Below are 103,474 nucleotides of genomic sequence, written 5' to 3' on the forward strand. Positions count from 1 at the left end.
AGTGCTGCCTAACGGCGTGTGCGACTTCACGATGATATTGGTCCCGGTCTAGCACGGCGTGTAGAGTTTGTGCTGTTGTTAATTGTAGCCATGTTTTGATGTTACTGAGCCATGTCGTTTTTGGCCGTCCTGGTCGTTTTTTCCCTTCGAGTTTTCCTTCCAGGATTTGCTTTAATAGCTGGTATTTGTGGTCGTTTCGGGCAATGTGGCCTAGGTAGTAACACTTCCTTCTAATGATGGTCTTCAGCAGTTGCCTGTCAGTGCCCATATCTTGCAGAACTTGTGTATTGGTGGTTTTGGCTGTCCATGGGATTTTCAGCATTCTTCGATACAGCCACATTTCGAAAGCTTCGGGCCTTTTTGTTGCTGTTGTTGTCAGTGTCCACGTCTCTACTCCGTACAGCAAAATTGACCAGATGTAGCATTTCAGTGTGCGCAGTTTCAGTGATGTACTCAAGTTGCGGTCTGCAAGGAGTGTTTTCCATTTAATAAATGCTTGCCTTGCTTGTTCAATTCTGCTCTTGATTTCGACTTCATGGTTCAACTGATCGTCAATGATTACACCAAGGTATTTAAATCGGTGTACTTGTTCCAATTTTTCGCTGCCCAGCTTGATTGTTATTTCGCTTGTAGTTCGGCTGACCTTCATAACCTTTGTTTTCTTTTTATCAATTCGTAAGCCCCATATTTGACTCTCTGCGGCAACCTCGTCCAAGATTTGTTGTAGGTCTTGTTCCGAATCGGCCAGCAGTGCAGTGTCGTCGGCATACCTGATGTTGTTGATGTATTGTCCATTTACTTTAATACCAATGTTTTTATCTGCTAGTGTTCGATCAAAAATCTACTCCGAGTAGATGTTTAAAAGACTCGGTGACAGTGGGCAGCCTTGTCGTACACCTTTTTGTATTGGTGTTGGGTCTGTCAATTCGTTGTCATATCGTAGTTGGGCTGTTTGCTTCCAATAAAGAGCAATGATGAAGTTGATGTCGTTTTTATCTAGTCCCAGTTGTTTTAATAGAGCTGCTAGTCGGTCGTGGTCTACTGAGTCAAAGGCTTTCTCGTAATCTATGAAGCAGATGTACACTTCTTTCTGATGTTCGTAGCATCGCTGTAGTAGTATCTGTAGACAGATTGCTTCTCTTGTGCCTAGTCCTTTGCAGAAGCCAAACTGTGTTCTTCAATGCATTTTCGCATGTGGAGCGTATGCGCTGTTGAATCACCTTCAGGAAGACTTTCAACACGTGGCTCATCAAGCTTATCAGTCTGTAGTCTTCGCATTTCCGGCTTGTTAAAAAAGTAAAAACAGAGCAATGTAATACAATACACTATTAGACATTGTAAAAAATAAAGAAAAAGTCCATCCCATGTGTTAATGAATTTTTTAAATATTTTAGGCAGGAAATTACTTTTAAAATTTAGATATTTTTCTGTGTTGGGACACCCAAACACCTTGGAAGATTTGGTCCCCCCCAATGTTGACTCCATGGCTACGGCCTTGGTTTCAAATGTGTGGCGGCCTTCACTCTCACTGGCGATGTCTTATCGGTGAAAGCGTCTCCCTCCCCCCCCCACTGAAAATGAGTGAAGGCCAGGGCCGCCCCTAGCGGGGGTGCGGGCCCAGGCAGAGGTCGCAATCGGGTACCCGATACCCGTACCCTACCCGATACCCGGCTACCCGTACCCGGCCGGGTACGGGTACCGCTTTGCGACCCTGGTGCGACCGGGTATGGGTACGGGTAGGCCGTGAGTCACTGGTGAGTAACCGTTTGTCACTCATTTCCCAACGTCTTGCCTCTTCTCACAATTCAAGTTCCTAGAATCAACCCATCCGCGCCTGCAACATGGCTTCATCCCAGAGGTCGCAATCGGGTACCCGTACCCATACCCTACCCGATACCCGGCCGGGTACGGGTAGCCGGGTATCGGGTAGGGTACGGGTACCCGATTGCGACCCTGGTGCGGCCGGGTACGGGTACGGGTAAGGAATCAAAACCCGTTTGCTATCTCTGGGCCCAGGGCAACTCACACCGCGTGTGGGCCACCCCACCCCCAAAGCGCGGGGCCCGGGGCAGTCGCCCGATTCACCATGTAGCCCAGGGGACGGCTCTGCGTAAGTAAGTAGCGCTTCTGTCTCCCTTTATGGAGACAGAAACGTGTCTCTTGATGCCCCGAGCAGCATAAACCTTTATACATCGAGGACACGGCACGGGGAGGGGTCACGTGGAACGGACAGTGCCTTCCGATCCCCAACACCCCCTAAGGGGTTAAGGTTGGAGGGGGGGCGAAGAGAAGGGGGGGGACCCCTGTCCAGCCCGAAGCGGCTCATCTGACAAACAATTTCATTGCTTTTTAAGTTTCTGAAATGCCTGGTACAGGATGGAGATCCATAGTGATCTGGCTGCCACCTGATGCCAAATGTCGTACTCAGATTGTAAATGTGGTGGACTTACTCTCCAACACACCGGTGTGATGTATAAGTAACGAATTGGCATGTTCTGTTTACGAGACAACTTTACTAATTATCCGTGTCGGGTGGTGGCGGGTTTAACGACACATTAATATTTACGTGATCTAACCCCAAAAAAACTTCTGTATTATCCATGGTGATCAGTCGAAAGGGTGTCCTGTTGACCACCAAATGTATGACAGCCAGTGGCTTGGGGCTCGAATGGAGATGCGTGCCGGCCGGCCGGCCCATTACTTGAGAGAGGGAGGTCAGAGCCGACATTGAATGACATTGAAACTTCTTTGCAGTGCATAATATTGTTCGCAAAATCCCTGGACCACACGGATGTTCAACACCATACCCTTAATCCATGAGACATTGCAAAGGCTTGCATTTCATTAGATGATTTTTTTTATTTGATGATATGCACTAAAGATACAACAAAATGTGTTAGGCTGATAAATATGCCCTATACAGGTACATAAACCTGATTCAATGTTGCACAAAAAATGGAATGTTAAACACCCACGGCTGTACTGTGCAGTTCTTTTCCCTTTCGTTATGTTGGAAACTATGTTAAGCTGATTTTCTTTTTTTAAATAACGTTGAGTTTCTGCAAATGCAAGGAACAAATTCGTAACACAGTACTAAACAATAGCTGTGCAGATCTCTCTCACGATATATATACTCTGTCATGTACACAACAAAATCAATATCCCAGATCATAAATCATACCGATAGGAAATAATGGATGTTAAACACAATTACGAAAATAAAGATGTATTTACACATGGCGAGTGATCAGTTGTATACATCAGTGAAACATGGCATCCCATGCTCAACCCCAAACTCCAAACATTCCCCCTGCGCAGCCGCGCATAGTGCCTCATGTGTCACTCACGCCTGTCAAGTCGCCTCCAAGTCAGCGGGGACACAAACACGTCCCATTGCAGCCTCTGTAATGACCACCGGCAGCATCTGCAATGCAGTCCTGATGCTATACCCTTTCACATACGTATGTACATCGAGTACGAACTCTGCCAATGAAAAATTTCGTGGTTTGCGTATGTACACACCTGCATGCATTAGCAGACCACAAAGGAAGCAAAGGGTCAAAGTCGTGGTTGTGTCCTGCTCAGTTGGGTTTGAGTTAACAGCTCTTCATTGCCATGACCAGACAGTCACCACGAGTCCAGACAGTCACCACGAGTCCAGACAGTCACCACGAGTCCAGACAGTCACCACAAGTCCAGACAGCCACCACAAGTCCAGACAGCCACCACAAGTCCAGACAGCCACTACTGGTCACACTCGACACACAACACACGACACATGCGCCCATAACACAATCGCTTCTCTCAGAGAATAACATTATTTGTCAACTCCTAAGAGTTATAAAATAATTGTCAGGGTTTTTTTGTTCCCCCCCCCCCACCCATCATTAGAACCGATGTCTATAGCAGAAATATATCACTCTGGGGAATATCCAGGAGCAGAACAGAACATTGGGGAAGAAAACTATATTTTCCATGGAACCAAAATGTAAGCAAAGCTCATGCTCTTCTCTACAATTGTGGCTTGCAGGACAACGACCAATCCAGAACACAACGCATCGATCACGTTCCTTCAGCCTCAACATTCGCGATTAATAAAGGCCATTATGTATTGCAGTGCTGGCTTCAGAGTTCAAAGTCGATTAGTGGCACAAAATGACTGCAACCGTCTATAGCCTGGCAGGGGCGATGACCAGTGCGAGACCGTCGCAACCCATGTACTCCCCGTGGCGTGGAACTGTTAAGAGAAACGTGCACGACTCGACGACATAATAAGCACTCTATGGTTGACAATGAATGTTATCGGACACCAGAAAAAAGTTATTTCAAGTGTGACTCAAGTAGGAGACAGCACGAGTGACAATTCGGGGGGGGGGGGTCACATTTTTAGTCAATTTCAATTGCACGAGGTAAGGTCATTTAGAAGCGATGGGAACCTTTGGGCTCTCCGAGCCACGGGTGTTCAGTGTTAATCCGTAGAATCGTAAAGATATCACCGGGAATGTAAAGGTAGTCCGAAAGCAGCAAGAGGCGGAAGCTCCGATACACCGCGGACGTGTTCAAACGACCACCAAGGAGCGCATTCATTAACGCAGAGCAGGAGCACCCGTACATCACTCCCGGCGAGGTGCCGCGAGGTGCCGTGCACGGCCCCACGCTCCCAATTTACGGCGCCCTCACAATCAGGAAAAAAACCCCAACTGCACAACCATGTGCTGTATGTATCAAAAGCAGTCACTCTTGACAGCCAATCGATAGAAGCCCGCGCCCTGCTGGTGCCGGTCCCCCGGGGACTACTCACGAGCTGGGTGATGAGGCACAGCCGCTACCCGGCTCTGTTGAAGGCAATCAAAAAGCGCCGCGGCATTGCCTAATAAAAGCGCGAGTCGTGCTTCTCGGCACGAACACCCCTGTTAACTAATGTCTCGCTGTTGAGGGCACGACGCTTCAGCCTCTCCCCATCTGTGTGCATCTAGGGGACACCTTGCATGCAGGATGTCCGAGGGTGAACAACCAGCGACTTCCACCAGTTTCAATTCAGTGATATAGCTGCATTCCCTTTTAATGCAGAATCATAAAAGTAGTGTCTCAAAAAACTAGATCTGGGTTTCGTCTTAAAGTCTACAATGCAGTATACACACACAAATATATAGCAATCATTCAAATGTGTGCAGCTCATTACAGTATTCATGATGTTGATGATTAACACCGAGGAACACCAGTTGACACTCGTCAACTTTTGTGGGAGAAGGCCAATAATTCTGTTGCTGCGTTTTGCATTCTGGAAGTGTTTTTTCATAATCCCTTTGTGTTTGATTTGCAGGCTTTGTTTGCCAGACGGGTAACACCGAGCACTTTCACGTTCAATTCCATACAACATCAAAGCAGTTTTTATTTCGTAAGTTCTCAACTTCGTTAGACCATGCCCTGCAGTATTGGCAGCCCACCACACGAATGTGGGAAACGGTATTCGCCTCGTTATTCACGAACTTGCTGTCCGTCATTTTGGCCATCCGCGAATCACATCTGGAACTCTGCACGACTCCATCGAGAAAGAGAGAGATAATGTGATGAGAGAATGTGATGCAAGAAAGTGATGAGAAAATGTTCATGTGCTTAATTGCTTATTTATGTATTTAAGGTAATTCATTCAAAATGTAGGTTTTCGAATCCAATATCGTTATCCGCGAAATGTGCTATTCACGAGCATCCCCAGAACGTACCCTTCGCGAATAACGAGAGAAGACTGTATCTGTTATTTTTCAATACGGTATAACTCTTCTATCCTTTACACAGCGGCGCTCAACTCGCGGCCTGCGTGTCAAGTGGCTCGCAAAGGCCCTTGTGGAGTGGCTGCTGATCCATGGCTCAGCAGCCACAGAGAGATACAAGTTCACGTGAAAGATGAGAGAAATAAGAGACGGTGGTGAGAGAGCTTTAGAGAAGAGATAATGATTAGTGAGGATGAAAATTAGATAAATGAGAGATAAATGTGAGACCTGGATACAAAACAGTCGTGATCACACATTCAGATGTTATATGATGGCATGTGACCCACCAGCACAGCTGAGATATGGTTGAAGAACCCGGCTTTATACCAGAAAGGAATTCCTGCAGATAATCAGCGTACAGAGTTGACAAGATGTCACAGCTGAGGGATGCAAGATCATGAGTGTCTGTGATGAATTCAAAAGTACTTGGATTAATCTCTTGTTAAAATATCACATCACCCAAATAGAATGAGAAGACACCTAAGTGTTCTTCTACTCACCGACTTTCCGTAGGCTACAACATTGATTATATGCACAGCTTTTTGCTGAAACTATTTTATACGTCAGTAAGTTAGGTGGAGGTATCCATAACAATGCTCTTTCTGTAAAATGGCCTGCATGCTTTAGTGCTGCACAGAAGGCTGATTTGGCATAAGCAAGACATCAGTTGCAGTCAAATAGACCATAATATAAGAGCAGTCCAAGCCAGCGTCCAAGTTAGTTAAAAAAAAGTTAATTGAACATAAAACGTGTGCAGCCGGATTGATACGATGGCGAATGCTCATAATCATTGTAGTTTTGGCAAAACCATGCCAAAGTATACAGCCAAATATGGGACCAAACACCTTAATCCAGCTCTCAATCTAGCCCTCAAGTGTATTAGCTTGGGCTAAGGTTACATGGCTGGTAATAATTATTTCTACTTCTTCCCCAATGGGATTATGATTATTGTAAATCCTCGTAAGGTCATTATTATTATTTATCCAGGAAATCCTCACCGAGCCTCAATATTCTCATTCAGAAGGGTGCTGTCAAGTTTTCGCAGAAGGGGGCAATGCTGCTGTGTGTAATCCCAAATGAGTCATTTGCAGGCTATTCTTTCAACATTGGGATGTTTTGGTTAACACCGGTTACATCGATTGATTTTAGCTAATGGGAGGAAACTGGAGAACCCGGAGGAAACCCATGCTGAACAGGGGGAGAACATACAATCTCCACACAGAAAGGCGCCAGTCGGGAATCAAACCCAGGACCTTCTTGCCGTGAGGTGCAAGCGTTACCCACTGCGCCCAAACATGACCTGCAAAAAACGACACAACGGTTTGTGTAGGATGATCACAACTATCCGTTTGTGCTAACGTATAAAGGTATGTCACTGGGCATCCGCTGCCGGATGACGGTGTGAGCCCATGAGTGTCAGCAGCAGCTCAGAGGGGGGCCACACACGTCTGCCAGCGCGCGAGTCGAGAATAAAAGCGTTAAAAAAAACACACTTCCAAAGACAAGGGGCAGTATGAAAATACACCGTATTGTTAGTTATCAACTATAATCATGACTTCTCTACAAGGCTTTACTCACAAACTACTTGCCATTTTGTCGAAAATAATCTACGGCATCTTGAAAAAGTATAGTATTAAAAAAATACACATCGATACCATTGGTGCATGTGTCACAGATAATCAACCAAACTCCAAATTGAAACGACAAATATCTGAGCACTCAAGGCAGTGGTGACCTTGAGCATAAGGAGAGACGGGCGAGGGATCTCCTCTGACTGGATGCTCAAGTGATGCTAAATGCATAGTGTTTGGGGTATTTTTCAACCAGCAGCAGCGGCAGCAGCATCTACACCTGCAGCTTCACCGAAGAGCATTGCCACGCTGGCAAAAGAGAATCCAACAGAGTCAAAGCGGCAGTCATACCTCCTCACGCACACACACACTGGGTGTAGCCATATTAAATGCAGGAGAAACAGCGATATTTAAAGCCTTATGAGTGAACAGTCTATCATTGTCCCTTCATTTCAGTCACGTGGTGATGTCATTTGGACTGTGCTGTTTTCCCAACTTATACTGTACAGTAATGACGTGGAAAGGACGCAGAACAAAGGTCTCCCTCCCCTTTCCGTAGCCCTTTGGTTGAGTTGGCCGTGGATGAATTGTAAAGTGCAATGTCTCGGATGCCACAAGCTGCCAATGGAGCGGAGTAAATACATGTTAAAACTCTCGAGCATTCAACATTGCTTAATTCTACTTGAATGGCTGCTGTGAACACTTGCGACTTAAGCACGGGACGGGGGAGAGGAGGCGGGGGGGGTTACAGGCCATTGGAACTGAGCTGCGCATAAAGTCCAACGGTCTCCGGTCACGTGGGTGTCACGTGTTCACATCTCTTATACAGTAATTCGATGCTCATATCACAGACGGGAGCTACGCACGCGAGTCGGCACTAAGGTATGTCGTCGATTATGACTGGAACCTTTCACATGCAAGTCCTGTAAATGTTAAATAAAGTTGGTGAGATTTTACTTTCAGTGCAATTTTTCCACATTCGATGTAGAGATCCGACTTACGTTTGTTATTGCAACTATTGCTCCATATATCTGCTACTGCTTTCACCAGATGTTCCGTACATACCTAACAGGGTTCCATCTTCATGAGCTCCAACTGGACCCAACCATAGGTCATCATAAACATTCAACAAAACAGTACTGATTCCAGCGTTGGTGCATCTATAATGTACAAGCTCCAGGTACTCTTTGACTTTTAAAATAAAACTTAGGGAACAGTTTTGTTAGAGTGCAGTGTCATAAACATCTTGTTGAATTAACGCCTCTCTCCTCTCTTGCTGTAGCTTCAGCGGCTGCTTCATCTGCTGCTGCTCAACTTTCTGTTGCTCGGTAGCTTTCTGCTGATCTTGCAGCTTCTGCTGCTGCTGGTATTGCCGGATCTGTTCCCTTACTTCCTCCTCCAGCTCCGGCGGGACGATGAGTTCATCGTCCGGGTCCGGCCCGGGTGCCGGCTCCGACACGAAGTAGGCGGAGCGCTTGGGGCGTGCAGGGGCTGCGTCGCTCGCCACGATCACCTCCATGAGGCCCTGGCCGCAATCGGGCGTCACCACGGAGCCGTTGCGGCGCCCGCGCCCCAGGGTGCTCGCGCCGCCATTGCAGTGCGGTGCCGAGATGCATCCCGAGCGCGTGGCCGCGGCGCCGGCGGCGCCCGCGGAGGAGGAGGACGCGACCAGGCCACCGCGGCCCAGCCCGGCCACGAGGGGGACATCGCGGCCGCTGAGAAGGTCGGAGTGACTCTGGATCCTCCTCAAGATCTTCTTGCTGCACCGCCCCATTCCCAGGGTGGCGTCGCCGCTCCTGCTGCCGCCGCTGCCGCCGTTTGCCTTGCTGTGGCCTTCGGCGACCGCCAGCCAGCGCGCATTGCTCCCGTTCATGACCTTCCTGCCGCCGCTACCTCTGTCGCACCAGGAGGGCTCCAGCTTGCTCTCTCGCGACCGATCGCACCCCTCCGATTCGCCCGCCTCGCCGTCGCGCTTCTCGGAGGCCGCCGCCGCCGCACTGCTCGACCTGGGCTCGTGGGCGCCGGGCGGCTTCTCGGAGCACGCCACGGAGGTGTCAGCGCGGAGCGAGATGACGATCCCCTCGTCGCTCGTCTCGGAGGACGTCACCGAGAGGGTTTTGAGCGATCGCGACGAGGGCCCGGCTAAGGCGCACAGCGGGTGCACGTCGGCCTCCACCTCCAGCCGCTGTCCCCCGCCGCCCATCTGCAGACAGTACAGAGGGTTGGCGTCGCTACCCCCGCCGCCGTTGGCGCCGTTGGCGCCGTGACCGTTGGTGGCGCCGACTCCACTGCCGCCGCCGCTGCCGCACCCCGTGTCCTCGTCGTCGCTGCTGTCCAGGCCCGGATCGGAGTACGCGCTCGAGAAGGTGGCGGCCGACATCTGCCGCTGGAAGGTGCGCGCAGAGGCGCTCGGGTGGAGGCTGCATCGGCGCTCGGAGAGCTGCAGAGATGGCACCGAGCCTCCCACCTGCAGAATGCACACACAACACATACACACGTTATGCAATACACCCATAATACAGGTTTTCTGGGTGTTAAACTAAGCAACACACGTTACACAAACACAAAGATCCCCCACGCAGCCATTAACTGTTGGGGCAAGTGCTGTTAGTGAGCACCTTTGAAGGCTGGCACAACACAAGAGGGAGTGGGTGGCCAACACCATACCTGGCCATCTTTGTCTCCCCAATGCTGTTTACATACCGCACAAGGTACTTATTTAAAGCTGAGCAGACTTAGGGGAGGCCCAGAACCACTTTAGATATTCGCCACCGATGTTGGCTGTGAGCAGGGAATTGACTAGGGTTGCCGAGCTCGCAGAGCAGTGCGATAGCCATTGCGCCACTGCTCCCCCACAAACAAAAAACGAACACGCACAACTCGTCACACGTGTTACACACACACGCAGGGCCTGTAATGAGATTTCCAATCTCAACCACGCACGCACATGCACACACAAGAGGACACACACTTTGACCTCCATCTAACACACCGCAATTAGCTGTGAGCCCTTCATTTCAGAATCTGAATTTATATATTTTTTGGCCACAAGAAATATTTGTTTAAATGATAGATCAGTGAACTCTCGTGGTGATTCATCTTTTCTACAGCACCAGTGGTAAATCTTGGTTCGCGTAATTCAATGTGCCGGCACAAATCTCAAATTAATCAAATAATTTCATTCCTGCTGTGTTCTGCATTAAATATCCTAGTCCTTAAAACAAAAATAATCCGTGTGTTTCGATCGTCTCAACTTGTTGTAAAACTTCCAAAAGCGTAATTGGATCTTATATAGTTATGCTATAATGATTTCAACTCGTAACATGCCACACAGTATTCGCTCGCAGAGAGAGGACGACTCATGAGGAACCACAGACGAGCAGGAGAGCAGCCATGCCATGAGCCGGCACAAAGAATTTCCCAAGGTCTGTAGTCCTCTATATAGTAAGATGTTATCAGCAATTCAGCGAGTCTTTACACGTGGGAGGAAACTGGAGCACCCTGAGAAAATCCACACGTGCGACGGAGAAACATTCTATTCCATAGGGACGGAACCGGTGGAGTCCACATTTGTGCTTTATTGCCTTCTCCTGCCAGAGCCAGGTTATGGCTCCTCCATGCCCATGGGGAGGGAGCTTCACAACATACGTGCCATCAACCAACCCTCCTCGCCTCCCACACGTAAACACTCACGGATTGGCCGATAACTATTTAACATCGAGGACCACAGAGCTTGGGCGATTGTTGGCACCGGCTCAAGGAGTCGTTCTCTCTCTTTGACAGCGAGTGAATACTGTGTGGCAGTGCGTTACGAGTTAAGATATCATAATGTTGTGGGCTAGTTAAGGCCAGGCCGCCATGGAGAACCACGGCATCATCCACTGCCTTCCCTAGCAGCAGGGCATTACACACTGTATACTGATAATCCCCCCACACGTACGGCAGAGCTCACGCGACCCAAATCTCACCGGCGATCACACTCCATGTGGGAAAGGCCGGCCACTCACTACAAGTCTTGCAAGGGGGTTTATTCAAAATATCTTATCTAAAACATTCGTGGTTACTAAGACTACTCTGTAATAGAATAGAAATGAAATTAGCAGAACGCACAGTTACACTCAAACATGCCGAGAACAATTCACACATTTATTTTTTTGAATGGACGTATGAACAGCTTCCCATTAGTATTTAAGTTAATGAAAATATATTTTAATCGTTGAGCTATCATTTGTGTTCTATCATTTGTGGCCAGGTCGCTCCAGAAAAATAAGCTCACTGGGCTTTACCTGGTAAGATTAAAAAATATAGTTTGGTTTTATTCATATATATATTATAAAGTAACTTGTTTACCTTTCCTATACTTTGCACTCCTTTTGTGCTTATGTATTGTTTGTTGTTGTAATGTTCTGACATGCCCCGACTGGATATATGTGAAAAAGAGCTTTATAGTTAATCAGATTCCTCCAATATGAATACATATTTTTTACATCATAAAATGTCCCCCAAAATCTCCCACCTGTGAGTCCGTCCACCTCGCTACACCCCCCAGCTCCCCACATGGAAGAAATGCCACCCCCCCGCCAAAGCGCTAGCCTGTTATTTTTCTAGGATAAACCAGTGTTAATCATCATTACCTTCTACTGTTCCCATGGGTTCAATCGAATTGAATGAGCATCTAAAGGTATTAATCCCCTTTCCTGCCCGTTCCATTCCTATTTAACTATTTAACTAAACTTGAGAATGCACTCATAATTCGTTTCTTTTGGGATAAATCGTGTCATGATAATGTCAAGTAGAGCCACAACAAGCCTCCACTACCCGACAAAGCCAAGCAAATAAATTTGTCACGTGGATAAATATGCAAAGTGGGTCTGTTGTTTTCAACAAACTGGAATGTTTAAAGGCAAGTAATATTTGAACAATGTTATGAAGCGGTGTTTTATGTAAATGTATGATTGGTTTTAAAGTTGTGATTTTATAACATTTAAACGTGTACGTATTTCAAATAAATGTTAGATAAATCATTTTTAATTTTGTATGTTTGAAAATGTATGAACAATTTTGGATTGTTTTCAGATGTTCGGGTCACGTACATTTTGTACCAATGTCTTCACGCGAACAACAGTTGCAGGGCACGTTGCCATATGACACCACTTTCGGCAGCAAAAGCGATGTCACATTCGTGACTTCACGTGACATTTTTGTATCAATCTGAAACAGAACGTGTCTTCTGATCGTCCAAAATATCATATCTAGGCCTGATTTTCTGACTTTCTAGACGAGTCCAAAAACCGGTGAGTACTAGATTGGAACTCGCAGTGAGTGAGAGTAGAGGAACTCCAGCAGACGTTCTGCATTACCAGCACTCTAAAATAAACTATTTACATTTTAGCAGGTAAGGCACATTGACCTATAGTGCTCTTTTTTCAGAAGCAACCCGGCCACGAATTACAGCTCAACGAAGTGGCTTATCATATAGAATTTAATTTCGAACTGTGGACGGAAAAAATAGAGGACCCGGAGAAAAATCCACATGACCACGGGGAGAACATCGCAAACTCCAAATATACAGCAGGCGTCAGGATCGGAATCGGAATCGAGCCCATGACCTCCTGCATACCAGGCGAGGGAATTAACATCTCGCCACTGTAGCACGGCAAAGCTCGGAGGCAGCACTTACCTCCACAAGGCCCAGAGACGGCGGCTGCTCGTCAGAAGCGGTGGAGCCAACCTCGCTGCTGACCTCTGACCCCGCGACTTCGCTGCTCACCTCGCTGCTCAGCTCCGAGAACGCTCCGCTGCTGCTCCCTCCGCTGCTTCAGGATGTTTTCCCCGAAAGAAAAAGTGAATAATAACTCATCCAAACAAGTCAATGCATCAACTCCACTCCTAAACAATCATCATTTGGCATGTAAGTATAGCCATGCTCCGGAAGTCAGCATTGCACACAGGGAGGCCTTTTACTCACTTTCCTCATCGGGGCTTTCACAGCATCACCATTAAACATTTGCTAGACTCATGTAAAATCATAAATAAAATCGATGTTATGCTGAATGAGACCCATATTCTTAGTTACCACTTGGCTCGCGTTTGGATCTGGCTAAAGTGAGCCAACTCAGAGCCATGCGCTTAACTTGAGCCGGCTCTGAGCATGGTCCCGGCCACGCTCAGGAAATCAGTCTGTGCCAAGCCTTTGGCTGAGCTGCTCATGCTTCTTTGGAAGCAACGGAGCGGCTCACGCCCAAGAGGAAACGTGTCACAAGGCGAGCTGAGTCGAGACTCAGAATACAGCTCTAAATGTAGGTTTACGATGCTAGGCCACTCTCCTCTCCACCACAGACCAGCAGCAGCAGCGGTAGGACATCTTACCCATTGTTCACGGCCGTTTCAGCAGAGACAGCATCACAGGTGCAGCAGCCTGCATCCTCCAAGGCGACGCTGAGCCTCACCACCACCACTCCCAGGTTGTCGTGGCAGCCATAGCCCTGGGCGAGCGTAGTGAGCTTCTTGGCGGCGGCCAGTGGGTCGGCGACGTCCCGGATCGCCTCCACAGCCTCGATGGGCGGGAGAAAGGCGGCGAGGGAGCGGCTGCACAGCAGCAGGAGCTCGTCGTCGGGCGTGAGGCGCAGGGCGCGCGTGTGCGGCCGGGGCAGCACCGACGGGTAGAGGAAGGAGCAGCCCAGCAGCCGCGTCACGCTCGTCACCCCACCCACCTTGTTGTCCTGCCGCGCGAACGGATCCGAGCAGCGAAACAGGGGCGGCGTTCAACGTGCGGCACAAGCGGGCAAGCAGGTGGTCGGATGGCAATGCCCGCGTGGTTCCCCCAAGTTAACAAAATAGCCTATTATGGAGCAGTGGGTTCGTTTCCCATTTTTCTATCCCCTGCTTTTTACAACCGCTTTAGTTTATGTTTACTGTATCTACATGCGTCACAGCGCAATGTAACGTGCCCGTGCATTGCCTCAGTAAAAAAACAACCTATTTTACACATTCCGTCAGATGCACGGCCTTCTGGGAGTGCATCATTTCAGCAACATCGGTTCAACACAAGCAATTCAGTGCTGGTGAACTACCAAATGTTTATAGGCAACGGCTCTCTGTTAGATATGGGTCTTAGTTTGATTATTCCATATCATTCATATATGATTTACAGGAGCTTGTATAATCCCCCACGAGATAAACAATACTTGGAGAGCTGTTTTAAAGAGTGGCTTGTATTAAATCTTGACTTAAAGCTTTCGTGACTGCAGGAATTCACATTCTTTGGGTCTTTCGGTAAAGCCACGTAGATAGAAAAATAATACAATTTATAAAAATGATAACAATATCACGACATTTCGATCGCAACACAAGCAATTGTCATCAGGTGAAAAATATAGCGGGAGAGCTGCTGAGGCAGGAAATAATATATTGTCGGGAGCGCTGCTAAGGCAGGGAGTTATAAAGATTTGAGATGGGTGTAGCCCAAGGGTCAGTGGGCGGGGCTAGAGATGTAAATGTAAATCGGGTAAATCTTGACAAACGAAGCTGTGGGGGTGGCCAATGTATTGTGAGATTAGCAGGTCAATGTAAGAAATTTGAAATTTGCATGTATATGTAAGATCGGGTCAATCTTGACCAATGAAGCTGGGGGGGTGGCCATTGTATTGTGAGAGATTAGCATATTCTTAGGTTTTTTCGGTAAAGTCACGTAGGTAAAAAATTAAAATAAATAAAAGGAAAATAAAACAAAATAAAAATAAAAATCACGACGTTTCGGAGGCAACACAAGCCCCCGTCTTCAGGTGGAACCGCCACAGCCACGACAGCTGTATCAAGTAAATGAGAGATCACAAGAGACACCACCCCGTATATATAATGGTTGAGGGGGGAAGGGCCAGGAACGGCACACCTCTTATTAATATGGTAAGGTGAGGCTCAAGACCAAGAATAGACTGCATAACAAAAGACAGAGCCTTTGTCATGGAGAGACGCGGCCTGCAACCAACGCCCAGCCCACATAACAAAAGTGTGAAATAAGAGAAAGAAAAGCAAAACTAAAACTGGCAAAACAAACTGACTGTCTATCAGTAACCTGCAATAGTTGTCTGTCAAATAAGATGGTCCAAATAAGTGTAGTTAAATCCTTTTTGCATGGTTAATCACATCTTTCCAATGATTACTCAGTTTGTAACCCTCATCACGGTTGAAATTATGTCTGTGTTTGTATATTTGTATGGCTTCGTGTACAAACCTTTGATGGTAGCCAAGAGGTTTGCAGAGCACCTTGGTCTCGGAAAAGACAATTTCATGAGAGCCCAGAGTTGTAGCAATGATCGGCAACGGCCGAAGAATCAGTTCTGCCGTGTTTCAGATCTGACTTGTGCTCGCGGACACAATCAGAAACATGACGTTTCGTTTCTCCAATGTAGCAATCACCACAACTGCAACTCAGTTTGTAGACTCCGGGATACTGTAAGTCAGGAATGACATCCTTCACAGATGGAATCAGATCACGGATTGTATGCACTGTACTGAATCAGACTTGGATCTTATGTTTGTTTAGAATTTTGGAGATCTTTTTGGTCACGCCTGCTATGTATGGTAACGTGATAGTTTTGGTCGGAGTTTCATGTGGCTGTTTCTGTATGGTGGGAGAGACAGCTTGGCGTATGGTGCGGTCAGAGTATCCGTTCATCCTGAGGGCCCGATGTACGTGTCTTAATTCACCGGCCAGGTGGTCTTGGTCAGAAATGCCATGGGCTCTGTGGTATAGCGTTTTGATGAGAGAATTCTTTTGAGATGGGTGGTGGTGGGAATCCGGTTTCAAGTAGGAATCTGTGTGGGTGGCTTTCCTGTACACAGAATGTCCCAAGGATCCATCAGGTCTCCACTCAAACAGAATATCCAAGAATGGTAGTTTACCATCTTTCTCCACTTCCATGGTGAATCTGATGGATGGGTGTCTGGAATTGATGTGGTCCAAGAAGTGGTTCAATGCTGGGAGGCCATGTGGCCAGATGACGAAAGTGTCATCCACATACCTCTTCCACAGGGAAGGACGCAGGGTGGATGTCTGGATGGCGTCTGATTCAAACTTTTCCATGAACATGTTGGCTATCACTGGTGACAAGGGGGAGCCCATAGGGGTACCCTCATTCTGTTTGTAGAAGGTGCCATTCCAGGTAAAATAGGTGTTGGTGAGGCAATGCCTAACCAGCACAGGTACATCAGAATTCAATTGTTGTATGAATCTTTATCCATGATGACTGTGGCATTGCCCTTGTCTGCCGAGAGGATGACTATATCATCTCTCTTTTTTAGGTCCGCGAGTTCAGAACGTTCGTTTTTGCTGATGTTACTAGTGGGTTTCTTAGCATTCTTAAGAATAGTAGCAATTTCAGCTCTTGCTACATCCGCATGGATGTGTCCTATGCCTCTGAGGGCTACATCAATCTGAGAAATCACATCCTCTACTGGTATATATTTAGGGGTGACGGCGAAATTTAGTCCTTTGGCCAGTACCGTTTTTAGATTGTCAGAAATTGGGATGTTACTCTGATTAATCACGGTCTTGTTAACATCCAGCTTTGTGATGTGTGGCTCTGGTTTCTTCTTAGATAGGAGGTTGAATTTAGAAATCAGGTTAGCTTTGCATTTGGCTGACATTAAGTCAGCAAAAGCAGAAGTCATGTTATCAACGTGGTTCCAATCGGAAGGTGACATTTTTTGTGTTAACATTAAATGTGTTTGTAAGATAAAGATTCATGCAACAATAAAATCCTGGACCTACTTAATGATGGGAGTCACTCCAAAATTAAAAACGATCCCACTAAAAGCCTAACGACAAAAACCAACAGCATCATCACGAGTTCGACTTCCCTAATCGAACCAAGTAAACGTCCCTCTCTATAACCATCGGCGGCAAGACCTCTCAGCCTCTATGTCTTCCCAAGATCCATAAAGAAGGCACCCCGCTACGACCCATCGTGTCGACGATAAACTCTCCTACCTACAAACTAGCCCGGTTTCTATCAGATACTCTGCTTCCCTTCACAGGCAAGACCTCTTCGGCAGTACTCAACTCAACCCAATTAGTCTCTATGGTTAAGGACATGGTACTATCTCCTGATGACATCCTCGTCAGTTTTGATGTAGTATCTCTGTTTACCAAAGTCCCAGTACCGGACACCCTAACAATAATTGAGGACTTAGTCCAACATGTATTGAATTCTGATGTACCTGTGCTGGTTAGGCATTGCCTCACCAACACCTATTTTACCTGGAATGGCACCTTCTACAAACAGAATGAGGTTACCCCTATGGGCTCCCCCTTGTCACCAGTGATAGCCAACATGTTCATGGAAAAGTTTGAATCAGACGCCATCCAGACATCCACCCTGCGTCCTTCCCTGTGGAAGAGGTATGTGGATGACACTTTCGTCATCTGGCCACATGGCCTCCCAGCATTGAACCACTTCTTGGACCACATCAATTCCAGACACCCATCCATCAGATTCACCATGGAAGTGGAGAAAGATGGTAAACTACCATTCTTGGATATTCTGTTTGAGAGGAGACCTGACGGATCCTTGGGACATTCTGTGTACAGGAAAGCTACCCAAACAGATTCCTACTTGAAACCGGATTCCCACCACCACCCATCTCAAAAGAATTCTCTCATCAAAACGCTATACCACAGAGCCCATGGCATTTCTGACCAACACCACCTGGCCGGTGAATTAAGACACGTACATCGGGCCCTCAGGATGAACGGATACTCTGACCGCACCATACGCCAAGCTGTCTCTCCCACCATACAGAAACAGCCACATGAAACTCCGACCAAAACTATCACGTTACCATACATAGCAGGCGTGACCAAAAAGATCTCCAAAATTCTAAACAAACATAAGATCCAAGTCCGATTCAGTACAGTGCATAAAATCCGTGATCGGATTCCATCTGTGAAGGATGTCATTCCTGACTTACAGTATCCTGGAGTCTACAAACTGAGTTGCAGTTGTGGTGATTGCTACATTGGAGAAACGAAACGTCATGTTCCTGATCGTGTCCGCGAACACAAGTCAGATCTGAAACACGGCAGAACTGATTCTTCGGCCGTTGCCGATCGATGCTACAACTCTGGGCTCTCATGAAATTGTCTTTTCCGAGACCAAGGTGCTCTGCAAACCTCCTGGCTACCATCAAAGGTTTGTACACGAAGCCATACAAATATACAAACACAGACATAATTTCAACCGTGATGAGGGTTACAAACTGAGTAATCATTGGAAAGATGTGATTAACCATGCAAAAATGATTTAACTACACTTATTTGGACCATCTTATTTGACAGACAACTATTGCAGGTTACTGATAGACAGCCAGTTTGTTTTGCCAGTTTTAGTTTTGCTTTTCTTTCTCTTATTTCACTTTTGTTATGTGGGCTGGGCGTTGGTTGCAGGCCGCGCCTCTCCATGACAAAGGCTCGGTCTTTTGTTATGCAGTCTATTCTTGGTCTTGAGCCTCACCTTACCATATTAATAACAGGTGTGCCGTTCCTGGCCCTTCCCCCCTCAACCATTATATATACGGGGTGGTGTCTCTTGTGATCTCTCATTTACTTGATACAGCTGTCGTGGCTGTGGCGGTTCCACCTGAAGATGGGGGCTTGTGTTGCCTCCGAAACGTCGTGATTTTTATTTTGTTTTGTTTTATTTTACTTTTATTAATTTACATTTTTTACCTACGTGACTTTACCGAAAAAACCTAAGAATATGAATCCTTGCAGTCACGAAAAGCTTCAAATCTAGAATTAAGAGATTAGCATGTCAATGTAAGAATTTTGCTTGTAAATGTAAGCTCGGAGAGAACTCAGAAAGAGGAAAAGGATGGCAAGCCGCCATTTACTAACACAGCTAAGGGTGGCTGTGTTCGTGAATGTAACTCAGAGAGTCGAAAATAACTGCTCACATAGGCAGGTAGGAAGGGAACAACACAGCCAGTTATGACCTAAGCTGGTTAATAACATCCTTTCAATGATTGCTCAGTTTGTACCCATCTTCTCGGTTGAAAATGTGTCTGTGTTTCTATATCTGGATGGCTTCATGAACGAATCTTTGCTGATAGCCAGTGGGTTTGCAGAGTACCTTCGTCTTGGTAAAATTAATTTCGTGTGTGCCCACAGCGTTAAAACAATGATCAGCCACGGCCGAGGTATTGGTCCTACGGTGTTTCAGATCTGCCTTATGTCCACGAACACGGTCCGAGATATGTCGCTTAGTTTCCCCAAATGTAACTGCTGTCGCAGACACAGCTTAGTTTGTAGACACCGGGGTATTGCATGTCAGGGATCACATCCTTCACAGATGGGATCAAATCACGAATTGTTTGTACTGTGTAGAATCGTACCTGGATCTTGTGTTTGCTCATGATCTTGGAAATAGTTTTGGTTACCCCTGCTATGTATGGATTGTAAAGGGAGGTTCATGTGCTTACTAGGCCTATGACTGCAATGCAGTTAACAGTATCCATGGTTATACAAACAGCAAGGCTCCACTAACACAATGGTCATTTCAGTGCAGAGATTGTATCGCTTCGACTACAGCAATCCTGGGACGGTGGCATGACCCAGAAGTAGATGTTGCTGCTCGTTGTATGTATGTATGTATGCTGAACTACTTTTACACCATATGTAGCCAACCATGTTCATCTCTCGTTTACATCCTTGAGCCGGTTAAGGGTAACTCCGCATTGCTATGGTGGGGCCGAGTCTATCCATAGGACAGTCAATGTAAACTTCGCCACAAGGCGATACCTATTTTTATTTTTTAACGCCGGACAAACGATGAGTCAAGTCAGCCTCCGACTAGTTGAACTCGCAAGCCCCCCGATCACAAGCCACTCGCTCCACCGCTGGAGCCACCGCGTTGCGCGGAGGCAAGAAAGCAGGGCGGCGTGCTTGATTTACAGTGGCACTGAAGGGACCAGACTACGACGCTCGCCGAGATCGTGCTCAATTTGCGGCAAAAAAAAAAAACCCTGTCCCGTCAACACGCACGTCGCCGTTTGACGTCGACGGCACAGAAGCTTAGAGCCGACCGGGAGAGGAACGCCATGGCGCGCCGCCCCCCACCCCACCCCGCACGCTTTGCCCCGGTCTGCACCTCCGTAATGATGGCGTTGATGCCACGTAGCCTCTCGCGTTCCTCCCGGCACTCGGTGAGTGTGAAGTCGGGAGTCAGGGACACGGTGCAGCCGGCGCGGCACAACAGCACGCGGCAGCTCCCAACGTTGCCGGCCGTTAGCGTGAGACGCCCGCCGCCTCCGTTGCCGGCTTCAGGGAGATCCCTGCGGAGGTGGCACAGCACCGCCGAGGCGCCCAGCTTCTGCCCCGCCGTGCCGAGCTTCCTGGAGGGACACGGCCGTGGAACGCGTTCGCCCGGCGAATGGCGAAAAGTTAAGGAAGGCGACCACACAACGCGGTTCTGGAAAAAGTGCAGGGAAATGGCAGTCGTGCACAGCTGGTAGACCAGACAGTACAAAGCAGCTCACGCATGGGCTCCTTCTGCTTCTTATGAAGTGATTTAATATACAGCTCCAATACAAGTGAAATTTCAAGGGAAAACAATAAAGACAAGTTCTACGGAAAAAGCGAATTGCTTCTGCCCCAGAAAAGGGAAGTTATGTGACTTATTTATACTCTACCCTCTCCATTATATTTTCATCAGCAGCCTTGGCTTTGTCAATGACCGTCCCCCAAAGAAGTAATAGCAAATTGTACGGCTGCTCAAATGAGAAGCGTGTAGTAAAACAGATTAAATCCATTCAACCAGCAAACAGCCCATAAAGACACTTTCTTTCACGGGAAAAATTTAGAACATTTTGTTTCCCAAAATAAAAACAGATGCGTCGTCTGGGGAAAAGAACCATCCGCAGTATTAAAAGAGAATGGCAAAAAAATGTGCAAAAAGTTGTTCTTGCCAACATTGAATACGGTGCTAAATTGAATCCTCACACTGTTGTGTTTCTCCTGTGCAAAACGAGCAGGTAAGCAACACGCGTGTTGCTACATCATGTTAAGATAGCAAGAGCGATTATTTCAAGACATTGTTCCGATTCAAAGCCATCAATTTTCACTTCAATAGAAAAAAACACACTAAAAGCGAGGCTATGCAGCTCAATGTCCAATGGCCGAGCAATATCAAAGCAATATCTCAAAACCCCACAACTCTCATCTGTGTGAGTGTCCAGCGAGGTGCAGTGTCTCTCCCTCTCACACGTGTGAGTGTCCAGTCAGTGCAGTGTGTGTCTCTCATACTTGTAAGTGTCCAGTCAGGTGCAGTGTGTGTGTCTCATACTTGTGAGTGTCCAGTCAGGTGCAGTGTGCGTCTCTCTCACACTTGTGAGTGTCCAGTCAGTGCAGTGTGTGTCTCTCACACGATGGAGTGTCCAATCAGTGGAGAGTGTGTGTCTCCCTCTCATACTTGTGAGTCCCCAGGAAGGTGTAGAGCATGTGGTCCTCGCTGGACGACGCGGGAGCTCGCTGCATCTCCTCGCTCAGCACGTCCCCCATGGTGCACTGCAGCAGCCGCGGCACCTCCACGTTGCGCTCCCCGTCGAAGACCCCGTAGAGGGCCTCTCGAGCGTCCTCGCCGAACGCGCCCGACGCCAGCGACGACACGCACAGCCTGGGTCCCACATGCAAAGGCGGCGATGAGCGCTCAGCTCGCTCGCGAACATCACCGCTGCTTGAGCAGAGGTCGCATCTCATCGTTATTGCTTAGCGATGTTAAATTGAACGATGTCAAAAAGGAGGCAGTTCTGTCTCACGTTTGCAAAATAAAAACACGCAACAGATGATTGGTACAGTAGCAAACACACGTGGTGCATCTGCCAGTCATCTCAGTCGGTTAACCCGTAACACCTGGGTCTGTCCCATGACCTCCTACAAGTGAGGCTTCCGACACTTCACGTGGCTTCAAAGTGCACCTAGCTTGTCACAAGCTCTGCGGTGACTTCACCGCCACTTAGTGCATGTTGATGTATAAATGTGTGAGTGTTTACGTGTGTGTGAATGACATTTGATTGTAAAACATCGTCTACTCAGCAGATATACGCTTGGCATCGGTTATCTCCGCTGTGGGAAGTGAATGATAGCGTTGTGCACGGCCGGCTTTAGTTTGCTGCAGAAAAATCAGGAAAATATGCCAATCCCACAAAGCCAAAGGCAACGCATAACCAACACACGTGGACACATTGTGCATACACCTGTGTGCAAGCACAGTGAATGTGATGGAGATTGTTCTATAAACAAAAAATGTCAGAAAATGAGGCAATTGAGATAATGCCAAACCCCGCGAGGTTGTGGCTGCTAATGTTACGATGAAGACCATGAGCATCTCACTTTTTCCTTTGCCCTAAAGTCTCGGCGCAGCCGTGGCTCCAAATTGGTGACTCTGCCGCATCTCCGGGCGGCAAGGTCGGACGGGGATCGATCTTCAGGCAGGTGATGTGGCTGAGGGAAAAACAATGCAACATCGGCATGAGCAACGGAAGGATTCATCCACGGCACCGCCTTGCCCGTCCAGTGAGACGCGGCCACGCAAGCGATCCACAAAGCGTCCGGAGCACACGTACAATACCTACAGCGTCCAACGCATTAATGGACTTTTAATTACCAGGCAAAAATCAATGCTCAATTGAATTAGCAGAAGATACACAGAGGCTTTTATTTAGCCTTGTCAAGCAGTTTGAGTGTTAAGTGATCATACAAAACAGGCTAAGGCAACATTAACCAAACGCAGTTCTGAATCATGGGCGACAACCTGGGATTTTTTGTAATTTAAATTAGGTTCATATCAAAATGGCAACATACATTTTCAATGTACTATTCAGGAATAAAACTCACCCTGTGAGTAGCTGATATTTTTTCACATCAAGGTCTAACAGAGCAACCTGACCTTGGATCCACAATGATCTTATTCAATTTCTCCAGACAATGTTAAAAGCTTGGAATTAATTATAAGAGGTGAGCAACCTCAGTGCTATTTAATGGGCATTAGTCACCCAATAGGCTAAGCAGCACAAGTGTTTTCCATGAGATTCAATATATGTTCACGAGATTACAGCACAAAATGAGCTCTTCTTCCTAATCTGCTAACTCGTAAAGCCCGTCTCAAACCTGTACCGCAAGATAGGGATTTTCTGCAGTGTCAGCGGCTAATGTGTCTACCAGCAAGAGGTCACATGTTGTGACGGAGAAATGCGCAAGACAAGAGTCTATTTTAAGTCAACGAGCAATGATGGACTTACAATTGCAGTATGCTGTCCGGATGCATGTTAATCTACCTGGTGTACCCATTAAAGTGTTTTTCAAGCGGATTATTATTGTTAACACTGATGCCTTACAGCAAGAAGGACCTGATTTCGATTCTTAACTCGCGCGCCTTTCTGGTGTGGTGTAGAGTTTGTAAGTTCCCCCCTGTTCTGAGTGGGTTTCCTCCAGATTCTCCGATTTCCTCCCATAACTACAATCACACTACGTAACCGGTATGTGTGTACACATGTTGAACTTATTTCGAACTGTACGTTGCCAACCGTTTTAATCGGAGGTGCGGGGAAAAGACAACCCAACTAAACACAAAAGCAGTTCTAAAAGAAGTTCTTTTTAACCTAGATTTTTTTCAATCTATCGGCCAAACATCCCAATGCTCAAAGATTACATGCAAATTATTCAATCGGGATCACACACACAACAGCAGCAGCGTCGCCACCTCCTGCAAAAAGCCTGGCAGGAACCTCCTAAAAGCAAAAAAAGGAGAGCGATGAGACTCAGCGAGGCTCTCATGGGTAAACGAGCGTGACCATCGTAGGGGCGCCGTGGGGGTCCAAGCAGCGCACCTGAGCATGTCGAGCGCGGCGAGGTCGAGCGCCAGCCGAGGGTTGCCCATGAGGTCGAGCTCCTGCAGCTTGGGGGGCAGGCTCTCGGGCAGCGGCACCTCTGTCAGCTCATTGCAGCTGAGATCCACGAGCTGCGCTCGCACAAACCCCCCCCCCCGTGTAGCCTTAATAACTGACCGTTGGGGGGCAAGTGCTGGTTAGCGAGTACCTATGAAGGCCGGCACGGCACATAAGGGGGAGCACGGTGGCCAGCACCATGCCTGGCCGCCTTTGTCTCCTCGGTGGGCGATGTTTACACACCGCACCAGATACTCATTTGAGGCTGAGTCGACCTAGGGGAGGCCCAGCACCGATTCAGATAATCGTCACTGGCGTTAGCCGTAATCGAGAAATTAACTCGGGTTGCTGGGTTTGTAGCACTTTCCCACGAGCTGCTCTCACGCGGACAACATGCGTGGCGGCACATCACACGCTCCGCCTGAAACTGGACCGACGAGACGCTATGTAAATCGGTCGGGAGCGGTATCCTCGAGTCTGGCGAGTGAGAGCAATGCCTGAGAGCAGGCGGTGGCAGACTGCCAGGGTGGATTGTGGAGGTCGTGTGTCGACTGCGCACATGCTGTTGTCATTAACAGGATTGCGGTTCACTGCTCATCTGAGCATTGAGGCATTTCTCTGAGAATTAATGCATAGCTCAGTGGGCCTTACCTGGTAGAATAAAAATTGTTTAATCGTTTCTATATTTTCCTGTTTACAACCCGAAGCCAGTGCTCGAAATTTCACATTCCTGAGGCCGAGAGGTGAGGGAAGGGGCAAATGTCCGTTGGACAACCACCGGTGACAAGGCGGTACTTATTTTTCTCCGCACTGGCAGAGCGGGTACCTTTATTTCGGGCAACTGAAAGACCTCCGGGAAGACATTGATGGCGTTGGAGTGAGCACAGAGCGTGTGCAGCCTCTTGCAGCCAAGGATGGTGGTGGGCACTGTGCGCAGGCGGTTCCCGCTCAGGTTCAGCTCCTCCAGCTCCGTCAGCTTGGCCAGTTTACTGCAACAATAACGCACCACAGCGCAACGATGATGACGACGACGGAGGCTCAAAGTCACCGCTATCCTCGTCGCGTCCTTAACACAGCTGCAGGGGCCTACCAAGCCTAAAGGCCTAAAAACGTCCAGTGCCCAGCACCACCACAGTCAGTATGCACTGCTGTAGTGAAAGCAGGTACCACCACAATCAGTATGCACTGCTATAGTCATAGCAGGATACCACCACAGTCAGTATGCACTGCTGTAGTTAAAGCAGGTACCACCAAAGTCGGTATGCGCTGCTGTAGTCATAGCAGGTACCACCACAATCAGTATGCACTGCTGGAGTCATAGCAGGATACCACCACAATCAGTATGCACTGCTGTAGTCATTGCAGGATACCACCACAATCAGTATGCACTGCTGTAGTCATTGCAGAATACCACCACAATCAGTATGCACTGCTGTCGTTAAAGCAAGTACCACCACAGTCAGTATGCACTGCTGTAGTGAAAGCAGGTACCACCAAAGTCGGTATGCACTGCTGTAGTTAAAGCAGGTACCACCAGAGTCGGTATGCACTGCTGTAGTGATAGCAGGTACCACCACAGTCGGTATGCACTGCTGTAGTGATAGTAGATACTGCTATTGAGTTGGGAGATACTGCTATATAGAGTTAGTAGATACTAAAACAGTCAGTATCTACCACTACAGTCAGTAAATACTGCTACGGTCAATAGCTACTAGAGTCAGTAGATACTACTATAAAGTCAATAAATACTACTTACTCTGTTGTATGTAGGGTGTATAGGTATATATACCTACGCGGGGGTAAAGATATTTTTTGAGGCGGGGGGGGGGGGGGTCGACAATTTTCGGAAACCTTCAATATCAACTATTTACCCCCCACTTTCTATAACTTTTGGACTTGTGTAAGCCTCTTATAGTTTTGTTGGTGGAAAAATGGAAATACGGCGCAACGGGCTTTCACAATACCTTAGTATCTGTGTATGTATATGTAAGGTTAAGATAAGTTTTGAAATATTTTTTTCGCCCGGGCAACATCGGGTACTTCCCGCTAGTCTTCTTTTTTCTAACCTATAAAAGTCATTCTTTGTCTGTCTGTGTGTGGCCGAAACTTACGAAGGATTTGGCTCGCAAACCGTGGGGTTTATGTTTTTAAAAAGTAGCCTGGTAGCACGCCATAAGCCCCGTGGCTGAGCCAGCGCTATTCCGATTTCACGTACGTCACCTTTAAAGTAGATTAATTAGCGATTTAGTGCTGTTTTTGTTTTTTTTTATTAGCTAGCGCGTGTTCGACCCTACCAACTGACACGCGTTCGGTGGGGTGGAGGGGGGAATTATCTTTCGTGTGGACACTGCACAAGGTAACACACACAGATTTACAGCTCCCTCAAACATTTATGACCATGACTGTTTACTCATTACAAATTGCCTTTCAAAGCTTTCATTTAATGACAGGGATTATGCAATGTTTTACCCTAGGTAACACGCTTTTTCTCCCCGGCTACCACTATCTTTGCTTTAGCGACCACGTCTTTATGTGAGGCCATCACACTTATGCACACGTTTTCTCTTTGAAAATAGGTACATTTCTAAATATCACTGTCCTGCTCACAAAAAACAGGTTTGAGGGGAATAGCCTTTTTCTGTACTTTTGAATCACAACCAGCCACGTAATATCACTTGCTGCGCAGGGACAAACCAATAAATATACTCATTGCTATTACGTCTTCATTCTATCATATTTACACTTGCCCCCTAAGTACGGGGGTTGAGCAGTGACGTTATGTCAATTACGCTTAATTGGTGTGCATCTGCTCATAGTTACAGGTAGGTTAGGGTCATTTTGTATTAGTTGATTTTCATTTATTTGCCGCTCTTGTGGCAAGAGTTTGCACCAAACTGGCGGAACACCCTCGCGGTCGCTCCTAATTACTTATTATACACGCTTGCATTTCCCCTCTCCCTTGCTTCTTTCGCTAAAGTCACGTACATATAAAACTATTATTAACAAACTTATTAATCTATATAAAATTTAGGTGTGCGTGTGTACGTCCATGTGTGCGTGTGAGTTCATTTATGTGTGCGTTGTGTCTGTGCGAGTCTGTGCATGTGTGCGTTAATGTGTGCGAGTCAATGTGTGTGTGTGACAGTCGCTGTGTTTGTTTGTGTACGTCCGTGTGTGTGCGGTATGTGTTTAAGTCCATGTGTGTGTGTCAGTCGATGTGTGTGTGTAAGTCCGTGTGTGTGTGTTAGTGGGGAGCGATAGTGTAGCGGTTAGCGCGCTGCACTATGAACCTGGCAACCCGGATTCGTTTCCTGTTTACGGCCAACACCAGTGACGATTATCTGAACCGGCCCTGGGCCTCCCCCTAGGTCGACTCAGCCTCCAATGAGTACCTGGTGCGGTGTGTATACATGGCCACTAGGAAGACAAAGGCGGTTGGGCGTGGCACTGGCCACCCACCCCCTCGTGTACCGTTCTGGCCTTCATAGGTGCTCGCTAACAAAACTTGCCCCTACAGTCTGTTAAGGCTATATGGGGGATCTTTGTTTGTTTGTGTGTTAGTCCATGTGTGTGTGTAATGTAGTAACTCGGCGGGAGACGACTTCACGGGTAGCACACTCTTTATTTCACCAACTTCGTTTCACAGGTGACTAACACCCACTGTAGTATCTCGGGTGACTAACACCCACTTGGTTACTCGGGTGACTAACACCCACTTGGTTACTCGGGTGACTAACATCCACTTAGTTACTCGGGTGACTAACACCCACTCAGCTACTCGGGTGACTAACACCCACTGAGCTGCCCGGGTGACCAACACCCACTTAGCTACTCGGGTGACTAACACCCACTGAGCTACTCGGGTGACCAACACCCACTTAGCTACTCGGGTGACTAACACCCACTGAGCTACTCGGGTGACCAACACCCACTTAGCTACTCGGGTGACTAACACCCACTGAGCTACTCGGGTGACTAACACCCACTGAGCTACTCGAACACGGGCTCTTACGCCCCGTAGCCTCTCGGAACACACCCAGGCGGGGTGTTCCTCTCGACTCTGGGTCCCACAGTCCCGACCCACATGGGCGTCGGACCACGGGTCCCACAGTCTCGCCTCCGAGCCACACAGGGCCCCGGTCCCAACAAGGACAGCGGGACTAGGGGTCTCAGGGCACTACCTCTTCCCTCCGTCTTCGATCTTCAACTGGTTAACAACCCCGAGTGCTCTCGCGCGTCACCCTTTATACACTCCCTGCGGACGTCGCTGAGAGCACTCATCCCATTTGACCAATCACCGGGCGCTGGCTACGATCCTGTTTTCCCAGTGTCAGCGCGCCTCACCACTCACGCCGCGCCGCCCCGTGATCTCTCCCTCCCGGCGCGCGCGTCCACACCACGCCCCCAACGCGTGCCCAACCCCGCACCCCGTGCCCCGTGCCGCCCCGTGATCCATCACTGTCGGCGCACGTCAACACCACCACTACATCACCCCCTACCACATAGCTCGCAGCCGACCTGGCTGCTATAAAAATATACAACACCCCCTCCCATGTGTGCCCCGTAACACAACAACAACATAACAACATAACACAACACGAACACCGCCATCCGCAAAAACCAGCAATGCCACCACAACAACAGAACAATATTTACAATCCGGCGAGTGACAACAATAAATGTGCATGCAAAAAAAAATATATATTTTTTTTCTTTCTTCTGACTCGTGCAGCGTCCCATTCTTCCCGAGCGTCCCTTGAACGGGACATTACCCCGGCAGAGGGGGAACACGGCGGTGAGCCCGGGTTTAAAAATTGTATTAAAAAAAAAAATTTTCCTTCTCATGAAAAGTGTTGTGTCCTAGCCCGAGTCCGCCTTGCCGGTCCGTCGTACGGCACCAGACGCGGTTGACCGTCCGGTGGTGCCGGCAGTTCAGGAAGGCACGGGCCAGGCATCAGGGATCCGCGCGTGCCGCGGGGTTCCGGTTCCCGACGGTCAACCGCCGTCAGGCCCGAGACACCTGGGGGTGGGTCAGGTGGAGACACGTGAGGATCAGCCTGCGACACATCCCTCCCCGAGTCGACGGTCACATCACACGCTCGGTCGTTACGGCACAAAACGGGGTCACGCGGTGCCGCGTAGGGTTTCAGTCGGGAGGGGTGCACGTACCAACGGCGTTTTTCCCATTTAATCTGTATACTCTGGGGTCGTGCAACCCGCACAATTTCCACCGGTCCCCTCCATGGTCTCAACAATTTGGGGGATGTAGCCAACGGTGCATGTGGACAATGCAGCCAGGCCTTATCGCCTGGTTTCCAATCGTGCGTATGCAACCTCCGTCCATGCAATCTCTCGTTCGCGATCTGCCGAGCCTGCGAATTCAATCTCGCAGCCTCTCGCGCTTCAGCCAATTTGGCGATATTAAACTTGATGTGGTCTGCCAATTTAGATTTTGCACGTGGCTGGGAAATCCCCAGTTGGACGTCCATGGCCGGATCGGCCCCCCGCCCATACATAAGAAAAAATGGGGAAAACCCCGTCGCCGCATGAGGGGCCATTCGATAGGCCGCGAGCACCCCCGGTACCTGTAAGTCCCAATCAACCTGATCGTCGCAGACCTGTTGGCACAGCATAGACGTAATCGTCCTGTTCAGACGTTCAACCATTCCGTCAGTCTGCGGGTGGTACGGGGAGGTACGCACTTTCTTTGTACCCAACAGGTCGCACACCTCGCGCAACAAAACGCTCGAAAAATTCTTCCCTTGGTCCGTCAGCAAGCGTTCAGGGGCGCCCTTGTCCAAAACATAACCTTGGACAAAGGTGTCCGCCACTGCCGCAGCCGACTGGCGAGTGGCCATGCCATGGGCCAGCGGGTGAAATACTCTACGCCAACCAGTAGGAACTTATTTCCCCTAGGTGTAGCGGGAAAGGGCCCCAAGATGTCTAACGCAACCAATTCGTTTGTGCGCGAAACCTGAATGGATTGCAGCGGTGGGTTAGCCGCTACTGGTGGCGGCTTCCTTTGAGCGCACCTCACACATCCCTTAAGAATGTTCGCCACGTCGTTGCCCATCCCCGGCCAATAATAGTCTCGCTGGATTAGGACGAGCGTTTTGTGAAACCCCAAATGCATGAGTCGCTCATGAGCAGCCAGAACGAGCCTACCCCGCATAGCAAATGGCACAACGAGCGCGTGACGCCGGGACATGTTGTCCCACTTCATCAAGAGGCCCTGTCTGCACACCCAGGAACCGACCCGCGCTTCCCCCCCCTCGGGAACGTCAACCTTCCGACGTAGCGTGAGTAGGGAGCTGTCGGCCATTTGGAGACGGCCCCACTCGATGAGAGGCAACGCTAACAGCGAGTCCCTCCCCGTGGGAGCGTCGACCCCCGTAGTATCAGTGGCCGTGAGCACAACTTCCGCGGGGACGGCGACAGGGGGTTTACACCGCGCCGATCCCAGCAGACATTCGCATTCCGTGCGCGGCGGCAACCGCGACAAGGCATCCGCGTTCGAGTGGCGCAATCCCTTGCGGTAAATCGTCGTGAATTGGTAGTCCTGAAGGACCTCCAACCAACGGGACAATTGGCCGGATGGCTGCGCCACCCGCATAGCGTACTGGAGAGCCGCATGGTCCGTACGAACCGTAAAATGACGGCCGTAAAGATACGGCCTGAATTGCTGTATAAAAAACACAATCGCCAGCAATTCACGACGTGTCACACAGTAGCGTTGTTCGGCAGGGGACAGAACCCTGCTACCGTAGGCGACCACCCGTTCAACCCCCCCGACCACCTGTGAGAGCACTCCCCCGATACCCGTGTTACTGGCATCCGTGTCGAGTAAAAACGGTTGCGTGAAATCGGGGTAACACAAGGGGGGAGCCTGCACCAAGGCGTCACGAAGGGAGCAGAACGCAGCCTCCTCTTCCGGCCCCCAGTGAAACCGCACACCTTTAGCCGTCAAAGCGTGCAGGGGCCTGGCTATGGTGGCAAACTGCTTGACAAAACGCCGGTAATAGGAGGCGAATCCTATGAAGCTGCGGACTTGAGTGACCGAGGTTGGCGTTGGCCATGAGCTGACGCATTGCGTCTTAGCAGGGTCTGTCGAGATCCCTGAACGACTAACGATATGGCCCAAGTACCTGACCGATTCCCGAAGCAGAAAACATTTAGCCGGTTTAAATTTAAGCTTAGCGGAACGCATCCTGAGGAACACCGCTCTCAGTCGCTGGAGGTGCTCCTCAAAAGTCCGGCTGAAAACGATGATATCATCGAGGTAAATCAAACAGGTGTCCCATTGGAGGCCTGACAAAACCAATTCCATGAGCCTCTGGAACGTGGCGGGAGCGGAATGTAAGCCCATGGGCAATCGGTTGAATTCAAATAGGCCTCCCGGTGTCCGGAAAGCGGTTTTTGGTTTCGACTCGTCATCGAGGGGCAATTGCCAAAATCCCGAAAGCAGATCGAGCGTCGAAAAAAACTGTGCTCCCGCCAAGGCATCCAGCGACTCATCCATCCTGGGGAGCGGATACGCATCGGCCATAGAGATTTTGTTTAGGCGGCGGAAATCGACACAGAACCGCAAGGACCCGTCCTGTTTTTTAACTAGGACGATAGGAGCACCCCACGGACTGGAAGAGGGCGAAATTATGTCGGCCGCCAACATGTCATTAACCGCCGACTGCACATGCTCCTTCTCGGCTGGGCTGATCCGGAAGGGATTCTGTCGAATAGGAGCCGCGTCCCCCGTAGCTATGTGGTGGCACAACAGGTCTGTGCAGCCAATATCGTACTTGTGACTGCTAAACACGTCAGCAAACTCGAGTAGCAAGCCCCTCAATGCTCCCAACTGCACACTGGACAGGTTACTAGACCCGGCACACAACGAGTCCACCCACTCTGTCCCCTCCTTACTTTGAGGATGCGTCTCGGCACTCAATCCCGCGTGAGCAACGAGCTGTTCCTCGACGGGTAGCGGCGCGGCATGAGCCAGCACCGTTCCCTGTGTAATTACGGCCGGCCGCGACCCCGTATTCAGGACCATAACGAACGGCTCACTGTCCCCCCTCACCATGGTCTGAGCTACCGCCAAGTCGAGGCCCCCTTTTGCTCTGTTAGACGGCCCCAACAAAACTCCCTGTGCCCCCGCATCCACCCCGAGGGGTTTTCTCAACCGAAGGGGTACCAACATTTGCGATCCCGGGGGCACCCGTACAGTCTGAGTTGCCAGCGCCTGCACCGTCGCACAAACCGTGCGTATTTTAGTAGGGCTCGTCAAAAACGCAACCCGCCGTCCCGATGGAAGCTCAATGCAGGCTTGATCTATGAGAATTTTGATGGGCATTTTAGACAGAAAGTCCATACCTAGCAAACAAGGAACGGCCAGCGATGATGATACAAAAATAGGACCCGCCAATTTGATATCGCCAATACAAATAGTCGCCCGAATCTGGCCGATGATTCCCAGGGATCCCCCGTTCGCCGCGTAAAATGGTACGTCCACCGGCAGAAGGGGTCGACATTGGACGGGAAGAATGTTATAAATAAGGTCCGAAATGATAGTGGCCGACGCACCCGTGTCCACAAGCACCCGGACCTCAATCCCGTCAATAAACCCTGTTACCACGGACGACCCGGCCGACGCAGCCACCATCCTGTGGGCCAATTCGGACCATTCGACTGCTTCCGGGCCGTGTACGAACCCCCCTCGCCGAACCGAACCCCCGGTACCCTTATGCGGTCCCCGCACCGCCAAGCGGCGACCCAAACATGCCGTGTATGGGGACCGAGCGCGTGAGGTGCCGCGACTTGCCGGGTTTAGTTGTGATGACTTGTGGCCCCGGTCGTCGTCCGAACGTGGTCCCGTGGCGCGCTGACGCGGAGCCCGGCACCCGGCTGCGACGTGACCCCGAAGGCCGCAGTTGTAGCAGACGACGAGGGACGTCATAGGTTTCGGTTGCTCCAGCTTGCGGGATGAACGTGTAGGCGAACGACCTCCCGTTCTCCACTCCCCCGGTCTCGATACAGTGAAGGCCTCCTCCCGAGCCGCAGCAGGCTGAGGCTCGGCGACCGTGGCAGCCACTGCCCCGTTCCCCGCCGATGCGCAGATGACCGTTGGCTTGCGCTTGAGGACCTCGTATGCGTGAATACTCGTGGCAATCCCCAGGGAGCAGATGTCCATCTCGTCTGCCACATTGATGGGGACTCCCAAGCCGTGAGCCAATGCCAACAGCTGCTCCGTCACCATGGCGTCCTTCCCCTCCTTGTCCATGCGGGGAAAAGCTGCGTCCGCCAGGGCGAGCAGCGCCGTGCGATAGGCGAGCGTTGTTTCTCCAACCACCTTTCGCCGATCGTAGAACTGGTGGCGACAGGTCGAGGGCGGCCCGAACACTTTAGCCATTAGGTGTAGCGCGGCCTGGAGCGGTGAGCGGGACGACCTAGGGGCCGATGTGAAGGCCGCAAGCGCGTCGTCGTCGAGCATCGCCGGCAGCGCGCGCAGGGCAGTGGTGTCGGACCACCCCGACATTTCTTGATGTGCGAGGAACCTTCGTTGGAAGGCTCCCCAGTCGCCCCCGTCTGCCTTGAACGCCGACAGCGCGGGCAATCGTTGCTGGAGGACCCGGTCGTCGTCGTTGTCGAAACGATTTTCCCGCGCGCCGCTGTGGTTGTAGAAAATGTCGGCTCCGTCTGCAGGCGCATAATGGAGGGCTCCGGCGCGCGCCGATGACGCGGGCCGCTCCGAGTGGAGCTCTCCGCCCACGTGGTGTCAGCGCTTCCCGCCAATTAATGGCGGACCCTCAAAAACGGCGCCAACTTCAAAACTTTTGGCGCGAAGCGCCTTCTGGCGGGATCCCTCCAGCCGCGCCGCCTCCTCCAACCCCGCAGCCGTCCCTCCGCCCGCTGGAACGGAGATCTCCGCCAAAACAGCAGCGGCGGCGAGCAGCAACTCCGCCAGGCGGGAGTGTGCGTCCTGCAGGCTGGTGTCGGAGGCGAGCGGAGCGTCGGCCATCGCCGCGAAGTGCTGCATCGGCGGCAACTCCTCGTCCACTCCTCCCGAGGTTGGTGTCTCCGGTACGCCGTCGTCTTCCCGATCTCGCTCGTGGGTACGGGTTGTCTTCCTAGTATCCATTCTTCTTGAAGACAGGTTTACTTCTGACGCCAGTTGTAATGTAGTAACTCGGCGGGAGACGACTTCACGGGTAGCACACTCTTTATTTCACCAACTTCGTTTCACAGGTGACTAACACCCACTGTAGTATCTCGGGTGACTAACACCCACTTGGTTACTCGGGTGACTAACACCCACTTGGTTACTCGGGTGACTAACACCCACTTAGTTACTCGGGTGACTAACACCCACTCAGCTACTCGGGTGACTAACACCCACTGAGCTGCCCGGGTGACCAACACCCACTTAGCTACTCGGGTGACTAACACCCACTGAGCTACTCGGGTGACCAACACCCACTTAGCTACTCGGGTGACTAACACCCACTGAGCTACTCGGGTGACCAACACCCACTTAGCTACTCGGGTGACTAACACCCACTTAGCTACTCGGGTGACTAACACCCACTGAGCTACTCGAACACGGGCTCTTACGCCCCGTAGCCTCTCGGAACACACCCAGCCGGGGTGTTCCTCTCGACTCTGGGTCCCACAGTCCCGACCCACATGGGCGTCGGACCACGGGTCCCACAGTCTCGCCTCCGAGCCACACAGGGCCCCGGTCCCAACAAGGACAGCGGGACTAGGGGTCTCAGGGCACTACCTCTTCCCTCCGTCTTCGATCTTCAACTGGTTAACAACCCCGAGTACTCTCGCGCGTCACCCTTTATACACTCCCTGCGGACGTAGCTGAGAGCACTCATCCCATTTGACCAATCACCGGGCGCTGGCTACGATCCTGTTTTCCCACAGTGTCAGCGCGCCTCACCACTCACGCCGCGCCGCCCCGTGATCTCTCCCTCCCGGCGCGCGCGTCCACACCACGCCCCCAACGCGTGCCCAACCCCGCACCCCGTGCCCCGTGCCGCCCCGTGATCCATCACTGTCGGCGCACGTCAACACCACCACTACATGTGCGTAGTTCCATGTGCGTGTGAGTCTATGTATGAGTGTGTGTAAGTCGATGTGTGTCTTTTTCGCTGGGGCAACGCCGGGTACTTCCTGCTAGTATAATAATAAAATAGGAAGGCTGATTATAATCAACCTTCCTATTCTATTCATTTATTTGTAAATAAATGTGTAAATAAAAGAAAACAATGGCCTACTCATATTAATGACATCAGCTTGTTTAACATGCATTTAAACAAGCACAATTCTGCGTGACTTTATCATGGAACAGACACAGGAATCAAATCAACAACCTCCCTAATACAAAAGATTCCAACCCGTGCAGTGTGTGCAGGAAGAAAAGGGAAAAAAAGCACTGTGAGGCTTTTAAGAGGCGTTCTCTCGTCATGTCACCTCAGTGCCCAGTTCCACACAACACTGCAAGCACTGCCCCTCACAACTGTCGCGAAGCGAATGATTCAATCGTGTAAAGAGAACAGCCACCTTAGGGGCAAGGAATTATCAGGTTACCAAAGAAGCACACAGGCAACGTCATCCCTCCGCAGTGCTTCCCAAATCCTCATGGAGCCGCGCGCCGCTCGCTGTCATCTCTCGACGAACGATCGCTGATCCAGCGTGCGCCAATAACAGATGTTTCCAAATTAAAACTACTCGTTACAAACCAATGCCAGCAATCAGCAGATTGAGCCAATAGCCAGCAGCTGTGTTAATTCGTGATGAATACTATATCAATCAGTTGCAGTGGCCAGAAAAATTAAGTGGTGTTTGCGGGAGAAAAAAAAAAGCAGTTCTGCAGACCACTTTCCCACGGCTTTTGCAGACCAGAGGTTGGGGACCACTGCTCTATTGCGTCTTAATCAAGAGTTCATATCATGCACAGTAATGAATGGCATCTCTGCAGAGTAGTATGGTGGAACTGGTTTCTGTAGCAAAAGAGGACAATTCCCATGAGCGTGGGCAGGAAGATGGGCAATGGACAAGGGCGACGTTGGATAAGAGAGGAGCTGTCATCGGATTGTGATGAACGATATGTAGGCCACTGCAGGCTACCACGTGCGAATGGGGGAAGAACGTGAGGGGCAGGCAGTGACGAGGAGACGGGGAGAGTGAGCGGGAGGGGGGGGGGTGGCTCTCAGTAGGGCAGACGAGGCAAACCGCACTGGACATGCCCACCCCGCGAGTTCGTCCCGCACCGCCAAAGACCTTCCGGCTGCGCAGCGAAGGCGCGCGCGTGAGCTCACCTGGCAGGGAATGTGGTGAGCAGGTTGTAGGTCAGGTGTAGGACACGCAAGTGCTGGTGCCCGGTCAGATGAGGAACACACTTGTCCACCAGCTGGTTGTTGGCAAGGTAGAGCTCCTGCAGCGTGCTCACGCTCTCCCCCTCGCCGAGCACTGACGGCGGCAGCGACTCCAGGCGGTTGGCCGACGCGTTCAGAGAGCGTAGGCTGCGAGCCGCCGAGCGATCGAATGAAAAGGTTTCACGAGATTTTTCAAGATGAAATAAACTATAAACTTTTTATATTACCAGGTAAGGCCCACAGAGCTCTGTAGCTATGTAGCTCTTTTTCAGATGCGACCGGGCCACAAATGATAGCTCAATGAAGTGGCTTATTGCATGGAAATTTATAGCAGCCAAATACGCATGATGCCGGAGAACCCAGAAAAAAATCCACGCGACCATGGGGAGAGAGAGACATGGAAACTCAAAATATACAGGCGTCAGGGTCAGGATCGAACCCACGACCTCCGGTATACGAGGCGAGGTGGTTAACATCTCACCACCGCATGGCTGTAAAGTGTTCTTGTGTGCTTCTAACGCATACTGGTGGCAGTGCATCCTACGAATAGGGTGATGTGAGATCTGACAATAGGCTTACCCTTACCACTCACCAAATCACAATACACTCACCGGCCATCAGCCTCACCAATCATCAGGACCAGTCACCATTCACCAGACACTCGGTCACCTCACCCCCTCCTTGTTAATATTACAAAAGAGCATTTTTTCCTATGGCTGAACAATACTATGGGCCTGCAGGTTGAACATCATTTTAACCATAATTTAAACCTTCTGTGCTCGCGATATGAAAACTGACCATCAGCAATCAGCTGGCCATCATCCGGTGTTGCATAATTTTGTGAAAAGCACATGTGATGCCAAAGCTTTTATTTTAAGCACCACGAATTGTGATTCGCATGTAGTGACGTTTTATGTATGGATCAAAAGGTCCTTCCTATGTCAACTTAAACATCATAAATCTCTAAATTCTCGCATTCAGAATGAGCCCTAACTGGGCCGGCGATGAAACAGTCCCATGGAGACGTTGCCAAGGCTATATGCATCCTCCTCCTCCTGTGCCGCTCCACTGCGCTAGCCCAGCCCTTTAATTCACTGGCCCTGCCCATTCATCAGCATCCTCTGACACCAAGGTCACTTTTTGACCTCACGTAAAGGTCATGGATAGTGCATTGCGTCATCTTCAAGAGCTTAGCCTTTTCATTCACTGGCCCCCATAGGGTGGACAAATATCCCCCGTATAGCCTCAACAGACTTTTGAGGCAAGTGCTGTTAGTAAAGACCTATGAAGGACGGCACGGCACACGAGGGGGTGGGTGGGCAGCACCACGCCCGGGCTGCCTTTGTCTCAATCACTCGCACAAATACACAATCACATACCATCTCACTTCCGTATCCTCACTGGAAACCTGGCAGCGTGGGAAAGGGAACCGTTCTGAGAAGTTCCGGTATGGCATAACATCATAAACTTGATTTGAAAGAGCGAATGGACCTATGAGAGCCTGGTAAATTTTAGAGAGAGAAATAGGCAGTTTGAGAAAATTTAATTTAGCAAAAAAAATTGGAAATGCAATGCAACACAGAGTCGGCTAACACACAGTTAACGCATAGCCTGGTTGATTACGATCTCCAAAGATTGCTAAAAATAGAAGTCAAGTGTGAAATTAGACAAACAGAGACACACAGAGAGATGTGATTTAAGGCCTCGACACAGAGGCATTGGGTCTCTATGCATCTATATTGTGTGTCTCTCTCTGTCTCTATGTCGTCTCTCTCTCTGCTTGTGTCTGTCTGTGTCTCCGTGTCTGTGTTTTGTCTCTCTCTCAAATTTAGTTATACCTGATGATGGTTGCTTGTGTTGCAATCGAAACGTCGTATTCTATTATTTAATTTATTTTCTTTCTACGTGACTTTACCGAAAGAACCAAAGAATAACATCATAAATCGGGCCCATTTCCACCACCGGATCATGATAACAAATATAAACGCTCGCGACATGCACGCCCCTAGGCACATGCGTGTGTGCATGCGTGCGTGCGTGCAGGGCGCACCTGGGCGCCTTGAGGAAGAGCGCCGTGGGCAGCTCCGTGAGCAGGTTGTGCTGCACGTCCAGGGTCTCCATGTGCACTCTCTCCAGCCGCTCAGGCAGCCGGCGCAGTTGGTTGTGGCCAGCAAGGAGCCTCTTCAAGCCCTCAGCACACAGCAGCCTGGCGTGGGCAAAGGGCAGTTAGCAATCTGGGCGGGCAGGCGTGCGTGCGTGCGTAGTAAATTAGTTATTTAATTCCGCACGAAGACGTCTACTTGAGTCGGGCAAACAAATGGCAACACAATTTGTATATAAAGCAAATGGCAACTCATCCATCATCCTCATATTAACGAATCCTGTTATTCTGTGGGGGGTCTGGATATCTATAATCCTTCCCAATATGCGTAGATTTTCAACAATTTACAAAGATGATCGACGGTGCAAGAAACGCCAATGGGGTAAACGATGAGTTTTGTTGTTCTGCGGTGCAGAGCACCCATGACTTCGCAATGCGAATAACGTGTTACTTCTACCACGCATTGCGAGAAAATCCCCTGGCACTATCCAGGTTAGCAATGCACAGCGGCGGCTCTAGCAAGCGTGGCGGCACTTCAATTAGTCATGTTCCTCGGTTGTGTCCCTTATGACTTGCATCGAGGCAATGCTGACCACACGATACTAAACTAAACAATTTTTATTTTACCAGACAAGGCCCAAGGAGCTATATAGCTCTTTTGTAAAAGTGACGTGGCCACAAATGATAGCTCAACGAAGTGGGTTATCGTGTGGAAATGTATAGCAGCAAAATACTCTAAAACGCATGTTTCTAAATGTGGAGGAAAAACCGGAGGACCCCCGAGAAACCACGCGACCAGGGAGGAAAACATGCATACTCAAAATATACACGTGTCAGGGTCAGGATCGAACCCACGACCGTGACGAAACGTGCCACTCGCCAAACTCATAGCACCTTAGAGAACCGCTTAGAGTTTTACGTCGCTCTTTACCACTTTCAAGCGATCACTGATCAAACACAATTTGAAAATAAAAAGTCTGCATGTATTTATACCTGATTGGTAATTCGCTGATTTCATTGTGGCTGATATTGAGAATTTCCAGGCTGGTTGCATCAGGAATCCATTCGGGAACGCTCTCCAACTTATTCCTGTAAACAGGCATCAATATATACACACACACACTGCAGGTTAACGCAACAACAGGGAATGACTGGAGGTGCAACATTTCAGCTTAATACAAAACGTCTCCCGAACCATCGCACTGTCCGTGCAGGAGAGTGCAGCTGCATACCTCGATATGTCAGCGTACGCGAGCTGAACTGGCGCAGGGTGGATGCTGACTGTGGAGAGCACTGGAAGGGAAAGGAACACACGTTCACTACTTTAATCCTGCCCACGACATTCTATTGTCGTAGCAAGGGTTCCCTTACAGCAATATGGCAATTACAAATTGTTTCATAGGTGGTTCCATGTGTGTGTGTATGTATTTGGTAATAGCTGCTCATTCAGAAGAGGAGTTGGAGACGCTGCTGCGGAGACTGGAGCGTGCCACTAAGAGGTGGGGCCTTACCATCAGCCCCACCAAAACTAAGCACCTGCCTGGGTATTTTGTACCATCGGACACTCCACCCCCACAACTCCCAATGGGTGATGGGGCAGTAGTGGACAGAGTGGAGAGTTTCCCATACCTGGGCAGTGTGCTTATGACCGGCTCCAGTTTAACAGCAGAGGTCTCACTCCGAATCAGTCGAGCGGCAATATCTTTTCATCGGTTGCGTAACGCTGTGTGGAAGCTACCTGGTCTGTCACTCCGCACGAAGCTTCAGGTCTTCTCGGCCACAGTCATTCCCTCCCTTCTCTACGCTTGCGAAACGTGGACCCCCCTAATGGAGCATCTTCGCCGGTTGGAAACATTTAGGCTGGCCTGCCTACGATCCTTCCTGGGTTTAACCAGGCTGGATTGTGCGAGGAGCTCACAAATCCTTGAAAGATCTGGGCAAAGTCCCATCGGTGAGCTCCTTCGGCAGGCAAGGCTGCGTTGGCTGGGTCATGTAGCCCGCATGCCCAGCCACCGCATGCCTAAACAGCATTTGTTCGGCCGGATCGAGGGGGCTAAACGGGCGGGGCACGGGCTAGAGATGAAGTGATGTGGTACAGGACGTAGAGCTGAGTGGACTTGCCGATGACTGGTACCAGCGGTGTCAAGATCGGCCTCTGTAGAGGAGGCTTGTGAAGGACGCTACTGGGCAGTTGGAGGCAGTCGCCCTCCAACAACAACGGAGAGCGGAGGAGCGACGCTCACAACAATGAGCGGAGCGCCGGGTGGCTAAAGCACAGCAAGTTGGTACAGTAGGGGGCACAGGTGGTGCATCAGCCAGTCATCTCGGTCATCTCGGTCTGTCGACCCGTGGCACCTGGGTCTGCCCCGTGACCTCCTGCCAGCGGGCGTTCGACACTTCACGTAGCCTCAAGGTGCACATGGCCTGGCACAAGCGTCGTGGTGACGTCACTGCCACTTAGTGGCGAATGGCGGTTGTTGTTGTTGTGTATGTATGCATTTTTTACTTATTTCGCGCCGTATGTAGCCAACCGTGGCAATCGGAGGTGCGGGAGTAGGACAAACTAAATAAAAAAAACAGTTCAAATGAAATGAATTCCAATCTAGATTTAAAAGTGCATAGCACTCAGTGGATTCCTAATATCAGAAGGAAGAGTGTTCCAGACGGCCACAGAAGTGCATCTGAAAGCGCGCGATGCAGTGATCATCTTTGTTCGATGGCTAGCCAATAGCCGCTGTGAGGATGACTGGAGTTTATATGGTGAATTATGCTCCTTGACGAGATCAGCAAGGTATTGTGGTCCATGTCTGCATTATAGACATTCCACTCAGAGCGAATGCAGGATATTCTAAAGGCAAGCGGTGGCGGAAACCGTTAGGGTTCACTGAACATCCACATTACAGTGCATTCTGGCAGGGTACCAGCCCATTTTTCACTAAGCAGCTTAAGCTGATTAGTGAAGCTGAACACACAAAACGAGATTTTAATAGTTATTACTGTATCTACAACTGAAAAGTGTGGGCCTGTAAAGTGTGTATAGAAGAGAATCACTAAAGGCCATGTGCTGATGGATTCAGTATTTCTCAGTCCTTGCTCCCTCCACATATCCCTCATGCACCCCTACGTCCTCCCACGCTTCTCCGATATCCCCTCCACTGGCCACCGCGATGCTTCACACGCACGCAAGGGGCTCTCCAACTGAGCCCCTTAATGTTGCCATCAGACCTTCAAATCCCAGTCCTCACACCACCCCCCACCCCCCGTTTGTCTTTGGCTCCAGTCCCAGCACAATACTTACAATATCTGACCAAAGTAGAGCTACTCGACGCAAGTCTTATTAGTATTACGCTTGTTTACCCAGCCTCGATGAGACTCAAGACTCTCTTTCACGAGGGTCCTGCCGTGTTTTTTTCCGCAGTAGGTTGCGATATAGCTCTGTGTAATTCCAATTTAGCAACGTGCATGTCATTTTTCAGCATTTGGATGTTCGCTCAACGGCAATTACATTGTATTATTTCTTTCAGCTATCGGAGGAACCAGGAAACTGGGAGAAAACCCACGCAGAAAAGGGGGAGATGAGGTGCCCCATCGTTGGGAATCGAACCCAGACCCGTCTGGCTGGGGTACCAGCACTACCACTGCGCCAACACCCTGTTGTCCAGAGACTCTTTCAGGAAAGACCCTGCTTGAGAAGTTTCTCCAATCCTATATTCAATATCTCAATTCTACTTTTTAAATTATTTTTAAAATATATACATAAATGACTGTAAAAACAGTAAAATTTTAATCAGTTTTCTTTAGTAGCAGGCTCAAAATAAACATGAACATAAAATGTATATATTTCTGAAGCAGATGAGAGAGGTTAAAATAATGAAAATAAAAGTTGATGCATTAGATAATTATTGATGGTAGCATATACAACCCATACCTATTGGCCACTGTGTTATTGGTGCATTAAGAAAATTACATTTGCTCCAAACATGTCAACATGTGAAACGATTGGTCGAATGCGATTATCCACGGTATTTTCGAAGTGACGCACCATGACCCCACAAGATGTGAAAATCCCTCCAACTAACTCCAACAAGCTGCCAGTGCCGGTCTATGTGTCAAGAGATTTGCCTCGATAGAGAACAGCGCACACGGACTGACGCACAGAGTGTACTCGTTCCCACACGCTCGTGTTCTAACATGCGTACTGCTCGTGCCGGTAGACAGCATAACAATCTTCCTCTTCCTAGCGTTGTTCCCGCTGTGGCGCAGGGTCCGCTTTTCGGCATTGTCTTCTCCATTTGGCTCGGTCCAGGGCATCTTCAGGGGATGCGTTGACCGTCTTTATGTCTTCCTTTATTCGATCCATCCATCGCTTCTTCGGACGTCCGCGTGGACGGCGGCCCTCTGGCTCAATACGCATGGCAGTCTTGGCCACTGATGACTCTTCACTTCGCATCACATGGCCGTACCACCGAAGCCTTGCCTCAAGCATCTTGTCCGCAATGGGGGCCACACCAAGTCGCTTCCGAACATCTTCGTTCATGACACGATCCCATCGAGTGAGTCCGAGGCTCCATCTGAGCATCCTCATCTCCATGGTGTGGAGAGCTTGTTCGTGTACAGTTGTGGCTGGCCAGCACTCGGATCCATAGAGTGCCACCGGTCGGACGATGGTCTTGTAAATTTTTCCCTTCAGCCTATCCGGCATTTTCCGATCACAGAGGACTCCGGTGACTTGCCTCCACTTCATCCATGCCGCACATCAGTCGTGATGCTACCATCTGAGCTGATGGTGGAGCCCAGGTACTTAAAGTCCGTCACTTTCTTCAGATCTTCTCCATCAATGCTGATGGTGCCGTCGGTTTGGGGGCCACACTCCATATACTCCGTCTTTTTGATGTTGAACCTCATCCCGTTTTCGTCCAAACGTTCCTTCCACAGGTGCGTTTGTCTTTCCACTTCTCCTCTCTCTTCATCTGAGAGGAGGACGTCATCCGCGTAATTTTTATAAAAGCATTTTCAAAATGTAATTGCCAATTTGGCCTCCAAGTTACACACTTCTGAGCATTGGCATTACATCTCCGTGGTAAGATTGATTTAGTTTCGGGGTTTTGTAATTTTTATGAAAGAATAAGAATTTCCCTACAATAGCCAGGTGGACACATTTCGCAGGCATATCAACTTGGTATTTTACATACCAGAATGTTGGGTTAGGCCATGTAAATAATCTGACCAATTCCAGGTGGTTGAGAAGCTCCACCACCTGACATAGCCGAAAACAATGTCACGTGGTGTACGAGCGTTTAACACGCCGAAGATGATTGTTTTGGCTCACTCCCCGGTGAGCCGAAGAACAATTCTCACAACCAAGTTGATCAGCAAAGATAGACGCGACGTTTCGTTTGACACGTCGTCAAAAAATATCGACAGGACACGATCCAGGAAGTCAGAATGACAATCCAGCAAGTTATAACATATTCTGCCTTCCCGCATTAGGTCTAAACTGCACAGATTTGATCGGATGATTCCACGGCCTAACCCCAAAATCGTACGTGTTAAGTCAGGTGAGTGTCGACATGTCTGGAGCTCCCTTAGCCCGCTGAGGGCGGCTGTCAGAGCATGCCGCGGGCGGAGGAACTCACGGTTGTGCGCGGCGCCGAGCGTCTTGAGCGCGTGGCCCGCGGCCCGCAGCGCCGTCAGCTCGTTGCGGTCGCAGCGCAGCGTCTCCAGGCAGGCGAGCGACGTCGCGTCCAGCTCGCCCCTCAGCTCGCAGTCGCGCACATCCAGGTGGGTCACGTGACCCAGCACTGCGGGGTCCCCCGCCACCAGCCGCCTCAAGGTATTCAGCCTGCACGGGGGGGCCCAGAGCACGGAGACGATGAGGCACCCCGCCCCACACCGCGATCACCGCCACCGAACAAGCTCACAGATCCCGGGTCTCTTTGTGGCTTCATCACTTAGGTTTGGTTCATCACAACACCTGGCCCTCACTCCCCTTCCAAAGTGGCTTTCTGGTCCAGTTCAACAACATACAAACAACTCGATTCTCTCAACCTTTTTCACACCCTCCTGCACGATACCACATGAAGACTTCTACCACCTTTGCATCAATTGACATTGGCTCCTCCTGATGACCCCTGTGATTATAGATGAGGGGTATATGTCTATCCCCCACCATCAAATTCAGTACAGAGATAAATCGACAGAAGCAACCTGGCCACAAAAGAGAGCTTGCCATGTGAAAATTTATAGCAGCCAAATACTCTCAATGCATGTTTCTAAATGTGGAGGGGAAAACCGGAGCAAAATCCACGCAACTATGGGGAGAACATGCCGACTCCAAATATACAGGCGTTAGGGTCGGGATCGAACCCACGACCTCCTGTATACCAAGCGAGAGAGTTAACATCTCGCCACCGTGGCACCCCTAATGGTTAATAGCGCCGTCGCGCCACCTCCACTGCTCCCCCGTTCCACACGTCGCTCCCTTGATGCCCTCATTAATTAATTGCTATCATTTACAGTTAATTTATACCAAGCGTGGCTTCAAGCAGTTCCCATTGGAATCTCAGTGATAGCGTAGCCCAGGCCTCTTTGTCAAATCCTTCAAGCATGCACATTTCAGTTACTTAATCACTTAGGGTAATTTTAGCGATGTAATGAGAGTAATTAAAACAAACAAAAAACATTCCGCCACGAAATCACACCGCACCAGTCGGTTCTGCATGCAGAATATTCTTTACAAAAGTGGAGTTCAAGGGACATTCCATAGAATTACAGATGCAACGTCCCTTTGATGGTGTGGGCTCACGTTTACATTCGTTTGTGAGACATCACTGGAAGCTATAATAAGCTCATGTTTTAGCTGTTCCCTCCGTGACACAGATAAACATCTACTAATTTAAACACAAGATTTGTTGATTTTTTGTTGATTATAGATACAGCTCAATCGAGTAATGGTTACGAGTACGCAAATGTGAACATTGGATTAGCGTTACAAGCATTAGCAGTGTTAAGAATCTACGCGTTAATGTCCCTCCTGTGACGAACCTCAGAGCGGTAATATCTCAGGTGAAGCACGCCTCTGGCTCGGCCTCGGCCTCGAATTCGACTCAGCTCAGGCTCCAGCAGCTCAGTTGCTTCCAGAAACGCTCACGGATATCCTCAGCGTGGCTGGGACCCTGCTTAGAGCCAGCTGAAGTTAAGAGCATGGCTTTGAGTCGGCTCACTTGAGCCAAGGCTGAGGTGAGCTGTGACTAATAAAACGGGTCTGAGACTGTGGGTTGATTCAGAAGTAAATGTAATCAGGTTCCATTGCAGCCAGGGTTTGGTGCTGGTCACTTGACCTTTTGGGACTTTGAGTCTGTGCGCAGCAAATAAGTTTAGAAGAAGAAGAAAAAACCCAGAAGAAAACGCACCTGAGATCAACGAGCTTCACATGTCTGAGGTCAGACAAGGACCCCATCTCGAAGATGTCCATGCGGTTGCCTGCCAGGCAGACCCTCTCGAGGGCCAGCAAGCCCTGGCAGATGGGTGGCATTCTCTCAAAGAAGTTGAAGGAAAGGCCCAGGTAGGCGAGGCTCTGGAGATTCGTCAGCTCTTCAGGGAGAGTTGAGAGCGCATTGCAATCCAGCACCAAGCTCTGCAGACTACACACACACAAACGCACGGAAGTTATCACCAGCACTCGTATACAAGCGGCACAATGCCCTGTTGAGCGTACATGTGGCGACAAGGTGGTTCTCCAATTTCCTTCTACAGCTAAAAAAACACACACAACATAATTGGTATTGGCCAAACATCCCAATTCTAAAACATTCACCTGCAAAATTACTTCAATTGGGATTATGCACAGGGCAATATCATCCCCTGCTGAGAAAACTTGTCAGGACCCTCTTGAGAAAAGTCTTGAGACTCAGTGAGACTTTTCTGGGAAAACGACCTTAAAATTCTTTGGTTCTTTTGTTAAAGTCACGTGGAGTTCTATTTACGTGACTTTACCGAAAGAACCAAAAAATATAAATTCCTGCAGTCACGAAAGTTAAGTCAAAATTTTACGAGCTTAATTATAATACAAATTCGGTGGTATCATTGAATTAAAGTGCCATATTCGTTAAACGTGGTTTCACATTTGTTTTATTGGGAACTGTGTGATTTTGCCTTGTGCCATGTAGAGTGTAAAGCACTTCAATGAAAGGCAATTTAATACGTCGCGTGATTCTCATCTCATTTTATGTCCGTGTACAATTTGCTGATCAAGCTTGTAGACATATTGAGCAAGGGTCTTGAGACTCGGTGAGGGTTTCCTGGATCAACGAGCATGACTAGAAATAATAATAATAATTACCCATGGGGCACCGCGGTGGCAAGATGTTAACTCCCTCGCCTGGTATGCAGGAGGTCGTGGGTTCTATCCTAACCCTGATGCTTGTTGTATATTTGGTGGCCGCGTGGACTTTTCTCCGGGTCCTCCGGTTTTTCCCTCCACATTTTAAAACATGCGTTTAGAGTGTTTGGCTACATTAAATTTCCTTATAAAGCACTTTATTGGATGATCATTTGTGGCCAGGTCGCTTCTGAGAAAGAGTAGTGGGGACTTACCTGAAAAAATACAAAAGTTAAAGTAAAAAAAGTGCTGTGGCACCTGTTCATGTTGCCAATGGCTGCAGGTAGGTTTGGCAAACCATTGCAGGAGAGGTTGAGCTCGGTGAGCGTGGGGATGTGGCACAACATCTCTGGGAACACTCCCAGGCTGTTGTGAGACAAGTTGAGGCTCCGCAGCTGAGAAAACCTGCGGAGGCATCGCATTCATAAATGTTGACGCACTGCGAGCAGACACAATGTTCACTAGCTGTGTCGGATGGCAGTGGGTTAACGACACATTCATATTTAATCTAACACAAAAAAACTTTTATTGGGAATAATATTGGTAGGGAAAGCCTACATGTCAAACTGACCATCCCCTTGTATTGGTAATGTTACACGTGCTTTGATTTAGATTTAAAATTAACACGCACTTCATGACTATGTGGACCTAAAAAACATCTATATTATGCTTTACTCTATATTTTCACTTTCAATTAACCTAGTATTATACCTTTCCGCTATTCAGTAATGAGGTATCAGTGTGAACATTGCCAATGTTTTGGCATTTGTAGAAATATCAGCTAAAACGAAGATCCATCATCAAGGCGTAATACTTCATGTCCATTTTCGACAGTAGAACCCTCTGGATGACCACAACAGAAACGTACAACGTATTACGACACAACACCCAATCCACAAACATGAAGCAGACATCACGGCGATAACCTCCCGCTACTCCTGACGCAGTTTGTTTGACTTGACCACCTGAATGTGAGATTGTAGTCGTTGCACTGCATCTACATCAGCAGCCGTACGACAGAAGAAGTAGTAGAACCCTACTGGTAGTGGAAGCAACGTTCACGGCAACGTATACAACCGACACTGATGAGAATGCACACCCTTAAAGTGAAGTTAGAGACTGCTCTATGCCAACAACAACTGAGTTTCCAGAGCTTTCTGAAGGAAGTTCAAGCCAGGCCACAGGTGATTAACCTACACAAGGCCGAGAAAAATGTGCGATAAGAAAAAATGGAGATGATCTAAAGCAGGGCGAGAGAAAATGTAACTCTGCCTGGAAGTATAAAACTTTTTTTACGGAGTTAACAAATAAACCCATCTGTTGGATTTACCAGAAATCTAAGGCAATTATGAAACGGAGAAATCTGGAAAGGCATTTTACAACAACGCACAGCGATTATACAGTACGTTTATTTTCCGGTGGGATCTTCCATTAGAAAAAAACACAGAAAGAAACTGAAAGCAACCCTGAATTGCCAGGAGCAGTTGTTGACTCAAGCAACTGCGCAAGAATCTGCATTGACTGCTGCATATTTTCGAATTGTACGGATTTTGCTGAAACACCTGAAGGCTTTGAGTGACACAGGAATTGTAAAGGAGTGCTTCATTGAATCTACTAAAATTCCGTCCGCTAACTTTCCAAACAAAGACAAAATACTAAAAGAGATCAGTCCCTCGGGCACAACAGCTACAAAGTAACAATGCGAGGTTCTTGGGCTTCCCAAGCTCCAATGAATAAGGATAAGAAAAACAAAATTTATTTCACACATGGGGATAGCTACATGTGGCCCGACAAGATCAGTTTCTGATGTGGCGGTGGCCCTCTGCAATATTTTAGCGGGGGACACTGCCTCACCCCTCTACTTCTTCACTATGAAGTCTAAATATAAAACAGAGAAAGCAGCTGCATACATCACATAGCATAGCATACAGAGTAGGGTGGTGGTGCATTATAACAACACAACGCTTCCCCCAGTTATACCTCTCAGTCAAATAACCTGTTTCCTCAATGCTGTAAAATGCTGACGGCTGTTTTGCTGTAATAGGGGTGTGATACATTCAATGCGGGGCTCATCCGGGTTCCTGATGAAGGGCGCATTGTAATGCATTGCTTAATGCCATCAAACCCTCTCCACACAGAAGAGCACCACAAAGTGTTGAAAAGTGTTGAAAAGGATTAAAAAAATATTTTGATGGTGGTTACCCATAACAATGAGCCATTATTTGACGTGAATTATCTGACATTACCACCTGACCAGGCGGCAATCAATTAACAATGTCCTCATCGATTTGGGGGAATCGGAATAAATCAGGCGCAGCACTCTTTGCACCTGCTTGCATTGACAACGCTGTACTCATACAACTGCTCCCATGAGCAAGGCGGAGATTGGGTTTCGGCATTTTGCCCATTGAAAGGACAACTTGGTTATCCCAGTAAATAAAACACCATTGATTGTGTTGCCTTTTACAACCACTGCCGGTTTCAACTCGAACGTTTAAAGCGCCACCGCCTTCGCGGTTTGTTTTCAGTAAGGAAATCAGCGCAAAGCTCTCGTAGCGTTTCCCATTTCGTCTCATTAGCGCCGTGACAAGAGGCCGTGCGTCACTGGAGCTGACCAGGCTCGCGCAGCCGCGCCGCCCTGGGCTCACTGCATCAAACCACATCTGTACCACGCACATCTGGGGCAGAGAAGGAAAGGTGGCGTGGAGCGAGCGCCGCCGCGACCACCGCCATTACCGCCACCGTTACCGCCCCACGCCGGCTCTAAACAACACGAGGCACGAGGGACGAAGCCCGCAGGTGGCAGCGTGGGACGACCGCCGCAGCAACTCGGGCGGGAGATTGGCAGTGCCCGGACCGCCGCGCCGTAGGGAACCGCCCAAGAAAATATTCCACGTCACCTCTAGGGGTTTACCCCCCCCGCCATATCAGTGGAGCTCCTGTGGCGCCACGATGGCAAGATGTTAACTACCTTGCCTGGTACACAGGAGGTCATGGGTTCGATCCTGAGCCTGAAGCCTTGCTGGAAATTTGGAGTTTGCGTCTCTCTCCCCATGGTCGCGTTCATTTTTCTTCGGGTCCTCCGGTTTTTCCCTCCAAATTTAGTATTTGGCTGCTTTAAATTTATACCTGATAAGCCTCTTCACTGAATTATCATTTGCGGCCAGGTTCCTGATGAAAAAAGGGTATATAGCTCAGTGGGCCTTACCTGCTAAAATAAAAAAGTTTGATAGTTTTAATCCTTGCGTTTAACTAATTGTGTCACAAGAAGAATGTGCTTAATCTTTGTCCAATCTTCCCTTCTCCAAACGTATAGATCCACTACTGTATGTACACAACACAGTGCAATGCTCCCTCGGGGTTTTTTGCATTCACCTTTGCTCCTTCATGTAAATAGTGCAAATTCATCAAAGGCCTATTTTTAAAAAGAAAATGTCATGCATTTATCCATGAAACCATTAACGAGCCACAGACCTCTTACTCAGGGGTCCTGCATTGCCAGGGTTAAGCCGGCTAATGGTGTGGACAAAAACTGAAATATCCAGAGAAAGGCTTCACATACACACCAGTATACCAGGATAACACTACATGGTAGGCAACACCATCACATGAAGAAACTGGAAGAATCTCGAATTTTAAAAATGCCAAGGAAACAAATCAATCATAGCAGATTTAAGGTTCACTATGCTGCATGCAATCGGCACTAATTAAATACACAGTACGCAACAAGTAGACTCTGGGCAAAAACATCTGCATAAGGAACACTGCCTGCAGAACGAGTGTTATTGCACAGTCAACTTTACCCAAATTCCCATTGATCAATAAGGCAGGGCTCCTGTGCAATGGTGGCCATACGCCAGTGAAATAAATTTCATATTCCCACGGCAGCAGCCAGTATTTTCGTCGGATAACCGATGTCGCCCTCCCGCACAGCGGTGTTAATTTCGTTGGTGCCGGGGAGGGTGGCGAGCTGGGATTCGAACGCTAACATCATTATTCTAAGTCAAGCCCCTAACCACTTGGCTACCGGGACATTACAGGGCTGATTCAAACTCCTTGAATGTAAGGACCAGTGGAACAATCCTATGCTTAAGAAGGCCACAAACTACCCACTTGTTAACAATGGTGTATTTTATTCTTTGGGGCATACAAGTGAAGTACACACACAGATGAATGCAAACACAGAAATTCATACACACTCAGCACATGCTGACAGAAATGTAATTACTCGGGAGAAATTAAAATATATATTTTTTTACAATAAGGCACAAACGCACGAAGCTCTGAAACCAGCATTTTTGGTCTTGACTTGTGTTGTAATATAAAAAAATTGCAAGAGTAATAAATTATGTTTACCTCACGAACAAGCCAGAGCCCTGCAACAAACGATAGCGCTTCCTAAACTTGTTGACTTAATTTTGATTGAAATTCCATCGCAGCTCAACACGCCCAGAGTGGAAAATTCCATGGGCATCCTTCAGTCTCGCAGCTACAAGCAGTCAGGATTGGCACTCGCACAATGCTACTGCACGGCACAGCATCATCCGTTTATCAACACCGTGTAGCCTGAGAACATACACACCAAGGCCGCGTGTGCAGTAGAATCCAATTAGCGATACAAAACGAAAAGTAAAATCAAACCTATTGTTCTCGCAGTAACCAGCAGCTAAACAGTGGATTAATCCAATCCCCTTTACGCCAGAATATTTCAGAGCTCTTTACATCACACATTTCATCTCAATCATTTTCAACGGGAAAAATCCAGTGACAGCTGTCCCTGTGGACACAAAGGAGGCTCAGTATCTGCCAGCCCTGGGGGGGAGGGGGTGTTGACGAGCTATGGTTAAAACCGATTTAGGTAATAGCTGCGACGTCCCTAAAGATATGTAATCAATGTAAAGCCCTAAAAACACACACAATGGTCAACGGTACCTGATCATTTTAATATATATAATCTGCGACACTACCTGAAACATCAACCAAAACAACTTTTAAATAAGAAAGCAGCACGTTTGTGCAACGTGCTCTGAAGGGCCATTGCCTGAAACGTCGCATTGTACAGTCTATTCTCCTATAACGCCACGTATTGTTTTCATATAGAGAACTCGGTTGCGCGAGTAGGAATAAGAGGTCGTACGGCTGCCTCGGCATAGCATTGCACAAGGCAGTGGGATGCTGCTGGATGCTTCTAGACGCTACTCACGCATCTCAGTCTTTAGTCAACCTGCGTACTCATCTCATGTGTTATCGCGGACTGTGCTTTACCCTATATTATATATTATAACACGATTTTTCCATAACGTGGTGTTCTTCAGGAACGCAAATAACGTGTTATAGGAGAACAGACTGTATATCTCTTTCTAGATTTGAAGCTTTCGTGACTGCAAGGAATCATCTTCTTAGGTTTTTTCGGTAAAGTCACGTAGAAAGTAAAATAAAATAAAAACAAAAATCACGACGTTTCGGAGGCAACACAAGTCTCCGTCATCAGGTGGGACCGTCACAATCTGGCTGTGACGGTCCCACCTGATGACGGAGACTTGTGTTGCCTCCGAAACGTCGTGATTTTTGTTTTTATTTTATTTTACTTTCTACGTGACTTTACCGAAAAAACCTAAGAAGATGTATATCTCTTTTGTCTTGTTGACGAGCCTGTTGAGTTTTTGTTGGTAACAGTGCTTACACACCACTGCCAACGCAGCATTGTGAAATAAATGTATTGAATGTAATTCCCCGTGTGATGAGAGTTTTAGCTGAAAGGAATATTGGGAGAGTGAACCAGTAAGCGTGTCGATGTAAAAACCTCATAAAACCATGGCTGCTGCCTATCATCTCTCGCAGGTAACCAGGAGAGATACGGGGTTTGAACAAGGATGAAAGAAAAGATGCTGGTCAGCGCCTCGGTGTCTATCGCATGCACACACGCACGCACATACCTGAGCGTGTCGCCGATGCCGTGCCCCAGGAGGTTGTGGCGCAGGTTGAGGTGCGTTACATCCTGGCTGTGGAACAGCGGCTCAGGGAGCTCCTCCAGGTTGCAGCATGACAGGTCCACCGAACCAATCCTCTGGGACACAATCTGAAGGAAGGTTCCAAAAGGTAAAATTCGCCCGTTCGCATTCAACACACGTTTGTTTTTAAATTGCGAATTGTATTAATTGGAATGTTGGAAGTCTTTCAATATTAGAAGCTCCATCTATGCTGTGAGTGGCAGTGAGGACAAAACATTGAAGAGGCAATGGACCATGGGAAGGGGCCTATCTTGGCCACAGCACGGCTATGGAACAGACGAAGCCAGTGTTTTCAAGCACCTCGTGCAGCAAAAGGTTAATCCACAAGCAGTTTGGTGCACATGCTGTGAGTGTAGCAATCAATGTATTAAATGAATGCACTATTACAGGCCTAGTAAACCACACCTCTTCTTTTCAGTAATATCTTACAAATACAAATCACAACATTGACAAAAAGCCACCGTGGTGACGTGAAGACAAACGCCACCGTGGTGATGCGAAGACGGGATGAGGACGAACGTCGATGGGAGCACGTTGGGGAACGGCACCGTTACCTTGGAGGCCTGGCGCAGCCAGCGCAGGTACTCCGCAAACGAGTTGAAGGAGACGTAGTAGGTCTGGGTCTGGGGTCCTGCAGAGCTGAAGGCCAGGCAGTGCTGGCGCTTGCGCACCTCCTCCACCTGCACAGGCGCACAAAGACAAAGACCCCCCCATATAGCCTTTAACAGACTGTTGAGGGCAAGTGATATTAGTGACTAGCACCTATGAAGGCCGGCACAGCACACAAAGAGGGTGGATGGCCAGCACCACGCCATGCCGCCTTCATCCCCCCCAGTGCTGATGTTTGTACACCACGCCAGCTACTCACTTAAGGATACTTTCACCGAGAAGAGGCCCAGTTCAAATAATGGCCACTGTTATTAGTCATGAGCGGGAATTGATCCCGGGTCCCCACAAGCGCGTGCACGCTCATGCACACGGAGACGCGCTGCTGGACAGCGGGGAGTTTGAGATCCCCTGCCAGCGGTGGTGCCGGTTTTTGGCGGGAACTCGTTTTTGCGCGATACAGTGCATGTTTTTGTGTTTGAAGATCTCCCGAGTCGGCACGTCGCTCGCTGTCGGGGGGGGGGATTTCTGTACGTGAGCACGGGCTGTGGTGTTGAGGCCGCAAAACTTCCCGGGCAAGGTGATTTGCCTCGCAGCCATGCCAAGTAAGCAGCCGGCACTTTCCCAACCGTCTTTCGAGATGGGGGAGACTTTCACTCCGATCCATGGAAACATGGATGGGAATGAAAGGGAGCACTTTGGTTGCATTATATATTTAATTTATTTCACCACTATTTCCAGCATTTATAGGAAAATCTTAAGGGTAGAACAGGAAGGAAGAAATAAAAGTTGTCCCCTGTCGCTCTTCCTCAAGGCGGACACTTTCGGCCTCAAATTAAACTTGTAAAACGAGCGGCTCACACCCCCCCCCCCCCCGCATCCCATTGGGCTCTGCGGGAAGACTACTGAAATTGGGTGGCGACTTCAACATCAAAAACCCCCTTTAATATCACAACCAATTCAGGACCGATTATTGCTATGAACCATGAGGAGAGGCATGGCTGGGGCAGCAGATCAAGTATTTAAAGGGGCCAGTGGCATATAGTATTTGGCTACTATAAATTTCCACATGATACATTTCCACATGATAAGCCACTTGGTTGAGAATTAAAGCGCCGCCTTCCTATAGGATGGCATCGCGCTCTTAAAGCATCACGAATTCCAAACTTACTACACTGATGTTGTTTTACCTTGCCGCCGATGAGCGGAATGACGTGCAGCTTTCCCTGCAGGCTCTCGCGCAGCGAGGAGACGAGCAGGCAGGTCCCGCACAGCACCACTCGCCGCTCCGACCACTTGTGCAGCTGCGTGCGGCCCTTCCTCACGCTGAACATGCCGGACAGCGCCACGCGCGCCTCGTGCTCCAGCACCTCCGGCTTGCCTGCAGCACACAGCAGCACACAGCAGCACACAGCAGCACACAGCGGCACACAGCGGCAGCAGCGGCCGCCCGTCAGTCTGCAGGTCTTAACATCTCCCCTGATCGACTTCGCTCGCTCGGTCGCCGACGCCTCCTTATCACTCTATCGCTACGGGCCCTATGATCATTCCCGTGAACTTCATAACAACACTGCACGCTCTGTTGGAATACTCAGCAACCGCTTTATCCTGTGGTAGTGGTTCTCAACCTTTTTTGGCTACTGTACCCCTTGTTGTCTGACCCAACATGGTTCTGAGAAATAAATGTATGAATAATGAACATCAATATTTTAACCAATTGTCGATTTTGCGAGGTATCCTAACTAACTAGTAACTGCAAGCGAATAAAAACAAAATCAACGGACACTCTGCACGAGTGGCGTAATTTGTTCGCGTTCGCTGGTTACGCTTGGAAACCGCATTGTTTACGATCAATGAGTTAAAAAAAGGTCTTTTATATCGCACTAGGTTACCATGTGGATCAAAATATTATTGTAGTTATTTTATATTGGCAGATTCATACAACATGATTGTTCACCAATGACTCTCATATATGATATAATTTCACACATTTATAAATCACCTCACGTACCCCTTGGGACATTGCGATGTACCCCCAAGGGTCCCCGTACCCCCGGGTGAGAACCACAATCCTATGGCGGACCACAAATAAGTAATTCCCCTAAATGTTATTCCAACTATGCTCGTGACGTCATTCCTTGAGATGCAGGCGCGGCGATTGGTAACCCTGGCAGGAGGAATGAGTGAGCACCACCCCCGTGTGAGAGAATGGCCGAGCAGGACAACCACGGGCGTGAGAAAAGGAAATCACCAAGGAGAGATCAATAGATTCCAGGAGTGGTTGGAGAGTCCGCGAGAAGGGATTTGATGAATTGTCAATGTAGATGCTTAAATCACCAGCAAATGGTACACAGGGAGGGTGAAGAGGAGGCCAGCGTTGGGAGCGATATCACAAAACACGTGCCTCGCATGTACTCTGTGAATTATAGCAATTGCAGTCACAATGGCAGGCTCCCTTGCATATGCTTTGAATAGTCAGAGACTCACCCATGACTAAGTCGACATACACCGACATGCAGGCACACATGGGTTGTTACCGTAAAGTATTCTACGATAAAGAAGCAACTTACAATGAACAATTTCGTGACATTTTCTAAATATTATACAGTGCAGAGGGGTGACGCAGCCTCATCCTCAACAACACCAGTAGCCACCATTCGCCACTTAGTGGCGGTGATGTCACCACCGCCCTTGTGCCAGGCTCGGTGCACTTTGAGGCCTTGTGAAGTCTCAAAAGCTTGCTGACGGGAGTTCATCCTCGTACACACACACACACACGCGCACATCAATGATTTGGACATTAAGGTTCGTAAACTCACTCGTGGATCAGCTCTTTCTTGGCCTCTCATGCGCCTCAGCTCAGGCTTGAGACGCTCACTTGTTTTCAAAGACGCATGAAGCAGCTGAGCTCAGGCTCGGCTTAGGCTCGGCTCAGGCTCGGCTCAGCTCATGGAAATCTTGAGGATGGCTGGTACCATCCTCAGAGCCGGTACAAGTTAAGCATGGTTTTGAGCCAGCTCAATTGTACCGCTGTAACAATATGTAGAACCACCTCGCCTCGTATACAGGAGGTAGTAGGTTCGATCCCAACCCTGCTACCTGCTGTATAATTTGAGTTTGCATGTCTCTCTCTCCCCATGGTCGTGTGGATTCTTCTCCGGGTCCTCCAGTTTTTCCCTCCACATTTATAATCAACATCACGCGTTTAAGAGTATTTGGCTGCTATAAATGTCCATACAATAAGCCACTAACATTGGGCTATCATTTGTGGCCAGGTCACTTCTGATAAAGAGCTACACAGCTCAGTGGGGTTTACCTGGTAAAATACGTGAAATTGTTTATTTTTTAGTTTAGTTTCACTTGAGCCAGAGCCAAGCCTGAGCTGACTAAGAAAAGGGGTTGAAAAAGTGAACTTCAGGTTCAGCCACGCAGCGAGAGCACGAGGGAATCACAGCTGACATCAACTGACGGCCCCAGCAAATAGAATTAAAAACACGCTGAACTTTTACGCGTGCACTAATACACACCGCTGAATACACTGGAAGTAACTTCTTTTGGAATTAATACTTTTTTTTTAAAGCACTTTCCTACCAGCGCACAATATCCGGTCGAACAAACGGGAGAGGCTCTTGCAGGGTAGCGAGTGGGCACCGTGGCGCCGCGGGGGCAGTTTCCAGGGCGAGAGCCCCACGGCGTGCAGCGATTTCCGCTAGACCCACGGTGGCACTGGCAGCGCCATCCACAGCAGGGACAAAAGGCACAATGGGCGCCCATTCACAGCGGGCGAGCAGCCCGTACAATAGCCAATTAATCTTCGTTAAGCATGTTGTGACAAGTTCAGGACAAGTCCCACTGTCAAGGGTAAAAGAGTAATCTAAATATTGAGTGTGCTCACACAGATGTAACGATCAGAATATTTATGTATACTGGAGGAGGAACCAGATGAGCTGTAAAGCTCTTTTTCACATATGTCCAGTAGGGACTCAGGGACAGAAAGTTACAACAACAAACAAAACATGATCTGAGAATAGGAAAGGCAAGCATTATGCTATGCCGAATTCATCACAAACATGAGGGACATTCCAAGGTATTACAAACAGAATTACTACAATACAGGTTTTTTTTTTTCGAGTAAATATAAATGTGTCATTAAACCCACCACCATCCGACACAGCCAATTAGGAAGGTTTATCACGTAAACACTTTGCTACTTAATTAAACCATCTGAAATATTTGGAATTCACATTGTGAATTTAATTCTTCATAAACTATACATTTTAAAAAATATTCCAAATAATTTATGTTATTGTACTTGTTTTACCCAAGAAAGCTTCGTTTGATTCTAAAGACTTTTTTTTCGGGATGATCCTAGGAAGTTATTTTGCAGTAGGGGGGGCGATGCCGCTGCAGAAAATCCCAACTGAGTAAAATCGCAGCATTGGGGATATTTGGCAAATCCGAGTTACATTGTGTGGTTTATATTTTGCTTTTAATACCTTGGCTTTTGTTTGTAAAAAAAGACGTGAACCGAGAGTGCAGTTATAGTGTAACCCAAAGGCTGAAGATACAGTGCCTTTAAATTGTCGATGAACAGACGAGTTTGTTCCTTGTGAGTGATGTAATTATTTAAAGTTACGTTCCCTTTTTAGAGTTAAATATGTGCAGGAATCACTTTGTCTATGCCATGAAAACATTCGTATCATGTTTAAGGTCACAGCATTCTGGAACTTATCTTTTAAAATCGGACCATTAATGCCAAACCCTCAGTGCGATTAATAGGAAAGCACAAAAACGCGACGTTTTGCTGCATTTCTGTCACTTTTACGTACAGTCCAGGTAATCGCTAATGGAAACCGTGGATACCCTCCAAGATTATAATACGGTGCAATGCTTCTCGCTTAAACAAGTGTCAATTTTATAAAGGATTAAAGAAAACTTTTAAGAACAGCACATTCAAAGATGTCATGAACTTAAGCTACCCCCAATACAAACTGAAACGGTTTAGAAAACATGAAAAGTGTATTTTAAATCTGGATTAAAAGTAAACGCTTTTCCAACCAAGGTTGAAAGCGTTTGTGCGTTCGCTCTGCCCACTGCATGTAACAGGGGTCCATGGTAACTCTCGTAAAGATTATTCGGCCTTGTTAATTATTTAATTGCAAAGTTATGTTGCCATGATGAACTAACCCAAAAGAAAACCCACCGCGTTGATTCAAGGAGTTGTCCAAAACTTGTCAATAAAAAGCCACCACTTGAAGTGAACTGCCTGGCACGCCAAGGTGATGACATCACTCCTGGATAGCACGCATCATGAGCCATGTGTCGCCATCTCATTATGCAGCCTGGAGCCCATCAATATCGTCGCTAATCGCGTACATCCGATGACAAGGGCACTTTGGAAAATGCTACAAAATACACGCGTTAGCAAGATTATTCTTCCCAATTTACATTTTTTAATTGGTAAAAAATTTGAACCGACAAACACTTAATGATTTGTTTCATTGCTTTCATTGCTAATATTATTACTCGGGTGTCCAATCCACGTTCTCTAAAGCCCAATGAGAATTGACGATCTCCGCTGAAGGTGCCGAGTCCGTGGTGGACACATGGAAAGAAAACTGCCAGTGTGTAGCAGAGAGAAAGTGAAACTCATTTTGTATCCCATCCTATAATCTACCAAGGAGCACTGATCTGCGCTTCTACCAAATAACTGCAGAGAAACCCTTCCTATCATCCGCAATTTCATATTTAAGAGAAGAGCATGAGGATGCAGGGAGGCACGAGAACGATCCCCAATATATGTGGAGTCTGTGGATAAGCAGAAGGCCAACAACGCCCTTCATACAAGCAACAAACACTTCCCTCATCTTATCCTGTCTGTGTGTCCATTGTTTAATATCCCTCTATGCCAGTGGTTCTCAACCAGGAGTACGCGGACCCATGGGGGTTAGGTGGCAATGTCTCAGGCGGTACACGTGAGGTGATTCATACATGTATGAAATTATATCGTACATGAGAGTCCTTGGTGAATAATCATGTATGAATCTGTCAATGTAAAATAACTACGATAACATTTAAATCCATATGGTAACTTAGAACGATTTAAAAGACCTTTCTAAAATCATTGATCGTAAACAATGTGGTTGCCAAGAGTAACCAGCGAGCACGGACAGATTACATCATGCATGCAGAGCGTCCGTTGAAGTTTTTTTTATTCACTTGCAATTACTAGCTAGTTAGGATAGTTCACAAAGTGGACAATTGGTTCATTATTCATACATTTATACCTCAGAACCGTGTTGGGTCAGCAAGGGGGGGTTACTCGGTTGAAACAAAATCCAACAAGGGGGGTAGAGCAGTAACCCAAACAACGTTGAGAATAACCACAGCTCTATGCTATGACAGCAGTGAACCCACGCCTGGCCAACAATGTGGGTGCAGGATTTGAGCACAACACCTACATTATTCTACTTTGTTCACGTGCTGCAGGAGGCCCCTTGCTGAAAGACGTGAGAAGGCCAAGTTTTAATGCCACATTTTAGCCGTGGAGTGGTTTTATTGGAGGATTCATCTCTCAACTGCATTAAACTACGAATGCCTCTTCTGGCATTCAGATTGGCTCCAATTCTGCATCTGCTGATAACCTTTCTGCATCTACAATATTTTAATCGGCTTTAAGGGCATCTTGTTCAGTGAACCTTTCAAGTTTCGCCACTACTGGGACCCGATTCATGTTGCTTTTGGATGCCGTTCACGCTTAGTTTTGGGAGACCGACGATGGCTGTTATTGCAGCATCCTCGCCAGAGTCCACAGATTGCTATTCATGGAGGACCTCTGCTCCATTGCGAGCGGCGCTATGTCATTCCTCGGTCTGCACAATGCAACGGGGGGGGCAGCACGGACTTGCGCGAGGGTGGCGCTGGGAGTGAGGCCACGCAATCGTGGAGTTTCTCCGCCGTTCGCGAATATTCAGTCTGCGGGGTTGTAGCCAGGCAGGGGAGGGGTGGCGGTTTAGCTAGGAAATGCACTCCCAGCGGTCCATGCGGCACGCCAGCATGCGCAACGTGTTGAGACCTCGCGGAACGGGGCCCCGGCGTGATTAAACGACCCCAATGCAGCATCGCTTTAAAGGCTCACGACGAGAGCGGAATCATTCCAGGCAAGGGGGTGCTAAAGTTAGAGCGCCGCCAGCAACTGAAGATGCATTATTTTGGCACCCGAGACAAGGAACAAGGCTGAGAGAGTGTTGATGAGAGGCCAAAGGCACATCCAGAGAAGGCCACAAGGAATAATACAGACAAGATGGCAACACAAGAAAGGCTGAGCATCGCTTGGATGCCCACGCAATGCGTGTACAAAAACACACACAGCTGCTAGACACAGGCCTCAAAGGGCCCAAAACATGAAGCAGCAAGCAACAAACAGCACCAAAGTCATTTCGTTGAGCAAGGTTATTATAAGAGCTTGGAAAAAGAGACGAAGGGAGGGAATTCCAAAATCGCACGTGTGTAGGAAAGAAGCAGAAAGAGAAGTGTTTGTGGCCTGCAGAACACGGCGCTTTTACTTACGCCATTTGACCCAAATATCAATTATGAATCACAGTACGGACGAAACAGTCAGTTTGGTTGAACCGAGTCCTCAACATCGGTACAGGTATCGATGAGTGAAGTTCACAGGAACAGTAAGCATGGCATTAGCGATAGAAGAGTGGTAAGGAGGTGCTCGACTGCCCGTGAGCCAGCAACTTAAGTGAATCGCTCAGTGCTGAGTTATCACTCAATCTGACTGCTCTATGTTGAATTTTGTCTTCAATGTGGAGGGTAGACATTGCCCATTAGTTGTAGCTCTCGCTTACTGTTGTGTTTGCTAGCAATAGGCGGCACTGCCCGCAGGCGTGGCTGGAGGAGCCGGTTCCTATTGGCGCGGGTGAATTGTGCGTTGAACCTCTTTCGCACCGTACGTAGCCAACCGTGCTCATCTGAAATGCGGGGGAAGAAGGGCAACAAACTAAACACAAAAAGCAGAGATAAGTGCTACTGTCATGACAATTCTGTCACAGAAGGATCCCAGAAATAATCTGGTGATCTGCATTCATCCCTGTCCTTGTCCCTAATATCGCTGGAAATTAAATGTATAGATAAAGAGTAACCTATACATTCAAAGGCCCGTAATGAATCACACTAGCACAGCAATGTGGTTGTCAGAGGCCTGGATTCTTCGTCACAGCTCAGTTTCGGCTTGGCTTTGGCTAAATCGAGTCGGCTCAAAGCCATGTGCTAAACTTGAGCCGGCTCTGAGCATGCTCCCAGCCACGCTCAGGATTCCAATGAGCTGAGCCCAAGCCATGCCTGAGCTATTCATGATGTACCTCGGAAAGCAAATAAGCAGCTCAAGCCGGAGATGAGCCGAGCTGAATTAGAAGAAAAGCCAGAACTGAGCCATGACTAATATAATGTTCCATAGTGTCAGGTGCTGATGGAGGTCGATTGTAACCTTTGATGATCATCCTGTCGCCTAGCTATGGGATCCACTTGGTCTGCTGGTAGTGAGACCGAAGCCTGCCAGTTCATGGCATGAGCGCTGTCTGCCATCGGTCTGCCATCTGTCTAGCCTTGCACCAGTGCAATTCTGACTGATTTTTTGGTGCTCTTGGGAGGTCAGCCAGAAAACAGATTATGACACGCCTGACATTCCTCCATTCCACGCACTATGCCAATGGCAGCCGAACACTTTTGGTGAAGGTTGGGGCCTTGGGAAGCTTAGCCATGAGGCCTGGAGGACCAACATGGAGGCAACATGGTAAGAGATGGCACTTTACAGGAAGTGCATCTTGTGTTTCTTAGTTTTTTATATTAGAAGCAAAGAATTTATCAAGAAATTCCTTCACCAAGAGCCTAAATCAGGAGAAGTAACTTTTCCACTGATTTTTGTGTATCTGCCAAATCCTCTGATACAGCGACAAGTATTCTTAGGAGTATATTCAATCATTACTTTAAACAAAAAAGAAAAATCATAGATCGGCATGAATTAAATATCGCTTTCCAACAGGTGTCTGTCCCCAGACTCAATTATCATCAATGGTCGCGCTCATGACAGACGCGCAGGAAGTAGTGGCAAGCTGTTAAGTACCTGGCCTGGTATACAGGAGGTTGTGGGTTCGATCCCGACCCTGAGGATGCCTGCTGCTGTATAATTGGAGTTTGCATGTCTCTCTACCCGTGGTCGCATGGGTTTTTCTACGGGTCCTCCGGTTTTTCCTTTTACATTTAGAATCAACATGAGTTTTGAGTATTTTGTCGCTATAAATTTCTACGCGATAAGCCACTTCATTGAGCTATCATTTGTGATAGCCAGATCGCTTCTGAAAGAGCTCGATAGCTCAGTGAGCCTTACCTGGTAAAATAAAATAAAAAGTTTCTAGTTTTAGTTTTCAGCACCCGGCCCCCTCAAAGTGATCCATGCGTGTGTGTGTGAGGGAGAGCGGTAGTGTAGCGGTTAGCGCGCTGCGCTATGAACCTGGCGACCCGGGTTCGATTCCCGCTCACGGCCAACACCAGTGACGGTTATCTGAACCGGTCCTGGGCCTCTCCTAGGTCGACTCAGCCTCAAATAAGTACCTGGTGCAGTGTGTTAACATCGCCACTGGTGAGACAAAGGCGGTCGGGCGTGGTGCTAGCCACCACTACAGTCTGTTAAGGCTATACGGGGGATCTTTGTATGTGCAGACTATTTACTCACTCTTGTAAAATCCCAACCTCCTCAATCTCCAGGCAATGTTTTAAAGTCGTCAACGCAAGCAAAGCCCCTGCTAGCGAGGCTTAGCCTGGTCTACGGCACTGACACGGACACCTCTGCATTTGATGAACGTTTTTTATCAAGGTTGCCCAAGCACAGGTCCAAAGGCCCAATCGTAAAGCGGCCAATGACAAAAACAAACCGGCGCCATCACAATTGTAAGGGATAAGAGTGAAGGCGTTTCTTGAAGTGAGCTGCTATTGAGAGCTTGGGGAAAAAGGGAACGTCAAAGTAGACGAGTGTGAGGGAAGAAGCAGAAAGAGTAGTGCTGTCGTCGCCTGCAATGTGGCAAGCAAACACGGTGTGAATGAGATGACATCGGTCAGTCTCGTAGACCCCAGTGCTCAGCTTCAGCAAATAAATCAATTAGTGGAGTTTGCAGGAACAAGACATCGATACGACAGGTTAAGGCAAATAATTATGACACTCTGCTGTTCGGATGGCATAGGTCATTCTAAGCCACGTTGTCGCATGCAGATTGCATGGAAAAACCCATCTCGTTAAACAGTGAGGGTTAGGACTGGGAAAACCCACATACACTGCGAGAGGTGCGGGCATGTGGGAGGCTGCGTGCAGCTTTTGCAGTGCCGTGCGACTGCTCGTGCGGCACCGCAACAGGACAGGCCACGGCAATGCAAGCGAAGTCCGCTTGCAGGCCTCGGCTTCCCCCCGTGGAGAGACAAGTCATCCAAGATCGGCAGCAATTACGCACGCGCGACGACATAAAACACAGACAACGGAAAGACGTTCCCATCGTTTTTTCATGTTATTAATTACATTTGTTTACCCGGGAAAGCCTCGCTGAGTCTCCACTCTTCTTCAGAAGACTCCTGCCGAGGTTTCGCAGTAAGGGGGGGGGGGGGGGATGACGATTGCTGCGCTTCCCAATTAATTAATGTCCGGGGAAAAATGTGGAACATTTGGATCACGTAAAGCAGACGACGCGTGACATGTCATGGCTATTCCACCCACAGCATCATTCAGGGCGGCACTGCCACGTTCGACAAGCGGCGTCGAAGCCGCCACCGTAGGGCTGGGCCACCGCCAAAATGAACCCAACAAATTGCACACATGCCAACAATGTGCATAAGTGGATCAAGTGATTCGAGAACAATAAATCAATCCTTGCCACTCCAAGCAAGGACAGCAGTGAACCCAGCAAAGGCACAGGGAGTGTAGAAAACGATTGGGGCGCTCTGGAGCACTGTGGGCACACGGCAGGCTGATGCCCGCGTCGTGCAGCGAATCCCCGTGTTCATTTTTTATAAACAGTTTGTCTTTAGAAGCTCACCTCCCTTTTCCTGATGACGACCACTTGTGTTGCGATCGAAACGTCGTAGTTTTTGGTTATTTTGTTATTTACTTTGAACCTATCTACGTGACTTTACCAAAAGACCCAAAGAAAATGAATTGCTGTTGTCACGAAAGCTTTAAGTCAAGATTTAAGGATCTATTCTGCAAAATTACACAGTTTGGCCTATATATATGGCTTATTCTTAAAATAAACACAGGTTGCCGATTCCATCGGCATGCTGGGGAGAACACCCCGCTCGAGTCACACACTCACAAAGACACACACACACTGAAAGACAAAGACACATGCACGCTCACTCTCCAACCGTTTCATCTCATCCACACTGCATCCAACCAGCAAACTTGCAGGTCACAACACTTCTCCTTCGGCTTCTGTGCGTGCCCGCACTGCTCCACTTGGAATTCCCTCCCATCATCTCTCTTTCCCTCCCCCCACCCAAGCTCTTGTAAAGCCCTTGCTCACGTGTTAACTCCCATCGATTACAACTCTACAGACAGAGATGTTTGTTGCTGGCCGGCCGCTTGTTGTTGTTGTGCATTTGGACCTGTGCTCGGAAACTGCGTTGAACCAAAACCCGACGACTAGGCACCACTCGCTCAGTTCATGCCCCGTCCGCAGAAACCACGCCGAGTCACCCTTTGGCGTACACACACCGAGTTTGGTGGAAGGCAATGACGAGCAAAAACATGGGTTTAAGATTCATCCTCCAAAAAGCATTGCGCACCATCTCCAGTGTTCATTGTGTTGGTGGTTCAGGATTGAGCACACTCAAAAGGTCAATAACATTTGTTCCGAGCGTGGACATCAACAAACATAATCCCACGTAGAAGTGAAAGCAATCCATAAGAGGTTTTTGGGTGAGATCGTGCAAATATAAATGTGTCGTTAAACCCGCCACCACCCAACACAGCCAATTAGGAAGGTTGGTCACTTAAACAAAACGTGCCAATTCGTTACTAGCACAGCACACCGGTGTGTTGGAGAGTAAACCCACTGCAACCTTTTCAATTCAAGTACCATGACGTTTCGCCGGTAATAGCAACTCGCATCATCAGGCGACGACAGCCAGATTTGTGGCTGTCACTTAGTTGTAATTACTGGTGAAACGTCGTACTCGAAATGTAAATGTCGTGGATTTACTTTCCAACACACCGGTGAGCTGTCCTAGTAACAAATTGCCAAGTTTTGTTTACGCGACAAACCTTACTAATTGGCTATGTCGGGTGGTGGCGGGTTTAAGTATACATTTATGTTCACGCAATCTAACCCAAAAACCTCTATTATGGATAATATTGGTCGCAAAAGCCGACTACGTGTTAAGTTAAAGCAACACGAAGGCTCGCTGTGTAATACACAGCGGCGACAAACACCACGTGGCTGGTATAAAATAGAACCGGTGTCTACACTGTAAAAACTACAGATTTTACAAAGATATTCTAATAACAGAAAAATAAACCGTGTAAAGCATATCCTTCAAATTGTGATTTAGATAAAACCACATTTGTGTGAAAAATATTATGATACCAATACACTGCAATTATCCAAGTGTATCAGAGAGACCTGTAAAGTCAGCCATCAGGTACACTTGACGAAAGTCTCCACCAGGACACCCGGTCTCGATAAATGACGCTCTGCCATCCCGCACTCACTTCACAGCCAGCACTACCCCCTCCTGCTGCACTCATTCCACAGGCAGCACCACCTCCTGCACCTCCTCCTGCACCTCCTGCTGCACCTCCTGCTGCACCTCCTGCTGCTGTACTCACTCCACAGGCAGCACCACTACCTCCTGCACCTCCTACTGCACAGCCAGCACGCCCTCCTGCTGCACTCACTCCACAGGCAGCACCACCCCCTCCTGCTGCAACTCCTGCACCTCCTGCATAACCAGCCCTACCCCCTCCTGCTCCTGCTGCACCTCCTCCTGCACGTCCTCCTGCACGTCCTCCTGCACATCCTCCTGCACCTCCTCCTGCACCTCCTCCTGCACCTCCTCCTGCACCTCCTCCTGTACCTCCTGCTGCACTCACTCCAGTCAGCACCACCTCCTGCACCTCCTCCTGCACCTCCTCCTGCACCTCCTGCTGCACTCAATCCGCAGCCAGCCCTACCCCCTCCTCCTCCCAATTACATTTACAATGCAATTCCTTCCACGATCTATTGTGAAGTTACTAATTGCTTACTCCTAGCCTCCTATACAATTCCTTGCCACCTAGACATTAGCAATGGGTTCTAATTCCTGGTTTAGAGTAATCCTTGATTGAAGGTCTTTGATTTTCAACATCCATTATTATAAAACTCGTCCTAGGTTACCCGACAAAGCCACAAGTGATTCTTTGATCTACAATCTATTGTTATTATTATTATTTGCTCAGCGATTAACAGTTACTGTGTAACTTCATTTTAACTTGTGTCTAATGTTCAACTTTAAGAGTGTAAATATGACCCTTGCACAATAGGACGACAAAGGATATCAGCAAATTGTATGGAGAATCACGCAACGTATTGAATCGCCTTCCATTAAAGTAATTTACACTCCGTATGGCACAAGGCCAAATCACACAGTTTCCAATAACACATGAGAAACCACACACAACGAATATGACAACGTAATCCATTGCTACCACTTAATTGTTACTGTAATTAAGCGTGTTTACCCACAAAAGGCCGAGTCTCAAGACTCTTTTTTTCAGGAGGGTCCTGCCAAGTGTTCGCAGAAGAAGGCGATGTTGCTGATGTGCGTAATCCCAATGGAGTATTTTTTCTGATGTGTCAGTTTTGGGATGTTTGGCCAATACCGGTTACATCGCATGGGTTTTTTGTTGTTGCTATGGGAGGACACCGGAGAAAGCCTGTGCAGAAAAGTGCGACAACACACAAACTCCATGCAGACAGGTGCCCGAGTCAGGAGTCGAACCCAGGTCCTTTTCGCCGAGAGGTGCAAGTGTTACCACCGCGCCACCTTGCCGCCCGGTGAGCCTATTCCATATACCTCGGTGGTAGGGAAACGCAAAACCACAGTTTGTTCTCTCACCCCTCACCACACTTCTCACTGTCTGGACCAGGGGTCGGCAACAAAAAAAACCAGGAGACTTTTTTAAAGAATTCGGTCCTTAATAAATAACGTCACGAAGCGGTCCTTAAAGAGCTGCACTCGGGCTCCGGAGACGCGGGTTGCCGACCCCTGGACCACAACAAGAAGCAGGTCCATCTGAGGTTGTCACTACTACGGCCATCCACACGGCTGCCACAAAGCGGCCAGATGTCACGACTGGCTCACCTTGGCAGGGCCCCCCCTCCCTTTACACCATCCCATACTAATTTTGTCTGCTAAAATAATACCAGCAAATCGCTGCAGGTAAATGTTTAACCCGGCAGAAATATTGCACAACGTATGAAACCCACTGAGATCGCAATCCCCTAATGCACTGTATGTGGAGACAGAGTTTCTCATTTCGCGGCACCTCACAACGTGACGACGGGCCGTCTGCATGCACAACCAGACTGCACAGGTTTACCTCCATCCAGTTGATTCCATTCCACTTCTTGCTTGTCAACATTTCCCCCCCCCCAGAAGTGACACTATTCTCACCTATGATGTGCATGATTAGTCACTGCCAGAGACGGTGGACTTCCAGTCTCTTCGAGAGTGGACATTTAAGAAGCATCTGCTCTTGATTCACACTCCGTGTCACCTAATACGGCAACCTCGCAAATCGTCAACTGTGCAAAACTCAAGCCGTTTACAAACTAAAACTGCCCTTTTGCGTAAACAAACCGAATGTGTAATCATGAATTACATATTAATTATTGAACACATCAAGTGACTCCAATGACATGGTGGACAAACAGTTGTCTCGTCATGTCGTGATGGTACTGCTTGAGTAAGAGGCGAAGTAAATTATTCACGCATTACTCCATCCTCAAGGAGAGATTTTATTGCGTAAACTGGACACAACTGGAAAAAAGTGCATGCACACCTAAGGGGCAATTATTGAAGGCTGATAAAAAAAACTATTTTAAAAAACTAATGCATAATTGGATGAGAGACGGCTGAGTGCTTTTATAAAAGCCAAACTTAACAATGAAGAGCAATTTAACGACGCGCCTAAAGAGCTAACACGTGCTTCTTCGGTAAAGAACGCACCGTGAGAACTGCATCCTTCTTGCTTGCGCAACGAAGGAATTCATTCGCACGCTCAGAGAATCAGATACAATGTGCTGCGGTGTGGCCGCACAGACTGCGCCGTCACAGTCCAACATACAAGTTTATTTTATTTAACCAACTGAGGATTAAAGAGACCGAGATAGTCTCTCTCTCTCTTTTGCAAGTGAACTGGGTCACGAAATTTACTATAGCAAAACACAAATTAATAAAGTACAGCGGGAAAAAAGCAATCGGACCAAACAACAATTAACGCACAAAACACAAAAGCTCGCCGCTGTGTGTCGGCTTGGCAAACCAAGAGAGCGCTACAACGAGAAAGGCAACCCCCTTTCTCAACCCCTTCTTCAACCCTTTCTCGCCTCGGCAAGTAAACGAGGAACCGCCGAGCAGACTGCTCCGACGACATTCTCTCAATGGCTCACAATAGACAGTGATAATGAACCACGAGGCAGGCCTGTCGAGGTGAATAGCTACAACGGTGTGGACGGACACTCGCCGCCCCTGCCCTGGAGTGAGCACTGTGACGCGAATGCTCCTTAAACCTTGGCCTCCTACCCGGGCATGCGTTAAAAATCTGCATTTGTCGCTTTCCACTTTCCTTTGTGTTGCAACAAGTGTGTTACCGAGTATCGCATCTGCGGGACTGATCGATATTCCGATTTCTGATATCTTTAAATATTTGGATTAAAGAAATGACCTGCTTGCCTGAGGCAGGTTTTGGTATGCATGCATTATGCAGCTTAATTCAGTGTTTCCCGTTGGAAAATCTATTAATTCAGAAAAGTTAGGTGGTTTTTGTTAAATCCTTGAGACAAGTAATTATTAATTAATTAACCAGACCTACCCATACTAGTATAACAAGTAAGAGCATCTAGGAAAGACTGGGGTAGGCCCAGGTCACTCATCGTTACTAGCCACTGCGTGCGAAGTCATTACAATTGACATAGATGCCGCCGATGTGCTGAGTGATTGGATTATTTCGCCAAGTTTTGGGAAACCTTTTCATGAATTTGCTTGGTCCTCTCCTTAATAGCAATGCTACTGTATATACTCTTTGGTTCTTTCGGTAAATTCACATAGGTAGAAAAATGTAATTAAATTCAAAATAATATATCACGACGTTTCGATCGCAACACAAGCGGTCGTCTTCAGGCGGAAAAAATAATCCAGCTGTGGAACTGCTGAACCAGCGAGAGAGCTGTTACAACAAGAGGTTATTTATGTGGCGGTGGGCAAGCAGACTGGGTCTGAGCTGGAAAGGAATTCCATCCCCGCACGCAAGCACGTCAGTTGTGTTAATGGGGGAGATTATATGATAATTTTTCCGAGCATTATCGTTACCCCTGCAACAGAAAGAGATAAAGAGCGTGATCGACCAAGTTATAATTTATCCAGGTTCCGGCATATTCTCTGGATTATTTTTTTTAAATAAAAAGCCGTATCAATACTGCCAATATGTTATCCATTTGTTTAACATAGCAACACATTAGTTTCATCGTTCATTTAAATTGTACAAGAATTAGTCGTACAACAATTAGCCTCAGCTTCCAAAAACACTTGGTACATCTTGTGAGGACTGCTGAAAGTAAACCGCTGGCGTGACCGTGCAGGTGTGAAGGCACCGGGTCCACAAGATGTGCATTCTAGACACAAAGCTGGCGGCAGAGATTATGAGGCTGTCGTGCACCTTGAAAATAGGTGTGATTACCAAGTCCGAATGCAGGGGGGGGGGGGGGGAATAATAACGTTCATGACACAGGGGTTTATAAGACACCCTGTGCCAACAGGCTGGGTTTTTAATGGATTATGTAAACCACTCTGGAAGAGCACAGAAGTCAAACCTTGGCGAAAATATGCGTGATCGAGGCCAGGATGTGAGTTACCGCACGGGTTTCTGAGCTGGGCGATAAACAGCCAGAGCAATGCTCCAGTTGTTTGAATACAAATTATATTCTTGCATACGGAATTATGTTCAGGAGCTAAATTCCAACATCCGAGGTCCATTGGCTACGAGAGGTTTACAGGAGAGAGTTTGTGTAGTTTTGCTATTCACCCATTCACATGGAGCATAGTATATAGCCCAAACGGACGTCATTACTGTGAGTTCACATATTATGAAGACAGATACTTGCTGAGGATGCTAGGAACTGAATAGAAGGATGGGTAAGCAACTTGGAAGTTCAGAATAGAACTTGGCAAAAGACTTTTGGAGCAGTAATTAGGAAGAGGAGATTGTATTAAGCGGAACACATGTGGGGAATATTAATAAATGTGGAGTGGATTCAACCGAGTCGCAGACGTACTCTTTGGAGGCAACACATTTATTAATACCAACACACTTAACACAAAGGAGTAACTGCCGCTTTACCAGATAAGACCCTATGGTGGTGGACCACCAGGCTAACTACACTAGTTACACTGGGAGCAGCTACAACGGACCGGACCCCAGCTTGGGTCCAGGTCCACGTAGAACGTAGATCTTCAGATGACAACAGCAACGCAGAGCCCCGGTCCCTCTCGGGGACCCGGGTTATATGCTTGCTGGCCGTGGTTGGCTTGCCCGTTGGCCACGACCACCTTCTCGAACCCTCTAGCACGATCTCGCTCCGGCACATGACCACCCCCCAGCCCCCATTTGGGGTCTCTGTGTAGATCGTACTGGTCACGTGCTTTCCGGGATCAACCAGAGTGCCATGGCCTGGGGTAACCTCATCCCATAGCTGACACTCTCACACTCCCTCCTGTAGGAGTCAGCACTGCACACCATGCGTGGTGCCACTGAGCGCTATGACCCAGCGCCCACCGAGCCCCCTCTGGGGCTGGTATTACACCCACATATACGGGGTGTCCGCGTTGGCAATACATCGCATGCCGTGCCTCGCTCGGGCCGGCACCATTATACATTTAACAGAATTTCCTTTGTTTGAAAAAGCCTCACTAAGTCAGGACTATATCAAGACGGTCATGCATGGGAATATTTCACCAATTTATTTTAATGAGTATCTTATACGTGGGATGAAACTGTAGAACCAGGAGAAAAGCACATGTGTACATGGGAATAACACTCATGAGCCCACAAAGGGCCCTGAACCGATGTTCTGTACTGTCATCTTGTGGATGCCTCCCATCCAAACAGGTTTGAGAGTTGTGTAACAGCACACCAATCTACCAGGTCCACCATCCCTGTCCCCCCACAGTAATAGATTACATGCACGCGTCTGCAGAGAGTAATGGTGGTTCAGTAAGTAAGAATAACTTTTATATGTATGTCCGCTGGGGGCGTAAAGACATGTGGAATTTATCAGAAAAGCTGAAACGGGTGGGTGACAACACTATGAATCACAGCAATGATACAGAAACGCATTTCCTCCAAATGACACTGACCAATATGCCAGGGAACCCTACATTATTTACGATATTCCCCGCTATTCGGCACACTCGGACACACTTTTTGGAAACTCGCCTCATCAGGAATTAATGAACGAACCATTTCCAAATGTATCCTCATGGCCACTGGCATGTGGCTTATTCCTACTCATTTGGTGTCCAGAATGAACAAGTGATGTTGACCGACTCGAAACATCAAGTGGCTTACCATTGCAATCATCACAAACATCCTCATTTCCTCATTGCAGCTATTCCACCCATATATGTATTGTCATGATTATCACAACTGTCACCATAGCGCATCTTCCTTCATCATTAACTGTACTTACTCTTGTTTACAACCTCAGACGACTGAACCAACATGTCACTGTCTTCTAATGTGCGGTTATGCAAGGGGAATCACCATCTGTGATCACGTGTTACTTCAGCCATTTAGGGTGCAAAATCTGCGACGAAGTCACTACCCAACATTTACAATCATCACACTGACAGAGTTAAAGGTCTCCTTACTTTTGGAACACCTCTCATATGATCACTTGAGTATTAGATTCGTCTTGTGCATTTTTTAGATATCCCCAGAAGACAGACCAATGTTTGTTACTCTTTATTTCATAATCATAACCTAACCTGCAACTCAATACATATTCTGACACACTGAGACTATAACAGCTTTTTCCACGTCACCATGATTCACGTTTTCAGTTTCTCCGCAGAGCATTGGAGTTAACATTGGGGTGCCACGGTGGCGAGATGTTAACTACCTTGCCTGGTATACTTGAGGTCGTGAGTTCGATACCGACCCCTTCGCCTGTATAATTGGAGTTTGCATGTTCTCTCTGTGGTCCCATGGGTTTTTCTCTGGGTCCTCTGGGTTTTCCCGCCACATTTTGAATCAACCTGCATTTAGAGTATTTGGCTGCTATAAAATATTCACATAAGCCACTTCGTTCAGCTATCATTTGTGATAGCCAGGTCACTTCTGACAAGTACCTATATAGCTCAGTGGCACCTTACCTGGTAAATAAAAAAAAATCGTTGGGCGTGTTGGAGAATTGTTGGAGAGATTCCAAAGAACACAGGGTGAGATGTTACTATCCTTTGTGCAAGCACTTCCAAGAGTTCATGAACAGTGAAATTTGGGGAGCGCATCGTCAGTAGTGAACCTTTGGTTCCTAGGGTGTTTTGGCCTTTCATACTATACACCCTCCCCAAAGGCGGCCAGCGACAGGGTGATCAATCCTACGCTTGCGTCCCATTCCCAATTAGTCATAGGAGTTGCCTTGTTGTTGAAGTAGTAACTAATTGGCGCATTGTTTACGGACAAACCTTACTGCTGGTGTCCAGTGGTGAAGGGTTGCGACACATTCATACTTACGCAACCCAACCCCAAAACCTTTAATATGCATTTTTGTCAGTTTGTTCTTGCAAATGAGTCTCTAAATCCATCCACATGTTCCCAAACCGTAAAAATATTTCTATACACTTTCTTTGTTATCTAAAGAAATAAATTCGTGAAGGAGACGTAGTGACTGCTTATTTATTGCATACATCATATTCCCAAAGTAGCACTATTGGGATCATTCAGATGGTACAGATGTACGGTTTAAGAGACAACCTCCCATGTTACCGGCACTTGAAGATGGCAATACGAGAAGAATCACACCGTTGAGAAGAATCACCGTCAATCTTGTCACATTGTTGCTTTTTTTTATAACAGTGTTCACGGAAGTGGATGTGAAATGTACGATGCCATAGCATTTTCGGGCAACTTCAAAAATACTTATTTTGTGCAAACAACACAAACTGCATTGTTACACCACTGAAACAGATATTAACCCTACATTCGTCATCCAAAAGGTCATGATTTTTTTTTCACTTAGAGTTGGACAGGCCAGGTTAAGTTAAAAATAACATTTCTCTTTCGCATTCTTGCAATAGTTACCAGCAGCCACATGAGCTGGTATGAAACCTGTTGTAACCGGTACAACGCATTTGCCAAAGTAATAATATAATGGAAGGAAACAACCTCATACCAGAAGAGACACTGTAAAAAACAATTCTGATGGTTACCAATGAAGACATTGTCACGACAAATTCTGATGGTAACCAATGAATGAAGTCGCATTGGAGCTCTAATGTTGTGGTTAAAGCATCATTATTTTTGTAACCAATGGGGATGATAACGTTTCAATGCTCTATTTTGAATGCAACAGGCTTTTGATGCACCGAACGTGTCATGGCCCTGTGGGGTTGGAAAAATTATTCTGTGACCATTTTGTGATTACTTTACACATTTTTATTACATACTTTATTTAGTTTCGCTTTGGTCATTTTAGTAACTTGGGTCACTCATGCAAATGACTCATCCTGGTCTCTTGAGCCCCCGCCTGGTTCAACAAAAGAAACTTGACAACAAAGGGACTAGCAAAGCAGCTTACCCCGGATCCCCAACATAATACAGAGCGAACACAACACACAGTCTTTGCGTCAGGCTTCACTACAGAGATGACCTGCCACACGTTAAATATTTCTGTTCCAAAACAACCTCTTCCTGTCAATGATAACATGACGGGTTAACAAATTAACAGAACAAAAACCGTTCATGCTACCTACTGCATCAAGCGGCGCTCTGCGCTGCCCGGACGCTTTCCAAGGATTCACTCTTAGGTTTTTTCGGTAAAGTCACGTAGGTAAAAATAAATAATACAAATAAAAAGAATAGAAATAATAATAGAAATAAAATTATAAATCACGACGTTTCGAAGGCAACACAAGTCTCCGTCATCAGGTGGGACCGTCACAGCTAAATTTACTGTATCAAGTGAGGCTTTCCAAGGACTGTGGGTATTGATGTTACCGTGGCTAGAATAATCGTGATGTCGTTTATGATCTGCGGACATTCATGAGGCATGGGAAATCCCTCACCGTATCTCCCCCCTACATCACCGCAGCAGGTTGTGTAAACACTCACGTCCCCGCTCAGTGACGGGCAGTGCAGAGGCGACAGGCAGGCACATGGGAACGTGTGAAAGATGTCATGTGCCAGATCATGAGCTCTGGTGTAGTAATTCTGCATCACACTTTAACCCAAATGTTGCAATATTGCTCAGCTTTCATTACATCCTCCCCTCATTTTTTATTTAAAGCTTTCGTGACTGCAGGGATTCATATTCTTGGTTCTTTCGGTAAAGTCGAGTAGAAGGGAAACAATAAAATAATCAAAATATAAAACAATACAATTCTCTGATGATAATTGCTTGTGTTGTAGTCGAAACGTCGTGAGAATTTTATTGTTTTATATTTTGATTATTTTATTGTTTCCCTTCTACGTGACTTTACTGAAAGAACCAAGAATATCCTCCCCTCATGTGAAAACTTGGCAGGACCCTCCTGAAAATGTCCTGAGAATCATTGTGATTTTACAGGGTAAACAAGCGTAATTATAATATAATTGTGCTGAACCAATAAGTTTATACATCTAAAATTGAGATCAAAAGCAACTCCAGATGAAATGGATAGCGACAATGCCTTAATACTACATTTGTTCTTAACCCCCTTCACCGGCTTAGCTTAAGACACGTGAGATAGTGTCATTTTGAATCTAACAAGGCCGGGCTGTTGAACGATTTGATGGAAGAGTGCGAGTGTTGTTGCCAAGGTGACGCCGTGACATCGCCGGGGAGGGAGCCCAGATAAAAGGGGTAGCAGCAGCAGCGCTGAGAGAGAGATGATGGTGAGTGCTCCCTCCAGGGCAGTAGCAGATCGCTCGAGTTCAAGAGACAGGCTTGCAAAATCAGGGGACAGCGGGATGTCAGAGGCCTGCCAACATAGTGCGCTATTAGCGTGCTGTGGAAACAAGGCAAAGCTCATTTGTATGATGATGACAATGATGATTATTATCACCACGCGTTTTTTTACCTTAGAAAGCAAATCTCTGTGAGTCTCAAGACTCTTTTTCAGGAGGGGGCGATGCTGCTGTGTAATTCCAATTGAGTCATGTGCAGGAATGTTTAATTCAGCATTGGGATGTTCGGAAGATACCAGTAAAATTGAATGTTTATTTTTTTTGTAATGGGAGGAAACTATATTTACGTACCTACAATTTACCTTGCTTTTTAACCACAACACCTGGCTGACCTCGTAAAGGAGCATAAAATCATAAGGCAAACTCCAGTCATCCTCGCAGCAGCAGCATTTGACTAGCCATCGAATAAAGACGTCACCGCATTGCGTGCTTTTAGAATGTGCTTCTGCGGCCGTCTAGAACGCTCTTCCTTCCGATATTAGGAAGCCACTGGAGCTGTGCAATTTTAAATCGAGATTTAAAACTCATTTGTTTTGAAATCCTTTTGTGTTTTGTTTGTTGTCCTTCCCCCACACCTCCGATTAGCACGGTTGGCTATGTACAGTGCAAAATAAGTTCAACATATATACATATGTATTTATATATGGGTATGTGTAATATTATAAATAATTAAAGATTTACTGCACTGTCAACCCACTGTTGAAGGCCTCCCCATTCCATGTCAGTCATTTTGGTTGTCTGACTATACTCTACTATCCTGGTTAGTCCAAGTGGAAGGGGAACCCAGAAGTAATTCAGATATCAATTGCCACTGATGTTATCTGTGGCTGGGAATCAAACTCAGGTTTGCTGGGTTCATATTATCTCGCTACGGTGGCGAGATGTTAACTACCTCGCTTGTTATACAGGCGGTCTTGGGTTCGATCCCGACCCAGACAACACAAAATTTGGAGTTTGCATGTTCTCCTCGTGGACACGTGGATTTTTCTTTGAGTCCTCCAGTTTTCCCCTCCACGTTTAGAAAACACGTGCTTAGAGTATTTGGCTCCTATAAATTTCCACATGATAAGCCACTTCGTTGAGATATAATTTGTGGTCAGGTCGCTTTTAAAAAAGAGGTATGTAGCTCAGTGGGCCTTATACGGTAAAATAAAAAATGACCCGCAAATGACTGGCACAAAGATTCCACGTGGCAACATCACCGCTTGCTGCTAACAAACATTTGGAAGGCTTTCCTCAGAAAATAACAAAAATTATCAAGACTAATACATTATAAACAAGACAGGACATGTGAGCCAAAATGACATTTAATGAGGATAATACACGAGACAAACAAACCAGCTCGGACGCATGGATGGTGCGGGACAGGGCTGCGGTCCTGCGTGGCCGCTTGTGTAGGACGAGGTGGCGGAGAGGCCAGCAGCACCCACAGTAGCAGCCAAAGCCGCAGCAGCAGCCACAACAGCAGCAGCCACAGCAGCCACAACCACAACAGCAGCAGCCACCACAGCAGCAGCAGCCACAACAGCAGCCACAGCAGCAGCCACCACAGCCACAGCAGCAGTAGCCACAGCAGCAGTAGCAGCAGCAGCAACCACAGCCACAGCAGCAGCAGCCACAGCCACCACAGCAGCAGCAGCCTCAGCAGCAGCCACAGCAGCCACCACAGCCACAGCAGCAGCCACAGCAGCCACCACAGCCACAGCAGCAGCAGCCACAGCAGCCACAACCACAACAGCAGCAGCCGCCTCAGCAGCAGCAGCCACAGGAGCAGTAGCAGCCACCACAGCCACCGCAGCAGCAGCCACAGCCACCACAGCCACAGCAAGCAGCCACAGCAGCAGTAGCAGCAGCCACAGCCACCACAGCCACAGCAGCAGCAGCCACAGCCACAACAGCAGCAGCCACAGCAGCCACAACCACAACAGCAGCAGCCGCCTCAGCAGCAACAGCCACAGCAGCAGTAGCAGCAGCCACAGTCACCACAGCCACAGCAGCAGCATCCACAGCAGCAGCCACAGCAGCCACCACAGCCACAACAGCAGCAGCAGCAGCCACCACAGCCACAGCAGCAGCAGCCACAGCCACAACAGCAGCAGCCACAGCAGCCACAACCACAACAGCAGCAGCCGCCACAGCAGCAACAGCCACAACAGCAGCAGCCACCACAGCAGCAGCCACAGCAGCAGTAGCCACAGCCACCACAGCCACAGCCACAACAGCAGCCACAGCAGCAGCCACAGCCGCCACAGCAGCAGCCACAGCCACAACAGCAGCAGCCGCAGCAGCTGCAGCCACAACAGCAGCAGCTACAGCAGCTGCAGCCACAACCACAGCAGCCACAGCTCGTGGCGAGGCTGAGTGCGAGTTCTAGGACTCTCGGTCTCACCACATGCTGCTGCTGCCCCCCCCCCCCCTGTAATGTTACGTTTCTGTGTTTTTAATATTTAGATAAACAATCCTACTTTCGATACAAGTGCTGTTTTCCGGGTTGCGCTGTGTGCTCGACATGTACTCCCTCAAGCTTTCACCACGCCCTGCTGCGTGCGAGCAACCCCCACAGTTTGTTTGGCTAACCTCGCCCAGCGTTTGCACGTAAAGGCCGTTCACCTCGCAGCACTGGCGGAGCCAGTGGGGGGGGTGGGATGGCACGTGCCCCTCCAATGATCCCATCGAAATCCCTAATTTCGATCGGATCATTGGGGTTTATTAGTAATAAATCGGCATTTTGCGACCCTCACTGCCACTGTGTAGCATATTATTATGTCCCAGGGACTCTATGAGATGATAGGACAATAGTCTGAGTCCATAATTGGCAATAAGTAACGGCAAAGCAGTTATAAGTGACTCACAGAATTGTGCGTAGTTGCGTCTACAGTCCACGACTTCCCTGAAGGCAAACACCTTCAGCGAGCGCGATGCCGATCACACGCGGTTCGAATTCGACCCTCGATCGATGGCTGCGCCATCGCCACACACGTATCGAATAAAAAGTAAGGGACAAGTCCTTACTTACTAACAACTCCTATCATTTTTCATTGCTGGAGGGGTTGCCCCCCCTACCTGAAAATCCTGGCTCCACCATTGCCCCACCACACAATTTTGTTTTGTATTACAAATACAATCAGCCACACAGCCTTAGACAAGTGCATCATTTCAGCAGTTCACCGCAAATTAAAACTAGGGACCGGGTTTTGACATTCAGTGTCTCATCACTGGTGAACTGCCAGATGTTTACAGGCAAGGCCAAATTTCAACTGATCAGCCGCCACAGTGGAACGTTGTCACTGCCTCCTCAAAACATCCACTGCGCCTGTGCCCGTTTGAATCCCTGGGTGGCTGATCTTCATCTGTACACAAATAAACAAATCTAAGCTATGAAGCCTCGAATGTGATCAATTTGAGAGTCTTGTACTAAAAACGATTTGAACCATTTTTTTTATTTTACCAAGTAAGGCTCACTGAGCTATATAGTTCTTTTTCAGAAGAAACCTGGCCACAAATGATAGCTCAACGAATGGATTATCATGTAGAAATGTATAGGAGCCCAAATACTTTAAACGCGTGATGTTTATTCTAAATGTGGTGGGGGAAACCGGAGGACCTACGCTGAATACACCTTCGAACACAGCAAGTGTGGAAGTAGGGGAGGGCAATCCTACGCTACACTGGAAAGCCCAAAAATGGCATACCGGTTTACACTTTCTGTGTTGCGTCACAACCATTGACTCAAAAAGGGGGCACCTTTCAAACTTTCAAGGACGTTCGTTTGGAATCCGCCCAACAGTCGCGCTGGAGGCGTGCTCGCAGGGAGCCATTTGTTGTGCAGGAAAATCTGTAACTTGCTCAAGGCGGGATTTATGACAATAAAAAAATAAAAGCGAGGTCCCTCGCCATGAGATGGTGCCAGATGTGACAAATTATTTGGAAAAAGAGGAGCATATTTTACTAAGAGCCACAGACAACTGTCACAAAAATACTGTGCAAAACTATGTCGGTAGAATTCCACATCCCAGTTACATTTGATGGCTATGCTGTTTTCACAATTCAATTAAAATGGTTAAAAATGCAATTTGGACTTATATTGAGTGTCAAGGTGGTGCAGTGGTGAGACTCGTGCCTCACAGCAAGAAGGGCCTGCATTCTATCCCCGACTAGAGTGTATTTCTGCGTGGATTTTTTAGTCTCCCCTGTTCTCCGTGAGTTTCCTCCGGATTCTCCAGTTTCCTCTCATAGCGTAAAACAACATGATACATGTAATTGGTGTTGGCTAAATATCCCAATGCTGAAATATATCCTGCTTAATTACTCAATTGTCAGGAACCTTCCTGGCTTTCTGGGATAAACAAGCATAACATGATAAAAGTGTTTAAACGCGACTGGACCTCAAGATGCTTTCCATAATAAACAGTGTGCATATTCACTTTATGTAAAGAGGCAGTTACTCGCGTGATCGTACTTTAACAGTCGTAATTAGAGCATCTCTCCACGTTGAGTCTTCGCAATAAAGTGCAGTCCCTCCATGGAGCCCACGATCCAAGTACCGCGCTGGAAGCTGTTTTCCAGCATTGATGTCTCGTTTGCATCCCACATTATAGGACAGCAAATGAAGATGCATTCAATCCATAATGCAAATCATCTGCAAATCCTCCGAGATCTGCTGACTCTCTAATCATGAACCATATGACCTACACGGATTATAGGATTCACAGATAAAAGGACGGACAAGGACATTATTTTTCATATATATTCTAGCAACCCACATGTCCTTTGGACGTGACTGTCCGTCCATCCCTCCCAGCCAGCCAAAGATGTACAGCATTCTTATATAGATGTCGGTCTCCACTTCTCTCTTGCTTTCTCTGCACTGTAAATTTAAATTTATCTTAATTTCTCACTTTGTCTGTGTTTCTGTTTCTTTAATTCTTGTGTTCCCTCTCCTCACTCCATGGTATATAACCCACTTCCATCCCCCGATCTCTTTCCCTGTTTGACTCTCCTCTCACCCTCGTTCTCCTTATTCCCACCTCTCCCTTTCCCTTTTAAATTTATCATGTCTGTTCCTAATCCACTCTCCCACTGCTTGTGGCTTTCCCTCACTCTCCCCTTTCCGTTTCGGTCGCTTTCTTTCCTCTCCGTTTGATGCCCTCTCACCGTCTGCCCATCCCTCTCCTCTCTGCCCCCCCTCTATCTCCCACCCTCACCTACCTCTTTTATTCTAAAAAAATATAGTAGCACGAATGTGATAGTGAGAATATGATGAAATGGGAGCCACGGTGGCAGGATGTCAACTACCTCGCGTGGTATACAGGTCGTGGGTTTGATCCCAACCCTGACACCTGTATATTTAGAGTTTGCATATCTCTCTCTCCGTGATGGCGTGGTTTTGTCTCTGGGTCCTCCGATTTTTCCTCCACATTTAAAAACACGTGCTTAGAGTATGTGGCTGCTAAAAATGTCCACATAATAAGCCACTTCGGCAAACTACAATTTGTGGCCAGGTCCCTTCTGAAAAACAGCTATGCAGCTTAATGGGCCTTACCTGGTAAACTAAAAAAAGAATATTTTTATTGTTTTAGTTTGAAATACGATAGCACTAGCTGTACTACCCGGCTTCGCCCGGGACTTGAATTCACCAACCCCGGCCGCCTTTATCTCCCCAGTGGCGATGTTCACACACCACACGAGTTACTCGTTTGAGGCGGAGTCGACCTAGGGGAGGCCCAGGAGCAGTTAAAATAATCGTCACCGGTGGTGGCCGTGAGCGGGAATCGAACTCGAGTGGCCGGGTTCGTAGCACAGCGCGCTATCCACGACACTACAATGCATTACGCTTCCACATGCGCGGGTCACGTGACAGATTTGACGTCACAGCTCACTTGCCGTATATGCATTATTGAGCTCCCTCCCCCCCCCCAAAAAAAAGTGTTTTTATAATTTTTGCATGGTGTACAAAGTCTGTAAAGTACCCATATGGCAAGTTTCCAGTTTGTTGCATGTCGGGAAATATGCTAAACATTTTGAACAGACACACAATCACAACTTTGCCTTTTATATATATGGAGATGACAAGAGTATCCCGCTCAATTGTGTGGGATACACATCCAGGGTGGAGGGAGGGTGAGGGGGGAGGAAGGCGTGACGTCAGCGCAACCCACAAAGCCGGCTCAAAGCAGTCTGTCGCAGGTGACCTCTTCCCGCATCATTTAAATATGACCACCGCGCATGCGCGCTGAGTCGGTGCCAGGTAGGAAGCCAACAAGAAAGGTTTTTTTCCCGAATACTTTACAGTGTGACGTGATATGATCCATAAGAGAGGTTTTTGGGTTAGATTGAGTAAATATATAATTGTTTCGTTAAAACCCGCCACCACACGACACAGCCAACTAGTAAGGGCTGTCACGTAAACAGAACGTGCCAATTCGTCACGAGTACAGCACACCGGTGTGTTGGAGAGCCAAGCCACAACATTTACAATCCGAGTACGACGTTTCACCAGTAATTACAACTAGCTTCATGAAGCTAATAACACAGCTAGTTGTAATTACTGGCGAAACGTAGTACTCAGATTGTAAATGTTGTGGCTTGGCTCTCCAACACACCAGTGTGCTGTACTAGTGATGAATTGGCAATGTTTTGTTTACGTGACAACCCTTACTAGTTGGCTGTGTCGGGTGGTTACAGGTTTTAACGACGCATTTATATATTTATGCGATCTAACCCAAAAACCTCTATTATGGATATTGGTCGCGAAAGCCTTTGTGTTAAACGTGATATGATGTTAGTGTATGATACACAGTACGGGCAGACCTCACTTATGGCGACGCCGCAGTACGCAGACTCGTTATAGCGCTTTGTGCTGTCGAAATTGTTTGACCGAAACAAATTAAATTCACGAGTTAGAACACGCAGCAGCAGCAGCGCCGGCCGAGGGAACGTACCCGCCCCCATAATTTGCTCGGCCAATGAGAGCGACGCACAACTCTCAGCCAACCAGACCCCCCCTCGCGTTTCAGCCAGGTGAGACCTCACGAGACCAGGGATAGAGGAGCCTCAGGCCCCACCGAAAAGAAACCTCGCCTCAGAAATGTTGACCGAGGGCACCACTAAGACCCCAACGCAGCGGCTCAAACCTCATCTCCCACCACTCGTGAGTACAGTTCAGTAACTGATGTTATTATAATACGTTATTTTTTTTATTAAATAATGTTTACCATCTGCATTGCTATTAGCTCTCTTACCAATACCCCAATGAAGCCCTCATATATTGCTCATACGCGAGAAATAACGCCATCGGGAACGCATCCCCATATATACACTGGTATCATGGCACCTTTTAGGCACCGTGAGGAACGTTAAGAAAGGCCTGCCTGTGGACGAATGTACACTGGTATCGGGACCCCTCTTAGCGCCGATTTCTCTTCATGCTCACACCTCCAGGAACGCGCCTTGAGGAACGCTAAGAGAGGCCTGCCTGTGGACGAAATTACAGCGCTGGGGAGGGGGCATGAAGTCATCGCTCAGGAACCCGGCGAAATGCTGTGCGATGGGAGCGACGTCACTATCGATTCTGGTCACTCAATCTGGTCTAATTAAACTGGAAACACATTTGCGTTTTGAATACATATAAGTTTGTGTGTGCATGATCGATTAAGCAAGCATTGGGGTTGTGGATCATCAAATTCATGGACGAAGGGGTGCAAAAGTGACGAGATATTAACTATCTCGTCTGGTATACAGGAGGTCATGGCTTCGATCCCGACCCTGACGCCTGCTGTATATTTGGAGTTTGCATGTTCTCCCTGTGGTCGCGTGGATTTTCTCCGCGTGTTCCCTCCACATTTAAAATAAACAAATAGAGTATTTGGCTGCTATACATTTCCACATAAGCCAATTAATTGGGCAATTATTTGTGGGCAGGTCGCTTCTGAAAAAGAGATGTATAGCTCATTGGGCCTTCCCTGGTAAAATCTTTTCTAAATGTCATTTTTTGTCTGTCTGTGATTGTGCACCCTTGCGAAGGATTTAGCTCTCAAACTCTGGGGTTTACGTTAAAGAAAAAATAGCCAGGTACCATGCCGTAAGCCCCGTGGTGAGCAAGCGCTATTCCGTTTTCCCATACGTTAACTTAAAAGTAGTTTAATGAGCGATTTAGTGCCATTTTATGTATTTATTTATTACTCGTGCTCGACCATACCAACTCGCACGCCTTCGGTGGGGGGGACAGCCCCTACCCAACTCACACACATTCGGTGGGCGTGACGGGGAAATTTTATTTTGCGTAAAAAATGCTAGAAAAATACACAAAACGCTGAGGTTAAGTTTTCAGTGTGATGTGCCCCCCACTACCCCGATGCGTGCAGTTACTACTATACAGCCGGTAGATGCTACCACTATATATAGGCCGTAGATATTACTGCAGAGCAGGCGGGGGATCGTGGATGGGGGGGGTGAGGGGTAGCGGCCCAGCCCCCAGCCTGCCAAGATGCCACCTCGGCCAGCTGGGCAATCTAGGCGAAGCGGGGAGGCTCTGCACGGGACTAGGCCTCACCACGGCAATGTTAAGTACTCTTTTCTTGCTTCTTTCGCTAAACTCACGTTGATAAAAACCTATTATTTAAATAATCACCTTGCAAATATTACATTAAACTCACGTTGATAAAAACCATTTATTTAAATAATCACCTTGCAAATATTACACTAATCATGTTTGTGTGCAGACAACTATTAAACGTGATCTAACCCTTTAAGAAGGGGGACCCCGCACAGACTGTAACAACTACAGGGGCATCTCACTCCTCAGTGTGCCGGGAAAGGTCCTGGCAAGGATTATTCAACATCGCCTTGCTAGGCACGCTGAGGAGACTACGTAGCCGGGAGCCATTCCCTGTACACCTTGGGGTGCAACAGGGATGTCCTCTGGCTCCAACATTATTTAACATCTATTTCGGCCACGTATTTCCTGAAGCCTTCAGTAGCTGTACCGGAGGAATTTCCATCTGGTACAGAGTCAATGGGAGGCTGAGCGATGCCCAGGTGCAGTCAAGGGGTGGCTCCCTATTAGTCAACCACGTTATGTATGCCGACAACCTGGTAATTGCAGCTCACTCAGAGGAGGAGTTGGAGGTGCTGCTGCTGAAACTGGAGTGTGCCACTAAGAGTTGGGGCCTTACCATCAGCCCCACCAAAGCGAAGCACCTGCCTGGGTATTTTGTACCATCGGGCACTCCACCCCCACAACTCCCAATCGGTGATAGGGCAGTTGTGGAGAGAGTGGAGAGTTTCCCATACATGAGCAGTGTGCTCATGACCGGCTCCGGTTTAACAGCAGAGGTCTTACTCCGAATCAGTCGAGTGGCATTCTTTTCATCGGTTGCGTAACGCTGTGTGGAAGCTACCTGGTCTGTCACTCCGCACGAAGCTTCGGGTCTTCTCGGCCAGTCATTCCCTTCATTCTCTATGCTTGTGAAACGTGGACCCTTCTAATGGAACATCTTCGCCGGTTAGAAACGTTTAGGCTGGCCTGCCTACGATCAATCCTGGGTTTAACCAGGCTGGATTGTGTGAGCTAACAAATCCTCGAAATATCTGGACAAAGTCCCATCGGTGAGCACCTCCGGCAGGCAAGGCCGCGTTGGCTGGGCCATGTAGCTTCGCATGCCCAATCACCGCATGCCAGAACAGCTTTTGTTCGGCCGGATCGAGGGGGCTAAACGGGCGCGGAACGGGCTAGAGAAGAGATGGAGTGATGTGGTACAGGAGGATGTGGAGCTGAGTGGACTTGCCGATGACTGGTACCAGCGGTGTCAAGATCGGCCTCTGTGGAGGAGGCTCGTGAAGGACGCTACTGGGCAGTTGGAGGCAGTCGCCCTCCAACAACAAGAGGGCGGAGGAGCGACGCTCACAACAAAAAGCAAAGCGCCGGGTGGTTAAAGCACAGAAAGTTGGCACAGTAGGGGGCACAGGTGGTGCATCAGCCAGTCATCTCAGTCAGTCGACCCATTGGCACCTGGGTCTGCCCCGTGACCTCCTGCCAGCGGGCGTTCGACACTTCACGTGGCCTCAAGGTGCACATGGCCTGGCACAAGCGTCGTGGTGATGTCACCGCCACTTAGTGGCGAATGGCAGTTGTTGTTGTTGTGTTTGTGTGTGTGGGTCAATGTCTGTAAGTCGATGTGTGTGTCTGTCTTTTTCACCCAGGCAATGCCAGGTACTTCCCGCGTGTAAAAAATAAATGTTTAGTTTCGCAATCACTTGCAGATCATTTAACCTGAGTCACTACCCTTGGTCGCTCCACACCATATCACACGCTCAGCTCACCACTCACATGGCACATCACACGCTCAGCTCACTTTTCATGCAATGCATCATACGCTCAGCTCACTACTCATGCAGGATATCACACGCTCGGCTCACTACTCTCAAAGCGCATCACACGCTCAGCTCACTACTCCCGAAGCGCATCACACGCTCAGCTCACTACTCACAAAGCACATCACACCCTCAGCTCACTACGCACAAAGCGCATCACACCCTCAGCTCACTACTCACAAAGCACATGACACCCTCAGCTCACTACTCACAAAGCGTTCACATGCTCGGCTCATTAGTCTCGAACCATATTACAGGATCAGTTAATTCCTCACATAGCACATCACCCGCTCAACTCACTACTCACAGAGCGCATCACCCGCTCAGCTCACTACTCACAAAGCACAATACAAGCTCAGGTCATAACGCTCAGTTCAATACTCTACGCAGCGCAGGTGACACCCCACAACTGCGCGGCTCTGAAAAAACGAGGCGGCAGATACCGTGGCTGCTGCACAACTTCTCACTCCCTCGCTGAACAAGGCACGAGAGCCGGCCATGGCCCACACAACATTGGGCAGTATGCGGTGCTCCGTCGCTCGGTGCTGTTTGCCGTGGCCCCTTCCCTCTCGACTAAAAGCAAATGAGATGTAGCGCATGCTGGCAGCCACATTTGAACTCGATTCTTATCCGACACCCGAGTTATCTGCAAATCCTTCTGCATTCACAAAACAACGCGAGGAACCACAGCTCCGTTGGCTCACAGCTAATTGGATTCACAGATGAGCACGTGACGGAAAAGAGCAGTGTGACGCATGCAAGCATATAAATAATGTGTGCAGATGTTACAGTCTCTAATGTGAATCTGGGGTACGTGCCAGATCTATGAACGTGTGGAAATATCGTTTGAATGCTGCAGGACTTATTGTAGGTCTTACGCATATAGGTATGTGAATTCTCGTGACTGCAATCGAGACAGGAAATGTATGTGCACGGCATTATTTGCATAGTATGGGGCCTTCCATTTAGTACGTACGCAAAAATCTGTCAAAACTTGACCCCTCCCTGTACGCACACTTTTTACACTGACCCCCCCACCTGCGTGTGTGCGTATGCTTGACGCACCCCACCCCCCCGAATCCTATAGAACGGACGATAGATATTTAATCCACGCAGAAACGATCAAGGATGAATAATATTGACGTGTTTAAGCAAACAGATAGTCCACCGCCGGACTATCTAATTTGAAGGCCAATGAAGACAACTTATTATCGAGGCACCCCCCCCCCACCCCGTTTCCTATGCGTAAGTACTAAATGGATTGCCCCTATAGGCATGGGTGTGATTCGTACTGTGTGCATACACGTTGCTACTACAATGTGTTTCTGTGGGTGCATCTGTTGATATAAACATAGGTGAAACTGAATAGCAGCCTGAAGCAGCAGCGCCACTTCGTGAATGTTGTGTATGGAGGTTAATCCCATGAAGCTCGTTTGTGTTATCCACCATCACATTTATGTGCATACTACCTCTTACCAATGCAGCTAAATCCATAACACTATCTTGGTTGCGAGACAAGCTACGGCCCTGTCCATTGAACAGCAGTCTCCACCAGCTGGAAGCAGCACACGCAGGTTATGATTAAATACTAAGACACTGGAGCAGAGTCTGAGTAATAAAATCAGCTGAATATAAAGGGCCAAATTGCCACACACCAGAGCAAATTCTAAAGAATAAACTATAATGTATAACACTTGACAAACCGCCTCTGCATTCACACCTTCACGAGCTGGAGAGAAAGTGTTATGTTACAGAGGTAAATCCATTTAATGATTTTGGGTGTATGTGATGAGTATGTCTGCATTGGTATATAATCTACGTTGCTTCATGACATTTTCACGTATATTTCTTATTGAAATATACGATTGCATCCTTCGGTGAAAACGTTCTCAAAGTGTTACTGAGCAGTAAAAAAAAAATGCAAAACCTCCACATTTAAATATGGAGTTGAGCAATATGTTTGCCGTTGCCACTGCCAAAGAAGGTGCATTTTGAGAAATGTGTTTTATGTGCTGCTAATGCACAGATGGATGTCATTATCAGCCATTTTCTCTCCGCTGCAGGATGAAGGCTTCCCCGCATTGGCAACATCACTCACAGTCCGGCGATTCCTCGCTCCCCGTGCACGAGTTTATGTCATCCTCTTTTTGGATATAAACATCTTCATAGAGTTGTTCCGACCAGTTTTGTGATCCTTTCACGCTTTGTCATCCCAAGTAGTTTTTTTTAATGGGCACTATTTGTCATTTGCCAATCATCGCCCCCCCCCCCACCGTGTTTCTGCTCTCACACTGAAATTGTCAATCTTTTTAAGTTTCGTTCTCCAACTCCTTTACACATTCTTTCCTTAATGGTTTTACAGACATCTGTACATTCCATCTTTGTTTGGAATTTTAAAAAATCTATCTCTTTCTGCGACATGCACGTTGCGATTTCACAAAGCTGGTTTTAAATTGTATTATTCTGCCCCCAACTTTCCACATCAAGCCCCTTCTGGAACACGTCAACTGTATTATTATTTAACTTGGTGACATTACTTAATGATTTTCCTTTTCTGGCTACACTATCTTAATCTGTTGTTTGGAAGCAGTCTAAATTCCCCCCACTTGAACTGCAGTTTCAATGCTAAGTGCATTGTTTTTTGCCTGTAATTAGCTTTGGTCCTTTCTTTGGCGATTCCGATTACATCGCGTTAGCCTGTGATCACGACTTGTGATGAATTTTCCGAGGCCAGAGACAACTCTGACAATCCGGGGGTTTCATTCTGAGAAGTAAATTTATTTCTAATTTCTCAACTGTGGCTCCTTCATGTCCGTTTTTGAACTGTTTTATTTTTAAAGATGTTCCTCATCTTCCCTGCTGGAAAAAAAAAACTAATAGATACTTCAAACTCCAAATCCTCACTCAAAATACCAAATGTAGAATTCATCCTTGCACATCTGCACTGCTTACCTCCCTTCACCCTGAAAATGACTGATTATGATGTAATTTGGTTGCTCTCATTTGAAAAGCCGCTTACAGAGATCCGTGTAGAATTAATGCATACAATGATGCGCAATAACGTTTGGCCGCACATGTTTCCAAACAAGCTTAAGCTCTTAAAACGAATACTTTCTGTAAATGACGAGAAACGAGAGTAGCAGCAATACACACACGTGGAGGTGATTTCGGTACAGCAAACAGCGTCACTGTGCCCGTATGTCAGGTGACATTACCGTAGTGCGTGCACAACGCCTTGGCACGCACCTAAGCTCACAGGGGCGCGCATTAAGCCCTTTAAACATTGGGAGCTTTCCATGCCACACACCGCCGTTACGAAGGCCGAGACATCTCGTGCCCACACCGCGGCGTAAACGTGATAGCGGCAGCGTTTAAATGCCAGGATTCTACGCACTGTGCTGCGGGGCGCAATTATCTGTGGCCTTGGCAGCTGTGCGGGAATGCATGTCGACATCACTCCGATTACACTGCCGTCAATGCCAGCAGCCGAGAAAAGCCATTGCGACGGAGAAGCCAGGAGTTAAGCGTGGCTTGCTCACTTCCACCCCCCTCCCCTTATTATAAATGCCCTGATAAGCTCACGAGCAGGGCGCTTCGGCTGTACAACCCCACCCCCGCCTGCCGAGTGACACAGCTGAGGGCGTGGAGGGCCTGGGGAGGTGACTGCACCTGACCTCTGTACCGGGTGACCAGAATGGGCCCGTCACGGAACGCCCCCCCCCCACGGCCAAGAGGCAAGTGCAGAGTCCACAGTTCAACTCCCGCTGCAGACACGCGGCGGCAATGCGTGCGCAACGAAAGAACGCGTCCCCAGCTCCGTTCATAGCCAACGGCACTCGAGTCGTACGGCGACAAATTAAAGAGCCACTTACGTAACCCGGGCTGATGACGCCTTCCCCGTTAACCCTCGCCGAGGATTCGATTACACAGCAACACTGCGCCCAGTGCGGCCCCGCTGGGGGCAGTGGGAGGCACGGGGTGGGTTGGTCGCGGAGCTTTTTCCCACTCGACACCGGCCCCCCCACACACTCACACCACGAGCCGAGGCCACTCCGTAATCTAGCAATCAGCAAAACTCCGGTCAGCGAAGCCTCCTCCTCCCCCCCACGACGTGAAGGTCAAGAGGTCATCATGGCCGATGCAGCTGAACTAAACTATTTTTTATGTTACCAGGTAAGTATAACTATTTTTCAGAAGCGACCTGGCCACAATTGATACCTCAACGAAGTGGCTTATCATGTGGAAATGTATAAAGCAACTAAATACTCTAAACGCATGTTTCTAAATGTAGAGGGAAAAACTGGAGGACCCGGAGATAAATCCACGCGACCACGGGAAGAGAGAGAACACGCAGACTCCAAATATGCGGCAGGCGTTAGAGTCGGGATTGAACCAACGACCTTCTGCATACCGCGCGAGGGAGATAACATCTCATAGCCACCGCGGCGATGGCTCCACGCCTGACGAGGCGCCGTGTGGTGCCCGTGAGCAACCTCCCCTCGACCTCTGGTGGGTGCCGCCCCAATGCCCGCATCGGCGGCTGCCTCCCCCTCCTCCACCAAGCGCGTTCCACACTCGTCACGCAACCTCCTCTCTTTTTCCAGCGCACCTCTAAAATAAGCGTTCACACATTCTGTCCCCCTCCATGTAGCTTTCTCCTCTGTCACCTGTCATTACATTGATAGCATCCTCTGCACGCACCTGTATTCAAAAGCCAGACGCTTATTTTCCAGTTGATGTGGTAAAGCCCAGCTCTGACCTTATTACCGTAAGGCAGACATTACTCCCGCCCCAAACCGTCTGAGTATCAGGTTTAACCCTCTCTACCTTCCACAGTGGTTTACACAGCTACGCGGTGTGTTTGTAAGGCGCATCACTTCACATCGACTGCTCTGCCAACTCTCTCTCGCTCCCCACAGCGCACAGGACCTATAACTCAGAATCTTTACTCATACTGAAGGAATCCGATGAGCTATAAAGCTCCAGTAGTTTAAACTTGATTTGAAGCTTTCGTGACTGCAGGAGTTACTCTTTGGTTCTTTCGGTAAAATCACGTAGAAATAAAGTAAATTAAATAATAGAGTACGACGTTTCGATTGCAACACAAGCAACCGTCATCAGGTAGAACTAAATTTGAGAGACAAAACACAGACACGGAGACACACAGACACACAAGCAGAGAGACAGACACACAACATAAATATAGACACAGAGAGAGACGACAGACACACAGAGAAAGACACACAACATAAACATAGACATGTGTCTATGTTGTGTCTCTGTGTCTCTCTCTGCTTGTGTGTCTGACTGTGTGTCTCCGTGTCTGTGTTTTGTCTCTCTCTCAAATTTAGTTCTACCTGATGACGGTTGCTTGTTTCAATCTAAACGTCGTACTCTATAAATTATTTAATTTATTTTCTTTCTATGTGACTTTACCGAAAGAACCAAAGAGTAACTCCAGTAGTTTCACAAGATTTCCAGGTCCGGATTCAGCTCCATGCCAGAAGAAGCCCCGGCTACAGCTCCTTTTGGATTGGGAAGGGGGAGAGGGCAGTACAGGTGTTGTGTGGGGGGCACTGTGAGAGTGAGACCGCGACGGAGGGTGAACTTGGGTCCCCCAAACACATCTTTGAAGGTCCCAACACAAGCGCTGATATTTCGCAGACCCTGACCCAACCCAGACCACTGCCACCATCACCACCCCCTCTGTGAAGTCGCTGCGACACACTCCGCTACTCCTGACGCCGCTGGTCTGGCTTGCCCACCTCGTATCTGACCGCTCTGCATCTACATCAGCCAATACGAAAGAAAAAGAACAGACCCCCCCCCCCCCTCCTCTGTATCTCCTCTCTCGTTAGAGCCCCAGGGGGGCCTGCATCGCGCGGTACCCACCCAGGTGCAGTCTGAAGAGGCTTGCGAGCTCCGCCGCGGCGCCCTCCTCCTGGAGGCGCCACGGCTCCGCGTAGCCGAGCGCCTCCAGGAAGTCTCTCTGCAGGCGCAAGGGCCGCTCGCCGGGGCCCACCCTGCGGACCACCTCGTGGCCCACGAGCCGCACGTAGAGCGCCGGCCTCTGCCGCCGCGTCGCCGCGGCCTCCTCCTCCTGGCCCTCCTCGTCCTCCACTTCCTCCTCTTCCTCCTCCTCTCCCTCTTCTTGCTCTTCGCCTTCGTCGTTGTCCTCGTCCGAGCGCCTCCCGCGCACGGGGCTCACGGACTCGTGCTGCTGCTGGCGTCTCTGCTGAGTCTGTCGCTTCAGCATCTGCTGCACCTGATTCTGCTTCAACAGCTGCTGCTGCTGCTGCAACTCCTGCTTCATATGTTGTTGCTGCTGCTGCTGCGGCTTGACCTGCAGGCGCTGGTCCAGCTTGTGCTTGGCCTGCGCCTGCTGCTGCTCGTGCATGCGCAGCAGCTCCCGCGCCTCCGTGGCCTCGGTGCAGAGCAGCGCGCGGCCGCAGCTCGCCCCGTCGGGCCCGTGGAGCCGCACGCAGCCGCGGCCGCGGTCCGCGCGGAGCCACTCGCGCTCGCGGGCCTCCAGGCGCGCCGCCCGCGGCCTGCAGTGCGGTGCCGCATGCTGCTGCTGGGGCTGCTGCTGCAGGAAGTGACCCTGCTGGTGGTGCTGCTGGTGGTGCTGGTGGTGTTGCAGGGCGGCCCCGCTCGCCGTGGCGCTACGCGGGAAGCGCCGCCGCACTCGGCTCCAGCCCGACGAGGCCAGCGCGGCCGCGTTGGGCTCCCTGGGGCTGCAGGCGCGGCCACGCGAAGCCGCGGCGATGATGGTGGAGGTGGCGGTGCTGGTGGAGGTCGGGGTGGTGGTGACGGCGGTGGTGATGACTGTGCCGTGTCCCTGCGGGCCGCGCTCGCCGCCCCCGCTCTCCTCCTCCTCCTTCATGCTGCCAGCCGCGAGTTCCTCCTCCTGCTGCTGCTGGTGGCGGTGACGCCGCGCGGTCTCTCCGAGCTCTCTGCGCCCCACGTACTCGTGACGTCGCCACTGATGTACAACAACCGCTGACACTGAGACAGCCCCGACAGCGACGCGGCGACTACCGACCACGGCCACGACAGCCACAAGAGCCGGAGCTTCAGCAGCGGCAGCAGCAGCGGCGGCAGCACTCCCGCCGCTGTGGCGGCGCCTCCTCCACGCCGCGCGCCATCTTGAGTCGCCGCGCGGAACGCAGCGCAGTGACGTCACCCTCACCCCCACCACCACGTGACACCCCCACCGCGCCCCTCCCCCTAAACCCCTCCCCCCTAAACCCCTCCCCCCTTAACCCATTCTCCCTAAACCCATTCCCCCTAAACCCCTCCCGCTAAGCCCCTCCCTCTTAAATCCCAACCCCCTAAAACCCCTCCCCCAAAACCCGACCCACCTCTAAACCCCTCCCCCCGAACCCCCCCCTCCCATACCCCGCCCCCAAACCCCCCTCCCCCCTAAACCTCTCCCACCTTTGTTGTCTTGTGGTTGTTGTTGTTTGACTTGCATCCCATTGGGATTTTTGCACACAGTGTTGGTGTACGGTGCTTTTTCTGCAATATTTTGCTGTCTTTTCTTGGATTTTCTGTTTGCACAGTCACTTTAAGATGTTTTCTTGTTCATGTTTTTGTTTTCTGTTTGTTGCGGTTGCACCCGATTCAAGAGCCGAATGGCTCACAGGGCTATACCTAATAAATGAACTTGAACTTGAACCTTAAACCCCAACCCCCTAAAACCCCCCCCCCCCAATCCCCACCCCCTCTAAACCCCTCCCCCCAAACTGCCCCCAAAACCCCACCCTAAACCCCTCCAACTCTAAACTCCTCTCCCGCAACCCCCCCCCCAAAACCCCTCCCCCCCAATATGTGGACCCAAGTCTAACAGTCATTGCTTGGAGACATCCAGCAGATCGCCAGCTTTGGTTCCAGCAAGCCTGACTGCTGATGAGACCCTGACTGTCAAAGCCGGTCTCGAGTTTTGCTTTGCGTTGATTCAATACTGCTGATAAGATGAAACTCACAGAAGGCGGTATAGCTGATGCGATGTGTAAATGATTCAGCACAGTACTTGTATTGTGTGTGGAGACAGACACGCTCGATGTATATTGTAGTTACTCACGTGACGAGTCTTCAGGTAAACATTCACACTCGGTTCTTCGGCTCGGCACCGCACGGATCGTGCGGGCAACGAGAGAGCAGAACCACTGCTGAGTCAACGACGACGACACGAAGGGAAGCCGCAACAGGATGTGCGTGATGTCGTCTATCCTGCGGAATTATTGAAGGCGGACCGCGATCAAAATGATGAAATGAAGAGGAATTACAACAGTGTCAGAGAAAGGAATGTGATACTGAAGAACTGAGTTTTAGTGGACATTACCGGCTATCACATGGGATAGAATCATGGATATTTTATGCGTGCTTTGTCACGTAGTAAGCGCAAACTGTGTTGTTGATCTTCGCAGTGGCACAGGGTTTGGGATCTGAACTGTAGCTCTGACAGCTGTTGCGTCACAGAAACGAATTGCCTGTGCAAGTGTACGCCACAGGTGTGAAAAGCAACATTGAGTGGCAGTGCAATACCACAACATGATACCACAACATGATTTTAAGTCAAAATTTAACCGCCTCTACGGGGAGGGTTTCCACATAACCATAAGATCTTTTAACAAACTCCAAGACAAGAAAGCTCATCTGATCGAGTCACTCACATTTCTGAAGCGATGCCGCGACTCGAAGGTAATAACGATCTCATTCACACTGACCTCTGCTGCTGTCACATCTTCCAATGCCAAACGAATTTTGTTTAGAGCTAGCTTGGCCCTGATCTCTGAGAGAATTAGACTGATCCGCACTGAACTGGATCATGCAGATAAGACACTCTTGAATTTACACTTAACATTGACAGAAAAAAGGTCAACATCTCATTGGGAACATGTAGATAACATGACCGCTTTATCAGCCGCTACAATGTCAGCTAAATGTAAAAATGATCTGATTTCCAAATTCAACCTCCTTTCCAAGAAGAAACCAGATCCACACATTAAAAAGTTAGACCTTGACAAGGTTGTTACCAATCTGAGTAATAGCCCAATCTCCGATGGTCTAAAGTCGGTTTTGGCTAAAGGATTGAACTTTGTGAAGTATTGGAAAATGACGGCAGGAAACTCCTTGACGGGAACACACTTCTTTTATTAAATCTTGACTTGTAACAATACAACGCGTGGCCTCTCTTCTTCACAATGCGGTCACCATACAACGGTACAACTCGTGACCTCTTCTTCTTCACCCTACGCTTCTCTTGACTCTCTTAGATTCTGTGCTGCTGGCTCTCTGTGCCTCGTGTAGACTCCGCGCCTCGGCTACACTCTTCTCTCGCCTCGTGTAGACTCTGCGCCTCTGCTACACTCTCCACTCGCCTCGTGTAGACTTTGCATCTCTCTCTCTGGCTACACCGTATGCATACTCGGCTCGTGTAGACCTTCCTCTCTCTCTGGCTACACCGTATGCATACTCGGCTCGTGTAGACCTTTCTCTCTCTCTGGCTACACACTATACATCACTCAGCTCGTGTAGACCGTTCTCTCTCTGGCTACACACTATACATTACTCAGCTCGTGTAGACCGTTCTCTCTCTCTGGCTACACACTATACATTACTCAGCTCGTGTAGACCGTTCTCTCTCTCTGGCTACACACTATACAGTACTCAGCTCGTGTAGACCGTTCTCTCTCTCTGGCTACACACTTATACCTTACTCTCCTCTACTCTCCATTACTCTCCTCTCCGGGCTCTATCTCTGCACCTTCGTCTTCATTCTTAGATGGTTCCACTTCTGCCCCGTATTCCTCTGTGCATCACCTTATATACCTCTTCTTCCCGGGAGACGGAGCGGATGCGGACCTCAACGTCGGCACCGCTCCTCAGTTACCCAATCCCCACGCGCTATCTCTACGATCCGGTTCCGCTCAGCGCGTGTTTCCACTCCCCGACCAATTACACCGCGCTGCTACCCGATCACTCCCTCTGGGCGCGTCACCGGCACACAGCCAATCAGCAGCACTACCCCCACCCGCGCACTGACGCCTGCTCCTCCCCGTCAGCGCGCGTCACCACACACACACCCGTACATACGCGCTGGCACACGACGTATACACCCAGCGCGTATCACCACTACATCACCCCCTCCCACATAGCTCGCAGCCGGCCCGGCTGCTAACAACAACCAACCGCGACGATAAAACGACAACCAACAAAAAAAATCCCGTAACCCCCCGAGTGTGCCCCGTAACATAACAACAACAACAACAAGAATAACTATGTACAGATTGACAATGAACACGAAAAGTCAACAATAAGACGATACGAGCAAATTCCAAAAAACGAACGCGCCCCACGTCCCTGCGACTACACGCAGTGACGAGGCGCTCCAACTGCCCCGACTCCTCACGAGGCAGGTCATGCAAAGTAGCACGACCTGGCGCGAGTCCGTCTGGCTGGTCCGTCGTATGGGGCGGGACACTGACGACCGTCCGGCGGTTCCGGCTGCTCCAGACGGCGCGGAACGGGCCTGAAAGGGCCGGCCCCGCCGCGGAGATCCGGCCGCCGGTGATCGGCAGCTGTCAGTTCCGAGACACCTGGGAGCAGATCAGGCGAAAATACGTGCGGATCAGGCAGAGACATTTCCCCCTCTGGGTCGCCGGTCACGTCACACGCCCGGCCATCACGACACAAGGGGAGGCCATATGGAGGCGAGAACGGTTTCAGTCGGGAGGGGTGAACGTACCAACGGCGCTTTCCCCCTCTGGCTACACCGTATGCATACTCGGCTCGTGTAGACCTTCCTCTCTCTCTGGCTACACCGTATGCATACTCGGCTCGTGTAGACCTTTCTCTCTCTCTGGCTACACACTATACATCACTCAGCTTGTGTAGACCGTTCTCTCTCTGGCTACACACTATACATTACTCAGCTCGTGTAGACCGTTCTCTCTCTCTGGCTACACACTATACATTACTCAGCTCGTGTAGACCGTTCTCTCTCTCTGGCTACACACTATACAGTACTCAGCTCGTGTAGACCGTTCTCTCTCTCTGGCTACACACTTATACCTTACTCTCCTCTACTCTCCATTACTCTCCTCTCCGGGCTCTATCTCTGCACCTTCGTCTTCATTCTTAGATGGTTCCACTTCTGCCCCGTATTCCTCTGTGCATCACCTTATATACCTCTTCTTCCCGGGAGACGGAGCGGATGCGGACCTCAACGTCGGCACCGCTCCTCAGTTACCCAATCCCCACGCGCTATCTCTACGATCCGGTTCCGCTCAGCGCGTGTTTCCACTCCCCGACCAATCACACCGCGCTGCTACCCGATCACTCCCTCTGGGCGCGTCACCGGCACACAGCCAATCAGCAGCACTACCCCCACCCGCGCACTGACGCCTGCTCCTCCCCGTCAGCGCGCGTCACCACACACACACCCGTACATACGCGCTGGCACACGACGTATACACCCAGCGCGTATCACCACTACATTTGCATTAACCCCCAAACACATACCAATTGATGACATTGCTCAGGTCGATGTAGCCCCAAAGGCGTAGCTAGGATATTTTGTGCCCGGGGACGAACTATAAAATTGGCGCCCCCCCCGTTTAATCACATACCAAAATGTAATTACATGACATGTAGGCTGTGTGTGGCGGGATATATAAACTTTTAGGTTGACGTGTAGATTTGTGCAGTAGTTTCAGGCTGCCGCGCCCGCCGCAACAAGTTATAATGTAACGTTGTAAGCCTCATTTTGGCGCCCCTTTACCTTGTCGCCCGGGGACATATGTACCCCCCTGCCCCCCCCCCCCCTAGCTACGCCTCTGTGTAGCCCTTAAGGGTTTGGGACACATCGCTGCAGATGTAACAAGATCTGAAATCGCTGCAACCCTCAAAAGCGCTAAGATACCAGCCAGAACCATCAGTGAGGAGCGCTTTTAGTTTCAATTAAAAAAGAGGGAAGATATCGTCATTCTCTCAGCCGACAAGGGTAATGCCACGGTCATCATGGACAAAAACATATACAATAAGATGTGCATTTCCGAAGCTACACATATATACAGACACAAACACAATTTCAACCGAGACGAGTGTACTGAGGTGCAATTCCTCCCTGCTCCCATCTCTACCCCTATCTCTGCCCCACCCCCTCTCTCTCCCCCTGTCTCAATTCCCCCCCTCCCATCTCTACCCCTCCCCCCTATCTCTGCTCCACCCCCTCTGCCCCATTCTTCTCCCCCCCCCCCATTTTCTGATGGGTGTACCGATGTGCAATTCCTCCGTCCTCCCATCTCTGCCCCTCTTTCCTCCCCCCCTATCTCTGCCCCACCCCCTCTCTCTCCCCCTGTCTCAATTTCCCCCCTCCCATCTCCGCCCCCCCATCTCTGCCCCACCCCCTCTCTCTCCTCCTGTCTCTCGCGCAGCCCCTTTCCCCCGCCCACTCTGGAGCCATTATAAGTGTAGTGGTGATACGCGCTGGGGTAAGGATCGTGTGCCAGCGCGTAGTGATTGGCTGTGTGTGTTGGTGACGCGCGCTGACGGTGAAGGATCATGGGTCAGCGCGGGGTCATGGGTTATGAGGCGGTGATTGGCTGGGTATCGGTGACGCGCGCTGACAGCGAGGGGATCGTGTGGCAGCGCGTGGGGATTGGTCAACTAGGGGGGTGCTCACGTCGCGGTCCGCATATGCTCCGTCTCCCGGGAGTGGAGGCTATATGGGGCGGTGCGCGCGGGCGCGCGGGGAGTTGGTGACCAGTGAAGACAGAAGACGGAGGAGGAAGAGATAGGGCCCTGAGGCACCTAGTCCCGCTGTCCTTGTGGGGACCGGGGCCCTGTGTGGCTCAGAGGCAGGACCTTGGGACCCGGGGCCGAATGTCCGTGTGAGGGCCGGCCCGCGGGACCCAGAGGTCGTGACCCACGCCCAAGCTGGGGTGGGTCTGTAGGCTCCACGGACGCTACGGGGCTGGAGTGCCCGTGAGCGTGCACCGTGAGCGTGTAGCGTGAGCGTGCAGCGTGAGCCGTAGTAACCACACGTGTCAAGTGGAATGTGCAGCGTGAGTTGTAGTGACCACACGTGTCAAGTGGAGTGTGTAGTGTGAGAAATAGTGACCACACGTGTTATTGTGGAAAGACAAGATTTAATAAAGTGTGCTACCCGTCAAGTGGTTTCCCGCCGTCATTCCGAATACTTCAACTGGCGTCAGAAGTGAAACAGTCTTCCAGGCATGGATACAAGGAAGACTCGTCGGACTCACGGGATTGACCGCGAGGATAACCTCGATGACTCGGGCCAGCTGGCATCAGGGGGAGAGGATGGGGAGATACCGACGCCGCAGGACCCACCGGGGGCGCCCGACGAGCGGCTGGGGGCTGATGCCGGACTCCGCGAGGCGCACTCCCGTCTGGCAGAGCTGCTACTCGCCGCGGCGTCCATCCTGGCGGAGATCACCACGTCGGGAGGAGCGGGGACGTCGGCGGACATTCAACAGGATCGCCTCGCAGATTCCCGCCAAAATGACTTGGCAGTTCCCGCCATTTCAACCACGCGGACATCTTTTGGCGGGAACGGCGAGCAACACGTGGCGGGAGTTCTCCAAGTGCGCCCGCTTACGTCATCAGCGCGCGCTACGGACCGCCATCAGCCACCCGCCATAGGGGCCGCCATCTTGCAGACCGACGGTGCGGCGGAGAGGATCCACATGGCAGAGGATGACTTCATCTTCCAGCAGCGCCTTCCCACGTTGACAGCCTTCAAGGCGGAAGGCAGGGACTGGGGCGCATTCCAACGCAGGTTTCTGGCGCATCAAGAAATGTCGGCCTGGTCCGACGCTACGGCGCTGCGGGCATTGCCTGCCATGTTGGACGACGACGCACTCGCGGCCTTCAGGTCCGCACAGAGGTCGGACCGCTCCACGCTTAAGGCTGCGTTGGGCCTCATGGCCAAGGTCTATGGACCTCCTTCGGCTTGTCGCCATCAGTTTTACGAGCGACGGAAGGCGGACACGGAGACCGCGCTCGCCTACCGCACGGCGTTGTTGGCTCTCGCCGACGCCGCGTTCCCTCGTATGGACGAGGAGGGCCAGGATGCGATGGTCTTGGAGCAACTGCTCAAGTTGGCGCAGGACCTGGGGGTCCCCATCAACACGGCCGACGAAGTCGACATATCTTCATTGCGGGTCGCAACAAGTATACAGGCGTACGGGGTCCTCAAGCGTAAACAGGGGGTCGTCTGCACTGCTGCCGTGGCCTCAGCTCCGAGCCCGGTGGTCACCGAGCCCCAAGTCGTCTGCCCACGGGAGGAGGCGTTCACCGCTGGACGACCGGGGGACTGGAGGTCGGGGGGTCGTTCGCCTCTGCGATCGGCCCGCAAGCTGGAGCAACCGAGACCTCCGACGTCCCTCATCACGTGTTACAACTGCGGCCTCCGGGGCCACGTGGCGTCCGGTTGCCACGCTCCACGTCAGCGCGCCATGGGACCTTGGCTGGACGACGACCAAGGCCCCAAGTCGTCCCTACTACCCCCGGCAAGTTGCGGCACTTTACATGCTCGGCCTACATGCACGACACACATGGGCCGTCGCTTTGCGGTGGAGGAGGGCTGATTAGGGGTTGGGGATTCGGTTCGGAGAGGGGGGTTAGTGCGGGACCGAGGGGACATTAAATGGTCGGAGTTGGGTCACAGAATAGTGGCTGCGTCGGCGGGTTCATCGGTCGTTACGGGATTCATAGATGGGGTCGAGGTCAGGGTGTTAGTGGACACGGGGGCGTCGGCGACTATAATTTCAGACCTCATTTACAACATTCTCCCCGTCCAATGTCGACCTCTGCTTCCGGTGGACGTGCCATTTTACGCAGCAAATGGGGGCTCTTTGGGCATTGTCGGGCAGATTCGGGCGTCCATTTGCATAGGGGATATTAAATTGTCGGGACCTGTTTTCGTCTCCTCTTCCTTAGCGTTCCTTGTCTGTTGGGCACAGATTTTTTGGATAAAATGCCCATTAAAATTCTCATCGATCAACGTTGCATTGAGCTACCATCGGGTCGCCGTATTTCTTTTTTGTCAAATCCTACGGAAATTCGGACGGCGTGCGCTACGATACAAGCGCTGGCGACACAGACCGTGCACGTGCCCCCGGGTTCGCAGATGTTGATTCCCCTCTGGTTGAGGAAGCCATTGGATGGGGAGACCTCGGAACAGGGCGTGCTTTTGGGTCAATCAAATAGGGCTGTCGGAGGTCTGGATTTGTCGGTGGCTCACACATTGATTCGGGCTGACAAGGACCCGTTCGTTATGGTTATAAACGCCTGTTCGCGGCCGGCCATTATTCAGCAGGGCACTGTGCTTGCTCACGTGGCACGGGTCCCTGCAGAAGAGCGCCTTGTTGCGCATGTTGATCCAGTCCCGGCGCAGAAAATTCGATCGGGGGAGGACCTTGAATGGGTCGATTCGCTGTGTGCGGACTCAAAGGATTTGTCAAGGGTACAGTTGGGTGCGCTGCGTGCTTTGCTGATAGAATTCTCTGATGTGTTCAGTAAGCACAAATATGACATTGGGTGCACGGACCTATTGAGCCACCATATTGAAACAGGCGATGCGGCACCGGTCAGGCAGAATCCCTTCCGGCTGAGTCCTGCTGAGAAGGAACACGTTCAGTCGGCCGTCAACGATATGCTGGCGGCCGACATCATTTCGCCTTCTTCCAGTCCTTGGGGAGCACCTATCGTGCTGGTTAAAAAGCAAGACGGGTCCTTGCGATTTTGTGTAGATTTCCGTCGCCTGAATAAAATCTCCGTGGCTGACGCGTATCCGCTCCCCAGAATGGACGAGTCCCTCGATGCATTGTCTGGTGCGCGATATTTTTCTACTCTTGATTTATTATTGGGATTCTGGCAGCTGCCACTCGACGACGAGTCTAAACCTAAGACAGCATTTCGGACTCCAGGGGGCCTGTTCCAGTTTAACCGGTTACCCATGAGACTTCACTCTGCTCCCGCGACGTTTCAGCGCCTTATGGAGTTGGTTTTGTCGGGTCTGCAATGGGATACTTGCTTGATTTACCTAGACGATGTCATTGTTTTCAGTAAAACGTTTGAGGAACACCTCCAGCGGTTGAGAGGGGTGTTCTTGCGGATGCGATCGGCTAAATTAAAGTTTAAACCGGCCAAATGCCACCTTCTTCGAAAGTCCATGAGATACTTGGGCCACATTGTCGATTCTTCAGGGATCTCTACCGATCCCGCGAAGACGAACTGTGTCGGTTCATGGCCAACGCCCACGTCGGTTTCTAACGTACGCAGTTTCATTGGTTTTGCTTCCTACTACCGCCGATTCGTTGAACATTTCGCCACCATTGCAAAACCCTTGCATGCTCTAACGGCAAAAGGAGTCAAGTTCCGATGGGGACCGGAGGAGGAGGCCGCGTTCTGCTCCCTCCGGGACGCCTTGGTGGGTGCCCCGCCCTTACGTTATCCTGACTTTACAAGTCCCTTCTTGCTAGATACGGATGCTAGCAACACGGGCATTGGGGGGGTGCTCTCACAGGTCGTTGGGGGAGTCGAACGGGTGGTCGCCTATGGTAGCAGGGTTTTGTCGCCGGCGGAACAGCGCTACTGCGTCACCCGTCGCGAGTTGCTGGCTATTGTTTTTTTTGTACAGCAATTTAGACCGTATCTCTATGGCCGTCATTTTACGGTCCGGACGGATCACGCAGCGCTTCAGTATTCATTGAGGGTCGCCCAACCCTCGGGCCAATTGTCACGGTGGTTGGAAGTCCTCCAGGACTATCAGTTTACGACCACTTACCGTAAGGGGTTGCGCCACACTAACGCGGATGCCCTGTCGCGATTGTCGCCTTGTC

At 49.1% G+C, this 103,474-nt stretch overlaps 1 protein-coding gene across 3 annotated transcripts; it reads right to left on the minus strand.

Moving 5' to 3' along the window:
- Positions 1–2,845: 2,845 nt before the first annotated feature.
- Positions 2,846–93,752, minus strand: LOC144936949 (PH domain leucine-rich repeat-containing protein phosphatase 2-like). Of its 3 annotated transcripts, none has more exons than XM_078864191.1 (19): positions 92,493–93,752; positions 54,949–55,139; positions 53,707–53,832; positions 53,078–53,220; positions 47,400–47,546; positions 46,174–46,404; positions 44,398–44,603; positions 39,994–40,054; positions 39,755–39,850; positions 38,711–38,866; positions 36,604–36,807; positions 25,110–25,272; positions 24,227–24,357; positions 22,731–22,841; positions 21,811–22,014; positions 20,491–20,734; positions 13,712–14,064; positions 13,023–13,155; positions 2,846–9,809 (listed from the first exon to the last, which is right to left on the minus strand). In XM_078864191.1, the coding sequence occupies exons 1-19, from the start codon at positions 93,481–93,483 to the stop codon at positions 8,565–8,567; spliced, it is 5,136 nt and encodes a 1,711-aa protein (XP_078720317.1). In that variant the 5' UTR covers positions 93,484–93,752; the 3' UTR covers positions 2,846–8,564. The 3 variants fall into 3 exon arrangements, with proteins under 3 accessions (XP_078720317.1, XP_078720316.1, XP_078720318.1); XM_078864190.1 differs by having other exon boundaries at positions 13,023–13,158; XM_078864192.1 differs by lacking the exon at positions 36,604–36,807 and having other exon boundaries at positions 13,023–13,158.
- Between the last annotated feature and the right edge of the window lie 9,722 nt (positions 93,753–103,474).

Source organism: Lampetra fluviatilis, chromosome 17 (genome assembly GCF_964198595.1).
Source record: "Lampetra fluviatilis chromosome 17, kcLamFluv1.1, whole genome shotgun sequence".
In the NCBI taxonomy this organism is placed as follows: Eukaryota; Metazoa; Chordata; class Hyperoartia; order Petromyzontiformes; family Petromyzontidae; genus Lampetra; species Lampetra fluviatilis.

What these genes read in the sequence shown, in the direction of transcription:
- LOC144936949 (XM_078864190.1), bottom strand. Translation starts at nt 93,483, where the DNA reads ATGAAGGAGGAGGAGGAGAGCGGGGGCGGCGAGCGCGGCCCGCAGGGA. An exon ending in GCCGCGCTCGACATGCTCAG is followed by an intron (nt 22,842 to 24,226) that starts GTGCGCTGCTTG and finishes TTTTTCCCTCAG; the next exon opens with CCACATCACCTGCCTGAAGA. An exon ending in GAAACGGCCGTGAACAATGG is followed by an intron (nt 13,159 to 13,711) that starts GTAAGATGTCCT and finishes AACATCCTGAAG; the next exon opens with CAGCGGAGGGAGCAGCAGCG.